The sequence below is a fragment of the Paramisgurnus dabryanus genome, chromosome 12 (assembly GCF_030506205.2).
Source record: "Paramisgurnus dabryanus chromosome 12, PD_genome_1.1, whole genome shotgun sequence".
Taxonomy (NCBI): Eukaryota; Metazoa; Chordata; class Actinopteri; order Cypriniformes; family Cobitidae; genus Paramisgurnus; species Paramisgurnus dabryanus.
In genome coordinates this window covers 35,296,566-35,440,744 of record NC_133348.1, presented here as the reverse complement: position 1 = coordinate 35,440,744, position 144,179 = coordinate 35,296,566, and the positions used below count along the sequence as shown (strand labels likewise).

General features: G+C 38.0%; 3 protein-coding genes across 9 annotated transcripts; 2 read left to right on the top strand and 1 right to left on the bottom strand.

Annotated features, from left to right (window-relative positions):
• Nucleotides 1-39,449: 39,449 nt before the first annotated feature.
• On the top strand, nt 39,450-79,353 carry LOC135745428 (RAC-alpha serine/threonine-protein kinase). 5 transcript variants are annotated; one of them, XM_065263723.2, is made up of 15 exons: nt 39,450-39,646; nt 47,057-47,153; nt 67,834-67,962; nt 68,087-68,198; nt 68,913-69,033; nt 71,103-71,234; nt 71,374-71,439; nt 71,847-71,915; nt 72,089-72,214; nt 73,475-73,603; nt 74,166-74,380; nt 77,175-77,262; nt 77,356-77,458; nt 78,199-78,237; nt 78,566-79,353. In XM_065263723.2, exons 2-15 carry the CDS (start codon nt 47,108-47,110, stop codon nt 78,643-78,645), a joined length of 1,455 nt encoding a protein of 484 aa, XP_065119795.1. In that variant the 5' UTR covers nt 39,450-39,646; nt 47,057-47,107; the 3' UTR covers nt 78,646-79,353. The 5 variants fall into 5 exon arrangements, with proteins under 5 accessions (XP_065119795.1, XP_065119800.1, XP_065119799.1 ...); XM_065263727.2 differs by lacking the exon at nt 39,450-39,646 and adding an exon at nt 44,112-44,849; XM_065263726.2 differs by lacking the exon at nt 39,450-39,646 and adding an exon at nt 44,112-44,909.
• A 2,656-nt stretch (nt 79,354-82,009) lies between these two features.
• On the top strand, nt 82,010-104,109 carry cep170bb (centrosomal protein 170Bb). 3 transcript variants are annotated; one of them, XM_073811459.1, is made up of 20 exons: nt 82,010-82,256; nt 83,950-84,083; nt 85,021-85,110; nt 86,038-86,118; nt 87,542-87,598; nt 88,828-88,942; nt 89,663-89,791; nt 89,868-90,392; nt 91,343-92,460; nt 93,883-93,981; nt 94,132-94,258; nt 94,356-96,056; nt 96,182-96,404; nt 96,530-96,689; nt 96,948-96,986; nt 97,785-97,916; nt 98,248-98,336; nt 102,272-102,365; nt 102,452-102,503; nt 102,623-104,109. In XM_073811459.1, exons 2-20 carry the CDS (start codon nt 83,979-83,981, stop codon nt 102,796-102,798), a joined length of 5,112 nt encoding a protein of 1,703 aa, XP_073667560.1. In that variant the 5' UTR covers nt 82,010-82,256; nt 83,950-83,978; the 3' UTR covers nt 102,799-104,109. The 3 variants fall into 3 exon arrangements, with proteins under 3 accessions (XP_073667560.1, XP_073667561.1, XP_073667562.1); XM_073811460.1 differs by having other exon boundaries at nt 82,011-82,256; nt 89,892-90,392; XM_073811461.1 differs by lacking the exon at nt 96,948-96,986 and having other exon boundaries at nt 82,011-82,256.
• Nucleotides 104,110-109,300: 5,191 nt separating this feature from the next.
• Nucleotides 109,301-135,623, bottom strand: plekhg3 (pleckstrin homology and RhoGEF domain containing G3). Its single transcript, XM_065263697.2, has 18 exons — nt 135,372-135,623; nt 130,979-131,412; nt 128,470-128,570; nt 126,293-126,362; nt 125,190-125,236; nt 123,592-123,742; nt 121,384-121,515; nt 121,111-121,293; nt 120,906-120,998; nt 119,989-120,075; nt 119,700-119,733; nt 119,299-119,397; nt 119,178-119,210; nt 117,948-117,958; nt 117,353-117,694; nt 114,603-114,689; nt 112,318-113,884; nt 109,301-111,552 (listed from the first exon to the last, which is right to left on the bottom strand). The coding sequence occupies exons 1-18, from the start codon at nt 135,508-135,510 to the stop codon at nt 110,684-110,686; spliced, it is 4,479 nt and encodes a 1,492-aa protein (XP_065119769.1). The 5' UTR covers nt 135,511-135,623; the 3' UTR covers nt 109,301-110,683.
• Between the last annotated feature and the right edge of the window lie 8,556 nt (nt 135,624-144,179).

Genomic DNA, 144,179 nt, shown 5'->3' with positions numbered 1-144,179 from the left:
GCAAAATAACGCAGACGAGGTGAAGGACATGGAGGTGGAGACTAGTTCTTCATCTCAGTAAGTTTATCAAAGTCTCTCTAAATTCTTCTGTAACCAGTCTACTATTACTTTTAGCTGTGTTTTTAAATCTTTTACAGTAAAGTGAATATTTTATTGTTTAAATGTTTGCAGAAACAGTTCTTAACAATATATTTAAATGTGTTTTTAGACCTTCACCTCCAGATGGCTTGTCCGCTCCAGTTGCGTCTCCTCAGCCACAGACGTCTTCGTCCTCTCAGGTATATTGTAAACATTATTAGTGCCAATATTAGTGAAAAAGTAGTTTTATGTAAATTGTGTAAATCCCTGATTGTTTTACAGCAAAATAACGCAGACGAGGTGAAGGACATGGAGGTGGAGACTAGTTCTTCATCTCAGTAAGTTTATCAAAGTCTCTCTAAATTCATCTGTAACCAGTCTAGTATTACTTTTAGCTGTGTTTTTAAATCTTTTACAGTAAAGTGGATATTTTATTGTTTAAATGTTTGCAGAAACAGTTCTAAACAATATATTTAAATTTGTTTTTAGACCTTCACCTCCAGATGGCTTGACCGCTCCAGTTGCGTCTCCTCAGCCACAGACGTCTTCGTCCTCTTAGGTACATTGTAAACATTATTAGTGCCAATATTAATGAATAAGTAGTTTCATGTAAATCTTGTAAATCTCTGATTGTTTTATTTACAGCAAAATAACGCAGACGAGGTGGAGGACATGAAAGTGGAGACTAATTCTTCATCTCAGTAAGTTTATCAAAGTCTCTCTAAATTCATTTGTAACCAGTCTAGTATTACTTTTAGCTGTGTTTTTAAATCTCTTACAGTAAAGTGAATATTTTTTTTGTTTAAATGTTTGCAGAAATAGTTTTAACAATATATTTAAATGTGTTTTTAGACCTTCATCTCCAGATGGCTTGACCACTCCAGTTGCGTCTCTTCAGCCACAGACGTCTTTGTCCTCTTAGGTACATTGTAAACATTATAAATGCCAATATTAGTGAAAAAGTAGTTTTATGTAAATCTTGTAAATCTCTGATTGATTTATTTACAGCAAATTAACACAGACAAGGTGGAAGACATGGAGGTGGAGACTAGTTCTTCATCTCAGTAAGTTTATCAAACTATCTCTAAATTCATCTGTAACAAGTCTAGTATTAATTTTTGCTGTGTTTTTAAATCTTTTACAGTAAAGCGAATATTGTATTGTTTAAATGTTTGCAGAAATAGTTTTAACAATATATTTAAATGTGTTTTTAGACCTTCACCTCCAGATGGCTAGACCGCTCCAGTTGCATCTCCTCAGCCACAGACGTCTTCGTCCTCTTAGGTACATTGTAAACATTATTAGTGCCAATAATAATGAATAAGTAGTTTCATGTAAATCTTGTAAATCTCTGATGGTGTTATTTACAGAAAAATACGCAGACGAGGTGGAGGACATGAAAGTGGAGACTAGTTCTTCATCTCAGTAAGTTTATCAAAGTCTCTCTAAATTCATCTATAACCAGTCTAGTATTACTTTTACCTGTGTTTTTAAATCTTTTACAGTAAAGTGAATATTTTATTGTTTAAATGTTTGCAGAAACAGTTCTTAACAATATATTTAAATGTGTTTTTAGACTTTCATCTCCAGATGGCTTGACCGCTCCAGTTGCGTCTCCTCAGCCAAAGACGTCTTCGTCCTCTCAGGTATATTGTAAACATTATTAGTGCCAATATTAGTGAAAAAGTAGTTTTATGTAAATTGTGTAAATCCCTGATTGTTTTACAGCAAAATAACGCAGACGAGGTGAAGGACATGGAGGTGGAGACTAGTTCTTCATCTCAGTAAGTTTATCAAAGTCTCTCTAAATTCATCTATAACCAGTCTAGTATTACTTTTAGCTGTGTTTTAAATCTTTTACAGTAAAGTGAATATTTTGATTGTTTAAATGTTTGCAGAAACAGTTCTTAACAATATATTTAAATGTGTTTTTAGACCTTCACCTCCAGATGGCTTGACCGCTCCAGTTGCGTCTCCTCAGCCACAGACGTCTTCGTCCTCTCAGGTTTATTGTAAACATTATAAATGCCAATATAAGTGAAAAGTAGTTTTATGTAAATTGTGTAAATCCCTGATTGTTTTACAGCAAAATAACGCAGACGAGGTGAAGGACATGGAGGTGGAGACTAGTTCTTCATCTCAGTAAGTTTATCAAAGTCTCTCTAAATTCTTCTGTAACCAGTCTACTATTACTTTTAGCTGTGTTTTTAAATCTTTTACAGTAAAGTGAATATTTTATTGTTTAAATGTTTGCAGAAACAGTTCTTAACAATATATTTAAATGTGTTTTTAGACCTTCACCTCCAGATGGCTTGTCCGCTCCAGTTGCGTCTCCTCAGCCACAGACGTCTTCGTCCTCTCAGGTATATTGTAAACATTATTAGTGCCAATATTAGTGAAAAAGTAGTTTTATGTAAATTGTGTAAATCCCTGATTGTTTTACAGCAAAATAACGCAGACGAGGTGAAGGACATGGAGGTGGAGACTAGTTCTTCATCTCAGTAAGTTTATCAAAGTCTCTCTAAATTCATCTGTAACCAGTCTAGTATTACTTTTAGCTGTGTTTTTAAATCTCTTACAGTAAAGTGAATATTTTTTTGTTTAAATGTTTGCAGAAACAGTTCTTTACAATATATTTAAATGTGTTTTTAGACCTTCACCTCCAGATGGCTTGTCCGCTCCAGTTGCATCTCCTCAGCCACAGACGTCTTCGTCCTCTCAGGTATATTGTAAACATTATTAGTGCCAATATTAGTGAAAAAAGTAGTTTTATGTAAATTGTGTAAATCCCTGATTGTTTTACAGCAAAATAACGCAGACGAGGTGAAGGACATGGAGGTGGAGACTAGTTCTTCATCTCAGTAAGTTTATCAAAGTCTCTCTAAATTCATCTATAACCAGTCTAGTATTACTTTTAGCTGTGTTTTTAAATCTTTTACAGTAAAGTGAATATTTTATTGTTTAAATGTTTGCAGAAACAGTTCTTAACAATATATTTAAATGTGTTTTTAGACCTTCACCTCCAGATGGCTTGTCCGCTCCAGTTGCGTCTCCTCAGCCACAGACGTCTTCGTCCTCTCAGGTATATTGTAAACATTATTAGTGCCAATATTAGTGAAAAAGTAGTTTTATGTAAATTGTGTAAATCCCTGATTGTTTTACAGCAAAATAACGCAGACGAGGTGAAGGACATGGAGGTGGAGACTAGTTCTTCATCTCAGTAAGTTTATCAAAGTCTCTCTAAATTCATCTGTAACCAGTCTAGTATTACTTTTAGCTGTGTTTTTAAATCTCTTACAGTAAAGTGAATATTTTTTTGTTTAAATGTTTGCAGAAATAGTTTTAACAATATATTTAAATGTGTTTTTAGACCTTCACCTCTAGATGGCTTGACCGCTCCAGTTGCGTCTCCTCAGCCACAGACGTCTTTGTCCTCTCAGGTAGATTGTGAACATTATTAGTGTCATTGTTAATAAAAAGTAGTTTCTTGTAAATATTGTAAATCTCTGATTGGTTTATTTGAAGCAAAATAACGAAGACGAGGTGGAGGACACGGAGGTGGAGACTAGTTCTTCATCTCAGTAAGTTTATCAAAGTCTCTCTAAATTCATCTGTAACCAGTCTAGTATTACTTTTAGCAGTCTTTTTAAATCTTTTACAGTAAAGTGAATATTTTATAGTTTAAGTGTTTGCAGAAATAGTTTTAACAATATATTTAAATGTGTTTTAGACCTTCACCTCCAGATGGCTTGACCGCTTCAGTTGCATCTCCTCAGCCACAGACGTCTTCGTCCTCTTAGGTACATTGTAAACATTATTAGTGCCAATATTAATGAAAGAGTAGTTTCATGTAAATCTTGTAAATCTCTGATTGTTTTATGTACAGCAAAATAACGCAGACGAGGTGGAGGACATGGAGGTGGAGACTAGTTCTTCATCTCAGTAAGTTTATCAAACTCTCTCTAATTTCATCTGTAACCAGTCTAGTATTACCTTTAGCTGTGTTTTTTTATTTTTTACAGTCAACATGAATGTTTGCAGAAACAGTTCTTACATTATCTTTATTTGTATGTGTAGACTTTTACCTCCTCACAGTAAAGCTCCTCCTCCTGCATCTCCTCCTCATTGTCGCTCTCTCAAGCGTCCGGCTCCTTTTTCAAGTAGATTTAAACCAAAGCCTTTATCAGAACTTAGTGTTCATTTTAATTTTGTTTTAATATACGTGTATTTAATCTTAATTACAGCAAAGTAATGGAGTTAAGGATGAGATGGAGGTGACAACAAAGAGGGCCAGACTGTGTAACAGCAACACTAGCTACGTTTACATGGACACATTTTGCCTCCATCGGATTAAAATCCTTCCGATTAATAAATCCTATCATAGCGTTTACATGAACAATTAATAATGTGATCAGATTGGTGTGCGTGTTTATATGACAAAAGATTTAAATCAGATTTGATCATTTGACAGGCGGAAATGCACCTTTCAGTGGATTTGCCAACCGCCATTAAAAAAAGAAAAAAGATAGCACATGCGCAGACCGTCCCAGTTTCAGTTATCCATCCGATCAAGTGTATACATGTCCTTTTGAGCGGATTACAAAAGGTATAAACCACCCCTAACAAGCGGATTAGATTTTTAATCAGATTGGCATTTTTTAGTCCGATTGAGGTGTTTACATGGGACATTTTTATTCAGATTGATCATTTAAACGGATAACAAATGTCCATGTAAACGCAGCTACTGTTCTTAACAAGATATTTATATGTATTTATAGACATTCATCTCCTTATGGGCTCATGTCACGTCACATCAGGCCCAGTAAGTTTATCAAAGTCTCTCTAAGTCAGTGGTTTTCAAACTTTTTTAGGAGCGACCCTAATTTTAAAAAATACAAATTATGCGACCCACACTCTACCCCCCCCTAGTAGCATGAAGCAGGGCGGGGCCGAAAGCCGTCATAGTGGAGTGAGCCCGGTGAAACGTGCACGCGCGCATCTGTATGTATTACCTAATGAGCAGACCCGACGCCAGACACAAATTCACGGATGGGCATTTCATTTTTTCAGGGGGCACAAATGAGATCAACCTCACTGCAATTCATAATATCATTAATTATGAAAATGGGCAAAAAACGAGGAAGAACTGACATACGCAACACAACGGAGGAGTCTTAAAGATTGGACCTAGCCTATACTGAAGCAGTCTAAAAACACGTCACAGGGCTCGACATCAATGCTTGTCTGCTTATCAAGGACAAGTAACGTTAGATTAAAACGCCAATAACAATCACCAAAACACGCTAATTATTCTGCATCCTTTAGTCTCAATGACAACCGAAAGTGCATAATGTAATAACGCTAAGTTAAACAAATAAGTGCAGCAAACACAAAGTGAGTTAACACTGACAAAGTGGGTTAAACATACTGCGGTAAAAATGTGAAGTTTTTAATAACATGATACAGTTAAGCAGCATCACATCACGGTTGAAAATGTGACAGATTTCATTACAGTTCACTAAACAAGTAATTAATATTAAGCCACTTACATTTTAGACGCAATGTTGACTGTTTTTGTGGTTTCAGCAGCGAAAATAGTTCAAAGATAACAGCAGAACCATAACGTGTCAGTCTTACTGCAAAACTCAACCGTGTCGTAACGGTGGCGCTTTGCTTAGCAAACAACTAAACATTTCCGCGCTCACTTTCGACAAACCAATCAAATACATTAAAAATATATATTTTGTTAAATCAGACCAAACACATTTTTATTTTTATTTAGGAGTTTTTATTTCCCCTTGCATCATTTAAAAAATGGCTGTGACCCCGTGCGCAATTTAATCTGCTGTCTATGAATTTAATACAGTAAGCTGCGCACGCACATGGGTCATGTGACACAGTGGTGGAGTATTTTTTTATTTAGTGTATTTAAAATATATTTTACTGTGCTTTTATTCAAGTGTGTTGTAATTATTATAGTTTTTATAATAAAATTGAATAAATTATTTTAGTAACATTTTTTTTAAATCGACCCAGGGTTTGAAAACCACTGCTCTAAGTTCATCTGTAACCAGTATTACGTTTAACTGTGTTTCTAAATCTTTTACAGTAAACTTAATATTTTTATTGTTTAAATGTTAGCGGAAACAGTTCTCACAGTATCTTTATTTGTATGTGTAAACTTTCCCCTCCTCAAGAGTCACGGCCAAGCACCTCCTCTTGCGTTTCCTTCCCTGCAGTCATCTAGGAAGCGTTGGGCTCCTTCTTCACAGGTAAATTTATACTGAAGCTTTTAGCAGAACTTGTGTTAATTTCAATTTGTTTCAATATATGTGTATTTAATCTTAACTTACAGCATAGTAATGAGATGGAGGTGACAACAAAGATGGCCAGACTGTGTTTAACAGCAAGCGATATTAAAGCTCAGTAAGTTTATCATAGTTTATCTGTTTTAGACTTTACATTTTTATATGTTTACAGGAACAGTTTACAGAAACAGAAATGCCACCTCAGGCCCAGTTTATCAAAGTCTCTCTAAATTCATCTGTGCAGTTTAGTCTTATGTTTAGCTGTGTTTTTAAATCTTTTACAGTAAAGTTAAATGTTAGCAGAAACAGTTCTTACAGTATCTTTATATGTATGTGTAGACTTTCACCTCCTCACAGTCAAGTGCCTCCTCTCTCAAGCGTCCGGCTTCTTCTTCACAGGTTTAATCCGAAGCCTTTAGCAGAACTCAATGTTCATTCAATTTGTTTTAATATACATGTATTTAATCTTCAGGATGTTCAGGATGAGATGGAGTCGACGCCAAAGATTGCCAGACTAAATGAGCTGTCGGCTGAGGTCACGCCTCCTCAGGCCCAGACGCCATCGTCCGCTCAGGTAGATTTCACCAAAGCCCTAAACGTTATTAGTGACAATTTAATTGAGAATCTCGTTTCATTTATTAAATCTTTGATTGTTTTATTTACAGCAAACTGTTTCTCAGTGAGTCTTTATTTCAGCCTTTACCTTTGTTATATTTCATTTAGTTTTTTATTTGAGATGTTTTATGATGTTTTAGCCCCTGAATGTTTGCTAAAGCAATTCTCACAGTACCTTTATATGTGTTTATAGACATTCATCTAATCACAGTTGGGCAATCCTCCTGCCTCTCCCCGCTCTCGCAAGGGCTGTTTAAAAAAAACAAGAGGAGCCCCAACCTCACCTCCTCAAACCCCATCACCATGTGCAGAAAAGAAATAAAAATATTTTTTTATTTAACTGAGAACAGTGCAGAAAACAAGAATTACAAAGATTGTTTGTGACGCATTCATTATGTTCATTTATTGTGACAAACTTACATGTAATGTGATTATCAGCCACATCAAATGAAAAGAGCAAAAATCATGATCAGGTTTTATCAGCATTTCCATCACACACTAGAAGCCAAGCTTACTGTAAACCTAATAAGACAAAGACTCAAGTTAGGTTAAAATCACTGGGAGAGAAACTTCACTAAAGTTTCTCTGTTCTCCTTAACTCCTATAGTAACACTAAGCAGGACAGATCACAGATGAGTTCAAGCAGTAAACTAGGTAAAACTTAATTTTACGACCCGCAAAGTACCGCGTAATTAAACCGAATTTACAGCGTATCTATTTGTAACAACAGGGTACCTCTACAGTACGTACTTGTAGGTATAAGGGAATAATATTTTAAGTTTGGGGTAATAAGGGGGTAAGAATATGAAGAATTATAAATTATTTATACTCTAAGTATTTTATAACAACAGGGTACCTATTGTAATATTACGTGGTATGTATGACTTAGTCAAGTCTATGGGGAAATTATGTTATTTTTTTTATTTTATTTTTTATTGTGAATTTTTCATATTGATCACTGAATGTTGTATACAATCAATGTCTACGAGCCACATCGGCAAATAAATATAACAGCACATCACTTTTATTTTAGTAGCCTATATTACTTGCTTTTAATAACAAAAGTCCAGCTGATTTAATGTGGTTATCTTTTTTTAAGGTAAGTACAATAAAAATAGCAACTTATTCCCCATTTACCAGGAAACTCCTACATTTGCGGACATATTTGAAGTGGTGCTTTGCAATTTATTTACTGTAAACACAAGTATTTTAGCCAAAAATAATTTATGCAATGGCAAACCAGAATGAAACAACAGCAGATATTAGCTCCCGCTAAAGCAAAAGACGACTACATGCGTAGGCTACTGCGCAGGTGTTGAACGCGCGGCCGTCTGCAGGAGGTTTGCTGGAACGCAATCCTGAGGTGAAATTTCTTTAAGAGGTTTAAAAAACGTTCTACACTGTGGAGTACGGCTGCGAGTGATGTTAGCAGGATCCGCATGCTGGATAAGGTGACTGGTTTTGGAGACGACATCAACTCATCATCCGAGTGGAAGAACACCAACAGAGGAAGCCAAGCCGCAAAAACAATGAAAAATTGTCATGACTTTTTATTTTAAATAAAAGTTATGTGATAATAAACATTAAGTGTTGGCTTAATTATAGTGTTTTAAAGATGTTTTGAAATAAGTTGTTTTAAAAGAAAAATAACAATATTCTGTATGTTTATGGTATTTACCCTATAACATTTATAACAAGAGGTGAACAAAGCACCACTTTAGTTTACAGCCCGCAAATATGAGAGTTACCTGGTACATACACAGAACAATCGGGGAATAAGCCCCACTTTAATTTACAGCCCTCAAATATAAGAGTTACCTCGTAACTCATGTATACATTTACAGATCAAAGAGGTACAAGTTACTATTATTTTTATTGTGTGTTATATTTTATTTGCCGACGTGGATTGTAGACATCAACTGTAGGCTATACAAAACACTTCATCAGGTAAGTAGCAAATATGAAAAAAAAATATATTACACATAGACCATATTACCCATAGACGTAAGTCATACATACCACGTAATATTACAATAGGTACCCTTCAGGTATGAAATACTTAGAGAATAATTTTCCATATATTCTTACCCCCTTGTATTAGCCTTTTCTGGTCGTTCCTTTGCTCCCTGAATTGCTAATACTTGTGGCTGAGTTGGATATGTCTTGACGCATGCAGTTAAGTAGATGAGTGATAGAGGTTGATCCAATTTGTACAATGAGCATTTATTGTTGTTGATATAATGTTACAGAAAACTTGAAGTAAAATAAGAAAACATAAGTAAACTAAAGCAGTCTCTTATATGGCACACCACCACACGGTCAAAAGACTGTTTGCCCTCTCAGCCACGCCCAGTTGCTGTGACTTCCTGTTCTTAAGGCCTTTCCCTTTGGGCTTCACCTTCAACCTCCCAACAGTCCTCTAGGTGGAGTAGACAGTCCAATGGCCACATAATATTCACTTACTACTACTGACAAGAAAGAAATATAAAATTAATACAAAGCTCGATTTGGCTCCTACATTCCGGCCCCTAATTGTTTCTCTAGAGGCAAAACAATTATTTTTTTTAAATTAATAAAGGAGCCATATATACTTGCAGCTTAACTTCTCCAAAAATATATTCCATTTATTTAAATCTTATAGTAAAATTCAGAATTAAACTCAAAATGTAAAGAGTCAACTTATCTTCAATGTTCTTGAATATTCAAGACTTCTTTAGAGAACCTTCGTCACCCTCTAACAGCAAGCAGATTTTGGACACTGGCCTTTCCAATACACTGGTCTTTGTTTTCAGCTTCACAACTCGGACATGACCTCTGGCATCAGGTTTGGCCTCAACAATTCTTCCCAGTAGCCACGAACTGCGAGGAGCGGTATTGTCTGCAATCAAGACAATGTCCCCTGGGATGAAGTTTCTTCTTGCTCTTGACCATTTTTGTCGTTCTTGTAGGAGAGGGAGATATTCCAGAAGCCACCTCTTCCAGAACAGCTCAGCTATATACTGGACCTGTCTCCAGCGTCTTCTGTGGTATATATCCGACCTTGAAAAGACTCCAGGGGGCAGAATTGGGTTAGTTCTGAGCAACAGAATATGATTCGGTGTGAGGGCCTCAAGATCTTGTGAGTCACTAGACACTTTTGTAATGGGACGGCTGTTAAGAATGGCCTCAACTTCACAGAAAACAGTGTGTAGTGCTTCATCGTCTAAGGTTTGTTGTTTTAAGACTGAATATAAGACATGCCTTACCATTCTGATGAGGCGTTCCCAGAACCCACCATGGTGAGAGGCTGTAGGGGGGTTAAAGCTCCACTGAATTCCTTCCTTCATCAGAGTTTGGTGGATCTTTCTCTGATCTAAAGTTTTGAGCGCTTCTCGTAGTTCTCTTTCTGCACCTACAAGGTTAGTACCATTATCTGATCTTAGGTGTTGTGGCTGTCCTCTTCGACACAGAAACCTTCTGATGGCATTGATGCATGAGTCTGTACTTAAAGAACAGGCTACCTCTAGATGCACTGCTCGGCTGGTCATGCAAGTAAAAATGACACCATATCTCTTCATTGTGCTCCTTCCCCTTTTTACTTCAAAAGGACCGAAGTAGTCAAGGCCAACGTTGGAGAATGGTGGTAAGTCTGTAACTAGTCTTTCACTTGCCAGGTCAGCCATCTTTTGTTCGCCGGCTTTACCTCTGTGCTTTCTGCAAGTCACACAGTGAGAGAGAACCTTTCTTGCAGCGGAGTTAGCTTTTGTTATCCAGTATGTTTTTCGTACCTGAGATAGCATGTGGTTCCTTCCTCCGTGTCCAGTTTGAACATGGAAGTGGCGTAGGATCAGAGTGGAGACGTGGTGGTTTTTGGCCAAAATGGCAGGGTGTTTTCTTTCCTCAGGCATTGCTGTTCTTCTGAGGCGACCACCCACTCTAAGGATTCCATTGTCCAGCACTGGATCCAATCTGTATATGCTACTGTTCTTTTTCACATTGGAAGCGCCCTCTTGCAACATGTTGATCTCTTCAGGGAAACTTTGTCTCTGTACATAGGAGAGAATAGCCTTTTCTGCCATTATCAAATCATCAACTGTTATTGCTTCCTTTATGTCATCTTTGACATGCCATTTTGTACTTCTGGTTACCCTTTGAGTTTTCTTACAATCTTTCTTTGAGTGGTTTCTTTTTTGCACAAGACATTTTAATGCTTCTTTAATTTTGAGGATCCATGCAACAGCTACTCTCAACTTCAGCCAGTCTGAAAAATGATTGAGCAACTGGTCTGTGGGCTTTTCCTCACATGTCTGCATGATTGCATTCACTGTTGCAGATTTCCTCACCTCTGGATCAACTTCACAAAGTTCAACATTGTTCACAGATTCATTTGGCCAGTCCTCTTCTGATGACCAAAGGAACTCTGGTCCAGAGATCCATCTTGGGTTCCTAATGAACCTCTCTGCACTCACACCTCTAGAGCAGTCATCAGCAGGGTTTCTCTTTGTGTCAATATATCTCCATTGAAAGACTTGTGTAGCCTCCCTAATTCTAGAGGTCCTATTTGCCACATAAGTATGAAAACGTGTGTGGTCATTTGAGATGTACTTTAAAACAGCTGTGCTGTCAGTCCAAAACACTGACCTATCTGTAACTGGCAGCAATTCTTCTTTCAACATTTTATCCACTTTGACTGACAAAGCTGCAGCTGCTAATTCCAGCCTTGGGATGGTCTGCCGTTTTAAAGGAGCTACTCTTGCCTTGCCAATCAAGAATGCTACACAGACCTTTCCTTCCGCATTTGTCATTCTGAGATAGCTGACTGTTCCATAGCCTAGCTCGCTAGCATCAGAGAAGTGGTGAATCTGGTTATGCACTGACTCACCAAAATCACTTGGCTTAAAACAACGTGGAACTTTAAAGTCTGTGAGTTGTGAAAGACTGCTGATCCACTTGGTCCACTGGTCAGAAAGTGTGCTGGGAATGGTCATGTCCCATCCAAGGTCTTGTCGGCACAATGTTTGCAATAACAGTTTAGCTGGCAAGGTAAGTGGAGATAGAAAGCCTAATGGATCATATATAGAGCTTACCATTGATAGAATGCCCCTTCTGGTAAGTGCACGCTCACTGATGGTGATGTTGAACTTGAAGGAGTCACTTTGGACACACCATTGAAGTCCCAAGGCTCGCTCCATGGGCAATTGATCTTTGCTCAAATCCAAGTCCTTTACCTCTTTAGCTAGGTCTTCTTGTGGAACAGCCCCAAGCACAGCTCTACTGTTGCTTATCCACTTTGACAAATAGAAGCCTCCTCTTTGACAGACTTCCGTTATGTTTGATATTAGTTCCATTGCTTTTTGTTCTGTGGGCACTGACTTCAAACAATCGTCTACATAAAAGTGCTCCATGATTGTGTTTATTACCTCACGAGGGAAGTTGCTTGTATTGTCCTGTGCAGTCTTTCTGAGAGCAAAGTTGGCTATGCTTGGTGAAGAGACTGCACCAAACAAATGAACAGTCATGCGATATTCTACTGGAGCATCATCCACATTCCCTTGAGGCCACCATAAGAAGCGCAGGAAGTCTGTGTCACTTTCAGTCACCTTGACTTGGTGGAACATGGCTTGTATATCTGCCATCAGCGCAACTGGTTCTTCTCGGAAACGTGTCAGTACTCCAATCAGGGTGTTTGTCAAATTTGGGCCTTGGAGTAATTCAGAGTTAAGGGATGTCCCCTGAAAAGTTGCACCACAATCAAACACTACCCTAATGGTCTTCTTTTTTGGGTGATATACCCCATGATGAGGGATATACCAAACCCTTCCATCAGTCCTGTTCAGTTGTGCAGAGGGAACCTTTTCAGCATAGCCCTTGTAAATTACATCACTGAGGAACTCTGTATACTCCTTTTGATAGTTCGGGTCTCTTTTGAATTTCTTTTTCAGATTCAACAGGCGCTGTTCTGCAACAATGCGGTTGTTGGGCATTGTGATTTTATCTGCTTTAAAAGGTAGGTTAATGCAGTAGTGACCCGCTTTCATTTTAACAGATTCATTGACAATATTCAGGAATTTCTTGTCATTCACTGACATTTCACTTTTTTCTTCATAGGCTTTCTCACTGAAGTCTGTGTTGTATTGACTCACCAACAATTCTTGCAGGTTGACCAAGGAGATCCTGTTTGCGGTCACTGTGGACACTTCCACACCTTTGCTGCTACCTCCCAATGGACCATTGATTACCCAACCTAGCAACGTTCTTACAGCATAAGGTCCATCTTCTTGTGAGTTTATTACCTGCCAAGGTTCCATAACATTTGCTGCATTCATTCCTATGAGCAAGTCAATGTCACAGTCTATGTGAGGTAACTGAACTTCACTAAGGTAAGGCCATTGTTTTAAATCTTCTTGTTTTGGGATGTTCTCTTTTGTTACAGGCATAAATTTCTGTGTGTAGACATCAGGTAAAGGAATGAATGTCTTGCCATTAAGTTCACTGACTTCTAAGCCTGATACTAACACACTTTTTATGGGTTTCTCCTGTGCCATTGTTCTCAGCAGTACGGTCGTTTGTTTCCCCTCTAGACACAACTTCTGCGCCAGCCTCTCTGTGCAGAATGTTGCCGAACTGCCAGGATCAAGAAGAGCATAAGTTTGACTAATTTTGTTACCTTTAACAGACTTAACTTGCACAGGAAGGATTGACAGTGCACATTTACTGTTTCCGGCCCCTGTATGTCCACAAGCATTTGATGACACTTTGCTGATGCATTTCTGTGACTGCTCTGCTGACTTTGAGGCATGCCCTTTAGTCTCAAAGTTGATGTGAAGCACATTGGGATGTGTTTGTTTGCAGATGTTACATGTTAGACGGTCTTTGCAGTCCTTGCTCATGTGCCCTTTACACAAACAACCAAAGCAGAGTCCTTTTTCCTTTAAAAGGTTTAACTTATCCCTATGTGTTTTCTTCTTGAAGTGGGAGCAGTTCTCTAAACAATGAGCACCATTACAGCAGAGGCATGGAGTTTTTACATCACTACTCATGCTTGGAGCACATGGAGTGCTCAGTGTTGTTACATTAGTTGCATAGGTAGACTTGGGTCTAAAAAGGGTCTTACTTACATTGGGCCTTTTATTCCTGCTTGCAACAGTTTCTTGTATATCTCCAAATATTGGGTTAGAACATATCTTGGCCTGTTTCTCAATGAACTGTACAAGGTCTGTAAATGTAATCCTGCTGTTGTCTTCAAGTTTCTCTTGAGCCTTAGTCCGCCATCTATCCCGCAGCTTGTAGGGTAATTTCATAACAATGGCTTTCAAGGTAGAGGCTACGTTCAATTCCTCCATGTAGTTCATCTTCGCCATGGCATTACAACATCCTTTGAGGTACAAGAAATACTCATTTAAGGCTTTAGGATCTTCAGGTTTTATATTTGGCCATTTGAGAACCTTTTCAATATAGGCGGTTGAAATTTTGTACTCATTGCCAAAATGTTCAAGCAACAAGCGCTTTGCTCTGAGATAACCCTGATCTCCATCCATATGCTGGCAACTTCTTACTAGGTCTCTAGCTTGCCCTCTAGTAAATTGCTCAAGGTAAAACAACCTATCTTGTCCACTGTCTGTTTTTATCTCAATGTTATGTTCAAAAGACGTCATAAATGATCTAAACTGTAAAATGTCCCCATCAAATTTGATAACACCTTTAGGTGGCAATAATGACAATTGCTGTTGTTTGAGAAGCATAGATGTAATTTCATTTTGTCTGTTTAAGACAGCAATGAGACTATTGGAAACTACACTGTCCTCTAAAGGTCTGCGCTGCATAAGTTCCTGTTTTGATAACACAGAATCTGCTCTGTCTGCATGTGATTGAACAAAAACATCTTCCGCCAGCTGGTTATATTCTGTACTGAGTTCCACTCTGTCGGATTGATCATGGGATTTTACAACTACCCTACCACCCTCTCTAACTATACCTTCTTCATGCAGAGATTGTGATAGTCCATACAATGGCAGCTGTTGATGCTGTGCCCTGTCCTTTGGGCGCACACTCCTATGTTCATACACATTGGTTGCTGGAACCTCTGTTTGCAAAGTTTCCATGTTGGCGAGTTCCAAGTTCCTCTCCTGAAAGTATGAGTTCATGCCATCGACTGGGGTGGAATAAACTTGTTCTTCCGCACCATCCAACACTGCAAGCTTTGCATTTGCAGCAGACAACTCAGCTGCGAAGTTCAGAGTCTCCTTTTGCCTTCTTATTTCCTCTCTTTCCTTAGCTAAGCGCTCTTCTTTTTCTTCCAAAGCATGCCTTTCTTTTAAAGCAGCAGCCTTAGCTAAAAGCGCTGCCTTTTCAGCGTGTGCCACCAAACGAGCTGATGCTGAGCTTGCATATGAACTCCTATGTGAACTTACAAAAGATATACTGTCTTTAGGACTAATTTCATCTCCCCTTTCTGGCAGTGGTTGACCAGGACAGGAGTGGATCCACTCGTCAGCCTTAATCTTAAATTCATTGATGTTTATCAACTTCGGCTCATACCATTGTTCTGTGTCTTCAACACACTCTTCTTTTGACAATAGTTGTTGGTAACTTTTGTGCAGGTCATTTAATTCTTCTAACATTTCATTGTATTTCTGAACATTCTCCTTTACTTTCTCCAGATTAACTGGATCAGACATAAGCTCAGTTGTTTTGTTCATTTTACGAGTCAATGCAGCACACTTATTCCTTCTAGCATTTCTTGCTTCTTTCTTCTTCTTTTCTAACTTTTCGAACATTTCTTCATGCTTTTCTTCCTCAACAGGTGCAACATCAGAGTTAATGACATCCATATTGATTGAGCCTCTTTGTTCCATGTGACAAACTCAAAAGTTTCTTTTCTTCCAAAAATATAACTCAATATTCATCAAAATGAATTCTTATAAATACACAGAGCAAAGTTGCTTAAAAAGTTATTGGTTTCACATACCGATTCTTTAGGATTCACTTGGATTGGCTTCGGCCTTTAAACAATCCAAGATGGCACATGCACTTCCTAGACTTCCATATCTGGTTTTCAGATCCAATATTCCTTTGATCCAAGTATATCCATCCAGAGCAGTCTTTTGACTAAATTGTATTAGCCTTTTCTGGTCGTTCCTTTGCTCCCTGAATTGCTAATACTTGTGGCTGAGTTGGATATGTCTTGACGCATGCAGTTAAGTAGATGAGTGATAGAGGTTGATCCAATTTGTACAATGAGCATTTATTGTTGTTGATATAATGTTACAGAAAACTTGAAGTAAAATAAGAAAACATAAGTAAACTAAAGCAGTCTCTTATATGGCACACCACCACACGGTCAAAAGACTGTTTGCCCTCTCAGCCACGCCCAGTTGCTGTGACTTCCTGTTCTTAAGGCCTTTCCCTTTGGGCTTCACCTTCAACCTCCCAACAGTCCTCTAGGTGGAGTAGACAGTCCAATGGCCACATAATATTCACTTACTACTACTGACAAGAAAGAAATATAAAATTAATACAAAGCTCGATTTGGCTCCTACACCCCTTACTACCCCAAACTTAAAATATTGTTCCCTTATAACTACAAGTACGTACTGTAGAGGTACTCTGTTGTTACAAATAGGTACGCTGTAAATTCGGTTTAATTACGTGGTACTTTGTGGGTCGTAAAATAAAGTGTTACCGCAAACTATAAACTAACTTAAAATCAATTCAAGATCTTTACATCTTCTAACAATCTGATTACAAGGTTAAATGATCAGAAGGTTTTAGAAACTTCTCCCTATATAACATATGACATATAATATATGAGATATGTCTGACTGCAGCAATAACCTAAAAAAAAATTATCATCATATGCAAACATTGAAGTTGATTGGTTATGACGTGGACGACTACTGAGAAGTTCTGAAGAGTTGGTTTTTAATAAACACAGTAAATAATATTTTATTTAATATCTAAATGTGAAAACATCTGTAAGGTTTACACTGTAAGTGAGATCTGGGGTGTATTCCAGAAAGCAGGGTTAACTTACCATCAGATTAACCCTGAACTTTGGGTTGATCAACCCCAAACTTGCTTACTCAGGGTATGTCGGTTTGCAAAACACAGTTTAAGAGTTAGTTCAATCAACCCGCTGAAAGTAACCCAGAGTTAACGCACGCTCACGGTAACAACATAAAGGCATTGTCAATGGATCACAGATTTCACGAGTCACCATGGAAATGTCAGAGAACGTAAAAGTTTTTAAATGGGAAAGAACATTATAAACCAATACTTTCTGGCAAAAGTTACGTTTTATAATCGGCTTAGAAGTGCGTGATTACAAAACAGATACAATTAATTAATTAATAAATACAAACCTATTTTACCCCATTTAAGTCCAATATTACATGTGTCTCAACGAAAATACACATATTTAAAAGCCTGTACAAATAATCATAGATTTTATATATGATTTTAAATATATTCACTGGTGGTGTATTGGTGTGGGGGATGTTTTCTTGGCACACTTTAGGCCCCTTAGTGCCAACTGGGCATTGTTTAAATGCCACGGCCTACCTGAGCATTGTTTCTGACCATGTCCATTCTTTTATGACCACCATGTACCCATCCTCTGATGGCTACTTCCAGCAGGATAATGCACCATGTCACAAAGCTCAAATCATTTCAAATTGGTTTCTTGAACATGACAATGAGTTCACTGTACTAAAATGGCCCCCACAATCACAGATCTCATCCCAATAGAGCATCTTTGGGATGTGGTGGAAACAGGGCCGGATTATCCATAGACAGGATTGGGCGAGTGCCCTGGGGGACCAGCGATAGGGGGGCACCAAGGGACTGTGGCCAAAATGTTTTTTTTTTTACAAGTACTCGCACATGTGCGGCACCCGTGACAAAACTACGGAATTGCCGATTGGGTTTTAACCGTTCATTTGCATGACGCATAATATTTTTATGTCATCATGCCCTCAGTTGATTCTACCGATGGGTCTACGCAGCCCGAGTAAAGTCAACACATCTCACTCAGAGCCACGAGGATTTAAAATTAAACATTGCAGAGATGAAAGATAAAGAGAGGGGGTGAACTTTTAGCCTACATTAACACCAACAACATTATAGATGAGAATAAAGGTCTACATCAGTGACCAGTTAAGGAAAACTGATAAAAAATGAGAAATGTTTAAAGGATACAAGTATGTAGATTGTCCTGCCGCTCATGTCATTACAGTATGCTATCTAGATATAACTTATCGTATATGTATGTATCTTATGCCTAGTAGCAACTGTATAAAGTCTATTTTTTTGTATTTTTCATTTGGGAAAATTTAAAAATTGCATTGCAGGCTGATTTAAGTGTGCCCTAAATGTTCTGCTGACACTCCTAAAATTTTCAGTCACAAAAATGTTGATGTATATAATTTTTTTTTGGGGGGGGGGTGCACTTGAAATTTGGTCACCATGGGGCACTTCACTGTGTTAATCCAGGCATGGGTGGAAAGGAAGCTTCATGCCCTGGATGTGCATCCCACAAATCTCCATCAACTGCAAGATGCTATCCTATCAATATGGGCCAACATTTCTAAAGAATGCATTCAGCACCTTGTTGAATCAATGCCACGTAGAATTAAGGCAGTTCTGAAGGCGAAATGGGGTCAAACACAGTATTAGTATGGTGTTCCTAATAATCCTTTAGGTGAGTGTTTATAGCACATGATTCACATTGTTTTCTTTATCACATTGAATGCAAGGATCTTGATCTCTGCTCCGACAACCTTTGGAGACCACATAAAGAAGGTGACCTATAAAGCAGCGCGATATTTTATTTAACTGTTTGAGAGGTAAGTAATTTTATTAAAAATGTTACTTTGTAAAGTCACTGTTTTATTATTATAAGTCATTTGAAATGATAAACATCCAATGATGCTCTGTGCTTTGAATGAACTGAGATTTATTCATAAGAACATTAACACATAGTGTTTCTCTTCATCTCATGTTATTCTTGAGTACATATAGAGTAGTACTGCATCCTTTATCTCTGAAGAGTCTTTAGTTCGATCAGATTTATAAAAGACAGATTAGCTGTACCCCTGAAGGTGTACCTCGGGCGGAGCGAGTCAAGAGCAAGTAACACACACAAAACATCTCACTGCTTCTTTTTGAAAATTAATTTTTTAAATAAAATTGATTGGTATTTGTGATTGGATTGAATACTATTATGTTCATTATTAATATAGCTTCAAATATCAGTGGATGCATAAATTAAACACAAGTTACAATTCCATCAGTTAATGAATGTTACAATACAGTACATTTTCACATCAATTTTGTCAATTCATAAACAAACTCATCACTCTCTTTTACTTATTTAGATAATATGAAATGAATCTTAATTTATAATAATTGTGTGTGTAAATATGTCATTATTGAGCCAGTGTCAGGGTAAGGACAGAAGAACCCAATTGCAGACGTCGGAGTAAACGGAAAACAATTAATTTAAAGGCACAGGAAAACAAAGCCCACGTGGGGGCAAAATAACATTGGACACGAAACCTTTACAAATTGACAGACTACACTAGACTTCACACTAACTTGACTGGACTTGATAAACACGACTGGAATTCACACAAACAGTACAAAATGATCCAGCACAGGACTATGGACACAAAGGGATTAAATAAAAAAAAAAAAAACTTAACAGGATAACAAGGGGAAACAGGTGAGGGGAATAAACTAATGATGAATAATTAACAGGGAGAACGAGGGGCCAGGGACTAGAGACGAGACACCGAAGGCACATGACCCGATACGCAAGGCCATGAGCCTCCACATAGAACGTGGGCTGTCAGAACCCTGCCATTATGAACTAGATATAATTATAAAACAAGACTCTTGGCAGGATCCTGACAGGCAGAAATTTTAACATATGATACTTAAGTGATAATGTTCAAATACTACAGCAAATGGATATAACAGATAGATACAGTATGATAGATAGAAACACATGATGCTAAATAATAATTAATTATTTAATAAGGGACAGAAGTTACCCCTGCCTGCAGTCCCACAGAATGACACAGGTGAAGCACAGGCGTGATTTAACACTGACCCACAGAATGACATGGGTGAAGCACAGGCATGATTTAACACTGACCCACAGAATGACACAGGTGAAGCACAGACATGATTAAACACTGATCCACAGAATGACACAGGTGAAGCACAGGCGTGATTTAACACTGATCCACAGAATGACATGGGCGAAGCACAGGCATGATTTAACACTGACCCACAGAAAGACACAGGTGAAGCACAGACATGATTCAACACTGACCCACAGAATGACACGGGTGAAGCACAGGCGTGATTTAAACCTGACCCACAGAATGACACAGGTGAAGCACAGGCATGATTTAACACTGACCCACAGAATGACATGGGTGAAGCACAGGCATGATTTTACACTGACCCACAGAATGACACAGGTGAAGCACAGACATGATTTAACACTGACCCACAGAATGACACGGGTGAAGCACAGGCATGATTTAACACTGACCCACAGAATGACACGGGTGAAGCACAGACATGATTTTACACTGACCCACAGAATGACACGGGTGAAGCACAGACATGATTTATCACTGACCCACAGAATGACACGGGTGAAGCACAGGCGTGATTTAACACTGACCCACAGAATGACACAGGTGAAGCACAGACATGATTTTACACTGACCCACAGAATGACACGGGTGAAGCACAGGCATGATTTAACACTGACCCACAGAATGACACAGGTGAAGCACAGACATGATTTAACACTGACCCACAGAATGACACGGGTGAAGCACAGGCGTGATTTAACACTGACCCACAGAATGACACAGGTAAAGCACAGGCGTGATTTAATACTGACCCACAGAATGACACGGGTGAAGCACAGGCGTGATTTAACCCTAGTAGTATTAGAGGGCGGTTACTGTCAAAATTTGATTGATTTATGACCTTGTTTCACAGGGGGCGGGACTATCAATCAAACGGTGTACATGCTGTCTAGTTTTGAGAATTATTGCTTTTAGACAGCGACTGTCCGGACTGTGCTCTTTTACAATGTGTCAATCAACGAGTTGTTTTTTTCCTGTGTGTGTGTGTGTTTTTTGTCAAGTGTGTGCTGTCATGTTTATTGGTGTCAAAAAAGTTTTATTGTTTTAGACTGTCCAGTTTCTGTCAGTTGTTTAATGAGCAGTGTCTCTCCCTGCTCCCCCTCCCTTCTCGCCCTGCGTGTCTCAAACCCGCAGACCCAGCGCGTATCACAACGGGTTGTCCATTGTAAACAAGTAAAGATTTCTAAATCTCAATGATGGTAAAATAAAAAGTAATTCACCCTTACGGTGACAAAAAGTATAGGTTTATTTTAGATTTAGGGATTTCACAACCCAAGTCTCCGATTAAAACTTTTGATTGTAACATCACAAGTTATTTAATTAAATATTCCGTATACGCGTATAGTTTAAGCAATGCCCTAAGCCATAACCTTTGGTGACGCCAATACTACAATCTTTAGACTAAAGTCTAAACTAAATAAAATTTTAACCAGTTCACGAGATCCGTGAGTTTTTTCACGAACCCGCACTCTATGTTCACGCGCATTAATGATCGCTCACCGGCTGTCATAGAGAATGCGACGGATACACGTTCATATATGCCGTTAAGAACCTTTTAAACAATTAAAGACATTTTCATCTCATCTGCTGGGTTTTGTTTTTATTTAATGGATACTTAAAACCATGTGTGTATATGTGTATATTATACAACGAATCTTATATTCTCTGCTCTGACAGAAATAAAGTATTATTTTAGATTTTAGGTGAAGTGGCAGCCTGTATTTTATTTCAAATACAGCTTGATATAAACGTTTGTTTGTCAAGAGCCTTCTTTAAAGTCACGCAAGAATCAAATATTTTAGTTGTAACTGGTTAAACTTAAATCTGCTATTATCTATTTAACTATTTTTCTGATCAGCCTCAAACTTACAGAAGCTGCTCTGTGAGCGTCTGTGTGTGTATGAGATATAACCTCTAAGTGTGTATTATACAACAAACGCAATTCTGTCCGCATTTTAGTTTTAGAATGCCTCTGATTTAAACATGTCGGGTTTTTTAAAATGAAGCGCCCATGTGTGTTTTATGACAAATGCTACTCGATCTTAATTTTTGTTTTTAACATCCAAAGGTTCTTATACACAATCCAGAATTAAACATTTAGGTGTGTATGAGTAAGTTTATATCTAATGTCACATGAGCCGCACTGAGTCGCGCTTGTGTCTGTGTGTGCTATCCTGTCTGTTTAAGTGGGTGCGTGTTTATGCGCCCGTGTCTTTGGGAGGTGTGTGTGTGTGTGTGTGTGCGCGTGTGTGTGTGCGTGTGTACCTGGTAATTATCACGTTGTGGGGACCAATTGTCCCCACAAAGATAGGAATACCAGTGTTTTTGTGACCTTGTGGGGACATTTTGATGTCCCCATGAGGAAACAGGCTTATAAATCAAACAAGATGATGTTTATTGAAAATGTGAAGTAGCAGAAGGGTTTCTGTGATGGTTGGGGTTAGGGAATGGGACAGGTAAGGGGAATAGAATATACAGTATGGTATAAAATGCATTACGTCTATGGAATGTCCCCACAAAACATGGAAACCAGAGTGTGTGTGTGCGTGCGTGTGTGTGTGTGTGTGTGGGGGGGGGGGGGGTCTATGGTGTCTCTGGTTGTTACTAAAGCCTTGATGTTAAGTCTGTCCACTCATTGACAAAAAGTTAAGGGTTTTTTAGATTTAGGCTTCATTACACAGATACTGATTAAATCGTGTTATCCCTTATTTGCGATTTAAAGAAACTTAAAAGGTTTAAGACATTTTATCTCACTTTTTTTTTTAAATTAATGTAGCCTTAAACCCGTCTGTTATCCATTTAGGGAACAATAAAATGCAAATATTATTTATCAAAGTTGACGATGTTATAAGTCAGGTTGTCACTAACGTGACAACAAACATTTCTTTAAAGACAAAACATTTAACAAATTTGCCATGGCTTCCAGAGATACACTGGTCTTTTTTTTGTGTGTGTGGTTTTGTTAAACATGATTGTGTGCTTCCATTAAACTATCTATATCAACAACACCAGATAGGATGTACCTCTACATAACAGTAAAATCATGTACACATATTAAATAGGTAAACCTTAACATTTATGAAAAAATAAAAATATACTATTCGAGCATCCTAACCTGATATTAGGTTAGATTAGGGTTTAAGATCAATCAGTGTCTTTAGCTTTACAACTTACAGCACAATACCCCCAGAGGATATGGGGGTGTGTGTGGATTGGTAGTTATCACGTGATGGGGGTCCCAAATGATCAATGGCAGGATTTTTATGAAGTGGAGCAGGCCCTTGGTCTGCCTGAGGGGTTAGGTTCAACTTAGGTTAACATCTATCATTGCGTAATAATAAGCAAACATGAAATTATATTTTACCTATGGTTTGTTACTGATGTTCCTAGTTTTGCGTATTTTTCTGAAACAAACTTTTGCTTTTCAAACTTAGGCAGTCTTCATACCTTTGTCTTTTCATACATTTGTTCAAAGTTTTTCTTCGCTAGTGTCAACTCATGTCTGAGATTTTTGTAAATTCATCAGATGTTCTTACCCGTGTATTTTTCTTAGGCAGACGTTTTCTTTTTCAATCTTAGGCAGTCTTCATACTTTTGTCTTTTCATACATTTGTTCAAAGTTTTTCGTCGCTAGTGACAACTCATGTCTGAGATTTTTGTAAATTCATCAGATGTTCTCGGGTGTATTTTCTGAAACAAACTTTTGCTTTTCAAACTTAGGCAGTCTACATACTTTTGTCTTTTCATACATTTGTTCAAAGTTTTTCTTCGCTAGTGTCAACTCATGTCTGAGATTTTTGTAAATTCATCAGATGTTCTCGGGTGTATTTTCTGAAACAAACTTTTGCTTTTCAAACTTAGGCAGACTTCAAACTTTTGTCTTTTCATACTTTGTTCATAGTTTTTATTCGTTAGTGTCAACTTATGTCTGAGATTTTGTAAACTCATCAGATGTTCTTAGTTGTATCTGCTCAGACAATATTATGTTTTCGTCATTCGTCTTGTTTTCTTTTGTAAGTGACAACATATATCTGTGATTGTTTTTATGAACACAGATGGTTTCATTTCTGTAGTTTAAGTAACATTTTGTCAAACTCTTAAAGTTAGTACTAGCTGTTTAAAAAAACAAAGCAAAGTATGTTTTAGATTTACTTGCTAAATCTTTCACAACGAAACAAACTAGGATAGCAATATGTTTGAATCTGTAACTTGTAATACCACCAATTGCTCGATGTACATAACAAAGTCTGCAAAATAATAAAGGTTGATTAGGTTTTTATTTAGTAAACCTTTTAACATAAAGTGGAGAGTCTGTTGTATGTAACAACAACGACGCGATGAAAAAACACAAAACAAGAGAGGCTACGTTTGTTAAACCACATATAAATTAAGATGCAAACATCTACAATTTGACAATGTTTGAAATAGTTTGGACGTGTAGCCTTTAAATTCGGTACCATTTCAAACATTGCCAAGTTGTAGATGTTTGCATCTTAATTTATATGTGGTTGTTTAAATATGTTTAAATCAGAGGCGTTCTAAAACTAAAATGCGGACAGAATTGGGTTTGTTGTATAATACACACTTAGAGGTTAGGATCCACAGTGGATACAAAACCAGAAAATGGGGTCAAAATGTCTTAAACTTTAAAAAGTTTGTTTTTAAAACCATAGATATGTGAGTGCATGTGCTTATTGCTCTATGCAATAACGTTTTTTAATCATTACCTTGTGAGGGTGGCATAATGATACACCTAAAATAAACATTTAGTGAGAGCGTATAGAATTACATTTATTGTGTAATAAACACATATTCACAGTTGGGTTTAAGGTGACATTAAATAAAAAACCAGAAATGAGATAAAAATGTTTCTCTTAAAACGACAGATATGCGCACGCATCCGCGTATGTTCTCTATTTTAACCGCCGGAGCCGCGATCTTTAATGTCATGAACAGAATACTCATTAAAATAAATAGACTTTAGTCTAAAGAATTGTCGACCTCCGGTGGTTTTGGTACAATTAATTGCTTAAATATACACGTACTGAATATTTCATTAAATAAATTTGTGATGTTACAAACTTTTAGATCCTGCAGTGTTTACCATAAAATAGGCTCTGGTGCTCTACCTAAAATCTAAAATAAACCTTTTACTTTTTGACAATGTGGGCTGAATTACATTTATTTTACCAACACAGAGTTTTAGAAACAGTGCGGTCCGCTGAACACCACCGCTGTTCAGACACACTGGGGCCGCTGGGTGATAACGTATGGTGGGAAGGAGAGACTCTCATAAAAACTGTCAGTCCAGAAACCGAACGCCCAAAACAACAAACTTTTTTTTTTTACATCAATAAATATGACGAGCACTCGTAAGACAAAAAACACGCACCGGAATACCATGTTCAAGAACCCTTTTATTTTGACAATGCGTACCGTGTTACATTTATCGTAAATACACATGTACACACTTGGATATTAGGTGACATTAATGAATTCAAACCAGAAGAGGGGCTGCAATGCCCTAAGCCATAACATGTTTTAATCAGAGACTTGATAAAAGAAATCCCTAAATCTTAAATAAACCTTTTACTATTTGTCAGAGTGGTCAGTATTACATCTTTCCACCACGGTTTTAAAAGACACTAGTTTACAATCCGCCCCCTGCTGTGAATTATCTCATACACACACAGACGCTCACAGAGCAGCTTCTGTAAGTTTGAGGCTGATCAGAAAAATAGTTAAATAGATAATAGCAGATTTAAGTTTAACCAGTTACAACTAAAATATTTGATTCTTGCGTGACTTTAAAGAAGGCTCTTGATAAAATAAACGTTTATATCAAGCTGTATTTGACATAAAATACAGGCTGCCACTTCACCTAAAATCTAAAATAATACTTTATTTCTGTCAGAGCAGAGAATATAAGATCCGTTGTATAATATACACATATACACACATGGTTTTAAGTATCCATTAAATAAAAACAAAACCCAGCAGATGAGATGAAAATGTCTTTAATTGTTTAAAAGGTTCTTAACGGGATATATGAACGTGTATCCGTCGCATTCTCTATGACAGCCGGTGAGCGATCATTAATGCGCGTGAACATAGAGTGCAGGTTCTTGAAAAAACTCACGGATCTCGTGAACCGGTTAAAATTTTATTTAGTTTAGACTTTAGTCTAAAGATTGTAGTATTGGCGTCACCAAAGGTTATGGCTTAGGGCAGGGGTAGGCAAGTTCGGTCCTAGAGAGCCGCAGTCCTGCATATTTTAGCCTAAGCACTGATAATCTAACCTGATGTGTAAATCCTAAAGACATTGATTAGCTTGTTCAGGTGTGTTTGATTAGGGTTGGGACTAAACTCTGCAGGACTGCGGCTCTGTAGGACCGAACTTGCCTACACCCGGCTTAGGGCATTGCTTAAACTATACACGTATACGGAATATTTAATTAAATAACTTGTGATGTTACAATCAAAAGTTTTAATCGGAGACTTGGGTCGTGAAATCCCTAAATCAAAAAAAAACCTATACTTTTTGTCACCGTAAGGGTGGATTACTTTTTATTTTACCATCATTGAGTTTTAGAAATCTTTACTTGTTTACAATGGACAACCCGTTGTGATACACGCTGGGTCTGCGGGTTTGAGAGACGCGGGTTTGAGACACGCAGGGCGAGAAGGGAGGGGGAGCAGGGAGAGACACCGCTCATTAAACAACTGACAGAAACTGGACAGTCTAAAACAATAAAACTTTTTTGACAGCAATAAACATGACAGCACAAACTTGACAAAAAACACACACACACACACACACACACACACACACACACAGGAAAAAACAACTCGTTGATTGGCACATCGTAAAACGAGCACAGTCCGGAGAGTCGCTGTCTAAAAGCAATAATTCTCAAAACTAGACAGCATGTACACCGTTTGATTGATAGTCCCGCCCCCTGTCAAACAAGGTCATAAATCAATCAAATTTTGACCGTAACCGCCCTCTAATACTACTTACCCTGACCCACAGAATGACACGGGTGAAGCACAGGCGAGATTTACAATGGCCCACAGAATGACACGGGTGAAGCACAGGCATGATTTAACACTGACCCACAGAATGACACGGGTGAAGCACAGGCGTGATTTAACACTGACCCACAGAAGGACACGGGTGAAGCACAGGCGTGATTTAACACTGACCCACAGAATGACACGGGTGAAGCACAGGCGTGATTTAACACTGACCCGCAGAATGACACGGGTGAAGCACAGGCGTGATTTAACCCTGACCCACAGAATGACACGGGTGAAGCACAGGCGTGATTTAACACTGACCCACAGAATGACATGGGTGAAGAACAGGTGTGATTTAACACTGACCCACAGAATGACACCGGTGAAGCACAGCCAAGATTAAACACTGATCCACAGAATGACACGGGTGAAGCACAGGCGTGATTTAACACTGACCCACAGAATGACACGGGTGAAGCACAGGCGTGATTTAACACTGACCCACAGAATGACACAGGTGAAGCACAGGCGTGATTTAACACTGACCCACAGAATGACACGGGTGAAGCACAGGCGTGATTTAACACTGACCCGCAGAATGACACGGGTGAAGCACAGGCGTGATTTAACCCTGACCCACAGAATGACACGGGTGAAGCACAGGCGTGATTTAACACTGACCCACAGAATGACATGGGTGAAGAACAGGTGTGATTTAACACTGACCCACAGAATGACACCGGTGAAGCACAGCCAAGATTAAACACTGATCCACAGAATGACACGGGTGAAGCACAGGCGTGATTTAACACTGACCCACAGAATGACACGGGTGAAGCACAGGCGTGATTTAACCCTGACCCACAGAATGACACGGGTGAAGCACAGGCGTGATTTAGCCCTAACCCACAGAATGACACGGGTGAAGAACAGGTGTGATTTAACACTGACCCACAGAATGACACAGGTGAAGCACAGACAAGATTAAACACTGATCCACAGAATGACACGGGTGAAGCACAGGCGTGATTTAACACTGACCCACAGAATGAAACAGGTGAAGCACAGGCGTAATTTAACACTGACCCACAAAATGACACGGGTGAAGCACAGGCGTGATTTAACACTGACCCACAGAATGACACGGGTGAAGCACAGGCGTGATTTAACACTGACCCACAGAATGACACGGGTGAAGCACAGGCGTGATTTAACACTGACCCACAGAATGACACGGGTGAAGCACAGGCGTGATTTAACACTGACCCACAGAATGACACGGGTGAAGCACAGACATGATTTATCACTGACCCACAGAATGACACGGGTGAAGCACAGGCATGATTAAACACTGACCCACAGAATGACACGGGTGAAGCACAGGCGTGATTTAACACTGACCCACAGAATGACACGGGTGAAGAACAGGTGTGATTTAACACTGACCCACAGAATGACACCGGTGAAGCACAGCCAAGATTAAACACTGATCCACAGAATGACACGGGTGAAGCACAGGCGTGATTTAACACTGACCCACAGAATGACACGGGTGAAGCACAGGCGTGATTTAACCCTGACCCACAGAATGACACGGGTGAAGCACAGGCGTGATTTAGCCCTAACCCACAGAATGACACGGGTGAAGAACAGGTGTGATTTAACACTGACCCACAGAATGACACAGGTGAAGCACAGACAAGATTAAACACTGATCCACAGAATGACACGGGTGAAGCACAGGCGTGATTTAACACTGACCCACAGAATGAAACAGGTGAAGCACAGGCGTAATTTAACACTGACCCACAAAATGACACGGGTGAAGCACAGGCGTGATTTAACACTGACCCACAGAATGACACGGGTGAAGCACAGGCGTGATTTAACACTGACCCACAGAATGACACGGGTGAAGCACAGGCGTGATTTAACACTGACCCACAGAATGACACGGGTGAAGCACAGGCGTGATTTAACACTGACCCACAGAATGACACGGGTGAAGCACAGACATGATTTATCACTGACCCACAGAATGACACGGGTGAAGCACAGGCATGATTAAACACTGACCCACAGAATGACACGGGTGAAGCACAGGCGTGATTTAACACTGACCCACAGAATGACACGGGTGAAGCACAGGCATGATTTAACACTGACCCACAGAATGACACGGGTGAAGCACAGGCGTGATTTAACACTGACCCACAGAATGACACAGGTGAAGCACAGACATGATTTAACACTGACCCACAGAATGACACGGGTGAAGCACAGGCGTGATTTAACACTGACCCACAGAATGACACGGGTGAAGCACAGGCGTGATTTAACACTGACCCACAGAATGACACAGGTGAAGCACAGACATGATTTATCACTGACCCACAGAATGACACGGGTGAAGCACAGGCGTGATTTAACACTGACCCACAGAATGACACGGGTGAAGCACAGGCGTGATTTAACACTGACCCACAGAATGACACGGGTGAAGCACAGGCGTGATTTAACACTGACCCACAGAATGACACGGGTGAAGCACAGGCGTGATTTAACACTGACCCACAGAATGACACGGGTGAAGCACAGGCGTGATTTAACACTGACCCACAGAATGACACGGGTGAAGCACAGGCGTGATTTAACACTGACCCACAGAATGACACGGGTGAAGCACAGGCGTGATTTAACACTGACCCACAGAATGACACGGGTGAAGCACAGGCGTGATTTAACACTGACCCACAGAATGACACGGGTGAAGCACAGGCGTGATTTAACACTGACCCACAGAATGACACGGGTGAAGCACAGGCATGATTTAACACTGACCCACAAAATGACACGGGTGAAGCACAGGCGTGATTTAACACTGACCCACAGAATGACACAGGTGAAGCACAGGCGTGATTTAATACTGACCCACACAATGACACAAGTGAAGTGCAGGCATGATTTAACACTGTCTTTTACACTTCTGATCCTTAGCATTCTCTGTACATTTGATTTATAATTGGTCTTTTTCTGAATCACCTTTTTCTTTAAAAATGAGCCTTTTGCAGATAATTTCCTGAGCTATCATTTTTTTAGCCAAAGGGAAATGGAGATATTTAGATATATTAAATAATATTAGAACATATAGGACATGTTATTATGGCCACTAATGTAACATTTCCATTCTTCCACTTCGGTCACAGCAGATATAAATTATTCAATGCAAATTAATTATTATTATTAGTGTAGTGTACTGAAAAGCATTAAACAAAATTATTGTAAATCTGTTAGGACTGTAAAGAGGCTTTACAATTAAAATAGGGTGCATTAGTATGACATTAAGTCAGTCAGTTATGTCTGACTAGATAAATTCCTGTTTAATTGGAGCTTTTACTGAGATGTTTCTGGGTCTGTCTGAGGGCTAAACAAATCAATTGTAGGGAAGTCTGGTTGACATTTGAGTAACAGTACATATGTGATGATCATCAGACATGTGATCAGATTAATACTTCCCAATCTCCTTATCAGATCTTTGTGGATTTCTTTAAGGATTGAAACACTTTGCACTTTATCATTTAGTATTTTGTATCCCTTTCTCCTGAATTGTCAATTTCTCGCCTTCTCTTTCCATCATTTGTTTGTGTGCTTCAGTGCAGTGGTTTTAATGATAGCAGGCGACTCTTCACTGCAGCTGGAGGAGCTGTCAACACTTTGTTAGGATCCGTTCTCTTGTGCTCATTGTACTTTATCCTCCTTTTTTCTTTTTATCTCAGTCAGTTCAAGGACATTAATAGTAAACAAAATAAGCTTTAATTATTGCAATTAGTTTTTTTATAAGATGTAAGTTCCATTTGCAGTTTAAAAAACCATAGGTCTCCATTCCTAGAGGATTGTCATGATTAGATGATGTATAATGCATAAAAACTCAAATAAACACAAAAAAAGTAAATAAAATTGTGACATTGGATCACTGGAACTCCTCCCCTATGGACCCTATTGATATATGTCTTCTAACTTTTGTATTTTTACAGTCTGTAAGATGTCTAATAAACAAACGTTGATGATCCACACCTGAAATATTGTCACGTGTATGTCTTTTCTGGCTATATTGGTTGCCTCCCTGGATTTCCAAAAAAAAAGCAAAAAAGAACATTTACATAATGTCTTTTTCAAACTGGTATATATTTGTAATGCTTCAGGTGTCTGATAAACATATTCCACATTAAAATATTGTGCCAATATTATTTATTTAGATTGGAATCAATTTGAAACTTAGAGCAATAAGTGTGGTCGAAAGTTAATAACTCTGAATGCCTTCAGAAAGTCCAGACTTAGCAAGCCCAAAATACAAAAAAAGCTGTTTGGAGTAATCCAGTGCCGCACTGTATCAGTGCCGGCCCATCTTCCCAGCTTCTCTTTTTTTTGCAATTGATGCATGCTAATCATCCTCAAAAAAGAGAAGAGTGATATCGATGGTGAGTCTGAAAAATATACTCCTCTACCAAGTTTGAAGCTGCCTTGAAGACATTAAGGAAAAATAAAGTCAACACTGTTATACTATAATAGCTAATTGGCTAGTTGGTGATCATTGCTAATCATGCAAGTCAAAGAAACACAAGGAAGAAAATGATAGTGAGTCTGAAGAGTTTAATCCTGCTACAAAGAAATCCAAGAGAGATGATGGTGTCAAATAATAATAATAATTAGTTACATTTATATAGCGCTTTCCGGCAGCACTCAAAGCGATTTACATATGAAAGGGGGATTCTCCTCAACCACCACCAATGTGCAGCATCCACCTGGGTGATGCGATGGCAGCCATATTGCGCCAGAACACCCATCACACACCAGCTTATTATTGGAGAGGAGACAGAGTGATATAGCCAATTAGTATGAGGGATGATTAGTAGGCCAACGGGCAAGTTTGGCCAGGATGCCGGGGCACACCCCTACTCTTTTTCGAAACACATCCTGGGATTTTTAATGACCACAGAGAGTCAGGACCTTGGTTTAACGTCTCATCCGAAGGACCACTCTGATGGCCATGTGAGAAGTACTATGTGAGATACCTCAGCTGGATTCAACCCAGGAAGAGACTGACAACCGGGTTGTTCTGTACTTGCTGTATGCCGCTCAACTGGGGCACAAGGTTGGCTGTGGTGAGGACTGCAGACACAGACATTTTCTTCATCCTCCTACACCACGCCCAATCCGTCCCGCTGACCATCTACGTCGACATTGGGATCGGAAAGCACAGGCAGATCCTAAATGTCAGCGAACTGGCAGAATGTAAGGGGGCAGACTACTGCACAATACTCTGCCTCTACATCTTCACAGGGAAAGCTTTACAAGTACCTTTAGAGGCAAAGGGAAGGTTGGGTCTCTGAAAAAGCTGCAGAGTAATCCAAGTACCATGCAGCCTTCAAGTAAGTTTTTTCAAGGCAGATATTCTGTAGCATGTAATGGCAATTACAGTTTTTTACAGATGCTAGGACACATTTCTCAATACATAGGTCACTTTTGCGAAACTCTTCACACAGTTCTCCTAACCAACTTTCAGCTTGGCAAACCAAGGTGGATCTGTCCGGGCTCCTGCCCTGCAGAGACAACCTGGTCCCACACATCAACTGTGTCAACCACCGTCTGGCCATCTACAAGAGAGCAGCCACACCGATATTCTGGTGTCCCAAGCCCCATGATCCTGGCCAAGGCTGGGAAAAGACTGAAGAGGGTACTCTGGAACCAGTGTGGTCTTGTGGACCTATCCTCCCCACTTCACTCACTGGCTTGCTGGAGGAAACAGTCGAGGAGATGGATGGAGATGGTGAAGACGACGAGGAGCAAAAGATCGATTATGAAGACCTGGGCTGTTTCTCAATTCCAAGAACGCAAAGAACGGACTTGCATCCTTGTGGAGATTGAACTTGCCAGGCGACCTCGGAAGAACGAACTCAGAAGGTCGCTAGAACACAGAACGCACTTATGAGAATTGAGATGTGTGCGATCTTCCTGTTGGTCACCTGACCTCCGCCATTGTTTTGCCTCAATGACTTCTGGGGCGTAAAGCGATTTCAGCGCGCAAGTCTGCACTCGATGCATCCTCGATATCAAGAACACATCCGGGTATTTTCATGCGTCCTCTGTACTTGCGTTCTTGAGAATTGGAATGAACTTCGACTGTTAATGATGACGTAGAGCGAGGACACGAGAACGCAAGATCGCTGAAGAACGCATATTGAGCAACAGCCCTGCTGTATGATGAATAGACTTCATTGCCCTTGACCTTTTGACCTTTGATTAGAATCACTTTTTTCAATTTCAGTTTATTCTAATGGGGATTTGTTATACCCTATATATACACATATTTGACTATATGAGTGGTTTTCTCTTTTGTTTCTATAAATATAATACCAAAATAACGGTTTGAATAGTAACTCCTTATTATGGAAGATGTTCAGTTGGACCAACATGTGACAATATTTTAAGTAGGGATCATCAACATTTGCTTCTTAGACATCCTAAAGACAGTAAAAATACAAAAGTTAGAAAACATATATCAATAGGGGAGAAGTTCCACTGATTCAAGGTCACAGATTTTTTTAATTATTTGTGTTTATTTGAGTTTTAATGCACCATACATCATCTAATCATGACAATCCTCATATCTATCAATTCCTTATGCAAAGATTAAGAGAAAATGGGGTGGATTGTGTCTGTAGGATGTATTGTTCAGATTCTATGTAGATTTAAAGTTTACATTTTTCACAGCCGAATATCAACCACGGTCACAAAAGATGGTACAAAAAATCACATATGGGACAATAATTTGCATGGGGAACATATAAATTCCTTTACTAGACACCTTAAGGATTACAAAAAACTAGGTTAAAAAAATATACCTTTCGGGTGCAGGTGAACCCCCCCTTCCTACCAGACTAAATGTTGTTTGGCTCGGCATGCCTCGAGGAATGACATATTTTTGTAATCCAACCTAGAAGTTATCAAGACCCTTTCATTTTTCCTACAGACTTTTGGATTATCACAAAAAAATAAGCTCTGTGTTTAAACGTTTATGAGGCTTACACATTTTGACTAAGATAATCTTCACAGATGAACACAACTTTTATGTCTAAATGCATCTACTAGAAATAAAAAGCTCATTGCGTGTCCACTGGCACTTTGCATAACAAGGATTTTTAATTCATTCATATGAAAGTTAAGCTTCACACCCACGGGTCCATTGTGGGACTGACAGTGGAGCGGGGGAAATGCTGAGGGCGGCAGAGAGCTTTAAAAAAGTTGTCGACTTTATATAAATATCAAGCGAAGAGTTTAGGCAAGCTAAGATGTTGATATATGTTGCCGACTGTTTGCGGAACTGTTGGATTACTGAGCTGAAATTAATTATTTAATATATTTACTTTAAATGTGTATTTTATCAGGGCTGTCTTGAACATTTGCTGTATTGTTCAGCCGTTTGAACTTCGGGTGGTAGATAGCACAAATAAGTTAAAAGAAGACGAGGAAACGCAATAAGGGTGTAAACATTATTTTGGAAGCCTATTAAATGAACTTACACGCTTCAAAGAAAAAGCGATTCAGCATTTCAGTGACACTGAGCGGTGCAGTGGAAATACACCATTAAGGCTACAAGTGAACTACAAGTGAACTAAACCCCGACAAAACATTGCACACAGAAACAGTGATGCGTTGAACACCCTGTTCTGATGACCCAAGAGTTGTAACTACGCCTGGGATGGCAATTCTTAGTGTCCTTTTTTAAATGTTTCTGGATTCTGATGAAATCGTTATAAATTGGGGGGTGCGCGGGGTTACTGTAGTTGTAACATGCACTGTTTACATTGTTGCACACAGTTGAGTGTTTTGTTTTACCAATATTTTTTTCACGCTGCCAAAGGACAAAATTATTGTGAATGTATAATGTTTTTCCAGAGAGTTATTGATGAACGAGTGTTTTGGTGGCATGTAAGTACATTTTTTGGGTGTGTAAGATACCAAATCCAATCAGTGTCGTATTGACTAAAACAAAGCATCATTTTAAAAATATGTCTGCAGCTTTTAGAAACTTTTTTGGTGGGCTTGAAAATATTTTGACCCAGCGGGGTTAATTGTAACGCTGTGTTACAACTAACCCCTCAGCACTAACGAAATGAAAACGGCTTGTGCACCCAATCCCCTACTGTTTAATACAACAAAATACGCTCAAACATGTCGTTCAACCCAGAAATCATCCTAATCCCAAACTTTTAAAACTTTAGTTAGTGTGCAATGTTGCTGTTAGTTAATAATACCTGTAAAATGATGAAGCTCAAAGTTCACTGCCAGGCAATATATTTCCTTTAACAGAATTCCCCTTACAGTGAACGGCCGGTTTGGACTACAGCTCTCTACTTCCTGCTTTAATGATGTAAATAAAACAGTTTTTGACTAAACTCCGCCCACAGGATTATGTCAGTCGCCAGCTTTGGCTACAACGGCTGCTGTCGAATCACAACACACTAAACAAACTACACAATCAGAACTCGTTACATATTTCTGCAGGAGAGAATTCATAGAACAAGGAAGACATCAGGCAGTTTTTAGGACAGTGAAAACAGCGATATTGAGAAAAGTAAATTATGTGAAAAATACTGCATGAACACGTGTTATATTGTGCACTCTAAACACAATCAGTTTCAAAGCCTACTCAACATCAAATTCATTGTTATGGTTTGGAAACAGATATGAAAAAGATTTTCATAACATTTTTACTTAAAGGCTGGGTGCACAAATTTGAGGAATGCTTTGGAAAAGGGAGTAGGGTCGAGTATCAAAACACACTTGTAGCCAATCAGCAGTAAGGGGCGTGTCTACTAACGACATTGTTCCCTGTGTTGTGTGGGGCGGGTCTATCAAAAGAAGGGCCAGATTCTATTGGGGTGGGTGTTTGTTTGATGATTTCAAATGTCAACATTGGCTTTCAAAGATCGTTCACCCCACCTTTAAGTGCCTCTAGAAGATATACCAAAAACTCGAAAGTAAAATAAAATTAAAAAAGTAAAATTAGCATAAGGCAAAAAAACTTAACAAAAAACATGATCATAGAATGCAATGAAAAAGAATTAAGTTTTACTTATCTAGCAAAAGGTTTTCTAAAAAAAGTTTAAATCTGAAATTGACATTAACTGTAACACACTCAATGAAACTATGGTACATTTGCTTTAGGACTGTATACCAAAGATTTTTTTGGAAGAGCTTTTGCAGTTATTTTATTGATTTTGTGTACCCCTATTTTTTAGTGTACCCCAATGTTTTACTATTTTACCTTATAAATCTATAACTTCTTCTAGCAAATTGTCATATTAATCAAAGCAAATTTGCTAAGCCTTTATTCAATATTGTTCTCAGTGATTTAAAAAACTCTTTAAACGCTCTCTTTTTCGAAAAATGCCAAAGCAAGGAACTCTTTATCTTATTGTACTCTTTTAAGATGCCCTTTAGGTTTCTCTTAATTTATTTATTTTTATTAACCAATTAATTAATTATTTAGTATTCTTTTGTCTTTTTTTGTGCTGTCTGCATTGCCCCCCCCCCCCCCCCCCCGGCTGTTATTGTTCTGTTATTTCTGCTCTTATATCACTGTCATGTATCTTTCTTCCTTTATTGGAAATATTTCATTATTTTTAAATAAATTGTTGTTTCTAGTAAAAGTTAACAAGGGACAAAGAATGGAAACATGGTTCAACAACCATGCATTTTACTAGCCGTTTAAAAATCCAGTTATCACAGATGCAACAATGAAATAGATTTAATTAAATATTAATGAAACGTAGTCTCTGTATAAATGTCCTTCTTCCTTTGGAGGGAGCTTCAGTCTTCACACAGTATGTGTTCCTCTTTTGCACATTTAATTGTATGCTTTAAATGGTTATTTGTGGCGTTTCCGGTCCTTGTGTGGTTTGTTTATAGATATAGTCATGGTACGAGCCTCTCTTCAATTTTGTTTTAATGACAATATGATACTGAATTTAATGTACATAATGTACAAAGCAAGTCGTGCTTTACTCCCACAAAGAATATGTGAAAAGATATGCATGGACACTGACATATTTATTGATGTTCTTAATGTGCTTGTTAATATACTAATATTCATATGCAGAAATGTATGGTTGTAATATAATACATATCATGTGGTTAGGCTTTTGCTTTGTACTTACGAGTTAAAAGTTATAATATAAGTGAAACTTAACTGTAAGTGGCGCTAAAGGGTTTGCTTTTTGACCACTTATTATGAACCAGCCATCAAAATACCTAAAAGTGAATCCCTTACGAAAATGTACCATGGTTTACTTTTTACTATAGTTCACTGATAGCACACAAATATCTCGGAGACGTCTATTTGACTGCAATAATCCATCTTCAAGATGGATTATTTTGATTGTTTGCTCATCTGCAGTCTCTAAAACGTTTCCTAAAAGATGTCATATAAACATATTGAAAATGTCTGCAAGACGTCTTTGATTTAGAATGTATGTAAAACAGCTTTTTCTAAGACCTTTATCAGATGTTTTTATACACCAGAGGTATTTCAGATATTTAGCAGACATCTTTCAGACGTACTTGTGCTATCTAAACAAAAATAAAACCATGGTAACCAAAAATAACCATGGTCATTTGACAGTCACGTTTTTCTAAAACCATAGTTAAAAGTGTAGTAAAACCATGGTTTTACTAAAAGTAATCAGTAAGCCTATATAAAAAAACATGGTCAGTTCACTTTTACCACAAAAACATGGTTTATGTTCATATGGGATAATCTACTGCAACACAAAAGTTCACACCACTGTTTCCAAATTACTTCAACTGGGGTCGTGCAAGCAAGTTATTCAAAAAAAGTAATTAATTAGTTACTAATGATATCTTTAATTACTTTCTAAATCTTATTTAGTAAATTATACAAAGATAGACTTAAAACGGCTCAAATTGATAATATAAAAGTACATAAATTATTCTGGTCACACTTTTTAAGGTCCAATTCTCACTATTAATCAACTACAGTATTAACTACTTTTGCCTTAATATAGTCCCAGTTACTGCTTATTAATAATTAGTAAAGTAGTTGTTAGGTTTAAGTATTGGTAGGAATTGGGTATATGATGTAGAATAAGGTTTTGCAGAATCAGGCATTAAAGGGATAGTTCACTCAAAAATGAAAAATGTCATCATGTAGCCTACTAACTCTCATGTTGTTACAAACCTGTATAAATGTCTTTGTTTTGATGAAAACAAAGGAAGATATTTTGAGAAATGTTTGTAACCAAACCATTCATGAACCCCATTTACTTCCATAGTATACTTTTTTCCTACTAGAAGTGAATGGGGTCCATGAACGGTTTGGTTACAAACATTTCTCAAAATATCTTCCTTTGTTTTCATCAAAAAAAAAAAAAAATTTGTAACAACATGAGGTAAATGATAACAGAATTGTCATTGTTGGGGTAACTATCCCTTTAATATGTGCTAATAAACAGCCAATATCTAATATTAATGCTAATAACCAACCAGTTAATAGTGAGAATTGTAAACTACACTTAAGTGTTATTATTCTTATTAACTCACCAAAGTATTTAAAGTGAGAAGGATACACAAATAACATGCATTTTAACCTTAGACTTAAAATGCACTATTCTATTATATATACTTTTTATACAGTCCATACACAGTATTTAGTTCAATTACATCAGACGTAACTGATTAAATTACTGGAAAAATAAGATTAATCCCTTACTTTACTTTTTAAGGGAAATGTAATTAAATTACAGTAACTAATAACTTATAAACTAGTTAGTTACACCCTACGTGCAAGCACACAAGCTAATCCAGGACCATTCCAGTTGGGAGGTGCAAAATAAACATAAGATTATAAGGATTTGACATATTTTTAAATGAATATATATTTTAATATTTCAAGCATCAAAGAAGCCGTCAGTTTTGAACATTAACAACTTCGTTCTTCACACATCCTGGGTTTCTGAAAGGTTTACGTCTAGTTTAAGCACTACCAGTCTTCTTGTAAAGCCTTATACCGTAGGTGTGGATGAATTCTCAGGTTTTAAGTGATAGTGACCAACATCCTTTTATTGTAAAGTTCCACCCTGACAGCTCTTCAATTTTATTATATATATTTACTATGCATTTGTTAGCGTGTAAGGTCTCTTTAAGGAAATGTTAGGTCTGTTTAAGGAAATCTGACGTCACTGCGTGCGAAACTCATCGCCTCTAACTGCATCGCACTGAAATCTACGGAGGGAAAGCCGAACGAGACGAAGGATGATAAGCACTTCAAGCTGGAGAGAGAGATTTTAGGTGCGGGACGTCTGTAGGACACACAACAACACTGATGGAAATAGGTTGCACGATAAGACGCAAAGAGGAAATCGTGAAATGAACCAAAGTCGCAACTGAAGTACTGGGGTATGATGTACAGTATATGTATATTGAGATGTTTTATTCCTTATGTCTATCAAACGACGAATTTCTTCAGACACGTCAGGCATGAAGCCGATAGGACGGGACTAATTGATTTTTAGTATGCAAGATAATCATTATCTGGGCTGGTCTCAACATGAGATGGTTTTCATTAGTCTTTGCTCTTGACTCTCGGGTTGCTTGAGTTTACTCAACTGTTGTTGTAAAATCGCGAGCGTAAACGATGATCGGCGATAAGAAAAGCTCCTCATCTGACCAGGAGCTTTATTCTGTCATTGATTTAAATAGCGAGCTTCTGGTCTGGTAAAACATTGAGAAGTTTATACAGTGCTGTCAACCTTAAAACTTAAATTATTTAAACAGTTTTACATTTCAATCTGAATAGGAACGTGGTCATGTACAGTAGCGAAGATAGGGTTTTGACCAATGCTTTGTGTTTGCCTCTTAGTTTATTGTGGTCAGAGATAAAAGCTTTAAAACTAACCGGTATACTGTAACAAATGTTTCATGTTTGTTCACTGAACTTTGTGTAATAATGTTGGACTCTGACATTGATCTTTCCTTACCTATCAAAATAACACATCTAATCAAATGGCCAAAAGCATTACATTATGTACTGTAGTAGTAATTGTCCATGTCACCTATCACTGGTTTGATATGTTTATTTTGCTGATCTTTAGCCCTTATATTATTAGTTCTGTAATCCCTTTTTGATTGCAAGCTCTCAGTTTTTCTTCATGAATAATATGACATGTTGAGAAAAATATTGTAGTATATGGTAGTAAATAGTAGTTACTGTGATATATTAATCGATTTACTTTCTTAATGTATACTACTGTATTCTCTAATATTAAGTAAGTGAATTGATAAACTGTAGTAAATACTGTAGTTTTAACATTTACTACGGTAACTGTAGTGTACTGCAGTTTGCTTTATGTGCGCTACAGTATTTTTTTATGTGATATGTTGCACATCAGACATTTCGGTAAAAAATGATCCATGTCTTAACATTTGCTGAAATGAGAAATGTTTTTATTTTAAATAATTAACCAGTCCATGTCAAAGTGCCAGATTGTTAGTTTAGAATTGTTATAGATTCTGCAACATCTTCTAAAGGAACAGAACTTATTTGATATATTAAAAGTTTAAAACTGATGCATTCAGAATTCCGAAATTTCAACCACAACCAGCTAATTTGTCCTTTTCAGGTATTTGAATTTACAGTACTGTTTGTGTTTGAAATATGTTGACAGACACCGACCACAATTTACAAATATGAAGAAAACTAAATTTTTCCCATCCACTTGCATTACAGCCACAGTTCTGAGTGAATTTAGGCCATAACCTTACAGAACCACTCAAAACTCATGGGAAGTGGGAAGAGCGCGTTGCTGTTATTTCACAAAGTAAGATGTGATCCTGGATCAACATTTTTTGTTGTCCCTTATCAACATTTTAATCAAAGAAACACCAACTTACCCTTAACTCAAACCCTAACCATTTTACTCCTCCAATTAGTCTGAAATAATAGTTTAAGAATTTTTTTAAAATCCCCTAACCCACTCCTAAACCTTAATCTAACATACATCCTAATCCTGCAATCTGATTGGTTAATGAAAATGTTGATCCAGGATCACATCCTACTTGGACTTTTCCGAGGAGGCACGAATGTGAAACTTGTCAGAACATCATCATCATGTGTGTGGCTCCTCATGTCAAAATATGTGGTGCGTCATGTGAACTAGTATGTGCATTGTGGGTCATGTCAAAATACGTCCCTGCTACAGACGCTTCTTAAAGGTTTATGATAAACAAGAAGTTCATGTTTGCTAGCTACTCGCTTAATCTCATTTGTAATCAGAAGTTGGTGTTAAGTAGTTTTGTGAGACGTGAGCGCATCTTTTATCATGAACCCTTTCAACGTGTATGCAGCAGGCACATACTGTATGTTGACATGACATGCAATACATATGGGTAACCATGACGCACTGAACACATATTTGACCTGACGAGCCACACACATGACACCCTGAACACATTTTTGTTATTCTGGTTGACACTGGAAAAGTCATTAAGTGGGTGACAGCTTTGAAATGTGGTGTGCCAAACTATGATACATATTACAGAGACAAAACTAGGAATTAGGATGCGATGCACCATTACAAAATGTCCAAAATACTAAAAGTTTTTGTGTTTTACTCCTTAATTAAATAATTAAATTCTTTTGTCAAGAAATCCTAGAGGTGCAGAGTGTACAAACTGTAATTCTGTTGTCATTGTCACCTAATTCAAAATAATCACACTGTTTGCGTTCTGATGGGGTTTTCCGCCCCTTTTGATTGCCAGGATATAAACTTCCCTGATCATTAGACATTTTCCAACAATTAGTCGATGTCCGACAGTGGACAAAATAATATTTTTCTGCTGATACTGTTTATAAGCCGATACATTGGTACATATTTAAAATTCATGCAGGTCAAAGCCCGGTTGTGAATTACACATTTCTTCTATCAGACAACATGCAATGCTATTAAAATAATTTTTATTTGAGGGCAGTCCGTTACTGGTCGTTCCAACGCCCATGCATACATGTGACAATTTATCACAGTGTATGATTTATGCATTGCAGGTATGGATGTGCTCTTGTGTCTGGAATTGGACATTTGTATAATGTGATGGTGACTGTTGAGTGTAAACTACGCCTTACCGATAGACAATTATAATGTAGGAAACAGCCTTAATTTTAAAGCCTTCAATAATATAATATGGACTGTCATTTGCCCTGAAGCTCAAAGTCAAGAAGTAGTATTAGAATCACAATATGAAACAACCACAACAAGATAATCCTTTAATATGTGCCTCTGTAAGTCCTGGGAATGTAAGTCCTGAGAACTAGCCGCCCGTGCCTTTTTTCTCACATATTATAAATTCTTCATTTTTAAAGAATTTAATTAATTTAGAAATGTTTTAGTCAAAGGCTGTGCATTTGTTGAGAGAAGAAAGCGTGTCCTCCATTTTGGTAAATTCTTAAGGAAAACCTTCTCGTCCTCGTGCTGAAAAATCTGGCAGTTCTCTCAAGGTGGTCCATTCTCAAGCAGGGGGATAGCGGTTGCTAAGGGACCAAACATAAAAACAAACAGACCTCTAAAAGCAGTAATTCAGCGCCGTGTTATTTTCCTAGAATAATTCAGAAGTTGTATCTGGAAAATAGTTTTATATTTGGTCTGGTAAATAATGTCCTCTAATTAGCACATAACATTAAGTGTTGGCTTCTATTCTGTCAGGACCAAAGTGTGAATTCTAGAGAAATCACACTATGAGAGCTAAAAATATTGCTTTGTCTTTTAACTAGTTTCTTCTGTCTTCAGTCTTACCCTCTTACCACCATGCTTCATGCAAATTTATTAGACCACCACCCAATGTAAGGTTTGTGTCATAGCTGCCCTAAACTAGCAGTATTGTTTATGTTTCAGTAATGGTTAACCAGCGGTATGTTTGAGCTCTTAAGTCACAGTAATATTTCTCATTCTAAAATATAATTATTGTTTTTCAAATTTACAGTTTTATAAGAAAGGCAGAATAGTATTATAAATAGTATTATTATTTATAGTAATATTTCTTTTAATTATTTTATTTTATTTAGATGTCCAGTAGAGTTGTAAATCAGATATCTTTTCACGATACGATATGATATCGATTCTCTTAAGCCCGGGATACACATACGTTATTGCCATCCTATAAGATCATTACCTTATCACACTGTGCGACATGGAGCATTTAAACTTGGGTACGACAAGCATAAACTGTACGATGATGACACCTTTTGAATCTTACAGCGCATTCACACGGGACCTCAGCGTTAATGCTTCCCATTTACTTTTAATGGGTGATGTCATGCGTTGCCGAACTGAATTGTGGATCCGTCGGCGCTGCGTCAGTGCCGTTGCTCGCGGCAGAAGTTGAACATTTCTCAACTTTTCGAGCGGCAACCCGTGCGTCAGCCAATCAGATCGCCTTATGCAAATAACCTAGGCAGAGCCAGCCAATTACGTTTATGGAAGAACGGAGCATGCGTAGCGGCCACTGTGATTGGCTGTTGGCCACGCTTCAGACAAGCCTTCCGTTAAGCGTTAACGCTTACGCCCCATGTGAATGTACCGTTAGTCTGTGATGGATGCGACACTGTCAATAACTATTGTAGGCTATGTTTGGTCGCAAGACCGGGAAAACGGCCATGTTCCTTTCTCACTGTACGACATAGGATCACCGATGAAGAGCCACGATCACAAAAATCCCGACGATTGTTTCAAGATGGCAATCTTTTGTCTTGGACAGACAAAAATTGTGCAGTGTATCCCAGCGATATGATGTTTACCAATACCTTGAAAAATTTTGTGATAAAATTTTAATTCGATCCAAATATCACTTTATTAATATATTCAGATAGCGTGCAACAGCAGACACACAGTTCTCTATGTCTGTCTTTTCGCTGCTAACACTTCTTTGGTGTTGCATCGCAATCTGATGCACAGAAAAAAAGTATTTTTTGTACACGAAAATAAGCTTGATTTATGTCTTAATCTCTGAAAAAAAGAATGTGGGTATAAAAACGCAAGTTTATTTTGACATATCTCACTTGTATTCAAAATGATAAAGCGTCGAAACTCTTTGAGAAGGAAAGAGTTTAAAACACTTCATGATGCTTGATGATCTTTAAGACAAATAGACAGGTGGTCTAATAAATATGTTAAGCACTGTATGTTTAACAGCATATAACTCAACAAGGACAACCTTACTTGGCAAACGCATGCGTTGAGTTGCTAGTGTAAAACATGTCATTTAAACCCCAGAAATTGGGTTACTGATGCTTTTTTCTCCCTCACTTCCTATCTTCGAGCCACGAGCATGGGTATAAAATGTTGAATGAGGCGGGTGGCCTCAGTGGCCTCCCCGGGGGCTTTTTTTTCCTCACTCTTTCGCTTCATTCATGCCACGTGACCCCGCGTGAGGCCATTGAGTTCATATGGAGTGCTGCAGTGAGCACAGGCTTGGCCGCCCGCCCACTTTTTTTAACTCTCTCTTTTTCTTCTGCAGCATGGCGGCTTTTGGGAGGGGCTGGGCTCGGAGACGAGCTGCAGTGGCAGCACCGGAGGCTGACAGTGTATCCGACACACATGATACTTGCCTGGTGTGTGTGTGTGTGTGTGTTTGAGAGGGTGCTTGTGTGGGACAGACAGACAGATCGAAGGTAGTTGTTCCTGAGAGTTGTAGGTCTATGGTGTTTGCTTGGCATCGTTGCGAGTAAGTTATTCTTATGTGTGTATTCTCAAAGATTATGCGATTGCATGTCAGGCTTTTTTGACCATTTCTCTGCTTGTGCATCCGTATCTTGGTCTCGGTGATGGTTGGATGTGTGTGCTCACGTGTGTGTTGGTGTCAGAAGAATACCTGCAGTTTAAGGGAGCTGATGTTTGGGCCAGAAGGCAGGGGGAGGGGCGGGTCACATAAGGTTGTTGTTCCAGACGGTTCTGAGGCTGGGGAGCTTTGCTCATTCTCACTGCATTCCAAGCAGCCAGAGGCTACGTTACTGTGGGGTGCATCAAGGGTGCAGGTTTCTATGGACAGACCTCAGAAATCTTGTTCAATGAATGCGCTTCCCTTATCTGTCAGTTTTAATTCTGCTTTTCGGTAGTCTACCAAAAATGCAAGGCCAAATTTGGTAAAACTATTTATAAACACTTTTAGCAGCATCTGTTGTGTTTTGTATCCTGGTGTGCAGATGTTCTTGCCAGGCATTTTAACAAGCTTTAAGTTCAGTTGCCCTTTTAGCCCTATGTTAAAATAAAGGTAAAATAGTTTACCTTGACGTATGAACCCCAAAACGTCTGTTAGCAATTACTTACCGTCATGTTATTTGAAACGAGTATAATTTTCCATCCTTTGGATGTAAAAGAAAAATTTATTTAAAGGATTCAATTGAGTAGCAGTTCATCATGACCAATTTTAATGCTTAATAATGTATCCAAAAAGTTTCAACATGTTTTGTACCAAAGTTTTATGTCATGAATGGCATAGTTCTTATGTAGCATAAACAGATCATGAAGTCTTATTTTACTGTAAAATGGCTTTTATTTATTTTTTGTTTGAGTGTTATAATGTATGGATTATATTTATCATTGTATTGAAATAATCCATCTAACCAGATATTGACATAATCTCTTTTTATTTTCCATAGAAGTCGTACAAGAAAATTCTATTTATCATATAATGATCTTATGCTAAAAATGTGATCTGGACTACACCATAATGTACCAGTAGCTGCTCACCAGTGGCAGCCGGTGACTTCTTTTTCGAGGGGCGCACAATGTGAAGCTCATGAAAACATGTATTTCGCCCCTTCATGTGTGTGGCTCGGCGTCATGTCAAAATATGTGTTTGGCGCGTCATGTGAACCTATGTACATCACGTGTCATGTCAAAAACCGTGCCTGCTGCAGATGCTTTGAAGGGTTTAATGATTAAAGAGACGCTTGCGTTTGCCAGATACTCATTTAATCTCATCTGTAATCAGAGCAGCCGGCACATATTTTGACATGATGCACAATTGCACATAGGTTTACGTGACACTCCAAACACATATTTTGAATTCTCACCCCTCGAAAGAGAAGTCCCCGGACTCCAGTGATGTTCACTAAAGCTAAATAAAATTTAGGATTAGCAGGAACCCTATGCAATCGTTCACCTTGGACAGATGCCAGTTTTACAGTTTAAAAGTCACTGTAAAAAAATAATGTGTTTTCATATCATAATACAATGCAAGACTGTTTGATACAATCTATTATAGTGGCCCTCCAAATTAGACTGCTTATAAATTCATTAAGAGAAATTGTGAGTTTTAAGATGTGCAGGACACAATAACCTCTCCTGTGGTTGTTTTTACATTCATTCATTTCTGTAGAGAGGACACATGTTTCCTGAGTGGGTGCTTGTCAGCTTTGTTGTAGGGGCTGCAGTGCTGTAACGGGGTCTTTGAAAGGTTGCAACTTCCTGCTTAGTTGGTTAAATCAAAACATTGTTTTTCACGGTGCTGTTTACCTCTTAAAGACCATCTGAGATCAACCTGCAACCTTGTTGTTGTCCATGATGGTGAAGCCCTGTTGTTTGTTGATGTTTATGTGTTGTTTTTCTATTGTCTCATTGAGAAATGATTAAGTGATGATTTTAAGGTTGGTCAACTGCACAAAGTTAACTTTGATAACGACAGTAATGCTTTTTAAGAACAATGAAAATGTAACAAAAATGAAATTGGTATCCTGTGTGTTCAGGTCTATCGCTGCAGTTTGGTTTTGGTTTTGTTTTCTTTTATGCTAGACACCCTGTTTTCTATCTTCGACAGACCGCCCGTCCTGCTGAATGTCCAGACTGAAGACATCACCCTGAAGACAACATGAGTGAAGTTCTCATCGTGAAAGAGGGATGGCTGCATAAGCGAGGTAAAGCTTCTCAGTAGACTATAATGGTAAAATGTCATTCGAGGAAAACTAGCCAAAATATTCTGCTTCTGTTATCACCTTTAGATCATGTTGCTTATCAAAGTTGTCACGACCCCTGTGAACATTCGGAGGACGGTTCACTGAGAATGACCTGAACTGACTGTGTTAGTTAATTGCATGCATTGTCTGTAATATTTAGCATCCAATTTCCTAAAGGAATTATGCAAATGAGTTAACAGTACAAACACAGATAAAATAAAGTGCCGAATGAAATTTGCACGAGGCTGTTCCCAGCCTAGTTCAGGGATGATCTCAAAACTGGATTGCAATTCAATTTATGTTGATAAAGAGGACATTTCTACTCTTTGTGATTATTAAATCTAATAACCGATGCGACAACAGTCAGTCTGCAGTTTTGCTTGCACCATATTTAACCCTGCATGTGGTAACTCAGACAAGTTTCGTAATTGACTGTTTTATACCTGAAGTCATTCTACAAAAGATCATTATGTTAAAATATTACATTGAGTAAAGCCATGTCATGTCATTGAAATCAATGTGAAGTCAACAAGTGAAGATGGGGAAATTGTTGACAAATTACACGCATTTGTATGAGATGATGCACAGATTATGTCGGCTGTTAGATCAACCAATAAGATAAATCTGTTCCATCACCTGAAGAGGTACAGTACAAGTCCAGCGAGCACATCACAAGTAATGCCAGTGTGGTAACTTCTGCTTAACTTTGACTTTCACATTGGTTAGGGTTAGGATTAGATTGGGGTGAGGTTAGGATTAGCTAATCATGCAGCAGTCTCAACAAGGAAAGTCATAAACTGGCATGAAGTCAAAAATCTGCACAAAACTGGCCCAAGATAATCCAGTTAGTGCTAGTAATGGTGCTGCACCTAAACAACAATTTTCCATAAAAGAGAGCTATGGGAAATTATAACAGGTTATGGTTGTAGTCAAATCTAATATAAACAGTCGTTTCTCTTCAAATCACATGACTGCCAACATAACCCTACATTTATTAACTGTATTCTTGCATTTTTGTGACTATTTGGGTGTCTGTGACATAAAATAAACAATATGCTTAATGTTTAAATAGCTGTCTGTGGGAATGAATTCCTCTCGCAGAAGCGAATGTATGGCTTCATCGCTTGTACTTTAATCATATTCATACAGTATATAAAGTGTTCATGTGCACTCACTGTAAATAACAAAAATAATGTGCACCTTAATACCTCAATATATAGAAAAGGTGGTGTGTCTGTGTTGAAAAGAATGACATCGACAATATAAATAGACAGTTTCGTTTTAAATCACATACGGTAGGGGTGGTTTTCCGGACAGGGTGTCCAGGACTAGGCCTTAGTTATATTAAGACATGTAAGTAGTTTTTATAAACCAGCCTTATAAAAACAATACTGGTGTTCATCTTGAGACAAAACATTTTGTACTGGTGTAAGATATCCCAGTGCAGTGATTTTTAATTAAGGCAGCTCCAAAGTAGTCTGGGACTAGGATAAACCCTGTCAGGGAAACTGCCCCTTAGTTAAAACGGTTTTCTTTTATCGGGTAAAGCCCATAACCGGCGTAAGCAAAAATCGATTGGCACAGGTTGTTTTTTGCTCATTACCTCGATTTCACGTGGCATGTAAACACCTTAACCGGCTTTCTCGCAGTTTTGTTCATGTGCGCATGTCTGAATGATAAACGTCACACGCGGATGTAAGCAAAAAGTAACGCATAAAGTCTCCCTCGACTAAAGCAGTTGGCAGAGAAAATACGAAAATTAAAGCTCATATTACATTTACAGGTTGTGTACACACGAGAAGAGATACAACAATATGGCTTAAGACAGATATGCCGTCTGCTTTTTGAACGACTATTATGTACTATAGGCGGTGACGTCACTGCCTGCGAGAAACCTGACAAATCTCCGTGTAGTCTCCAAAAGGTCCCATGTAAACGCAGTTGTCTGCATAGACGTTTTTTTTTATTTGCATGTAAATGCATTAAAGTAGTTCCCTTTCAGTCGGTCACTACGACGTCACGTCGTGACCGACGAATTGGGAACTCGCTTAGAGAGACCAATCTGCTTCGAATACTACTAAAACGCCAATGAACTTGGCATTGAGATATTTGCATAATGCTGGCGCCGCCCCGCCAGGTGCGTATATAAGCAGCAGGTGCAAATGAGGAAATTAGCTTTTTATCGCTTCGAAAGCCGGCAGTATCTGCTACTGAGAAGCTACTCTACTCTGGTGGGATTCGATTGCTGAAGTTGGTTGGACTAGCAGTACCACAGCGGACGCTTCGCTTAATTCCACGACTCTACATCTTTATTTTGTTTTGAGTTTTGTGTGTGCGTTGCCTTCCTGTGCGCTCATCAACTAAGCATCTGAGTGAATTTCCCTAAAAGAGTGATACGAGAGAGCTTTGTGCCTTGTTAAAGGCAGCCACTCTCTCGTATATCCGGACATCAGCGTCCTTTTCAGGATGGCTTTTCGTCCGTGCGATCTTGGGTGCGGCAAGTACATGGGTCCGAAGGACGGTCACGAGCGTTGTCTTTCGTGTTTGGGCATCGAGCACGCAGAGGCAGCGTTCGCTGGGGGTAAGTGTTCTCACTGCGAGAACATGTCCCTTGTGGATTTGCGCAGACGGTTGTCTTTCCTCCGGGAAAAACGCAACCCTCGTCATGCGAGTGCTGAACGCCGCCACGGTGCGGCTGTGAAGCTCTCAAAAGACGACCTGCGCATCACTGTGCTGAGCCGAGCGGGGGATTCGTCCTCAGGCTCTCAGCCTCCTCATCCACAGCCGGTTGATGTGCCGATGGAGACTTCAGCATCGTGTTCTACGATGTCTCTAGAATCCATCGTGCCGCCCTCCGGGTCCACCGACGCCGCAGCATCCGAGGGTGGGCCTCCTCCCCCTGACGTGGACCCCGACGCCCTTCCTCCCTCTGGTCGGGTTGGGACGCCGGAGTTCGATCCAGAGATGGTGGCCGTGCTCGCTCGAGCGGCGGAGACCGTAGGGTTAGAGTGGGTTCCCCCCCCTCAGCCCGAACCGTCCCGCCTGGATGATTGGTTCTTTGGAGCTGCCCGGGTTTCACAACCCTCTCCACCGGTGCCTTTCTTCCCCGAGGTGCACGAGGAGCTGACTAGAACCTGGAAGTCGCCGTTTTCCATGAGATTACGGCCGTTTCAGCCCTCCCCCCTCACCTCCCTCACCAGCGGAGCCGCTAAGGGTTATACGGGGATCCCTCCCGTGGAGCGTGCTGTCGCGATGCAGCTGTGTCCGGCACACGCTCCCTCTTGGAAGGACCGCCCAACCCTCCCCTCTCGTGCCTGCAGACAGTCCTCCGGTTTAACGGGCGCTGCCCACCAGGCATGTGGAGAGGCGGCCTCAGCCCTGCACGCAATGGCGTTGCTGCAGGTTCACCAAGCCAAGGCCTTGAGGGATCTGCACGAGGGAGGACACGACTCGCCTGTCCTTTCGGAGCTCCGGGCTGCCACTGACCTGGCTCTTCGCGCTACGAAGGTGACAGCGCAGGCGATTGGTCGTGCCATGTCCACGATGGTGGTCCAGGAACGCCACTTATGGCTATGTCTGGCTGACATGTCGGAAGCGGACAAGAACAAGTTTTTGGACGCTCCAGTGTCACAGGCTGGCCTCTTCGGTGAGTCGGTGGAGTCTTTTGCCCAGCAGTTCTCCGCCGCCCAGAAGCAGACAGAGGCGATCGCACAGATCATGCCCCGGCGCAAGCGACCTGCATCTCGCCCTCCAGCGCCGGCGGGCCCGTCTGCTCCTCGCCGAGGGCGCCCTGCGGCGGCTGCCTCCGCCCCCCCCACTAGAACATCTTCCAGGCCACGGAGGGGGAACAGCCGTCGACAGCCCGCCCCGCCCGCCCCACCCGCTTCCCGTGGTAAACGGAAGACGAAGCGGCCCTGAGACGGGCGACCTGGATTGGGATGGGATCACTCTACGGGAGACGGTGATGGCATCGCTCCCTCCACCGGTAGAGGGCCGGGTGGAGAATCTTTGGTTTCCTTTTGTTTCTGTTCCGCCGGCTTTTCAGCCGGTACCCACAAAACCACAAAAAGAGTGCATTCCTATTCCTTCTCCAGGTCTTCAGAGGATCGAGAGAGATGTGAGCGGGCATTCACATGCTCTTCCTCCCTCTCCTCTATCGCCAGCGGGTGTTCTGAGGAGTTCCAGCTCTCCGCTGAGGAGACGGGACCACCAGCACCCTCTTCGGAGTCTGTGCTCTCCGCTGAGGAGACCAGACGACCGTCACCCTCAGCGGGCTCAGGTCAGTGTCACACACACACATACTGTAGATACTTATGCTGTCCCAGCAGACGTACCGGCAGTACCACCTGTCCCGCTCAGCCGCCCCACCGCGGGTACCCCGACAGTGCCGTTAATTCCCCTCGTACGGTCCCTGGGGGCGTGGCTTCAGCTTCCCAGCCCGTCTCGTTGGGTTTTACGCACTGTTCGCCTCGGTTACGAAATTCAATTCATCCGGCACACACCCAAATTCTCGGGCATTCGTTTCACCACGGTGAAAGCGTCCGATGCACATGTACTGCGTGCAGAGGTCGAAGTCCTGTTGGCGAAGGACGCGATCGAGCCGGTCCCTCCAACCGAGATGAGATCGGGCTTCTACAGCCCGTATTTTATAGTACCCAAAAAAGGCGGTGGGTTGCGACCGATCTTGGATTTGCGCGTTCTGAACAAATCTCTGCAGAAGAGGTCCTTCAGGATGATAACACCGAAGCAAATATTCAATTCAATTCGCCCCCAAGATTGGTTTGCGGCAATAGACCTGAAAGACGCGTACTTTCATGTGTCCATAATCCCTCGTCACAGACCGTTTCTCCGGTTTGCGTTCGAGGGACGGGCATACCAGTACAAAGTTTTACCGTTCGGGCTATCCCTCTCTCCCCGTGTGTTCACGAAAGTAGTGGAGGCGGCGTTAAAACCCCTCAGAGAGAGCGGCGTTCGCATATTGGCTTACCTCGACGATTGGCTTATAATAGCGCATTCTCGACGGACGCTGTGCGAGCACAGAGATTTAACGCTTCGGCATCTCGCCCGTTTGGGTCTTCGGGTCAACTGGGAAAAGAGCAAACTCTGCCCCACGCAGAGGATCTCTTTTCTCGGGATGGAACTGGACTCGATCGATTTATCGGCGCGTTTGACAGAAGAGCGCGTCCAGTCAATTCTGACTTGCCTCGGTTCATTCCGAGGGAAGAATGCGGTCCCGCTGAAACAATTTCAGAAGCTCCTGGGGCATATGGCTGCAGCAGCGGCCGTGACACCGCTCGGACTGCTCCATATGAGACCGCTTCAGCGTTGGCTTCACGATCGAGTCCCGAGGAGAGCGTGGCGCGCCGGCATCCATCGTGTAACCATTACACCTGCGTGTCGCCTAACATTCCCCCCGTGGTCGGACCCCGCGTTTCTCAGGTCCGGTGTGTCCATGAGACAGATCGCTCAGCATGCTGTTGTACACACAGATGCGTCCGACACGGGCTGGGGTGCCACGTACGACGAGCTTACAGCTTCAGGGGTGTGGACAGCACCCCAGTTGCACTGGCATATCAATTGCCGAGAGTTGTGGGCAGTATATCTGGGACTCGTACGCTTCGCTACGGAGCTGCGAGGGAAGGATGTACTAGTACGCACCGACAACACTGCGACCGTTGCGTATATCAACCGTCAAGGCGGTTTGCGCTCCCGTCACCTGTCGCATCTCGCTCGTCATCTCCTCCTTTGGAGTCAGAAGCATCTGAGGTCCCTTCGTGCCATTCACATTCCGGGCTCGCTCAATACAGCGGCGGACGCGCTTTCTCGAGCGGCGCGCCCCGGCGAATGGCGACTCCACCCCCAGACGGTCCAGCTAATTTGGAAGAAGTTCGGTCGTGCGCAGATAGATCTGTTTGCGTCGCCGGACGATACCCACTGTCGCCTATTTTATTCACTAACCGAGGGCAGCCTCGGCGTGGACGCATTGGCACACAGCTGGCCTCGGGGGATGCGCAAATACGCATTCCCCCCAGTGAGCTTAATCGCACAGACACTGTGCAAGGTCAGGCAGGACGAGGAGAACCTTTTACTGATCGCCCCATATTGGACGAGCAAGAATTGGTTTCCAGAGTTGATGCTCCTCGCGACAGCCCCTCCCTGGCGGATTCCCCTGAGGAAGGACCTTCTTTCTCAAGGAGGGGGCACATTATGGCACCCGCGCCCCGACCTGTGGGATCTCCATGTGTGGTCGTTGAGCGCGCGCAAGGTTTAAGTGATTTACCGCAAGCGGTATCTAACACAATCAACGCGGCACGAGCTCCGTCTACGAGACGGGCTTACGCGTTTAAATGGAACCTTTTCGTCACCTGGTGCTCTTCGCAACGCGAAGACCCCAGAGAATGCCCTATTAACACCGTGCTTTTATATCTTCAACATAGGTTAGACGGTAGGCTGTCACCCTCCACCATTAAAGTTGATATCGCTGCTATTTCTGCTCATCACTCACTTATTAACGGCAGAACAGTTGGCCAGCATGATTTGGTTGTTAGATTTCTAAGAGGCGCTCGTAGGCTAAACCCCTCGCGCCCTCCTTCTATTCCTCCCTGGGACCTGTCCATGGTGCTGAAAGCCCTGCAGGCCCCCCCGTTCGAGCCTTTGCAGTCTGTGAGTCTGAAGCTTTTATCAATGAAAGCTCTGACCCTGCTAGCATTGGCCTCAGTGAAGAGAGTAGGGGATTTACATGCATTCTCTGTTGACGACTCGTGCCTTCAGTTTGGTCCTGCTGCCTCAAGCGTAACATTGAGGCCCAGACCAGGTTACGTGCCCAAAGTTCCCACTACTCCTTTCAGAGATCAAGTGGTGAGCTTGCAAGCGCTGCCTCCGGAGGACGCAGACCCAACCATGGCTTTGTTGTGCCCCGTACGCGCACTGCGACTCTACGTGGATCGCACGCAAAGCCTCCGGACCTCAGACCAGCTCTTTGTTTGTTATGGTGGCCAGCAGAAAGGGAAAGCTGTCACTAAGCAGAGGATGTCTCATTGGATAGTTGATACTATCGCCCTGGCTTATAATCTTCAGGGTATTCCTTGCCCCTTTAATTTGAGAGCGCACTCCACACGGAGCGTTGCCTCATCTTGGGCTCTAGCTCGTGGTTCCTCGCTAACAGACATCTGTAGAGCTGCTGGTTGGGCGACACCTAATACGTTCATTAGATTTTACAGTGTTCGTATTGAGCCTGTATCCTCTCGTGTTCTTTCCTCACCAGGGGGAGCACGGAGAACAGTCTCACAGGTCGGCTTGCAGCCTCCATCTGATGCTTCATAACTGTATCAGTATGGACGGCCTTCAGAACAAAAATGCGTAATGGTTTGAATTGTTCTTCCTCCGCTGCCTTGGCAGCCTTTGTTGCGGAGCATTGGCTGTCAGCCTTCACTAGCTGCATCCTCGCGAACCTACGTGTTGGCTCGGGCTCCACATTGGGTCCCACCGGGTTCCTTTGTGAGTATTTTCCGTGGGGTTAATCCTACTAGCCCACGTTTCCCTTAGCAGAGCACTGCTTTGCTTACACAGCCACGGCTGTCATTTTTACCTCAACTACGGTTGACTTTCGCCCACCATTAACCCTTAAGACGGGTGGTGGCTTCCGCAGCGTTCCTATCCCGCTCAGGTAGGGCGCTTCCCAGTCGCTGGCACTTCCGTGGGGTTAAAGGAACATCTAGTGCCCGGCCTTCTGCCTTAAAACCTAATTCTCCTTATCCTTAAGTGGAACCGGAGGGCTTTACGCAGACACTGGAAGAGGTCAGCCCCTAGTGGCGTTTTGATAGGGATTCCCAATTCGTCGGTCACGACGTGACGTCGTAGTGACCGACTGAAAGGGAACGTCTCGGTTACGGATGTAACCCTCGTTCCCTGAAGGAGGGAACGGAGACGTCACGTCCCGTCGCCACAGGTGCTGCCACCTGCTGTTACGGCCGGTCACACTTTCCGGCTTTCTCAGCGAAAAAGAAGCTAATTTCCTCATTTGCACCTGCTGCTTATATACGCACCTGGCGGGGCGGCGCCAGCATTATGCAAATATCTCAATGCCAAGTTCATTGGCGTTTTAGTAGTATTCGAAGCAGATTGGTCTCTCTAAGCGAGTTCCCAATTCGTCGGTCACGACGTGACGTCTCCGTTCCCTCCTTCAGGGAACGAGGGTTACATCCGTAACCGAGACGTTTTCTATAGATGGATTTCAGTCATGTGACCGTTTAAGTCATGCCGCCATCTTGAGGACCTACCGAGTACCAGTAGGCTATTGACAAGCATTGGCTACCTTGCTACGATTTACGGATTTCTTATCTTTTACTGTCTATGATTCTTACGGATAAAGTAAAGGGCTACGAAAGACAACACGTCGCATCTCGACTGTCATGAAAATAAACGCTACTTTAAAAAAATATATCTTGGTTAGGGTGTGATGCCTACTCGATCCCTGATGCGTTCTTCCAGCCGCTGTCCACTGCTACCGAACTACCACTATTTTACAACATAAGAAGGCGCGACACAACATGAAACTTTGCTCGAAGTATCACCTGGATCTCTACACATGAACGCGAGCATTGAGAACATTGTTTGTGTACACGGAGTTTACTAAAAATAAAGGTTTTGTACAACTGACTTTGGCTGTTATGGTGTCCGCTCGTCATCTCTGCCAGACGTAAATAATCGATTTCCGAATGCGAATGAATGAATCTCATATGAGGCTCCTTTTTCAACTAGAAGGTCAATATTGTTTTTCACTTGCGACAAAACAACAAATTATCTGTGCATTTTTATGGAACTATGCTTTAGGAGATATCAATCTTTACTCTCCTCCCTCCTTACGTCGCAATTGGAGATCGATACATCTTGACTGGGAAGAAGGCAGCGAGCGGACGGCAAATCATCCAAAGTCAGTTGTTCAAAACCTTCTTTTTAGTTAACTCTGTGTTCACAAACAATGTTCTCAATGCTCGAGTTCACGTGTAGAGACACAGGCGATACTTCGAGCAAAATATCATGTTGTGTTTAGCCTTCTTAGTGTTTTGTTAAAATAGCGATTTTGATGCTCACAGCATATTGAAGGCATAGCTTCTAGTTCTTTTGCGACCACTTCACGTCCTCAAAATGGCGGAAGACAAGTGAGTGACGTCAGCTGATATTCATGTATAATAAACTGATTTTTGATAGTTATCCGCTTATTTTGTGCATGTAAACACACTCAGTGTGTAGATGCGGCGTGGTTAGTGAATAAGGTGGAGGTTTACGTGCTGATATGGCTTACACAACAGTAATGTGTGTGGCTATGTTTGCTGACCAATTCAAATCAGCTGAGTACAGTATGTATCTGTAATAAAATTATCAACCCCTTAATTTAGTTGCACTCCCCTTGGTAATTTCAGTCAAGAACTGTATATGTGTCATATCAGAGAATAAACTTTAGTTCGGTGTCTGTTTAGCAATAATTAAACCTGCCTGTCAGTTACATTTTCCTACTGTACTTTTCAGTGAGAGGTCAGTACTGTGTTGTACTAAAAGCATGGAAATTTTGAGGCATGTCTGTCATTGCAAACCACTGAGCATCAGAGTCATCAGGCCAAAGTGGCAGATGCAACTGTATGCAGAGGAAATCTTGAGGGTGTGGCAAGCAGAAAACAGTATGAGGGCTGAATATTGAACCCTGCGGCACTCCGGGTGTTTACCAGCCACAGTTTGCCTGGGCCGTGAGGCATAGACTGCCGGACAGTGCAGAACTGTGTGCTTCTATAGGGAAGGTCATTCTAGTTCAGCTATGCAGACAGACACCACCCGTAATGGCAGGCAGGATTTATGCTGCTTAGAGTGGCGGCAGGCTTGTTTTGCCCACAAGGGATTTGTGGTGTTTTTTTTCTACGAGTGGCCGTAGGTGCATGCAGAATGCAGTAATGAATATTTTTTCAGCTGTTGATAATTTTAGGCTTAATATCGTTTTGCTCATTCTTTAAGTTGGATTTGCGTCGTTCTAAGATTTTCACCTAAATCAGTGGTTCTTAAACTTTTCGGTGTGCACTTCCCTCTTTGTTTAGGGTGCATCCTTTGTGGCCGCTCCCAAAGAACTCATAACATAAAACACTCTCAAACGTGGAATTTGAAGTAAACAAAACATATTACATGATACAATGTAGTGCTGTTAGTTAGTAGCCTTATTTTTTATGTTTAATTGCACAGAATTTAGGATGAATTTGTGTATAAAACTGGGACCCCTGGCACCATCTCATGCCACCCAGTTTGAGAACCACTGACCTAAAGACTGACTTTATGATTCCTTGTATTGACTGATTTTACTCATCTGCTCAGCTGCCTATAAACCTAAAAAAGTGAAAGTAATTGAGTCCTTAAAATGAAACCAAATCATTTTTACACAAACTTGTTGATCATGTATACTTACACAGATAAGCTGGGCTATTTGTTTATCATCACAAAGAGCTGTTTGGATCAAATGTCAAACTCTTTCTGTTCAGGGTTGAACTTTCTTAGGGGAAGATTCTTGATTTTTCACTGATGAAAGAAACCATTGCTGACACATAACTGACTCCTATTTGTTACTTGAATTTTGGAGTTTCCCCTAATAGTAAATATAATCTGGAACTTTTCTGTTTACTAGAAAAGTAGTAAAGTGACATTCAACTTTATAATGAACTAATTATCAAGGTTTCACTTGATTTCTTCTTATTTATGGAAACGCCAAATTCTTTATAAAATTCCCTTAATATTGGAAAAACATTTTTACGCTTTCTTGAGATAGTTTTTGACTTATGTGATAAAGAGTAAATGTGAATAATGGGAGATGGAAAAGCATTTGCTGAGTAAATTGATGTAGTGAACATCAGCTGAATCAGCTGTATCAGCTGATGTTGTCTTTATCATATATGGGGCTGCTGGTGCCTGCATCAAAAATTAAAACATTTCTTCTTCTTTGCACAGCATTCAGTTTTGCAATTACAAGCTGCACTGCTAGTAAATTTATAACTTCACAAATCTTACATAAATGCAGTCTTTTCTCCATTTTCTAAGCGTGGTTACCGATACCACCATCATTCGCTCACAATTTGATGGAAACACACCTAATCGGCATTTGTTGTTTTTCATTTGTATGCAAATTTTGGAAAGATTTGCTTTATGTTTTGATGGAAACCTGTTACAAAGACATGATAGATTACGTTTAGTTCTCAGCATGCTTTGCATGGGACTGAATAATCAGAGGAAATATTGAAATAAAGTGTTGTTCCATTAATGTTTTTCTTTTTTCTTTTAGTGTTTAAGTTTAGTGTTTCATGAAGGTGTTAAATTTTTGAAGTTAAAGAAAGTCTGCTGAGGGAGGCCTGACTAACCCAACTGTAAGATTTAAAAGGGTGTTTTAGTGGTTTATACAAATGCTTTTAAATCTGCAATAATTGTTTAATTTAATGTTCAAAAATCTGCATTTTTGTTTTTTAAGTTGCATGCAAAATCCACTTGACTCAAAAATGACACTGCACGTGTTTTTCTCTACTACTACTACTACTACTACTACATAACACAGGCTAAACAAATGAAAGTGCCGTATATGACGTTGCTAAAAAGATTGTTATTTTGTGTATTTGGTGTAATGTTTACAAAGTTTATGGTTCAAATTTTTTTTTTACTACATACCATACATTATTGTTGCTCCTCTATGCCCTGCCTTTCTGAATTTGATTTGAATGTGATTTGACAAAGCTCATAATTCTGAAAATGGCGGTGTGATCCGATTGGCCAGCTATCCAGTGCATTGTGATTGGCCGAATACCTCAAGCGTGTGACGGAAATGTTACACTCCTTATCATATTTGGAACATCAGCTCCCGAAGCAATACTGACAGAAGATAATATCATCTTTACTACCTTATCAATACAAGCCTGAGTATTCTTGACAAGATCTGTGCTACTCTACACACTGCTAAAAACTCAGCTTTGAATCATGGTGTGCATAGCAAAATCTTTAAATATAAAAACATAGGCTACTCACCGGCTGTGAGTCAGAAGCGTGTGGGATAATGATAATGTGCATCGAGTCTATGTCGACTTGTTATGGAAGTAAACTGTTGCTTTCAATCTTTGCATTCATGTAGTCCAAGTAAAGAGATTTCATTAGGAGACGCAGAATGCTGAGAACTCGCATCTTGGTAGACTTTGGGACTTGTAACTTTACAAATCATCATTAACATGTATTAACACTCACACCAAAACAAATGTAAAACTTAAAATAAAATGTTTTCTAGCAGAGCTTTAATTATTTATAATTTGTGCTTTATTTACATCTACTGTTTAGTATTTAAAGCCATACTTAGTCCAAGAATGATTTTCTCACCCTCAAGCAATCCTAGATACACATGTCCATCATCTTTCAGACATTTTTATTTATTTTAGAAAATGTCTTGACTTTTCCAAGATTTATATCAGTTAAGTCCTGTTCACACAGAGATTACGGAAAATACACAGAAAATGCATCTGGGATTTGTCCGGGATCGTTGGATTGTTGGTTCATTTACACTGCCAATGATTTTTCGGAATCTGTGCGTGCATTCACACACATACCATAAAGATACCGTAAAGACACATGACATATTTTAAGTCCTGCACTTTGTAGTTTTTTCCCTGCAGCATCTGAAGTTTGCTTATTATGCGTTATTTCTCTCTAAAGAAACCAGTTGTGTGTATTTTTGTTAAAGGTTATAAAGGAGCACATGATGCACTGTTCTAGTATGCTGCTGAATGATCTCCGCTTCAGAGTAGATATTTGAAGAGCTCCCTGATCTCTTCTTTAATCCAGTTTGCATGTGCAATGTGCATTTATAATCCCTGTTTTAAAGCGCTGTGCGAAATTTCTTGTTGCGATGACGCACATGCATTTTTATTTATTATGAGATCATATGAGCGTGTAACGCGCTGTTCAAGTATGCTGGTGAATGATCTCAGCTTCAGCGTGGATAGTGTCGAGTGTTACATGATTGTGAATGTATGTAAGTCCCTCATTTTAAAAAGCAGAATCATAACTTTATTATTGCGATTACACTACGGCATGCCTCTTTACTGCATTGTTTCTGTGTCTTGTTCACACAGAATGCTTTCCGGGAATGTTATGGGAATGTCACTAGGTCCTCTTTCCGGGAGCGATCCCAGTACATTTATGGGACATGTTTGCATTTACACAGAAGCCTGTGTGCCAATTTTATGTTTATTTTCTGGGACCAAAGTGCCTCTGCCCCATGCGTTCATCACTACTCTATTACATCACTATGCAGCGTACCTATGGCAATGCCCGTTCACTACGTTAATACTCTAGTGAATGCAGATGAGTACAAGATGGGCCGCCTTAACCCAATGTGAGGCCCTGGGGCTGAGATGTTTTGGAGGCCCCCCATACCCTCAATTTATAGTCTCATTTAAAAAAAATAAGTGTAATATCTAGGTAATCTACATCACAAAATGCATTAGTTTCTTTCAATACATCCAACAGTGAGTTTTCCCTCTTTGACCCAGAAAACACCATAATATCATTATTAACATATCACTGAGCCCACTTGAGCATAAACACAAGACACTTTATTTAACAACCACGCACAGCAACTTGTGGAGAAAATAAAACCAAAATGTGTGAGAGTATATATGTTTATAAGCTTTATAGTTTTTGGAATATACAAATTTGCAGAAAATTGCCACTCACTAACTAAATGCTCACCATAGTTTTAAAAATATAAGAAGTTAAAGTTAGTTTTAAAGTGAAAATGCATTAATGATAACAAAAGATAAGTCTTTATAGACAGAATCTTGTTTTTTAATCAGTTATTTATTTTGTAGGCTATTGAAGATATAGTATGCATTGTATTTAGTATTTATGCATACTACGCATGTAAAACGAACACGTATGAATATGCACAAGACAGACAGGGAACATACCTGTATATAAGATCTTTAGATAAGGACATTATAAATATGAATGGTGCGATCAGGGGATGATTATTTGAGATGGTCTTGTCGCGCTTTACTTGCACATTTACCGTTGCGTTGTCTTTCTAAACCAACAGATGTGTACTGTGCTAACATCGCGTCAAACTACATCGCTCCGGCTGCGCACGCGTCACTGATATAAACGCGAGTAAACTTAAACTTTATAACAACGAACAGCATTAATATGTTCGGGAACTCCTTTCTTTATTTGGCGGCACAGTATCTTGCGCACAGTTGGAGAGACTTCTACATGCCAGAGACTCAGACAGCTGCACGAGCACAGAGAGAGCGGGCGCGCGCGCGAAAGAAAGAGAGACCTGCAGTGCTTATTATGAAATTTCAGAAATTACTTTTTCATTTGTTGGTGGATTATTTCCTGTTTCTCTGTCACACTCAGTCTAACATGCAGGAATGCCAAGTTGACAACGCGCACTTAATTACATTACGCGGAATAGAAAAATCTGTTACGTCTGATATTTTATTTCACGGTAAGTTACCACAGACCAATCAGCAGCCATGTAACGTGCAGTTAGAGTGGTTGACAGATAACCTGACAAGTTACAAAACAATATAAACGTGAACTTGGGAGGCCCCTGAACTTGGGAGGCCCCTGGGGTTCAGCCCAGGCAAGCCCGTGCATTAAGGCGGCCTTGAAGATAGCATTGTTACCGGAAGCTAGTTATTTTGTTTGTAAAGTTTTAAATATGGATATTTCTCTTACAAAATCTGATCGTTATCCTCAGAAGGTCTGTATTAATCCAATGGAGCTGTTAGGCTTATACACTGTCAAAAATAAAGGTACAAAATGTACCTTTTCTGTCACTGGGGCTGTACTCTAAGTTCCTGTTTGGTACCTTTACAGGAATAAAAAACAGAATAAAATTTTGGGTAGATTACCGTACCTTAAGGACCTACATTGTTAGAAAAAAGTCAAAATATGGACCCTAGCTGTCAGTGGGGCAGCACCCTTTAAAAAGGAAATTGTATGGACCATTAGGTACAGATATGTAAACATTTAGTACCAATATGTACCTTTGAGATACTAATATGTATTTTTCAGGTACTAATAAGCTCTCTTTGGTCCCAGCATGTACCTTTGAGGTACTAAAATGAAATACTTAGGTGCTATGCTGTACTTTTTGAAACGGTACAGCCCCAATGACAGAAAAGGTACAGTTTTGTACCTTTATTTCTGAGAGTGTAGCGACATATTGATAAAATTCAGTCTACGTCACATTTTTGCGTCAACGCTTTAACAGAGCTCGCCACACGCACATTAAACATAAAATTTCAGGCCCAATAAAAAATGAATGATCACATTCGTCTAATCTTTCGTAACGATCGGCTAGCTGCCCCGTAAGCAGGCTGTCAAAAAATGCGTCTCTGTAGGCAGCCTGGGCTCTGAGATCTGCACACAAAAACAATTGGTTTCACCAACCACTCAAACCAAAATAAAGTTTTTCAAAATAAAATAAAATTATACAGGATTAGAACATAAGGGTGAGTAAATGATGACAGAATTTTCATTTTTGGGTGAATCCCTTTAACAGAAATACATTAGAAATGTTTAAAATTCACCCTTATTATCTAATAATGCATTCATTCATGCTTTCTTGATACATGGTTACACATCGTTTTCTTTCATGGACTGTGGACCCCCTAAAGTAGCTTTGGCCACCCCCTGGCCTGAAATCGCTGATACAACCTTTAAAGTATATAATTTAGAATGTATTTGAGATACATTATGGTTTTTATTAATCAAGCAACAGAAACTAATCGTTAGATTAATCGCCCAATTAGTTGTTAGATTAGTCGACTAATCGCCTGATTAATCGTTTAATAAATAGTCGTTTACCCCAGCCCTAGTTTAGATTACTTTTCTGATGGATGAATGCACATTCTTAAGACTTGAAGGAAGTGGACCTTATTCTAACTGTTATAAAGCTTAAAAGAGCTTGGACATTTTCTAAAATAACTGAAAATGTGTTTGTCTGAAAAATTATGACTTGAAGGCGAGTAAATCATGGGGTTATTTTGAATTTTTTCCAATCTATCCCTTTAATGTCACTTAGCTTTGAACAGTTGTGTACTTTATCCAAATGAATCTATGTTTTTCACATAAAACTGTGTGTTTTTAGAAAAGCTGTTGCCTAATAAAGGTCAAAATCTACTGAAATCAGTTCCGGAGTTAAATATTTCCACTTGAATAAAAGATTCATTCCTGACATTGACAGAAGCTCGCTGGCCGATGGTGTGATATAGTTGGACTTGTGCCGTGTGTTTAAATGTGTATATCAATACAGATATGAGTCAGCAATAGCAATAGCTCATTTTTGAACTGCCTGTGTGGCCACGTTTTCTACCGTGTCACTTCCTGTTTTCAAGAATCCGACTCTTGGTTACCAGAAGTCCTACTAATGTGGCTACATTAGAATAAAAAAATACAACCATGAAAACCCCAAACAGCATCATGACCTTGTACGGTTGCTTTTGTTTTTGTGTGGTTGACTTTTACATTGACAGTCTCTCTTGGTTGACTAAATTGTACTCTTGCATTTGTCAGAGATTTGCTTTTGTTTGATGTTAGTGTTTTTTTGCTAGTTCAGTTTATGTGAAGCTTATCTTGAGTCACTTATTCAGAACATAACAGCAGTTTCCTGTTTGTTTGGATGGCCGTAGATGAGGCGATTAAATAAAGACTGATGTAAGATAAAAGGTCTCCCCCTTTTCTTTGTCAGTGTACATGGATGCCCCGCCGTATACCTCAAAGTCACGTGGGTACCCCAATGAGAAGAAATGGACTAGTCATAGGTGTGAAGTTGCAGCCTGTGTGGTTTAAATAAGAAAAACCTGTAACAGCTCGAAGTTGATGTTTGACAGAATTTCAGTGTTGGTCATTGATGCCAGCTATCCTGTTGTTTTATCAATGATACTTTGTTGACTTTGTTTATCTTTGTTAATGTTAGGTAATGCCAATACAATTGTGCGCGTTAGTTTAGTGTGCATTAACTAATGTTAACAGATGTTGTATTTTATTACTGTTGCATTGTTTTACTTTATGTTAAATTGACTTAATGTATGTCTTTAATTTTTTTTATATAAAAGTTATTTTTGGAGTGACAATTACGCTAGGCAGTGTTAGATCCTGCAGAAATAACACTGACAATGGTAACATACATGATACACACAATAATGAGCTATTTTTGAACAAATATGGCAAAGTTTGCAGAAAGGTGACAAGTTTGCCTCCTTGCAACCAACCCCCTGAAAAAACTTAACCAGAAATGTAAGGTTTAAATCACTCAATATGCTTTCGCAAGTTGGACAATTAATTCTATGATATTGTTTCTTTAAGGCAAACAGAGAAAACATTTAAAAACAAAGAAATCTTTAGTCTTTCAGAAAACTGGAACATGCAGTGTGGCCATGCATGGGTGCATTGAACAAAGGAGATGTCCTCTACCCTTTAACCATCAACTGATCAGTATTCAAATAATGCTCAGAAATTATTGAACTTTACGACATGTGACCATAGGCTGTCTGTCATCTTTAAATAAATTAAATCACGTTTTAAAGAAGAAAAATATCCACTGACTTTAAAGCTACTACGTATTAACGACTTTTGGCTTTTCATAGAATTGTAATGGAGTAAAATGTAAGAAAGATATTTCTTTTTTGAATGTAGTAAAGTTAAACTAATAAGTTTCATGAAAAAATGATACTCAAGTAAAGTACAGATACTCAGAAAGTGTACTTAACTACAGTACTCAAGTAAATGTACCTCCTGTCCACCTTTAATTAGCGGATACGTTAGTTTAACATGTTAATCGGTTAACATGCTAAAGCTAATGCTTTTCTCACCGTGATACAGTTAACAGGTTAAATTCTTGAGTGTAACAATACCAAAATGGCTTCTAGTGTGAAAAGTCTAATGTTTTTTTTTTGTTCTTGTTTTTGCACTGTACTACTTTTAGTGCAAAACCTTTTTCCTCCGCAAATAGCCAAATGTATGCTGTCTGCATGGTGCACTGTGATAAGGAGCTTACATGCGATGTTAATGTTGCAGGTTCTGATGCCATGTCTTGTGATTTCATAAAAGTGGATTTAATGTTGTGCTGTTTTTATGCATTTCTTTTCCAGCAATGCAATAATCTTTCTACATTCTTGCACAGTTGGAGCTTGGCACAGAGTGGCTTGCTTGCAACTACATTCTAATGGTCCATTCACACCAGCCATGGGAGAGGCGGCAAAAACATGCTATTAGCGCGTATTTGGACGCTTGGACAGTTGAGGTTACTCGCTTCATTTGGGCTTGAAAGGCCCGTCATGGGAGGGGCTTCTGCGACTCCGCTGAGACTCTGCTCGCTACCTGTAATCACGTCATTACTACAGCAAGGTCCTGATTGGTTAAGGCGGCGCAAAAACTCGCTGAATTTTTCAACTTGCGTGTTTCTCGCGGCAACGCTCAATTTGCGCTGCTGGATGCCTAATCGCGTCTTTGCGTTGACTTAACATGTAAATCACTTGCGCTTGTCGCCTCTACCGTGTCTGGTGTGAACCCTGCATAAGGCTGGATTTACACTGCCAATTTTGATGCCCACTTTCGATTTGTTGACTATATACAAGATTATAGAGCTTTATTTCTGTAACAAGACAAAAACTTCAACATTACTCCACTAAGTGGAGCCAAAGATGCGCTGCTAAAAAGAGTCAAATGATCGCGATTGGTGTCCATCTGAGTTTACGTCATTTGCCAGCGTCGCATTTTCAGTGACACACAACACACTTGTCTAGACGTCATGACATGAAAGTATGTCTGTCCATTTTGTCCGCTTACCTTCCAGACGCGAATGCATGTATCGGATTTATATCTGATTTATTTCCACATAGGAATGAGGCCTGAAACTGATTGGAGAATATCAGAATCTATGCTCTTTTTCCTGCTTACATGTCTGTACATCATATCCGATCTGTGCCACTTGAGGTTTTTTTTTCATTGAGTCACAGGCAGTGTAAATGTGGCCTAATTCTTCCACATCTCACTTGATGATCTTGATGATTTGTTAATCTTGTTTTTTATAGTCTGGTTTAGAGTTGGGGTACTCGAACTTGGACTCGGACTCGAGTCCAATTTTGAATGAACTCGGACTTGTCACGCACTCGGGTGAATTTGTACTCGGACTTGACACGGACTTGGACATTTTGGACTCTGAAAATATCCCGAGTACAGTCGAGTCCACGTCATGTGCAACATTAAAAACAGCATGAACTTGAGATGAGAAATTAATTAATGTCTCGTCTCGTACACACTGCAAACTTTCGAGAGTGCACCCGCATTTAAATGCGGGAGTGAATCCCCTAAATGTTCGTTTCATGTATGTATGGAACAAGACTCACTCCCGAAAATGTGATGATTGACACAGAGATAACCATAGCAACGTTCTGCCGTCTCGCGTGCTTATCACTCACAGCTTTGACCAAAATAATCTAACAGCATTGTGCAATAAACCTTCGAGCGGGCGTTGTGTATTGTACGCTTCTTTTGTGAGGCTACTTCACAGCGCGCGCGGTCTTGCAGTGTTGCCAGGTCCTCGACCTCGGCTTTTTTGTACGTAGATAGGGTAAATTACTGAAGTGTGTGTGTACAGGATTAAGCATTAAAAGGTGAAGTGACAACCGAATAAATATGTAATGTGTACGGGAGCGTCTCCCCTCCTGTTATTTTACTGCAACACACTGGCAGGCAGCAGCCAGTCGCATCATACTTGCAAGACAAACACATCACACACATCAATGCGTGGCTAGCACGATGTCCTCAAAGTCAGCAATAATTTGTTTTGCTTCAGAAAATCATAGAGAATTTATTTGCAAGACATCTGGTAAAAAGAAAATACCTCTATATCCCTTTCTTTTCTTTGAAATCAGTTTTGATAGGAAAATGGTTGACATAGAATAAAAATTTCAATGGCAATGACAAGATGCTATAGAGGTATTTTTATTACATTTTTATATTGCCATTGGTTAAATGGGTTGAAAGGTTAAAGTATTAATAGAAAGTAACGATTTACAATACAAATTTTGCATCTTTTTTCAATTTAATTACTTTCTGGACTCGGGCGGACTCGACTTGGACTCGGCCTTTAAGAACTCGGACTTGAGTCCAACTCGGACCCTTTTGGACTCGGACTCGGACTTGATGTTTAAGGACTTGGTCTTGACTCGTACTCGACAAAGGTGGACTCGGACCCAACTCTAGTCTGGTTATTCTAAACATTTCTTTAGATTTTATAAATGTTTGCTATCTATTAGGGATGCACCAATATTTCAGCTGTTAAAAAGTTTCAACTGAAAATGGCAATATTAATACAATTATACAAAAACATTTGTGAAATGCAGTGAATACAGAATTTTTGTTTTCATTTCGGCCCAGAATTTTCATTTCAGTGCATCACTACCCAGTACTGTATTTCAGCTGGCATTTTAATGAAACATTAGAATATTGCTTGTTTTTGTATTTTATTATTTGTAAAGCAGTATAAATGTAGTTACAGATGTTAATGGTTTTTGATAGTTGAATATGTTTCACTAAGCCAAGTGTTTTTCTGGATTTCTAGGAGAATACATTAAAACATGGAGGCCGAGATATTTTTTGCTCAAGAGTGATGGAACATTTATTGGGTACAAGGAGCGGCCGCAAGATGTTGACCAGCTGGAAACTCCGCTCAATAACTTTTCAGTGGCCCGTAAGTAAGAATTTAAAGGTGGTGAAAACTCTCTGTTGTGTCCTTTCCCTCTTTTGCACCCTTTCCTAATCCCTTGAAACACATAACCCCAAAATACAAACACTTATCCATTTTATTTTCTCAGAATGTCAGCTGATGAAGACAGAGAGGCCAAAGCCAAACACTTTCATCATTCGGTGCCTACAGTGGACTACTGTTATTGAACGCACCTTTCATGTAGAGACCCCAGAGGAGAGGTTGGTCTAGTGAAAAGTTTCTACTGTTTGTGTTCAAGGGCCTCAAATGCCCGGCCTAGAGTTTCATACAATTAATTTTTTGTAGTTCTCTTATGGATTGTAATACAGTTGCTTATACAGCGATGACGTATTTTTCTAGGCCAACCCAGAACCCTCACCAAAAAGGCCATTTGTTTTTCCCATAGACTTTTGGATTATTGCAAAAATTATGCTCTATGTTTAACAAAAGTTTGCTCATACTGTATGCGCTTCTCCTCAGTCATGCGCACTCCAGTCAGAAACTGAAAGCCAGTGAATGAACATACGGCGGCGCTTCATGACAAATGTGTCGGTAGCCTACATCTTGTTCAATATACTGTATCACAATATCTGAGCTTTGCAATATTTCCTGCCACACTGCTCTGTTAATCAATATTTATAATACAAAAATTACATTACCTTTGCATTACATTAAATTACATTACAATGTTGCTGTTTAATTACATCAAAAAATTCCTCATGGTGGACAAAATAAATCGCAGATTAAGGTTTTAATACAGATTAAAGTTTTAATCTTAGATTTGTTAATCTGTGTTTAAATTTAAATGGTGCAACACAACTCGAATTAAAATTAAACTGAGATCAACAAACCCTAGATTAGCTCTAAACTCTGCTTAATTTAATCCTTGTTGGTGCAACCCACCCTTAGTATATTTGTCTTCATGTTTTCTGTAGAGAGGAATGGACAAAGGCCATCCAGGCTGTGGCAGATAGTCTACAGAAGCAGGAAGAAGAGAGAATGGACTCTTCAACTGATCCAATGGACATGTACCTGTCCAAACCTCGACTAAAAGTGGTAAGACAACAGTCAACACTTATGTGAGGCCCAAATCATTACAATGAAAAGATTCCTCTTAGTATTTTTCATTGTTGATAGTGAGCCTTTCCAACATGTTTACTCTATTTCTTTTTTCCACACACTATTTACATTTCTTTTAATTTCCTTAAAGGGATAGTTCGTCCAAAAACGATATTAAACTTTTCTTAGTGACGTATGACAAATTCGGAGGGCGGGGGACAGAGCAGCAACAGAGAAACCGCTGTATGCTGCGTAAGCGCTCATCCTGAATGCGGATGACTCTAAGATGGCGGCGAAACCAGAAGGTAGTTAATTACGTTAATAACATTTTAGGGCTGCATAACGATTAATCGCGATTAATCGTTTGCAGAATAAAAGTTTTTGTTTACATCATATGTGTGTGTGTACTGTGTATAATAATTATGCATAAATAAATACACATACATGTAGATATTTAAGGGCGTATTTACATGTGTATATACATTTTTATATTTATAAATAATTTATATTATATATAAATATTTAATCTATAAATATTTTTTTCTTAAAATTATACATGCATGTGTGTATATTTATTTATACATAATTATTATACACAGTACACACACATATATGATGTAAACAAAAACTTTTATTCTGCAAACGATTAATCACGATTAATCGTTATGCAGCCCTATAAATATGGATATTTCTACAACAACACCGCACGGATTACCCTCAGAAGATCTTTGTTTATCATCCTGGAGCCGTTTGGATTTAATTTGTGATGGATGGACGCACTTTTTTTGGACTTGAAGGTCGTGGACTATTGCTGGACCCCGTAACATTACATTTAATCAACAGAAAGATCTAAAATATTTTCTAAAATATCCGAAAATGTGTTTGTCTGAAAAACGATGGACATATGCAACTTGGACAGCTTGGGGGTGAGTAAATCATGGGTTTAATATCGTTTTTGGCCGAACTATCCCTTTAAGGATAAGTTCAGTAAATACATTTTGTAAAATATATTTTTTATTTAAGATTAAAATGAAACGTACCCCAGCATTGTTGCCGAGGTTTGATTCCAACCTGCACTATGTTAGGATCTAAACTCTCCCTCTCTCACACTTTCCCGCTCGTTGGCACGCTCTACTTTTTTTTTATACAGTAAAGGCCCCCCCCCCAAAAAAATTCAAAATTAACTAAATGATGTGACCCTAGATCACAAAACCAGTCATAAGTAGCAGGGGTACATTTGTTGCAATAGCCATTGAATAAATCAAAATTATAGTTTTTTTAATGCAAAAAATCATTAGGATATAAGATATTTTGTGAAAATTTCTACAGTAAATATATCAAAACTTTATTTTTGTAAATGAATGCACTGCTAAGAACTTAATTTTGACAATTTTAAAGGCAATTCTTTCAATATTTAGATTTTTTTGCACCCTCAGATTCCCAAAAAAATTTACCTTTATTACTTTATAGTTTTGTGGTCCAGGGTCACATATAGCTGAGATCACTTCAATGGTCTATTTTAGTTGTTTTAGATTCACCATTTATAGGTATAAGTATAGAGGTTAAGTAAAATTATCATTTTTGTTTCATTCTGTCAACGACCAACAACGTTTCTGCCAAACTCTTACTATAAATAATGCTTTTATTTCCATTTATTTATTGAAAATTTAAATGGTGAAAACAACAAAAACACGAATGTTTTTACACGTATTTTAGGGGAAAAAACACAGATTTTTTGTCACATATTTTATGGGTGGGTCTTGTCATGCTCTCAGTCTTTAACATTGCTGTTGGGTGACTTTATGTCACTCCCAAGGTTTACTTTTGTTGAAATTGAACAGACACTGGACTGAAACAGTCACAATACATCTAGAAATGATGATTAAAGTCAAAACTGGAGTCGTCTTTTAATTTTTTCCATGGCTGTATATATAAATTATGTGTAAAATAATTTCTCATCTGTATCTTACAACTTGCATATGTATATTTAATATTAGTTAGAAGATTAGTGTAACTGCAGTATGTATTGGTGCATTTCTCAATGACTTGTTTTTATGTTTTGGCAGACAATGCATGACTTTGAATACCTCAAACTCTTGGGCAAGGGCACTTTTGGAAAGGTCATATTGGTGAAGGAGAAAGCCACAGGAAAATACTACGCCATGAAAATCCTCAAGAAGGAGGTGATAGTAGCAAAAGTATGTCCTTTATTCTTTCTACTTGTTATTTAATCTAAAGTTGTTAAGTTTAAGCATCAGTTTAATATTCATTGAAAATAATTACAGCATGCATAATAGATAATTCTTTATTGTTGTGGGGGTTTTTTTATTTACTTAGGATGAAGTAGCACACACACTTACCGAAAACCGGGTCCTTCAGAATTCCAAACACCCTTTCTTAACAGTAAGCTTTTATCAAAGTTGCAACATTTTAGATTTAGGGATATATAAAGCATAGCAAATGTCATATTACAAGAATGTTAAGCTGTATTTGTGGCATAATGTTTAATGCTTTATTATGTTGCTTCAAGTCATCCCTCAGTTATTTTTGAGACCTTTTTGGATGATAGCATCTGCTAAATGCGTAATGTAATTGTTTAAATCATAATAAAGTGGGAATACTTTTTTAAAATGTTTATATAAATGTTAGAATATAATATTTTTGTAATCACTAATGATTTTGGGATGAGAACCCTGTTCATGTGTGTGTAAGGATCTAAGAAATGAAACTGATATTAAGAAATGATTTGTAATATACTTGCAAATATCAAAAAGGTATCTCATGTCATCACTCTCTCTCTCTCTCTACAGGGTCTGAAGTACTCTTTCCAAACTCATGACCGGTTATGTTTTGTTATGGAGTATGCAAATGGAGGAGAGGTGAGCTCTTATAAAGGTGAAGCTTAGTAATGTTTGTTTATTTAAACTACAGTTAATTCCCACTCTATCATATATATTCAATCAGTGTTGGAATATAGTAAGTAAATATAAGCCATTTCATATCAGAACATTCAAGATTCATATGAGTTTTGATTTTCATTTTGATTTTACAGCTTTTCTTCCATTTATCACGAGATCGAGTATTTTCTGAAGAGCGAGCGCGGTTTTATGGTGCAGAGATCGTCTCAGCCCTAGACTACCTCCATTCTGAGAAAAATGTAGTTTACAGAGACTTAAAGGTGAGAATACTTGGTTATGTTGTAAAAAGTGTAATGTCGTGGTCACACTAGACTTTTGCAGATATATCAGAATAGCAACCAGATATAAGATGCTAACACACATGAGGTGCGATTTTTCAGCTGTGCGGCCTTGCGATGGTTCATGGAGATACTGTATTGTGTGGCAATCGCGGGAGCTCCTGAGGACAAGGCTCACATAATTTTAAAGTAGAAGTTTTAATGCGCATTACTGTTATCTTTTAGATATCTTTGCAACTAAAAAGCTTATTTTTTTTCGGATGAGCTTTTAAAAATCACAACTGTGAAGAAATATAACCGCCGTACATCTTCAACTAAAAAACATGTTAAAATATACATTAAAAACATAAAATAAAATTTTTTTTTTACATTTACATCTGCTATAGTTAATTACTTTTACTTTGATTGTAATATAAATATAGTTAACCTAGTCTTCTAACCATGCGCTCTAAAAACAAATGGTGCTAAATAGCACTAAAAGTGGTTCTTGGCTCGTTATCATAGAGGAACCATTTTATACAGCACCTATGAAGCACCTATAAAGAACCATACAAGGGTCATAAAGCACCACATATGGTTCTACATAGCACAATATGGTTCTACACTGGTGCTATACAGGTACTTCATCGGTGCTATATGGCACTTAAAATGGTTCCTCTATGATTACGAGCCAAGAACCACCTTTAGTGCTATTTAGCACCGTTTGTTTTTAGAGTGTGGTTTTTTTTTTAAACTCTTGGCCATGCCTGTCTGTTTGTTTTTTTGTATTTTCTACACAAATAAGCATTTCCTCTGAATCATCTTTTCTTAAAATGGCAAAAAATTATGTCAGAATTCGGAGTCTTGTTGTGTACCACTGCACCCGTATGATTTTCAGATAAAGTCATTTGTGTTGTCAACCAACAGACTTTCAGAATTCGCGTTGTTTTTAATTTGTTAAACGTCTTGGATTCTGGCGTGCTTACATCGCTATTGTCTTTTGTTGTTACTGTTCAAAATAGCTTTGTCCAATATTATTATTTACAGATTTCCTTACACATCTTCTCATGGTACAAATTTGCAGGTCACAGTTAACCAAACTTAAAATTTGGAACGTGACGAAATGTGAAAATGTTCCAGTTTGCAGCATTCACGTTCGTATGGATGGAAGACAATAGAGTAAAAAATCTAGTGTGACCGCGACATAATGCTATTCATTGCATCACTGATGGTCAGATGAGGAATATCATTTTTCTCTGTTAGCTGGAGAACCTAATGCTGGATAAGGATGGCCACATAAAGATCACTGATTTTGGTCTGTGTAAGGAGGGAATTACAGATGGAGCTACAATGAAGACGTTCTGTGGTACGCCAGAGTATCTTGCTCCAGAGGTAATACATTGTGATGAAAGATTAATGATTCTTTTGGAGAATATAGAATAAATATTTCTACATTTATGTAGTATTTTTAACTAATTTATATCTGATTATAAAACTATCTGCCCCATACATGGAGATCCACCCTTATTAAAATTAACCATGGATTTAACATAGTAACTGTAGTAAAACCATGGTTACCACAAAATAATCATGGTTTTGTAAAACCATGGTTTTCAAAAACTGCAGTTAAACCATGGTCAGTGCAGCAGTAACCATTTCACCAAAAAACATGGTTAATACACTTTTACCACAAAAAAACATGGTTAATTTTTTTTAAAGGCATAACGCGTGGAGACAGCAGAAAGTTAACTGTAAATATTTTGATTCATGTCAATTTCTCAGTTGACTTCTCCAGAGGTTTGTGATTTGAATTCTGTCATTCTTGCCCATGGACTTGTCGCTCTGGTCACTATGACTGTTTGCCTGCCTTCTGAGTCGCTGGAAAATGACATCATAACATGGCTGATTTTCTAATAAATTGCTATTTCATTCATTAAAAGTTTTTCTTTGTCAGGTTCTTGAGGACAATGATTACGGTCGGGCCGTGGATTGGTGGGGACTGGGTGTGGTCATGTATGAGATGATGTGCGGCAGGCTGCCTTTCTATAACCAGGATCATGAGAAGCTCTTCGAGTTGATCCTCATGGAGGAGATCCGCTTTCCCCGCACACTTGGGCCCGAGGCAAAATCTTTGCTGTCAGGCCTGCTTCAGAAGGACCCAAAACAGCGGTGAGAGACCTCTCTGAATATTCTTCAGTCACTTCTAATGTTCTGTTACAGAGTTCGACCGATACTGGATTTTAATGGGTTGGTCAGTATAACTGTGCACTGTGAATGTTTATTAGGTGTTTTCAAAAAAGACACAAGAACCTAGATTTATTTGTGTGTTGTCAGCTTATGCACAGCTTATGCACATTGTGTTTGTCTACTGTTGTGACTTACATGAGGATCAGATCACATTTTATGGCAAATCACTGTAGAAAACTAGTTTATTCCCAGGGGTTCACACACTTTTTCTTGCCCCTGTATATATAGACGGTAGTTAACAGAATGAAACAAATATTATCACTTTACTTAAGCAGACACCTTTAAAGAGTAAATTTAGAAAAACTCTATATACAATATATATATATATATATATATATATATATATATATATATATATATATATATATATATATATATATATGATATTTGAGCGTGGCATGGTTGTTGGTGCCAGACGGGCCGGTCTGAGTATTTCACAATCTGCTCAGTTACTGGGATTTTCACGCACAACCATTTCTAGGGTTTACAAAGAATGGTGTGAAAAGGGAAAAACATACAGTATGCGGCAGTCCTGTGGGTGAAACTGCCTTGTTGAAGCTAGAGGTCAGAGGAGAATGGGACGACTGATTCAAGCTGATAGAAGAGCAACTTTGATTGAAATAACCACTCATTACAACCGAGGTATGCAGCAAAGCATTTGTGAAGTCACAACACGCACAACTTTGAGGCAGATGGGCTACAACAGCAGAAGACCCCACCGGGTACCACTCATCTCCACTACAGATAGGAAAAAGAGGCTACAATTTGCACAAGCTCACCAAAATTGGACAGTTGAAGACTGAAAAATCTAGGCTGGTCTGATGAGTCTCGATTTCAGATGGTAGAGTCAGAATTTGGCGTAAACAGAATGAGAACATGGATCCATCATGCCTTGTGGAGGTTGGTGGTGGTGTAATGGTGTGGAGGATGTTTTCTTGGCACACTTGGGCATTGTATAAATGCCACGGCCTACCTGAGCATTGTTTCTGACCATGTCCATCCCTTTATGACCACCATGTACCCATCCTCTGATGGCTACTTCCAGCAGGATAATGCACCATGTCACAAAGCTCGAATCATTTCAAATTGATTTCTTGAACATGACAATGAGTTCACTCTACTAAAATGGCCCCACAGTCACCAGATCTCAACCCAATAGAGTATCTTTGGGATGTGGTGGAATGGGAACTTCGTGCCCTGGATGTGCATCCCACAAATCTCCATCAACTGCAAGATGCTATCCTATCAACATTTCTAAAGAATGCTTTCAGCAACTTGTTGAATCAATGCCACGTAGAATTAAGGCAGTTCTGAAAGGTCAAACACAGTATTAGTATGGTGTTCCTAATAATCCTTTAGGTGAGTGTGTGTGTGTGTGTGTGTGTGTGTGTGTGTGTGTGTGTGTGTGTGTGTGTGTATATATATATATATATATATATATGTGGTGCAATTTGATGGGGGGTGGGGGAGATTTCCCCCCTCTGGTCTTGATATCCCTGACTTTGATGATTTATTTTTTTATCCCCCCATGATTAATGGACATCAAACGGCCCAAATTTAATATAAGTAAAAGCGCAGCCACACTATAGTGCCGACAGCAGACTGTCAGCACTTCCGGTCCTGACAATAGGTGACAGCATCTCTAAGTTATGTCATGATCTTTTTTTAATCCATGCCTGGATTTTCCAATTGTTGGCAAGCATCAGTAGTCAAATAATAAATATCAGCATATCATCGTATTTTACAGGACATCACATAACAAATCCAAGAAATATAACCATTGAAATTGAGACAGCAGAAACTACAGTCGTTAGAATCGAGGGGAACTCCCAGAGGATGACACAGAAAACAAAAAAGAGGTCAAAAGTCCAGCATGAAACAGACTATTTTCTTAGGCAGAAGTCTTGTCTAAGTAGGCATATATAGCATATTTATTGTTATATAGAGATTACATTTTTTTCTATTAAATATTCATATTATAAACAAGTGTTTTTGATTGTCTGGAACAAAGGACTGCATTCTGGCATTGAGAGCTGTGCAGTAAAAGTAAACCTCACTCCCCAACCTCATGAAGTGACAGACGTTAAAGCTCAATATAAGCCTGCAGTTCATAGTTTATTATCAGAAAATATTTAAAAACATCGCCCTCTGATTTTTTCACAAAACACACCATGAATATATATATATATATATATATATATATATATATGATATTAACTGTAATAAATGCTAAAGTAAATAAAAGAATGTAATAGTTGCAGTGGCCAGTGACTTCTTTTTCGAGGGCGCACATCCATCATGTGTGTGGCTCATCATTTCAAAATATATGTTCGGCGTGTCGATTGATCCTATGTGCATCACATGTCTTGTCAAAATAAGTGCCTGCTGCAGACGCGTCTAAAGGGTTTATGATAAAAGAGATGCTCGTGTTTGCCAGATACTCGCATAATCTCATGTGTAATGTATTAAGGGAGTGTCTTGCGAGTATTTTGTGAACGTGAGCTATTTTTTTATCATAAACGATTTTGATGTGTGTGCAGCAGGCTTCGTGATGCACATGGTTCACATGACAATACACGAGCTTGTTTCTCGTGTTGGACACTCCGAACACATATTTTGAGTAGATAAGTCACCAGCTGCCACTGAATAGTTGAAGTGTAAGCATTTGACTAATGTTGTTGTTTATCTCGTGTTCTTGTTTCTTTTTTTTTTGCAGGTTAGGCGGAGGGCCAGAGGATGCAAAAGAAATAATGCTGCATAAGTTTTTTGAAGGCATCGAGTGGAAAGATGTTTATGAGAAGAAGGTGCATAATAACAGCATGAAGTCATTTAACACAGATGAAATGTACCTGAACTGAAGACCAGTTATATATAATTTTGTTTCTGTGTCTCCACAGCTTGTTCCACCCTTTAAGCCCCAGGTAACCTCAGAAACGGACACTCGTTATTTTGATGTGGAGTTCACAGGACAGACCATCACCATCACACCCCCAGGCCAAGGTGCTGCCCCCTGTCTTAAAGTGCATGTTAAAACCAACATACTGATAGCACCACCTAGTGGTGATGCTGTTTAAGTAACCAGATGCTGAGCTGATCTTTTGGGCTCAAGTGGTACCCAAACCAGAAAAGTCTCATTATGAAACTTAGTTACCTAACTACAGAAATTAAATTATATTTATTCAGTGCTTTGTAACAGTGTCAGGTAAAGAAAAATACCATACAATAGGATGCTAGTAGAGAATTTCTGACAAAAATAATTCAGTTTCAAGTGAACAGTGTGGGTGTTAGTTAACTAAAATCATTACAGTCGTATATTACTTTGATGAGATATGTTGGACAGAAGTCAGTATCTATCAGAGGTGGACTCTAGTGAAGTATTTTTTACTCTGCTCAGGTATTTATAAGTATTTATCAGTGCTTTTCTTTGGAAAACTTTTAATTCCCTATATTCCAAAGCATAATATTGTACTTTTACTCCACTGCATTTCATAAATATAATTCGTGTTTTATACATTTAATACTTAAGTACATTAAAATCAAGCATTTTCTTACTTGATTTTTATTTAATTAAGTATTAAATGAAATTTATTATGAAAGTTGTGGAGGTAAAAGTATAATATTATGCTTTAGAATGTAGTGAAGTATTTTTTTCCCAAAAAAAGGCAGAGTAAAAATGTGTATCTCACTGTCCACCACTGGTATCTATAAGGTCCATATCTTGTCATTTGTGTTTATTGTAGGTGGTGTAGGTTGTTGCTGCAACTCTTCCTATAATCGAGGTACAAAACTAAAAAATACTGTAGCTGAAGACATACTCATGTGATAACTCAAATGAAGTGTTACTTGAGATATGGCTTTCTGTAATTGACCAAGATGTGAAGGGAGAAAAATAGGATCGACTGATAAAAAATTCATTCTGTCTGAAGGAGTAAACTACAAAAAGTGTAAGATATTGTGATTGATATTGTCAATAAGTCTTTATTTCACAAAATTAAAAAATTAAGACTTTCCAAGTACCCCGAAAGATGGCCAAGATGGGTGTTGCATACCTTGACAATTGTTGTGATATAAAAATAATGACTTATTGTTTTTATCTTGTTCTTTCAGATGACAACATGGAGTCTTTTGACAGTGATAGGAGACCTCATTTCCCACAGTTCTCATACTCTGCCAGTGGCACAGCTTAAAAAGTCCAAAACAAAATGTATGCACATCCATACATTTTTTTTAACAGTTACCACCTTTCCCAGACTGGATTTATAGTTTTACGAGTCCAACATAATCTTGATTCAGTCACGATTTTAAAGTCTAATTTGCTCTAATCATGCATAAATTGGGTCATTTCACTGTAGAAACACATGGATATTTATCATTTTATTATACAAACTTTCCTTTTTTAAGTTGTCCTCTTTAATGTGGATTACATTTAGGCATTTAGCAGACGCTTTTATCCAAAGCGACTTACAAAGATTAGGAAACGATTTGTCAAATGGAGGCAATAATACAAGAAGTGCTTGCAAGTTACTAGGTTTTCCAATCCCGAAAAATACCCGTTACGAATGTCAGACATTTAAAACGTTTAAAACTTTATTTTCTAAAACAACAATTTGGTACATTTCTGAAACCAGTATATATTCCTGTGATCTGTGTAGATAACTCCTAAAATACACTACTGTGTAATGGCAACAGTAAGTAAAAATTATTAGTTTATGATGTAGTCCTTAAAGCAGTGTTCTTCACTCCCAACCCTGGAGAGCCGGTGTGTTCGATTAAGGTTGGAGCTAAACTCTGCAGGGCACCGGCCCTCCAGGGTTGGAAGTGAAGAACACTGCCTTAAAGGGATAGTTCACCCAAAAATGACAATTCTGTCATCATTTCCTTACTCTCGTGTTGTTACAAACCTGTATACATTTCTTTGTTCTGATGAACACAAAGGAAGATATTCCGAGGAATGTTTGTAACCAAACCGTTCGTGGACCCCATTTACTTACATAGCAGAGAAAAGAATACAGTGGAAGTAAATGGGGTCCACGAATGGTTTGGTTACAAACATTTCTCAAAATATCTTCCTTTGTGTTCATCAGAACAAATACATTTATGTGGGTTTGTAAAAACATGAGAGTGAGTACACGATGACAGAATTTTCATTTTTGGGTGTACTATCCCTTTAAGTATGACTTAAATGAGCCTATCATGGTTTGTGTTCTGCAAGGGCATACTATTATGTGAATACCAAAGAAATTAGGAATTACAGATTAAAAAATATCCAGCATCCTGCTTTGATTCACATTTACCTTAAATGATTTTCTCAGTATTCAGTGTATTTTCCAGGATAGTGCCTACTGAGATTTTTCATATAATTCATATAGATATCCAAAATGCCTTGAAACATTGTGCTATTGTGGGTGACACTATTTGCATGAACTTTACACCCCTGAACCCAATACCACACACTTCAGCATTGAAATTCAATCTAGTAGGATTAGTTGAGAGGACTTTATTGTTAAATAGCTTATTTCTTTTAAATGCCCATGCAATTTGTAAGAAAAATTTACTGTCAGTTTAGTGCAAGTAGAAAATGTTCATTGGCATTTCATTTAATTTCACCCTTCTGATAAAAAAAATTAAAGTAACTTGACTATTTTTTTAATGAATTTGTTGATACAGCAAACAATTTCCATGTTTCATCAACCCACTAAAAATTGCCAAAAAAATTGCATCATTAGCACTCTCCTTTCATTTAATGAAAACAGGAAGCGTTTTATGAGTTTGTACAAGAATTGTAAATATTAAAAGGAATTCATTACAAAAATGTCATGATCATTTATTGAAAAAAAAAAAATGGTACTGCAGTTAATTTAATCAAAACAATTTCTTTGTTTTGCTTGTTATATTAAGCAATATTGTAAAATGACATAAAACGTTTTCTTTTTTGTTTGAATTTACAAGTTTTTAACTTGTCAGTGGAATAAGCTGCATTTTATTTCTTTTATTGTTTTGTTCAACCGTTACAATTTGTACATTTGTTGCAGGCCTCTGCAGATGGTCATTTAAAAAGTTGCATCATAATTTGAAATGACAATTAAAAGTTGCAGCATTTTGCTTGTAAGATAAAGCATCTGGTTAAATTTGCACAGACCGGACATTTTAGTGAATGGCTTCAGTCCATGTTAAAATAATGAATGATGACCCAAAAATAATATTGAATGTAAGTTGCTGGTCTATGCGCATCTCTTTCATTTTTCAACTTTGCTTTTTTAATTTGTATATTTTTTCTACTTCATGTTAAAGTCAAATATTTTGTATTGATACACCCCATACTCAAATGACCAGAAGTGGTTTTTGAGACGAAACTTTCACAGTTAAGTTATTTTCATAATTTACTTTTTAGCAGACAACTGACTGAGGACAAAATACAATGTTTTGAAAAAAAATTTGAATTACGAAATAAAAATGTTTTTAATTCAAGACTATTGTGTCGTTTTTGGATGAATCTCTAACTTATACAAGAACAAATGCTTACAAAAATAATGCTTTAAAGTTTATATAATCAAATATCTCACTCCTTAATTCAGGTAATTTGGTTAATTTAAATAAGCAATGTGATTTAAATAAATTGGTATTGCTTTGGGATCAGTCAGTGTAATTATTTTAATATTAATTAAAAATGTTTTTACCAATAAAAAAAGTGCAATAATGTTTGTAAAAGTTAAATTTTTTTTAAATCAACCACTTTACTTTATATATTAAATAAATAAATAAAAGCATGAATATGGCACATATTCTCACACCAATTTGTACCATAAGACCACATTTGTACACTTTTAACGATTGACTTTCTCCTTTGTGACTGTGGGATTAGGATTGGGATTCAATATTTAAGGAATAATTGATGACAGGCCATTGAATTATAAGAAAATAATGCACACCCGAGGTGGTTATGTGGCACGAAGTGGAGCGTGCATTATTTTCGAATAATTCACAGAGTCAATTATTCTGCTTATTGTAAACCCTTAAAGTCACAATGAAATGGAAGTAGCAATTGTCTTATTTTCCCCATATAGATATATATCCGGGTAAAAAAATGAAGGGCGGACTTGATTCGTCCATTGAGAATTGATTAGATTGTTGGAAATTGGTTCATGTTGCTATTTGCTAATCGCTGCGATCTTTGCCCTGCCGTCCTCCCACCATTTTTCTTGACCAGAAGATAGATTTCCAGGAGGAGAAAAGATTTGCATTTTTGATTAAAGATTATGAGAGCACATGAAGTAAATAAAAAAATGAAGCACACAGATAAGTCATTTGTACCAGTCATTAGTCCAAAAATTAAAGTTTTTAATTTTACCCAAAAAGGGTGAACTATCCCTTTAACTTCGAAATAATTAGCCTATTTGATATATGCCCTTCATAATAATCGCTGTGTATAAAATCTTATTAATGTACCTCTTGATTACATTCACAATAATAAAAAAGGGTTTCTGAATGTGAACTTCTGTATTGAATGAAAGGAGCAGGAGCACTGACAGATGCTGTTGGTTCAGTTGTGATGCAGTAACCTGATGTAGGCTACACACATTGACTGGTGGCGGCGCGCGCTGGACGCAGATGCCATGACAGCATGATCTCAGTCTAACGGGAGAGGGTGTAGTCTACATGAAACCGCGACACTCATGACAATCAAGGAGATTTAACCGGATTTCACCGAATATCAGCATATTGTGGAAGTGAGAGGAAGACATCGATGGTGCTGTCGGTTGTTTCTCTGGGGCAGATCAGCGCATCTGGAGTATTGTAGGTAAGTCGGAGGATATTCAGCATCATCCGGCGGGGGGTGAAGAAGATGCAAGGCCAGATTACAATTAGATGTATCCCATTTCCTATTGTGAATATAGTAATATAGGACATGTTGAATGATCGACGCACGTAACGTTTATTTGTAAATTGAGATTGTCTAATGTCTAAACCCAGCCACCCAATTCAATGTGTATGTACAGTACAGTATATGTTACTGTGTGTAGTCTATAATGCTGTACATCTCTCTAATGATTTTCTTTGGTCGTTTATAGGATGATGCCACGTTAATGTGTTGTGTAAATAATGCGACAGCAGCTGATCGCTTCATCACCAAATCATTTTAATACGCTAGATGAATGTATGTACCTGCTATAGGCCTCGCTAAACGCAAATGTGTACATTTACTGAGAATATGTGATTTATTAACGTGTTGTGTTTCATTGAGTTCACGTACTGTAGGCTATAATAGATTTTAATATTATTAGTAGGCTATGGTTTAATCTCAGTCGTTACGTTTTGCTGGTGTAACGACAGTGGGGACATTACAGTAGTATAGGGCTGCTGTGATTATATTTAACACATATAAATATGTTTAACATGTTTTTTATGAATAGTGAGTTCAGTGGCCATATAAACAGCCCTTAGTTAAATGTTATTGCATGTCTGCTGCATCAAATTCTCAAAACAGATTTCCGCCTATATTTTAAAATCATGTTCGCTCCAAATGTAGCCTATATAAATTAGAGGTTTTTAAATAAAACTTTTAACACGGTTTCCCCTGTAAGAAAAATCCTAGTTTTCTAATGAAAGCAATATTTCAGCAAAACACGTCTAGACATATAGTCCAGTCATATCCAGTAACGAGTTTAACATTGATGCATTAGCCTTTGTGAAAATATGCACGTGCTGTATAATATAATAAATAGAATAGAATTCATCTTACATTTTCCTAAATGCTGTTATTGTCGTCACTGGTATGATGGAAGATGCAGGTTGTTTGCTTAGCTCATTACAGGTAATTTAAGAGGAATTCAACAGGTTAAAGGGCACATATATGCTAAATTTACTTTCACATGGTGTTTGGACATAAATGTGTGTTGGCAGTGTGTGAACACAACACAACAACCCTACATCCACCCACTCCTCATTTTTTATCAAACCAGAGTAGTCTTATTGTTAATGTGATGTCACACTGAAAAAGCTCCGCCCCACAGCCACTCACTGACTGGTTAACTTTACTCAAAAGCTGAATGTGTTTGTTTACACGTTGTAGCACTAAAGATTCTATAGTCCCAGACTGTATTTTTTAATCCGAAAGCACATTTGCATATAAAGCTACAGACACATGAAAACAGCGCTTTTGCTCCCACCAAAATAGTGGCATTTTGGACATGCTATAATAAATAATCTGTGTGGTGTTGTGACCTGAAACTTCACAGACACATTCTGGACACACCTGAGACTTATATTACATCTTGTAAAAATATTGGCCCTTTAAGGAAACAATTTCTACAACCACCACATAAAAGATTACAGTTTTTTGAATAATGAAGACATTTATCGTGATGGACATTAGAACTGTAGAAATGTCCTTTTAAGCTGCTCAGTTTTCATATCTGCTGTCCCATTTTCATATTATTGTCTTAAACATTAATACATTTCTCCTCAAAAAACCACCTGTTCTTATGCTACAGGATGCAAAAGGGTTTTTCAGCAAAACAAAATGAGTGTGACGTCATGGTTCCTGGTGAGCAGCTCTGGTACTCGTCACCGTCTGCCACGGGAGATGATCTTTGTTGGTCGGGAGGACTGCGAGCTCATGCTGCAGGTAGGATTTCTACTTGTCCTGCAATGCATCCGTCAACACATTTGCCAGTGCATCAGGAGCTGTTGCCATAGTAACACATGGAAGAAAGCATGTTGGGTTTTCAAATACATAATCAAAAAAAAAAAAAAAAAAAAAAATGCAAACTTGAATTATAAATGTCTAGAATATTGAAAATGAGCATCTTTATTACTTCTACATTATCTTTTGTATGACACATAAAGGGGAATGAGTCATATGAATAAAATAAGTATTTGTTATTGCACAAAAGGTGAAAGGAGAGATGAATGAACCTGTGTCAGTAATGATGATCCTTTGGTTTGAGTTGAAACAGGTTTCTCAAGTGGACTGCAAAAAATGACTTTCTTCTAATATTTTTGTCTTGTTTTCAAGACAAGTATCTAAAAATGCTTAAATCAAGATGCCTTTATTTCATGAGCAAAATGACCTAAAATAATTCAAAAAAATTAAATTTAAGTGAATTTGTGCTTAAAACTATCAAAAATAATAACCCAATGGGGTGAGAAAAAAAATCTTGAAATAAGTTTACTTTTTTCTTAAACACTTAATTTAAGAAAAAGTTTCTTAACCCATTGGCAGATATTTTTGGTTGTTTCAAGCACAAATTCACTTAAATTATATATTTTTTGTCTAAAAACTAGACTTATTTTCTTAGGTCATTTTGCTTATCAAGAAAGTAAATCTTGATTTAAAAGTTTTTAAATAGTTTTACTAAAACAAGAAATATAAAGTAAGAAAGTCATTTTGTTTGCAGTGTGATGTAATTATAGATCAGAAATAATGCTCATTTACGGTTTACCGTACATACTTTGAAAAGTACTGTTAAAGCTTTTCCTATCTGATCAGTATAAATATAGTACAAGATAAAACAGTTACCAAAAAGTCATTAGGATGTAAAAGCATGGTTTTCTTCCTTCAGTCTCGTAGTGTGGATAAACAGCATGCTGTTATCAACTACAACTCTGCCACAGATGAGCACCTGGTCAAGGATTTGGGAAGTTTAAATGGGGTAAGCCTTTTAACAAATATTGCAACTGAAATGTATTAGAAATGTGCATGTGCATACTCATGTGACATTATTTGCAAAAGAAATCCTTAGGTATTTTTACAATTTGGTTTTGAAAATGCTAACAGTTCTGTTGCCTTAAACCCAGTGTTTAATTTGCAGATGTCAGCTTAAAGCTTGTGCTGATGTTCTCACTGCAGCACAGATAGGATCAATAATTCCTATAATCAGACAAAATTCCCCATGCCTTGGTACATCATGTGGGCCATAGGCAGATACCTTTACATGTAGTTCATTCATTATAGCTGTGGTTCTAGCTCATGAACCTCTAAAACCACATATTCATCATAAAAGTAAACCAGATGACTCCAGTGGGTTAATATATGACCCTTGTCTAGTTTGTCTGTAAAATAGCAGACATTCATTATTTCTCCAGTGTTAGCTGTAAAACCTTTTGAAACTGCTGTTTTATTATTTGAATACAAGACTTTGTTTCTTTGTTATGTTGTATCATCAGGTACAAATACACTCTCATCAAAGTCATAAAGACACTTTCTTTACATTTAAGTTGGTGCTTGTTGCCTAACTGGGCAGTTCTTGGCTAAAATTAAATATAAATGGTACAAACTGTATAGATACAAGCATACAGATGTAATGAAGTCATATACAGATAAAATCTCAACGGTTCTGGTGTGTCACATGATGAAACACGCAAGTCACCAATTATTGTAGGCTATAATAAAGTACTGTGTAAAAGCATACTGTACCTCTTTTTTGTGGTTAATATGGTTAAATACTTTTCATACAGAGATGTATAAAGTTCTAGGGAAAATATCTTATGTCATATACAGCTTACTCATTCAGACTAGCATTTATAATATTTTAGGCATATACAGTACATGTTTATGTAATTTCCTTCTCCACTTTCAGACCTTTGTGAATGACCTGAGAATCCCGGATCAAACATATATAACCCTCAAGCTGTCGGACATTGTTCGTTTTGGATATGATATCCTTTTGCCTGTTGTGCCTTATGTAATCTTTGACTGCAATAGGCAGAAATATTATTGTTAAACTCTGTTTTTGCAAAAAATTAACACTATATTACATTAATCAACCTAAATAACCTAGTGCGAGCCAGCCAGTTATATTTATTCAAGACCGGAGCATGTGTTGTGCCACTGTGATTGGCTGTTGGCCCCGCTTCAGACAAGCCTTCCATCAAGCGTTACCGCTTTCGACCTGTGTGGATGTACCATTAGAGTGCCGTAGGGATGACTTATTCTGGTTACCTCGCCAAAAAGCCCATTCATTTTTACCATAGACTTTTGGATTGTTGCAAAAAATAAGCTCTCTGTTTAAAGGGACACTCCACTTTTTTGAAATATGCTCATTTTCCAGCTTCCCTAGAGTTAAACATTTGATTTTAATTTTTTTGGAATCCATTCGGCTGATCTCCGGGTCTGACGGTACCATTTTTAGCATAGCTTAGCATAATCCATTGAATTTGATTAGACCATTAGCATCGCCTCAAAAATAACCAAAGATTTTTTGATAGTTTTCCTATTTAAAACTTGACTCTTCTGTAGTTACATCGTATACTAAGACCGACAGAAAATTAAAAGTTGTGATTTTCTAGGCAGATATGGTTAGGAACTATACTCTCATTCTGGCGTAATAATAAAGGATTTTGCTGATGTAACATGGCTGCAGCAGGCGCAATGATAGTACGGAGCAGCCGAAAAATAGTCCCCTTAGTATCTCTCAATAGCAGAAGACTACTTTTGAGCACTATTTTTGTGTTTAATGTGTTGTTTTAAGTCCCAGACAACATCTGTAGTCCCATATAGCAACTTGTTAGCAACCGCCCTTTTAATGGCACGTTAAAGCTTTAAAAATGGAGTGGAGGTATTTCTGGTGTGTTTCACCCTGTAAAAAATAAAAGTTGGTTTAACTTTAAAAATTACTTCAAACAACTGAAGTTTTTTAACCCAAATGTTCGCACTTCAAGTGAAAAATTTCAGTTTTAAAATCTTTAAATATTTTAGGTGTTATCAATTGAATAAGTAAAAAAGAGGTTTACCATAAAATATGCCATTCCTGCTGCACTTTATTGATCCAGATTGCTACAATATTATCTCTATATAATAATTCTTATTTTTGCAAACAATTTATTGGTGTTGGCTGTAACACCTTTTAACACTGCTGTTCCAATATTTTAAGTCTGCTTTGTTATTTGTCCAGTTATTGTGGAATCATCTATTTTAGATAAACTCCCATTAAGTGTTACATAAAAAATGTATTTACATTTCAGCCGCTACTCTCTGGTTGGGCAGTTTTTGGCTAAAATTAAATACAAAATGGACCAGACTTCTTGGCGGTGTATAAAATTGTACATACTGTATGTGGTGTATTTACTTAACATAGAACACATTCCCATGTGTATGTTCTTGAGAAGAGTCAACATAAAGTCCCTGAAGAGGCACTTAAGGTATGTTTCCATATCATTGTTTATGTATGTATCTCTGTTTATTGTTCAAACAGGGAAATATTTTCTTAGTTAATGTGATAACTGGATATATTAATTATTCCTAATAATTCAACACAATGGCAAATAAGTATCACTTTATATTTGAAATATAGTTCAGAGAATAAATATCTCACTTATTGTTGGTATCTGTGTAAGTTAAGAGGTGTTTTCCCTTCTGATTTATATTTTTTTATTTGTTTTAAAACAAAATTATAAAACTTCAGCTACAGTAAACTGTACAGATGTTTTTGGAGCTCGATTGGCACATAATTTCCATCCAAAGGTCATCTGTTCAGGTCCCAGGGAACACACATAATGTATAATGTATATTTAACAGATATTTAACACCAAGACAAGAGATTGAGTGTTGAGTCAGAGTCAACACCAAGACCAGAGATTGAATGTTGAGTCCAAGTCGAGACCAAGAAGAGAGATTGAGTGTTGAGTCAGAGTCAAGACTAAATCCAAAGATTAAATGTTGAGTCAGAGTCAAGACAAGACCAGAGATTGAGTGTTGAGTCAGAGTCAAGACCAAGACCAGAGATTGAGTGTTGAGTCAGACCCAAGACCAAGACCAGAGATTGAATGTTGAGTCAGAGTCAAGACCAAGACCAGAGATTGAATGTTGAGTCAGAGTCAAGACCAAGACCAGAGATTGAGTGTTGAGTCAGACTCAAGACCTTGACCAGAGATTGAGTGTTGAGTCTGAGTCAAGACCAAGACCAGAGATTGAGTGTTGAGTCAGACCCAAGACCAAGACCAGAGATTGAATGTTGAGTCAGAGTCAAGACCTTGACCAGAGATTGAGTGTTGAGTCAGACTCAAGACCAAGACCAGAGATTGAGTGTTGAGTCAGACCCAAGACCAAGACCAGAGATTAAATGTTGAGTCAGAGTCAAGACCAAGACCAGTGATTAAATGTTGAGTCAGACTCAAGACCGAGTCCACATCCAGCTTTATCTGGACTCTGTCTTGACTGGCACCTGACACTTGATAAATGCCAATAATCAACCTATAGCAGAATTTGGTGTTCTGTGTTATTTACTAATTTAAACATATGGTAAAATATTTGCAGAACCTACCTAAAAGTACTTCAGTTATTTATAATTGTCATTAAATATTAATTATTATTAAAAACATATACATAATTAAGATTATTGTTCTTTGTTTTCTGCCGCCTGCTGTTTTAGCATGAGAAATACACCAGTCAGCTGCAGATGGGCCTAAAAATAACAGAGGGAAAACAACAAAACCTGCAGGAGGAGAAGTCAAAATTAGAGCGTCCGGAACGCAAAAGTGTCACTGGTAAGTAATAGAGAGAGATAGACAAAGACAGACAGCGAGCAAGAGAAATTTTTCTTTGTATAAATGCTTTGTGACGTGAAATTGCCATAGTATCTGACAGTTCTGTCTTAATCTACAGCCTTTGTGTAAAGCTCTGTTTATTTGTAACATTGGCCTAGTTTATGGGAGACCCCTCCCAGTTAAAACTGATGGTCAGTTGACAGATGTGAAAGATAATCCTCAAGCTTTAGTCAAGGCTGCAGACACTGCACTGACAGGTCCCATTAATGCCCCATCCCTGATTGTTTCAATACACCACATGACTCTTTGATCTTTCAGCCCAGTGCTGTAAATCTCATCTTTATTCTACATACATGAGGTCCAACAGTGGGTTTCAAAATTCGTAAAACTATTTGAGAAATGCTTGTATTTTTGCATTTAGTTAAATTAATAGATATTTGTGTTGATTTATACTTTTTGACAATTGAATGACATGCATTCAAGCTGGAATGGATTTTATAAAAAATTGTTCACCCAAAAATCTAATTTATTCATTTACTCCCCCTCATGTTGTTCTAAACCAGTATGAGTTTCTTTGTTTTGTTAAACACAAAGAAAGTATTTTGATAAATGGTGGTAAGCACACAGTTGACGGTACCCACTGAATTCCATAGTATTTGTTTTTCCTACTATAGAAGTGTGATTTCATAAGAATGACTTTCAGGGTTAATGTTTGTAAAGGTGCCCCTTTAGAGCCCCCTTCACCCCGACCCACACCGCTGTATGGACAGCCATCATGGTGGGGAGAGGAAGAGTCTGGTAACAAAGGAAAAAACAACGAAGTACGCAGGTCAGGTGACAGTCAATCAGGTATGCACTTGTCCTCCCTTACTCCCACTTTCATATGATGTTCATGTGAACATTTGCTTCATGACCATAATTACAGTTTGGTGTGGGTGTTTATTGACAGAGGTTATTAAAGAGGGCCCGACAGGTGAGGATGATTTCAGCAGTTCTGTTCAGGACATCAACGACAGTCAGACCAAGTCAACGTTCTTGTACAACCGTGAGCCTAGTTATTTTGAAATCCCAACAAAGGAGTTCCAAGTGCACCCCAAGTCCCCGTCAGGAGACCTCATCGACATCCCAACCAAAGACACCAATGTACCTCTGACTCCGACACCTCAAGTTGTCCAGAGTCATGCTTCTTTCACTATCGAGTTTGATGACTGCATGCCAGGCAAAATGAAAATCAAGGACCACGTAACCAAGTTCTCCTCTCGTCAGCGGAGCAAGCAGCAGCCGCCGAGTAAACCTCTGACAGCCACGCCCACAGAGGTTCAGTCGGCCGAGAGCAAAGTAGCAGACTGGCTCGTTCACAGCGATGTCAGCATGATGTGCAGGCGACCACCTTGTGAGGATGTGTACAGCACTAAGAGTGACTTGCCGATACACATAAGGACACTCAAAGGTAAGACTCAGGAAATAATTACACGTAAAGCCCAATTTATACTTCTGTGTCGAGCATACGATGTAGCCTATGCTTTATCACGAATCCAATTACGTACCCTGATGCTGCTTCCCCCACAATTTAACAAACATCAATTATACACAGACCACAAGTGCTGTGATTGGTCTGCTTGGAAAAAAATCCATTATATATAGCATCCCATTTTCTCATATACGCTTTTCCACTTTTTGAGGAGTGACTGATGGTCAGTACTGTATGTCGACCGAGAAATATAAATGAAAAGTGAGTACAGGGTACGGGCTGGCGTAGGTCAGACACAGAAGTATAAATCAGGCTTAGGTCCACTCTGACAGTTTTAAGTCTGTTAACGCTGCCTGTGGGAACCCCAGTTGATGTATGCGTTATGGTTTCACAGTTCTTTTTGGCATTAACATTTCCGAGTCAAAGCACATTCATTTATGATTAAATTGATTAATATTTTGTTATATGTTGTTAAACAACAGACCAAAAAAAGTTACACTTCATTTTTTATACCAGCTTTTCTTAATCCTGTTCCTGGAGGCACCCATAAAATACACATTTTTAAAGACTCGCACATCTGACCCCATTACTTCCCATCTTAGAGTTTCTACTAATAAGTGGGTTCAGGTGTGTTTTAATAGGAAAAGATGGGAAATATGTAGTGTTGGTGATCTTCTAGCTCCAGGAACAGGGTTGGGAGACACTGCTTTATACTATTTACCTTTGTCATTACAATGTGTGTAAACCCCAGCTAAAGCTGTGTGAAAGTGATACTAATCTGTTAAATGTGAAGTATTGCTTTAGTATGGATCTCCAAAAATGACAATTTAAAAACAGTCAAGTTATTGTAAATAGGACAACTTTGGTAAATTCATGAAAAAAAAATCTTTGTTTGTACTGTATGTAAACTACTTCAATGTGTTATATAGGACACCATCATGAAGATGGAACCCAGAGTGATTCAGAAGACCCAGAACTGAAAGACAAACGAAGCAAGTCTCATCATTCAATGCAATCTGAATCATCAGTACAGTCACACCACTCAATGCAATCAAGGATTTCCGAATCTTCTGAATCAGTGCTGCCTCAGCAGTCCATTCCAATGCAGAGATCTTATTATCCTCAGTCAGTCTCCCCGCCCAAACATCCTCAACCAGATTACGAGGAAAGTGAGGCTCATATTGTCCAAAAACCCTCCTCTCCTCCCCAAACAGAGGTTAAGCCTGTGCACCCTGAGCCACATACCCAACAGGCCTTCATCATTGAGTTCTTTGATGATAATCCAAGGAAGAAGCGGTCACAGTCCTTTACCCACAACACTGCACATGCTGACTCCTACTCTGCCTTAAAGGCCAAACTGGAAAGACGCAAAGGTGGAGCTCATGGTGAAAGGCCAGCTTCTGTTCATGGGCACATTCCTCCAACGCAGCAGATTACTGTTCCTCTGAAAGGTTCAGCCCATGGAGGTTCACATAGGTCAAGCTCACTAAAGAGAGATAAGACAGAAGACAGTGGGAGCAGCACATCTCTTTCTGGGACCTCATCTCGCTCTACGCCAACAATAACAATCAAGCCTTTTGGAAGTGTGGGCAAAAAGTCAAAAATAGCTCAAGAATTTGCTGCAGAGTTCCTGAAAGATACAGGAAAAACGTCCCCACCACCCATGTCTGCCCCACCTGTAATGATGTCCCCATCTCACACTCATTTACCCTCCCCAGCTGAACCAACTGGACCCTCATCTGTATCTTACCCATCTTCTCCATCCCAGCTGCTGCCATTATCCCAGCCTATTCTTCCAGCATCTTCCCCTGTCTCTGTCCCTTCTCATGCTCCTGGGAGAGGTGTAGTTTCTAATGCTTCCTCAATTTGCTTGGCTGGGTCATCGGTACCCCAGTTTTCTCCACGTGGAATTAGTGGTGTAGACACCAAGGGCTCAAGGGTGACACGGACGGAGGAGGAGGACAGTCTGAGCGATGCTGGTACCTACACTATTGAGACAGAGTCACAAGATAAGGAAGTGGAAGAAGCTAGAAGTATGATTGACCAGGTGACAACATTTCTTTTTATTTATTTGGGAAGTAAAACACGGGTATTACCATTGATATAGACCAGAGTTATATCTAAAGCAGAGGTGGGCATTCTTGGTCCTGCAGGTCCACTGTCCTGCAAAGTTTAGCTCCAACCCTAATCAAACATACCTGAATGCCATTTCCAAGTCGTCCAGCACATAGACATTATATACATACGTAATCAAGCATTGGGTCTTCTCACTCTACGCTAGGACCAGAGTCAATCGGAGTCAACGGAGAGCGAGCAACTATGCCCGTATTTTGTGCAGCTTCCGGTTGCAATAACCGGCGCAGTATTGATACCAGATTGGATTAACTTTTTACAAGTAAGATTGAACAGTAATTTTGGTTATTTTATCACTTATTATATTGTGTCATCGCAACTAACGTTACTTATGTGTAACCAAACCTTGTAAAAATCTGGTAAAAATTTGGAGTTAATTTGTAGTTGGATATACACCTTCCTTAGTAGAAATAAATGCAGGGGGGTGCATTGGGGACCCATCCAAGATGGCAGCCGTGCTGATACGTCAGCTCCAGTAGGCAGCGTCAGTCTATGAGGCATCCATATATAAAATGTCTATGATCCTGCAGCCTTTGATCAGTTTTTTTCAGGTGTGTTTGATTATGGTTAGAACTAAAGTTTGCAGGCCAGGATTGCCCATCCCTGCTCTAAAGGGTTATATGTGTAAGTTTTGATGTCACAGTACTTTTTACTTTCTCTGAATGTTTATGTGGCACTTTCATTGCCAACCCACATACCTCTGCCTACATTTCTGCAAAACCTAAAAAAGTTGCTAAGGTACATATCTCAGTTTTGATGCAAACACATACACAAACTAAAACCTGCTTGTTTTTGTTAAATAGATTGGTGCCATTTGGTACTTATTTATAGTCATATACGCGCAAACAGGCAACATGCCTAAATGACTTACGATGTCCTTGTGGTTAAAGTTTAATAAAACACAGCCGACTGAGACATTCAGATGTGTTTTGATCATTCATTACTGTCACTTTTGTAATTTGCCACTATGTTTCCTGTAAACAAAAAGTTATTTACATACTTCGGCCGACCACTATCAATACTGACAGTATTGACATCAGGCGTTTATCCCATACAGGTCCCCACAGTTACACAGGTATGGACTGAAGAATATACACCAATAATGTTTAGTATTTTCTGCTTTGTAACTTTGAATAAACCCGCATCAAAGCTAAGAAAAAACAAGCACCTCCTGTGCCTCTATTTGACACTCCAAATGAAGGATGCAGTGATATGTACCAGGAGCATTTTATGTATTTCAGGTTATGCAGAAATGTAGGCAGAGGTACATAATCGCATCTGTATTATCAATCTGTTACCACTGTCACTATTTAATCATTAAAAATTTGGTTCAAAGGTTTTTGGAGTGTTAGATGCACCAGAATACAGTGATCAGACTGTTGTAGTGACTACATCAGCACATATTCACGGTGGAGACCAAGTCAGCTCACTACAGGTATTGCAAATTCCAGACTACCAGACAGTAATGCACTAAATCAATTTTGAAGTATTTTGCAAGCTTTTCCCTTACAGTCCACTGTCTATTATTTTGTTATAATTTGTCACATATTATCTGTTCAAATTATTAGCTCTCTTTGTGATTTAGGCACATCCTGATGTAGGAGGGCCTAAATGGGTCTCACGCTGGGCCAGCCTAGCGGACACTTACAGTGATACTGGTGCCACGCAAGGATCCATGGTCACCCAACCTCAAAATGGACTAACAGACAGAGGTACCTTAAGTGTCAAAGTTATTTTGTTTGATATAAGAAAATTTGCTATAAATAGGCAAGCTTATCAAAAATAATTTTTACTGTTTTGACTTTAAAGATGGACGAGTGATATTAATGGTTAGTCAAAGCTTAGACATCTCTGGATCTGAAAGCAGTCAAGGTTCCAGGACAAGACGATTACTTCCCCAAGTTCCACCTGGAGAAAAACTTGAGAGCATAACGCCTAGCATCTTGATCCGACACGAGACAAACGTGGACCATGAGCCACCAGAGAAAGGTACTAGAGCACCACAGCAGCAGGACGGCACTCAGTTGCTACGCGTCCAGGACGATTTGGATCCAGACAGTCTGAGTGACACCAGCCGTTCAGATGACAGCTCTATCCTTGATAGGAGTGGACGAAGCCAAGGAAAGAAAGGCACCATAGCCCACTTGCCAACTGAAAGTCTAAACTATTCCAAAATCAGAGAGATGCCAACACCAACTCCCAAACCCACATCATTTTATATTGGCCCTGAAGAAGATTCCTGCAGGTCAGAGACATCCAGAAGTCCTGTTCTGTCCCAGCCAGAAAGAGACTCCTCTCCCAAGATGCCTCCAACCACTGTCTTGATAGGACAACTGAGTGGCCATGAGTCTAAACGTCCAGTAAAGCCGAATGCATCAGCTCCAAATCTTCAGGTCCATGACAGAGATGTGGTGCCCACCAAAGACACGGCAACCTCATTTGTTCGACAGGAAAGTTTTACCAAAGATAGGCCAAGTGACAACATCCAAGTTAAGAAGCTGCCACATATCTCCAGTCATCCTGCTTTGAGAAGCTTGGATTCAGGAGAACCTGTGCGAGATGCATCTCCATTTACTAAAGAAACAGAAAGAACTTTGGTTTCACCAGAAGAGAGGTTATCTAGATCTAGTCAACGATCGAAAAAGGGGAGCTCTTCTGCACAAGAGGACTCCCTGTCTGGTGAATCAGATGTTGACACCGCCAGTACCATAAGCATGGTCAGCAGTAAAAATGCCCCTGTCAGTGCACCTAAGAAGCGCACTGCTGCAAATGACCAACGTAAGGATAAAACGTCTTCCAGTTTATCCGCACACGATAAAGGACGACAACCTACAGCCCGCGAGCGACTCTCAGAAAAACGCAAAACTCATGCCTCTGCAGATAAAGCTGAAACCAGTAAAGCTGAACAAACTCGTCGCCTCCAGCTTCGTCGTAGTGCTGGCAACCGTGGATCTTTAGATCTTTCAGATAATCAGCATGGTCAACAGTTGTTGCCTGAAACTGCTGCTTCTGATCATGAGTCAATTTCAAAGCCCAATGGTCGCAAGAAACTCACTGCACCACAGCAGAAAGAAGACTCTAATAAAGTGGCTAAAGGGGGCCATCAGATCCTGACCCGATCCAATAGCCTTTCAGCCCCAAGACCAACTCGTGCCTCCATGCTCCGCCGAGCCCGGCTAGGTGAGACCTCTGACAATGAGGGTGCAGAGACAGACCGTGCATCTCAGAGCTCCGACCACACTAAGAGTCCTGCCGATGCAAAGAAACTCTCAAGGTTGGACATTCTTGCCATGCCTCGGAAGCGGACTAGGTCTTTCACTGTGCCAAGTGACAATGAGTCCACCTCAAGCAAGCATGGAATTTCAAATCGTTCTGTTGAGCTGACTGGTAATGGAAGAAAAGGAGCTTCAGGTGAGGTGAGACAGGCTGCGAATAAAGGGACTTCATCAACAGCAAAGCATTCCTCCACCCGTACCCGATCTAACCAGGTTAAACACAGTAGCGCATCTGGTGAGTGTGTCAAATTATTTCTCCTAAAACTCAGCTGTGCTCTCCACCTATACTTAAGCACTGACTGATTTTTAAAGTACAAACATGTTTTTTACTTCAGTCTTTCTTTTTTATTGAATTATAAGGTCGCAGACAAAAGGCATCAGACTATTCTTCTACCTCAGACGAGGAGTTTGAGAATAACTCCAGCTCCAAACACAAACGCTCCCATGCCTCAGCTTCAACTCAGACTCAGACACCACAGAAGCTTCAAATGAAGCTTAAAAGTAGCTCTTTGGAAACAGAAGAGGATGAAGCTCAGAACGAACACTTCCAGAACTGGTCAACTCATAGTGCAGAGATTGCCAGGTTATACGATTCAGATTTTGTTATGATGCTTTCATAAGCTAATTATTTAGGTGCTGTGCATGTTTTGCATAAACAAAACTGATAAAGTTTTTTTTTGTTGCATGAACTATACTTGATTTCTCTAGGTTGAGTCAAGACCTGGCCAAAGATCTTGCCATTCTTGCACGTGAAATCCATGATGTAGCAGGGGATGGTGACTCTCAGACATCTTCAGGCATGGGAACTACCACCTCTCCAGGCTCTATGCCCAATACTCCTGCATCAACTATCTCAACCAGAGAGGAGGTGGGCCTAAAGATCTGTTTATCTATTTTGATCAAACAATACCTCATCGCCTACATTGACTCATTCCAGTACATGTTAAACATAAAGCACAAGCAAATCTTGTATTCTTCTCATTAGCACAATATAATAGAGTGATGAAAAGATCTGTGGTCCTAAATTCAAAAGAAACCAAGCATTGGGAGATGCAATAACCCCAATTGTAATGTCTTTCAACAGTCTTTTGCATACATTTTGTTGTATTTTATCTCTTTTGTGCAGAGACCATATGCATCATTACAGAGGTTCCTGTCACCTCAGGTGCTAAGTTCATCACTCATTATCACCACCCAGCAAGCAATAGCCAGCATTTCACCATCTAAGTTAACTATTGACCTGATTTAGTAAAGCTATGAGTATCCCACTTTAAGCCAAAGTAAACTTAAATTTGGTTACATGTCGTTTTAGCCAAAATAACTTGTGAGATGAACGTGACATTCCATCATGTAAGCAAAGCCAACAAGGTGTTAAGTTTTATGTCATTTGTTTTTAAGCAACTGTATGGTTAAATGTCTATTAAAAGCCAAATTTTGCCTTGTTTAAGCCTACATGTCTGGGCTATGTTTGGATGGCTATTAGACGTCTTTTAAACGCAAAATTGCTTGCTGGGCAAGTGTAGTTCAAACTCAAAACACTTTCTTTATACAGTAAGTCAACACCAGTGTACTAACAGCCGTCCACCTTGGGAACCTGTTGTCATTTTTGCTGCCTCGCTGTTTACTTTGCATGAGGAAATTGCTTAATGCATGGAAAAGCACTTCCAAACTTACACTTAAGCTGTATGTTCACACAACAGGGGATGATGACTTACGAATTTTACAGTTATTTATTGGAGAAAAGTTGATAAATTACTATGTGGACTGTGAACATACAGTGAAGCCCTCTTCTATCCACAAGTGAATTAGCATGATCATACACATACAGTACAGTATATTCCCAGAGTTCAAACTTTTCAAAAGCAGAGGTTTGTGTCTCTTAACATCAAACTCTAATCTTAACCTGCAGTTGACATGTTTACTTGTTCTTACTAGTGCTTTTCCATCCCTAATTAATCTACAGCTGGTACAGCACATACCCGAGGCAAGTCTGAACTATCAAAAGGTTCCTCCAGGCTCAACTAGTCCAATAGACCAGGACTCAAATATGAACGATCATGACAGCTCCAAACGACGCCCCTGGAACCGCGAAGAGGTCAAATGTGGTCAAATCTTTTATTTTACACACTAATGAACTGATACATTAGACACTTACCCAGGGTGTGATGGCTTACAGAAATGCAAAAAATAAATACATGATTTTTGTCCTGTCTTCCAGTAAAAATATCTAAACACCTTTCAGAAGTATTATTTTCTATAAGTCCAAAGGTAATTTCTCTAACAAAAACATTTATAGTATTTATTACTAGAAAACAAGACAAAAAAAACAGATTGAGATGATTTTTTGCAGTGTAACGAATGGGAGTGCTTTATGTACTGTAAAGATAAACAACATTATTTTAATATGCAAGTTTTTTTAATCACAGGTGATTCTGGACAATCTAATGTTGAATCCAGTCTCCCAGCTCTCACAGGCTATCAGAGAGAACACAGAGCAACTAGCAGAGAAGATGAAGTAAGTGCATTATTATTATTATAGCTGCAATCATCAACATTTCAAGGTTCGTTCTTTTCAGATATCAACCACTCAAAACTAATAACATGCGGTAACCTGGATGCAAAATCATTTTGATCGGTAGTTTAATATTACCAAAAATTGTCATCTTTTTAATGACATTATATATAACAAATGATTGAACCAAATAGTCTGTTTGTGACATTTGATTGTCTTATCTTATCCTAAAACCGAAAGTAAACAGGTTTTCCTTGTTGAAGGTCTGCATTCGTTAAAAATTAGCAAATTACTTTTTTCAAATCACTACCATAGCCACTGTGTCGGTTCCTGATCATACTGTCGGGCATATCTCTGCAATAACAACCTGCTGCCTATACATTATCTCTTACATAAACATATGTTTTCAATACACTACACTGTAAAATAATTCCTAATTGCACTTACATTTTTAAGTTTAATCAACTTAAATTTACAATTCATTGCACATTTTTTGGACTAGTAAGGAGTTGCTATTAAGTTAGCTTAAGTTATTTAAACTTTAAACTTAAAAATGCAAAAAGGAATTATTTTACAGTTGTAGTTTCCAATAAGTGATTTGTTTCTAATTTTACAGTGTGGTTTCCTTGCGTTTTGCGCAAGTATTTTTTAAATGTCAATAAAAAACTATTGAGAAATGTTTCCATTAACAGATGTAATGCAACTATTTTAATGCGATAATTTTTCATGATTTCAAAAGTCATGGCGATGGATGTTGATACTGTAGGTTTAAGTATATCGCAGTCACCTCACTAGTCAAATGAGACACAGGTATGTTAAAGGGAGCGGCCATATACTGGTAGTTTCTCAATGTTAATGAAGGATCCTCAGAAGCCAGAATTTTGAGGATGTTACGTCATCGACATCCGTTGAAGGACTGTTCCAATGTCGAGAATCCTCTGAATTTTCACCAAGGACTGAGTCCTTTGTTCGAGAAATATTCCATATACAGGAAAGTAGGGATGCACCGATAGCGATACCGATACTGGTATCGGCCCCGATACCACATTTTCTAAAGTACTCTTTAAAAGTCCCCCGATACCTGTAATCGATAACACGGTCTGAGAAATGTCTATGTTTGAGCGGCGTGTAAGTGGTTAATGCCTCTTGTGTTGTCCAAAGAGGCAGGGTTTACAACAAACTGGAAAACTAGTCCTTTGTTTTTTTTGTTAAATTATATGACTAAAGCTGTTACCTGTAAATTTAAATCATGTTTTTTATTAAGTACTCAGTATCTGTATCGGCAAGTACTGAAATGCAAGTACTCGTACTCGTATTCCAAAAAAGTGGTATCACTTAAGGTTTCACCTACAGGAAAGGATGCATATGTGTATCCTTCGCGCTCTCAAATCACCCACAATCCTAAGCGTGCAGCGGCGAAAGCACACCTTTTTACTGACGTAATGACACAATGATGTGCACTTGCTAGCCTGTTCCATTTAACGTGTTCTTTGAATGCTAAAGAGGTGCCTCGCCTACCCTCTGAAAGAAGTGACTTGGAAAGACCAGTCCTGCCAAGGAAGTATCCTTGACATTGAGAAACAGCCATTGTATAAGATGTTTCTGGGATGTTATCATACGTTATTTTGCATCTTTGAATGAATGATTATGTGACATAGAACATCAGAGGACCTTTAAATACAAAAAAATATATTTTTGTTTTGCGATATACAATTTTTTCTTTGTGATATGAGACTTTGTTAAAGTCCCACTGTGGGGAAAATAGCTTAGTAGTGTCTGAAACTGCCAAATCTAGCATCTATTTCCATCTATGGTCTGAGTAGAGGCTGGGACTATTTGCATACTCAATGAGGTGTAGAGTTCAATTCAAGCTGTTTTAAAGCATGAATAAATTACTGTGACAGGTACAAGTATTACATGCTATTATGATGCTCAAAGATGAGTTTAACTGATAAAATTATTGACTACACACTCTTAGACAGGATGTGTTATTTTTTACACATCTTTGTGCGTTAAGCTTTTAACACATTATGTGTCATTTTGTGTTGATTTTGTGTTAAAATAAAACACAAGTTGTGTTAAAAGTAACACAAAATGTGTTGTTTCAATAATAACACAGAGATGGGTGGATTCTGGGACAACGCATTTAGTGTCAACACTAATGTGTTGTTTTTAACACATCCGTTCTAATGCTACTGTACGTACACACCAAACTATGGAGGACCACAAGAGTCATGCAAAATGTAATAAAGAACTTCAATATTTAATAACTACCTGGACAATAAAAATAGCAATTAATAGATTTGTTTAAAAATTCATTAATAAATCTATAAATAAATAGACAAAGTTACAAAAAAAATCATTAGGTAACATTTTATTAGGCGATAAAATGTGAGATTATAAAAATAACGTAGAAATGAAATATTAATCCATTAATAAATAGTTCAAATTAATATAACAATTTATAAAAACAACATAAAATACTAAATAAGTTCATCATTTTAAATTGCATTTATAAATTCTTAATTAAATAATGGAATTTCAAAATGTATTTCAAAAAGCGATTTAAAAAGAGAAATAAATAACTGGATTTATAAATTGAAATACAAATACAGGTTTAAATTAGGCATTTAAAAGGGCATTTCCGTTTAACATTTCTGTTTTCATTTTCCCGATGGTTCTCCTTATTCTTTTCGCTATTCGATTTTTTTTGTTTTAGCCTCTCTATTTAGCTTTTCCGTGACTCTTTGGGTCCTTGCAAATGGTCAAATGAGAAATGCAAATTAGCTATGGCCAGATGGATGTAACAAGCTCGCTGATTGGCTCTGATTGTACGTCATGCGCAGATTTATAGATCTCAGATGAGGACCCAAAGAGTCACGGAAAAGCTAAATAGAGAGGCTAAAGCAAAAAGCAAATCGAATAGCGAAAAGAATAAGGAGAACCATCGGGAAAATGAAAACAGAAAAGTTAAATGGAAATGTCCTTTTAAATGCCTAATTTAAACCAGTATTTGTAATTCAATTTATAAATCCAGTTATTTTTTTCTCTTTTTAAATCGCTTTTTGAAATACATTTTGAAATTCCATTATTTAATTAAGAATTTATAAATGCAATTTAAAATGATGAACTTATTGAGTATTTTATGTTGTTTTTATAAATTGTTATATTAATTTGAACTATTTATTAATGGATTAATATTTCATTTCTACGTTATTTTTATAATCTCACTTTTTATTGCCTAATAAAATGTTACATAATGATTTTTTTGTAACTTTGTCTATTTATTTATAGATTAATTAATGGATTTTTAAACAAATCTATTAATTGCTATTTTTATTGTCCAGGTAGTTATTAAATATTGAAGTTCTTTAATACATTTTGCATGACTCTTGTGGTCCTCCATACCAAACACGTAGCATCGCGTTGCTCGCTTTAGATTACTCGCGGGATTTAACTGTGTGTCATGGGAATTTTCGCTCGAGTTGAATATTTTCAACTTGGGTGAAGACGTGTTTGAGGCGAATAGCGTGTGTTTTTGTGCCAAACGCGCCGTCCATATCGCATCATTTGCATCGCCACACACGGGAACGCCTGATCACCTGACTTTGTATGTAATCTACTCGCGCAAATCGTTGAACTCGCATCTGGTGTGAACCCACAGTAAGAGTGCAGGGAGACTTTCCTGTAGTTTTTCTATTGTCCGCATGTTCAATTTTCAATTTGAAGGGTAATGGAATAGCAACTATTGGCTGTGATTTTGTCACTTTTGAATTTCACATTTATTTGGGACCGGAAAAATTTGTGCTGGTTACATATCGACTGATCAGGACATTTGCCTATTAATCTGTATTTCAGACTTACATTTAAAATACTACAATATTAGCTGGCAGTGGAGTTATGAACTTTACAATATTATGCCTTGTTGTCTTTTTCAGAGTTATGTTTCATAACAAGACAGAGGTGTGGGAAGAAATAGAGGCAAAAATCAATGCTGAAAATGAGGTTCCCATTCTCAAGACATCCAACAAGGTACATAATATACTGAATACAGACAATGTTAACTAAGCAGACATTTATTCTAAACGTCTTTGTTGATTTTGTCATCTTGCGTGCAGGAAATCTCATCGATTCTCCAGGAACTAAGAAGAGTGCAGCGACAACTTGAGGGTGAGTACCACTAGATGTACAGTAGATACCTGTATGTTTACTCAGAAATATTTTTAGATCCTATTTGCTTGCATTTTTGTTGTTTTTAGTAAACAGTTTTTCTCTTTGCCATACCTTAGTGATCAACACTATCGTTGAACCTGGAGGAACCCTCAAGATGCCCCCTGTTGCAGCTTCATCCGGGGGAAAGACCAAATCTGCTTCCAAGGAGTTTACAAAGCCCTCTTCTACTAATGCCAATGCAAGTGCAAAGCGGGGTCCCCGTGGACCGGACGGAGGGCGATATGTAGTTTAACAGTTGCACATATATGTTTGGAGACTTTCATCTTCACAGCGTATTTGTAAAAGTATTTGTAGTGCAAGTCATATGCTTTCTATAAGACTGCTGGTATACTGCACAAGCTAAAAGTAGGCAACACTGTATTTATATCAATTGTAACCTGTGGCTCGCTTGGCCAGTTGATCCGTATACCTTGGCTGAATGAATGAATGAGTGCGTGCTGTGTTGCAGTTTTGTTGTACCATGTGTTTTAATTGTTAAAAACTTTTGTAGCATTCACTCAAAGTACAATATTTGTCATTTGTGCATTTGGCTGCTAGAAATTAAAAGCATGAAAATGGTGGATACATACCACTACAGTACTAAAGTGCTTGCGTTGTAAAATTTGACTGAATTAGTCAACAAAGGCATTGCTGTTAACTTGCTGGCTTTGCTAAAACAAGTCTTTTAGTTGTTTTAAATGGTGAATTTTAGGAAGATTAGAATTGAAGATAAATCATCATAAAATGTAATTCACGTTTGGCATAGATTGGTAAAACAGTCCGAATAAGTGTATTGTTAAAATTGTGATTGAACAGATCAGTGATCAGAACGGCATAGATTTGCATCACATATGTCTGGTGTGTATTAATGTGAGTGATTTTATGCTTAGGATTATAGAAATATTTGTATGATGCTGTTGAGTGTTGTCGATGTGTGTTACAGGTTAAATAACGGGTACATTGAGCCTGCCCCAATATATTATACTGTATGCTTTATGATTGTATGCAAAGCAGTGATTGCTGTTATTCATTTTCTACCACAAAGAGCTATTTGAAGTTTGTTGCACTGCTTCACTTGAAGGAAAAAAATAACTACAGTCTATGTTACTGTACAAGCTAGCGACGTCATGTTTGTGTTTTAGCATTTATCCTTTAGCTGTTGTTAACACGTGATTTTGAATGTTTTAAAAGTGATCAACTTTTAACCAGTGAATGCAAATAGTCAGCAATTCTGTAGTTTTCATGACTTTAGTAAAATGTAGTGCCACAGTAGGACAACCGGGATGTGTCAGTAGATAAACAGTCCACTTCAATCACATGTAGTTAAAGATCCAGGGTGTCACACACACATTATACAAAATCTAGTTATACAAAATCTGGACATTTTCCTGTCCACCAGGGTCCTAAACAACACATTTTCTAGACTCATTCATACTGTATCTACTATTTATTTGCACTATGTGTTAGTATTGTATTAAATGTTTTATTTTTTTCTATGTATAACCATTCAACACTGAAAAGTCTGTGCAATCCTAGTGTTATTACATTTATCAATTTTGGAAAAGAAATGTTGCTAAATATCTGCACTAAGAAATGATTGTATACATGTTTTATGTTTTTGCAGCTTATCATCAAACATTTGCTTTAGTTTTGGCTGGGTGTTATGAATGCTTCAATACTGTATGTGTGTGTATGTAAATTGCAAATGAAAGAATTATTTTATAAAAACTGCTTGTCTGCCATATGTAATGAAGGTGGGCCAAGGCTAAGACGTGTTAACCAGCTGTGTGTTTGTAATGTTAAGTACAGTACTGCAGCAGCATTTATAAAGCCTAGTAAAGACAGAAACAAATAGGGTGACAGTTGTGTGCTTTGTGCAGGGGCACCATGATCTCTTTATGTATTCCTGCATTTATTGTACAGTTTTGAGTCGCCTTCAGCAGGCCTGTAAATTCTTCACCAGCTTATCTACTTCATCAAACTTGACTATTCTACGTACATTTAAGGGTGGTGTCCCGGACAGGGATTAGACTAGTCCTATTCTAAAATGAATGTAGGAGCTGTCTAAACTGAAAACAATTTGCACTGACATATCTTAAAATACATCAGTACCCTTTGATTTGCCACAAAATTATTGCACACAAGTATTGTTTTTAGTAAGGCATGTTTGTTCAAAAATGTTATATTTAATAATTAAAATAAGGCCTAGTACTTTCTTAAGCTAATCCCTGTCCGGGAAACCACTCATATTGTCATTCGTTATTCATATGTTGGGTTGTTTCAACCTATAGTTGGTACAGTAAGAACAACCCAGCATAGGGTTATTTATAACCCAATAGTGGGGTTTGTCCACATTTGACCCAACTATGGGTTGAAAGAATTGAAACGTGTATATAAATCTTCTGAGAAGTGAGGCAGAAAACAATCTGTATCTGAATCATGCTCCAATCAAGGACATCCTGTGTTAAAGGAATAGTTCCTATCAAAATGAAAAAGTAGCCCAATACATGAACCCAAATGTCTTTTTTATTGTCGTACATGTGTTCACAAGAAAGTTGAGGTCAAGCAGAAGGCTGACTGACCCAAAAGACATTTTAACTTTGTATGGATGTGCTTTTTTAGAGCTTTAAAATGGGGCACTTTCCAATGCCATGGAGTTAAAACAGAGCCAGGAAACTATTTAACATAACTCACTTGCATTGTGTAATATACAATTGTGTTTGGCTGCAAGATGAAATTCATATAGGTTGTGTTGAGGGTGAGCTAATATTTAATTTGGAGTGAACTATTCCTTTAATCTCAATTGTTTTGCCCTTTATGCCAAGATATTATGGTTGTTCATCTCATGTTGTCTTTATAACAGCTAATAAGACTCATCCCTGTTTTAATGGCAACTGCTATGTGATGTCACAGGATAATCTTCATTCTTATAAGTCACATGTATCTATACTGTGCAAAGCATTTGCATATTTGGGTGCAGCTGAAAATCCAAATTCTAGCCTATGTATTTAGCTTATTACTTTCCATTTTTTGCTACTTTTTTATAAGTTTGTTTTGTCCTACATCTTAATAAATGTCATGAATTTTTTGCATCCAAAGCATATTACATTTTTCATAACATTTGTAATAAATTGATTTTGAGCCATGAATTTCCTTTCTACTCTTGATAGTACTCAAATAACAGTATCATAAACTATTATGTCAAATCGGACACAATTTCCAAAACCAATTAGGTACAGTACGGGCGATTTGATCAAGGACACAAGAAAAGTAAAGAAGGATAGATGAATGAATAAAACCTTCAAATTGCTCAACCAAATCGGTTTATATCTCAGGCTTTTCGTGATTTGCAGGTCTCATCATTGTTGTTGTGTTTTATGTTCATTCTGACACCTTTAGGTGAGTTACTCACATCACAGATTTTATCCCTGTGTCTACACATGGTCTTATAGCTTAAGTAAAAGTGATACCCCTTCGGACTGCAGGCAAAAGAATCAGATCAGTTTTGCAAGTGCACCTCATATTAATGTTTCTGTGAATTTTACATCACTCCAGATGGACATATCTGTGTGAGTTATAGTTCATCAATCACCGTATGCAGGACAGCTATGAAGGTGTTTAAAGGAGGGACAGTGAGGTACAAGCTTTACCAGTCAAAACAAATAAAGCCTCAGTTCCGTCACTGTTAAATTGAGATTTAAAGATATGGTTAGATCAGAATTTTCTTTGTCTTATTTAAAAACAAGAGTGAAGTCGTCCGGTGGATTTGAGTGCCTGTGTTGATGTTTTGGTAGTCTTGAATCATACACTTGTTCATTTATCAAGATAATTGGAGTTATTTTGATAGTGCTTTTAAATTTGAGAGAGATTAGTTCTGTTGTAAACGCCAAATTTTTTAGACTGCTGGCCAAAGTTAAGCCATACCTGCCACACAAGGAGTTTGAAAGGGTAATTCACGCTTTTATTACACATCGGAAAGACAGGTCCAATCCAACAAATAAAGAATTGCAGTAGTCATCTCTTCATCACTTACAGTTAGTCCAAAATACAGCAGCTCAGCTCTTAACTGGGACAAAAAAGCATGAGTGAGCATTACCCCAATCTTAGCCTCCCGCCATTGACAGCCAGTTCGTTTTAGGATTGATTTGAAAGATTTTATTATTTGTTTTTAAGATTTTAAATAGGATGGCACCATTTTATTTATCAAAGCTTTTGCATGTCCACAATCCAGATAAATCACTGAGGTCGTCCAATCAAATGTCTCTTGATGTTCCAAGACCTAGGCTAAAGTAAAGAGATGACCAAGCCTTTTCAGTGGCAGCTCCTAAGTTTACCTGTTCAAATAATAAAAGCTCAGACAATTGAAAGGTTGAAGTTATTGCTTAAGACGACACCTCAAGATGAGTTTAGACTTTTGTTTGATTTTTGTTTGTATTGTGTGAGTGTTTATTTCTTTTGGAAAATGTAAAGTACTGTTTTTCATTTTAAATGTGCTAAATAAAATTGATATTTAAAGGCGCTCTAAGCGAATTGAAGCGTTTTAGACCATAAAACATTTTTTGTTACATATACCGGAAACATCTCCTCACTATCTGCTTGCTGCCTGTCCGCTGATCAAACTTTAAAAAAACACGCGATCTCTGTAGACAGCCCAGGCTTCACAATCGGCAATATCAACAAGTGGCCAAACCTAGCATCACAAAACAAAACAAAGTATTCCAGCCAATAAACGACAAAAAGGATTTGGGGGTGGGGGTTGGGCGCGTTCATGAAAGCACGGAAGGGAGGGGGAGGAGTTAGCTACGCTCCGTCTGTTTGAAAACAGTTTCAAACGTCAACAATAACTAACGTCTCGCAGATTCGCTTAGAGAGCCTTTAATTAAAATTGAAGCAGGACCAAGTAGTGACGTTACATTTGAAGCGAGGCTTCGGAGCTTGTGTCGAGCAAAAGTGGGCGTGCCAGATGAAGCTTTGATTCGAAGCTTGGCTGCGTCCGAAACCGCATACTGTATAGTAGGTACTGAATAAGATGAAGTACCTACTTACTTGGCGTTAAAACAGTAGGCACTGTACAGTATGAATCCTGGTAGTATGAATGAGATTCGGACGTACTACATCCGCCATGTTGCTACATCACGTGACATACGTCGTCATCACGTCATGTCATTTCAGCGCGAAAACCGCCGCGTGCCTCTTCTTCTTCGTTGGATAACTCCTCGTCCGGGGCATAGATATGTATATAAAGGCTAGATGGCTCAAGGCGGAGTCAGCTGTGTCGTCACTTGGCGGCCATCTTAGGTCAGTGCTGCCATAGTGCTGCTCCCTGCTGCTGTGGACGGAAGGTGAGTGACATACGCCAACTAAAATGCTCGTAACTTGCTGAATTCTTGACGGATTTACAAACGGTTTGGTTTTTTACAAACGTTATTAACGTGGCTATAATTATGGATGCTTAAACATGTTTCATGAATTTTTTATTTATTTTTAGTATACGTATTCAGTGTCATAGGTACATCTTTGACGTTTATAACAAACCAATCCGTTTGAAAATCGGTAAAAAATTAAGCAAGTTATGGTCATTTAAAAGTACCTGCATCATTAAAACTCAATGCTACGAGTGAGCGAGCGCCCTGTCCTAAGATGGCCGCCAAAATGCGGACGTTCAACTCAATTGGCCATCAGCGCGGACGAGCCATCTAGCCTTTATATACATATCTATGATCTAGCCTTTATATACATATCTATGGTCCGGGGCATCATGGGATAGTGAAGCGTCCATCGTATGCACACTGCAAAATCTAACCGGAAGTAGTAGGTCATCCGGGTACTTTTCGCATACTGTTTTTCGAATACTATGTATTCGGACATACTACTCGCCTCGCCTACTGCTTTTCGCGTACTATATAGTATGTAGTAGGCGGTTTCGGACGCAGCACTTGTGTTGTTAACGTTGAAATCACGTGACCAATGACAAACGAAGCTTCACTTTCTGCACAGTCACGTGCGCGCTTCGCTTTGCGTGTCAGAAGGTTCGAAACCCTAGAGGTTTTTTATGAGTTATTTGCCTTATTCACATTTTGGTCCCACATTATACTGTATATATAGTATTGTATTTACTTATACTTGTGTGCGCATGTGTTATATGCGTGTGAACATTATTTTGTACAATACAATATTGAATCATATGAATATTAACTCATACTCATACTTTATTGCCACACTTTAATAAGTAAATACATTTATTATATTGACCATTCACACACATGTTGTCTAAGCTTTATTTGTACACATAATATTCATATTCATCTGAATTTCATCAGCTTATTGCTTCATTGACAGAGCTTTTTCCAGAAGCAACTGCTATATGTTTTATTAGCCAAAAGATGGCGCTGTTTTCGACACCCTCGTTGAGGCTTCAAATCATGGTTCGAAACAGTAAGAGAAGTATCGGTGCTTCATTCGAAGCTTCATTTCCCCATCACTAGGACCAAGTCAATAAAAGACTAAACACTATCTGAATGGTCGAAGCAACCGCACATATGGAAAGGTCGACAAGTGCTTCAAAACAATGTTCAGAGCTCCTCCCCCAAAGAATCGTTACTCTTTAATGATTGGCTCTTTTAAGTGACAGGAAGGACATCTTTCACCCCTTTTATAGTTTTATTACTTAAAACATAGTGCGAAGATCAAATACTATTAACTCCATCATAAATACTCTTAGTTAAACCAGATAAGACTGACTAAAGTCTCAAAAGCAGAGTTAAAGTTGTCTTGGTTTAATTATGGAATGATCAAATGGTCAACTTAAACTATGACTGTTGCATTTCTGGGCATAGACAAAGCCCTTTCAGATTACACAGAGTCTGTTGCTTATAAGATTCCAGACATGTACAGTATGGACATTTACAGCATCTTAATAAATAACACAAAAGAGATGACAAGAAAAGATGATGAATCAGAGAGCACAAATGTAGAAAAGTACAAGACACACAACGTACAGTATGAGCTTGAATCAAGTGGTTAAAAGTGTTTCAAAATGATGTCTAGATGTTCATTTTTAAACTCCACAATTAAACATGGTAAAATAACTTTCATTCATTTAAATGAATGCCATATTCAAAGATCAGATTTAGGTTAAAAGAAAACAATACTTGCTTTAAAATATTAATGCAAATTAAAGTCTGAAGCAAATGTGAGATGATTCAAATATAAAGGGGCCAAAGCACAAATAAAAAGTGGTCTTTGTTACACTGAAACTTTAAAATAATCTGCCAGGGATTAATATTGTAGTACAGACTACACTTTGTAAGTAAAACCTTAACTTTGTGACATTGTTTTGAAGATGTGGGTGATTATATACGGTAAATGCAGATACATTTGGGTCCAAAGTCATTATTTTACAATTATATTACCATAAAAATCTGTTAACAAGGGAGAGTAACAGTGTTGGCAGTCATACAAAATGAAACACACAATCTTTCTCTCCTTTTTTCACACAAACATACATGACTGTCAACACTGTTACACTACATTAGTCTGACAGTAACAGAATTGACACTAATTCAGACATCAGGAAATCATGATTTTTAGCTATACAAGACACTTTATACAAAACATATTATATCTTGTGATCCATGAATAAATTATAAAAAAAAAAACTTTTTGTCTAATAACTTTGGACACCAAGTGCATGCTGTCAGAAAAAAAGTTTTAAGGTTTTAAGATCCTTAAAAAAGAGAGAGCTCATTATTTCCCTTAACAATTATGTACAGTAAAGTAGCTAGCAAATAAATATAGATTTTCTACATCAAGTATGTGAATGGTAAAACAAACAAAAATTGCATGTACATTCCTATTTACATGCCCTGACATTCAGATGTAAGTTTTTCAATATCAGTAGGCGACTACATAATGTCAGCAAAGTAAAACAGCGAATATAATGTATATTAATTTTACAGTTTAAATCAAATTTATTCTGCTACAGTACAGTATGTGCTAACCATCATGCTTTCAGTGGTAAACGACTTAAAAAATATCATGAAGTGAAGATATTTTACAGCAAATATATTAAGAAAATAAAACAGGGTCTTTAAAATAAAGTGGAGCCAATATGTACAAATATATACACTCTTCTTTCTCTATCTTAGGTTTTGGAATTTTTCTCGGAGGTTCTTGACAACGCTCTGTTGACTAGCGTCCGCCTTTTTCCCAGAATCCACTGCATTTTTAAGGGCCTCACCCAAGTTTTCAGAAGAGGATGGAGCTTTCTCATTGGGTCCGTCAATCTTAGGCAACTGTTCTTCCCTACACCCTTCATCCTCTTCTCTCAGACGATACTCCTCTGACTCCTGAAAGGCCCGGCAGCGGTCAAAGACAGCCACGTATGAAAGCTTCTCACGAGAAGTCGGCGAACGAATTTGCACATAGCCGTCATCCATTTCATCCGTCATTTCCTGTCTATTTGACCCTGATGTAGGCTGCACGGTCTTTGTTGTTGGAACTTTCTCAATCACAATAATGTTCTTCTCATTGGGAAGGGTAGCCTGAGCTGAGACATAGTAACCACTGCTGGCATGTTTACTTTGAAAATTCTGTAGCTCACTCAGGTGCAAATCCCCCAATTTACGGTCTAAAGAACCACCACGCTGGGTCCGACTCAACGTATCGTCCAGTTCCCTTCCTTGGAAAGTTAAAGGGTCTAAGAAGCCAACAGAGGTGGAAGTAGAGCTGGAACGCTTTCTGGAACCCCTTTGGCTTATTTGTGGCTGCAGAGACGTGCCGCCCAAATGAGCATATTTTGAACAGAGCTCACGGACATCTGGCCAGTTGAAGTTTTCAGATGTTGTAGGACTGAGAGGACTCCTGGAGCGAGGCTGTCGTGGGGACAAGACCTTTGGGCTATCGATAGAATTGGGAGTGTGGTCTGGGCTGGAAGTCATAACCTGGTCCTTCTGGTCTGCGTCAGCCTGGTCATCTTCAGTTAGGGACAGCATAAGGTTTTGTTTACCTGTTAAATACAATGACAAACATAAGTGAAGCAGGAATGTTGCAAGTCTAAATAAAGTAGATTGAATATTTACAGAAGACACACTATCTATGCAACCATTGTATACTGCGCCAGCCAATTCATCATGTTTGAGGAAATAACTTAAAAAACAAATAGTTTGGAACAGTGCTGAGGACGTAACTATTCAAACACTTTAAACTACACCATAGAACGAATGTGTTAATTTTTTACAAATTTTTTTGTTTTGTGCTATTTAACAAATTATGTGTCATTTTGTGTTGAACCAGTTTCTACCTGGGTTAAATGCAAAGGTCCAAGAATCTCAGCTGAAGAATTGCAAAAGTTACTTAGGCTTTGGGTCAAGAAATCTATAAAAATATTATTTAAAGTCACCTACATCACTGAAATGTCTTCAATTAGCCAGATACTACTTGAAATTTAAAAGACGATTGGGGTGAAAAGTAAAACTTTTTGGCACTGAACACCAAAAGGGGTTTGGCACACACACAGGTAGAAAAGTCCAACATGTCCGCAGTTAAATGCATTGCTGGGTCCCTAATGTTTTGAAGCTGTTTTTCATCCAGAGGACCTGGACATCTTGTTAGGATACATGAAATCATGGGTATCAAATTTTACCATCTGACTGCCTCTACCACAAAGGTTAAAATGGGAAGTGGTTCGACTTTCCATGAGGGAACAATCAACACAGAAATATACAAAAGTGGTTGCAGATAGGATTTAAAATAGTTAAGAGTCCAATCATACCTTTGGCCTCCTCTGGTTTTTCTTCCACCACAGATAGCAGGTTCCTCTTGACCAAGCGTGAATCCCCCAAATCTTGACTTCTGTATCGCAGCACTGGTTGTGGGCACTTGATTCGCTGACTGTATTTCCTTGCCAGATGGATGACTTTGTTTTGAGCAGATTCTGCATCTTCTGCAGACTGAGGGCCTGAGTCTTTCTCTGTATCAGCTTCTGCTCTCAACTGGACAACTCGAGGGGCTAAAGGTCTAAAGGGTCTACCTTCATCCTCCCAAGGTCTGAATGTATTGGCATCGTTTTCACTGGCTGCACGGTTCAAGACCTCCTTAGGAGGTGATGGAGTGGAAGACTCCTCTCTTATAGTGCTAAGGTCTGAATCTTCAAGTATTATTTGTCTATCACCACCTTCTTTCATACCATTCCTTTGGAGGCTCAGATTTGCCCCTCTAAAATAAGGAGTCTCTCTAGATCTGAATGCCTTGAAGTCTTCTTGACATCTAGTGGCCTCTCTTTCCATATCCTGCCAGACCTTGATCATATCAGAGGAGGAGCGGAACACCTCCTTATCCAACTGAATATCGGTGGACTGAGGTTTCATGGCACCATCTACTACATCACTGGTTTTGTCAATCTCAGTGAAATCTCTAGAAGCACTGACAGCAGATCTTTCCAGAGACGATACATTTGCACTGGTTTTAGGCTCTGACAGAGTTGAGGTAACCAAAGGAGATTCAATGGCTGGGGTATGGACGCGATAAAATTTATATGAATTGGTGGTCTTCTCTTCTTGTGCAAGGTTTTTATCCTTAGGAATGCTGTTTAAACGACTAACCGAATTTCGCACAACCCCACTTGGAATGTATGTGAGGCTTTCTCTGCGCTTCAGGCTAAAAGTGGCATCCTGGTTTTCGGCATTATCGTAGTAGCTCCTAATCTTGTCAATGAGTAGTTGGTCTTGCCTGGAAAGCACAGAATCCCTTCTTCTGTGGATGCCTCGATCCGAATCAAAAAGACAGTCATCCCTTGGAGAAACAACTGTGAGATCTGCTGATTCAAAGGACTCCTGGGTCAATGAAATGGCACGGGTCTCAGAGCAGGTGCTAGACAGACGTAGTGGACGCTCATGGCTTTCTCCCAGACTTAATGTGCTCCCAGTCCTGCTGAGAAGACGTGGAGATGGGCAACCAATGGAGCGTACTTCATCTGTGCTGACGCTACTACGACGTACACTGCCGACAAAGTGCTCAGCGATGATGCTGGCCTTGTCAAGCACAGATGATGGCAGGATGCTGCTAGGGTCTGTTTTTTGTTCTGAGTCATCCTCATCCTCTGAAGACTCGCCGGGTGTATCATCATTCTGTATCAGACGTGAAGGTTCTTCGATCTCTTCTTTGGCACCTTCCTGGTCGTCTTTGTCCACCGCTAACTCTAAATCATCAATATCAGTGACGACCTGACCGATCAGTAATGATTCTGGATCGCACAAAGTGTCGACCTTTAATCTCTCAGTTGAACCAAAGTCAGAGGAACCTAAACCACAGTTCAGGTTCTGTGACTTATCCTCGTTGATCTAGCAAAATAAATTTTAATTGTAATTACAAGCTATAATCATTTGTCTTTCAGAGTTTACTAAATTCATTCTGCCTATGTCTTTTATAATCTATTACTTCTAGACGGTTTCAGTGGCAACAACATAAGCTGTGTTTCAATTACCCTTCAAATTGCACAAATTTACATTGCAAATAAAAAAACAATGGAAACACGGCCAATAGAAATTGATGCGTTTCCATTGGCTGTATTTTCAATTCACAATGTTAATTTGTGCAATTTAAAGGGTAATAGAAAAAGCAGCTACAGACAGCATTATTGGCCCAAACTTAACTTCCGGTAGACTTCATAGCTAAAGGGTGTCAACTACTACACTAAACTAACGTTACTGGGTAAAATTAATGTATGTAATGTTAGCTACAGATCATTCAATTCTTGCATGGCTGCCAAACCTCTCTTCGCACAGCAGTGATCCATGCTCGCCCTATCCTCTCGCCTTTAGAAAACCAATTTTTTATTTTTCGACTATTTATTTCCTTCTAAAGTCAGTTTAAAGACTAGCCAGAATGATAAACAAACACAAACCAGGAAGTTAACTTTGGGCCAGGTGCGTAACGTGTTCATTCAATGAAACCGTCTATTAAAGAAACTCACCGTTGAATGCATGATTTATTTTTTGGCGTAAAATACTTAAAAAGTCAGTAAAATGTAATTATAGTAGTAGACGAGTCATAACCAACCTGTTCTGAGTTTACGTCATCAGTAAATTGAACCTCTTCCTGTTTAAGTGACAGACCATTCTCAGCGACCTCATGTCTCTCTTCATCCTTAAATAAAAACAAACGTGCATGCTTTAGGAAAAACTTCAAACAAATGCTCTGAATATTTACAGTGCTATATTAGCAAAACAAAAACACAAGTAGCAGGACAATTATTCTCAGTCTGGTTTAAGTTAGAGTCATTAGTAATATGGATTAAAATAATATTATACATTATTATTATAGAAGATAATGGAGGTCAAGCTCAATTTTAACAAGCTGAAAATGTGTATGAACCGGCTTTACTGAGGAGATGCGCATGCGACTTATTGTGCAGCCCTACAGTAAATTGTTCAATCATCTTCTGAATAAATTTGTAACTGATATTCAATAGTCACATTTCAAGCCCAGAAACTAATGAAAAACAAGTCCATATGCCATCAATGATTCAACCAGAATATAATGAAGCAACAAGAACAATTTTGTGGGCAAAGAAAACAAAACTAACGACTCTTATCAACTCTTTGGGCTCTATCTTGCACCCAGCGCAATTGACTTTGTCCGTGACGCATGTATCATTCGTATTTTGCCCCGGCGCACAGCGGGTTTTTCCCGTCACAGAAGCACGTCGGCAAACTAGGGAATGAACTTGCGCTCCCTGGGTGGTTCAGCGCAAAAAAAGAGGCGTGTTCCGGCGCAAACCATCCCTGATGCTATTTTGCAGTTTCAAAAAACAATTGCGCCACTGACCAGAAAAAAAAAGTTTAAAGTCAGTGGCGCGTTGCGCGTTGTTCATTATGCTATTTTATGGGCGCATGCTTGACCATAATGTATAGCGTGCACAACGCGCACACACTTTACTTATCTAATCTACACAGATGCAACAGTTATTTTTGCAAATCATAAATTGTTACACTTAAAAATATTAATACACGAGATAAGGGGAATCATAGTGGTGAGCATTGTGGTGATAGTTTTTATTTATTCTCATGCAAATAACGATTAAAATATTTTCATAACTTTGTTGTGTGGCTGTATTATGTTTATTTTTATATTTTATGTAAATAATAATTAAAATGTTTTCATAAGAAACCTTAATGTATATGAACTTGATTTGTAAGAGTACTTTGGGGTTGGACCTTGCTTGCGTTTCTTGGGTCCGATTTCAAAGCCCCCAAACCCTTTCAGCGGTGAGGGTGGACGCGGCGATGTCCTCTGCTGGCGTCAAGTCCTGAGGCAGATCCACCTCTCGTTACACGGCGTGCCCGATTTATGCTGGCAAGCGTGGGATTCCCCCGTACAAGGACGTCGGTCTCCTCGGCTGTGAACCGCTCCTGGCGTGCGCCTGGTAAATCCGTCATAATAATAGCAACCCGCCATGGAACTTGCGCCCTTGCGTTTAAAGGGAATGTTGGCTAGCGTTCTGATTGGTTTATTTGACGTTACGCCCAAACCACACCTATGAATAATGAACCTACTTCAGACCAACCCCTTATTGATTTGCGCCCGGCGCAAGAGTTATTTCTCACGCCGGGAAAATAGCAACAGCGCCCAAGATCCGCCCACAAACTCACTTGCGCGTTGCGCTTCGCACTTGCGTTTCAGATCGTTAAAATAGGGCCCTTTATGTTTTTTTATTGTTTGTGTTTCGAGTAGGCTAAGAGGTCTTACGAAAGTTTCTTTATTTTTGTTTTCTTTGTGCACAAAAATGTTCTTGTCGCTTTATAATATTCTGATTGAACCAATGATGGCACATGGACTTTTTTTGACAATGTCTTTTATTTTTTTCTGAGCTTGAATAGTGACTTTAAAATAGCAGTCTATGGGACAGTCACAAGCCTCCTGGTTTTCCATAAAAATTATGTAAAAATGCATTCTGGAATTATGGGTTTGAAATTAAACAGGGTCAAGTAACATTTTCATTTTGGAGTGAACTATCCCTTTAAGAAAAATGTCATGCACATACTTGATTAAATTAACAATTTCAATTACAAAGCCACAATTATTTCACTGTTAATATTGCTAATGTACATGAATTGCAGTAATACCATGTGTTATACTGTATATTCTTTCACTTTTTTGTTTCACTTTTACTACTGTTTTTTCTAATACTGTATGTATTTACTGTAAAGCTGTTATCTAAACGTGCAAAACTGCTATAGAAATAAACTTGAAATAAAATAATATTAAAATGTTTGAATTGAAGTCAAAATAAAAACATGATAATTTTGAAAAGTAAACACATTTTTTGTTATTTGTATGTGAAACTGACTTTAAAAACAATGAGCCCAATATTTTTTATCTACCAATTCATCAATAAACTCATTATTATACCTACTGTATAATCTTTAAATGAAATTACTAAATGTTTAAATATAAAGGAAAAACAACATTCAGAAAAAGTAAAATACGACATCATCTCATATCCTAACAGACATCCTAGACATTACTCTGAACTCAATAATGAACCTGCAACAAACCATCAATTAGGTATTAGTAGGAGTATGTTATCCATGCATTGTTTGACGGCTGCGAAAAGCGAAAGTTGAGACACATGCTTGGTTACTTTCTTTGTTACAATTTGTGCAAATCCTCTAGCGGTGCTGGGCCATCTACAGCGTTAGAGATGTTAGTGGCTTGACAGCGCATGCAATGTGTCGAGGGGTTCGGCAGGCATGCGGCAGGTCATGTAGAAGAATGAAAACAATTCCCTTGGTGGTAAAGAACCTCACCGTGGGGAAGCCCATGGAAAGCAAAGCCTTGGCTCTATAGTGCCAACAGGAAATTGCAGCCAACATGGAGCTTGCAAAGTCAGCTACCTGGGTGTCCTCCATAAGAATTTCATCAGATTCACTTCCCTCCCCTTCTGCTTCTTCCTCCTGGATAAACCTGCTCTTCACAGAAGGTAGGCTACAGGCCGCTTCTTCACTATCGCTGGGAATGAAGTGCGCGAGGCAGTCCTCCTCTAAAGCAGGTCTCTCTGAATCGCTTATGTTCGAGCCCAGAGAGTTGACGCTAGACGTGGCCTCTAAAGGCCTCATGTCAGCAGACAAAGCCCCCTCACTGTCTGCGTGCTGGGGCATCAATTCACAAAGATTTCTTTGTGTTATGAAGAAATCCACACTATTGGTAAAATTACAAAACTGGCCCATATTCATTTGCTTTTGAAAAATTTAAATCTTCCAACCTTTCGCAAAACATTTTTTTATCTCATTCTATACCTTTTTATACATTTTATGTACCACAAAGCAAGACAACATCAAATATACTTGAACGTCTGGCATCTATTACTGACAGGGGCATTTGTTTGATTTATTAGTTTCTTACCTTCAGTATTGCTGATAAATTCACCAGAGCAGCCATCAAACAGAAAGAAAGAGAATGTTAGTCAATATATTGTATACCTGCAGTATAAGATACATAGTCAAGTTAAATAGCAAATTTGCAATGTTTTCCATCCTTTACACTTTCAGACTAGACATTAGCTGGATTTTCCTGCCCCTGATTTTATGCACATAAGAAATGATTGATGAAAACACCAAATTTCGAGTAAAAATCCCTTAATTTGCAAAAATGTTTTTACACTTGCTTGAGGTGGTGTTTTACATAAGATTAAAGGCAAATAATAGGAAATGGAAACACATTTGGTGAATAATTCTGATACAGCGAACATTAAACCCGTCGTGTGGTGTGTCACATGGCTAGCACAAGATGAGAAGTTGTGGTTTAAAAGTGCATTTTTTTAATTTTTCTTATAGAAAATCGCTAGGTAAGACCCTTATGCCAATTTCCTCCAATTTAAAACTGCATTGAAACTGTGAATTGTTGAGGTCCAACAGTCTATTGAATTGAAAAAAATCCTGGTATGTTTTCCTCAAAAGAACTTAAATTCTTCTCGACTAAACAAAGAAAGATTTAGATAAACATCTTGGATGATATAGGGGTGTGTAAATATTTGGGATTTTTGTTGTATGATAGTGGAGTATTACTTTAAATGTATCTATTATAAATAAAATGTCCCAAAAGTATAAAAGCACAATACAAACTTGATATGAAAATCAAGTTAAAGGATAAAAAAAAATTGCAACAAAGAGCAAGAATACATTTGAGATTTGGCAGTGTTTTGGGTCCTAAAAAACAAACCTTTGAACAGATATGAATCTGTGATAACGGCGACATTGTGCGATATTTTTGCTGTCTTGATTGTTTGCATTTATTTCTCTGTAGAAGAATGCATACAGTATGTGCATGGAGTGTAGTTTTCTAACATCGGCATCTACTGGCCTGGCATGCGTAATACAGGGATTCTTTGCGGATCCGTATAAAAGCAAACCTTTTTGACAGTGTTGTCGTGTGTACGTGAAATTTTTCAAATGCACAAATGAAAAACGTTTCAGTTTTTTACATCATTGTTGTCGTGTAAACGTAGCCTAGGTTTGTACAAAATGTCAGATTTCCTTGCTTCCACTAAGACAGTCTGACTGAATGCTGACATAAATGAAAAACGGGCAACACACCAAATACTAAGAATTTTGAATTTCAGTTTTTAAAATTTACCTTTACTGGTTTTCAAGACATCTTTGGATGATTCTGTTGAAAGATAAAATAGCATACCAATTTTGTAAAACTTGTAAATAAATAAAAGATAATCAGAAGAAGAAAGATATTAGTCACCTACCCGACTGTCTCCGGCCCTGTGTAGAGCTTTTAAACTCATCTAATTGGCACGACACTGATTTTTTGAGTCTCTCTGGGCTGTACCTATACTTTTTCTTATCTGACAGTCAAATAAAACATATGTTGATTATTGATAACACTTTATAACAACTGAAAGAGCATATATTCTGTGCAACTGGGATCAATTATGTAATTGAAATGATGGGAAACAAAAAGTAATATGAACATGAAATATATCAATTAAATACTACATAAACGATTAAATAATTTATTAGTAATTACATTTTTTATTCTAGCTCATCAATAATTAGTTTGCTTTGTTACAAAAAACTAAAGATTATATCATCAAATAATGGTCAGTGGTCATTTTAAACTGTGAGTACAGCTGTTACCAATACTTACAGATAGAATCCATCTCCAAGATTGCTTCCTTTGCCTAAAGGAGAAACAACAAAACTTTCAAAATTAATGAACATAACACAGGTTGTTAAATCATAGAGATTAGATAGTTAGGTAGACAAAAAGACAGATAGATCATGAGCTGATAGATTGAACATATAGATTTGATGGGACCATGAGTACACTAAATCTAGACAGAAACATCAAAAAGCAGAAAAAGCCGAACAGTAACAGAAACAAACAGTAGGCTCCAGTAGTCCGGTGCCATTTTGGATGCTGGATCATCACTTACCTTCTGTGGTATGAGAGCCTGATGATTCTCCAGAATGAGTCGTTTGATATGATGAGCCCATAACTTTTTCTCCTCCACCGTCTTAGCCTAAAAAATAACAACATGTATGAAGCAACACGTGTACAGGAGCTGTATGTTACATTGAAATCTAGAGGTTGAACTTGGTACCACAGTCTAAATTCAATATATTATAGACAATTTATTATCTGTCCTCTCCTCCTCAGACTTAAAGCTCACATAGGTTGCCAGACACACAGGAGTCCAGCTGACGATTGAAAGCATCAAGCATTACACTGTACTCTAGTTTAACTTCTACTTTTTAAGTTTGCAATGCCTAGGCTTTTTGAGAATTGTGGAATCTGCTCTTTCTGACCAGATCCATTACTTCCTGCAATATGCTGTGATTGTAGCCAACTCGCAACCGAGCTGTCTTAATACATGATTGGATAAAACGGACCAAAACAACAAACCAAACAAAAACAGACATTCTGACACGGACCGTACATCTTCAAATAGAATAACTGGCAATAGCATGTTTAATAGGAAACGTGCTAATTTAACATATCTATGAACATAATACAGTTTTTTTTATTTAGTACAGTCAAAAAGCTACATAATGCTCCTTTAATGATTTTTTTTTTGGTTTCTTTTCTGTTTCTTTACATTAAAGGTCCAATGTGTAACTTTTATGAGGATCTCTTGACAGAAATCGAATATAATCTACATAACTATATTATGAGTCATAATTCTTGGCCAGGACTCCCTTGAAAAAGAGGTTTTTAACCTCAACGGGACTTTCCTGGTTAAATAAAGGTTAAATAAAAATAAAAATAAAATGAGATCTTACAATCTCACCACTAGATGTCGCTAAAACCCCACCCTGGACCTTTAAAAGACAAAGATTAACGAGTACACACCTGGACAGTATGAGGTTGCTTGGGATGCTTGTAATGAGTGACACTGAAGCACAGAGAGTCCTTGGCACTCTCGATCAACATTAGCGTTGAACACTGCAGTGAAGAAAAACAACAACAACAAAACTCATTACCAGGACAGCAACAGCAAACAAGTGATTTTAAATACACGAGTGCTCCCCAGCCACAAAATCGAATGGTGCCGTACCGAGATATGGGCCTTATAGACGTAATGTTCTCCTCTGCGTTTAGTGATGAGGAGCATGCGGTCAAAGAGGAAGAGTGTACGCTCGTTCTTGGCACGATGGACACGAAAGTTGCCCTCCAGTACCAACTCTCCGTATGTGGTCAGATCGACTCCCTTCCAGTTAATTAGTAGAGACTGGACCTCCTGAAACAGATGTTGGATAAATCTGTTCATATTTTTACGTACTACAGACAATGTTATTAAAGATGTAAAACACACACTCTCTTAGCCCACCTGGAGACGGACTGCATGCTCGTGCTTTCTTTTCATGTCGTTTATATACCATGCCACACCGGTCATAGTGTATATGGCCTCCTCTACCATCTCATAACCTTCCTCTTCTTGATCAAAGTGCTTGGCAATCTCCTACAACACAACAACAAGCACACATGTACAACAATACAATAACCAGTAGCATCATGCAGTACCATTTGAAAGTATGGAATCATTTAAGCATTTTTGAAGTTCTCAAAATAAATGATTTTGTTACTAACGTACATTGGTGTTGTTTTAGGTGCTAATGCATTGAACACTTCCCCTCTCATTTTTTTAACACGTCAGCTTTACAGTTAACTTATCAGTAATGTATTTTTAAAAGATAAGCATATCCCATGCATAGCTTTCTGTAGAAAGCAAACAGGATTTAACCAGAGCAGAGAGAAGCAGACAAAAATGGATAATAATTCCAAACATTGAATGATAACGAAGATACAAAGCCATAATCTAGCTATTTGCTAACACTTTATTTCGATAGTCCACTTTAGACATTTTACTATAGTAACGATGTAATTTCCTGTCAACTATCAGTCAGAGTATTAGTAGACTGTCTGCTTTAAATCTACTAACACTTTATTGCGATGCCTCCCTAACAGACTGACTATAAACCCTATTCACACTGCTTGAACCTTTTCATAGTACCTGCAAAAATTTTGGAACTACCTGCTTTTTGGCACACAGGAACTGGAAACGATTTTAGTACAGGGGCCGCCTTTTCCGGAGTCTAAATTATCTGGTACTTGGCAGTAGGGTCTAACCAGGACAAAACTAACTATCCGTGAAGTAAGTAAATGTTTTTTCACATGCCATACAATATGGAGGACCAAGTCTGCAAAATTATAAATAGATAAATACAAAAACAAATATGCAAAGAAATATAAGAACAAACATAAATAAATATTGCTACTTTTTTATTTTTGTATTATATTTTTTCACACCTTTTTTATTTATATATTTTTTATTTCCCCTTTCAATATTTTCCACATTTATGTATTTATGTGAATATGTATTTATTTTCACATTTATTTATATGTAAATGAGGAGGGGGGTGTTTTTCTTCAGGTATAGCTATGGAGCACACGTAATGACACGCAAGGGAAGTGTAGTGCAAGTAAAATGAATTTTAAGAGAGGGGGCGGTATGGCCAAAATCACTTTTTAAGTAAATAAGATGATCTTGAATATTCTTTATTCCGGAAATGTTGTTAATACAAATACAAAACACTAGCAGTGACATTAAAAATAGACACCATCCAGGACAGCAACAGCAAACAAATGATTACATGAGTGCTCCTCTGGCACAAGAGCCAAGATATTGGCCATATAGACATTATGTTCTCCTCTAAAAAAGCATTGTATTTACACTACAGGTCAGGTTTTAAAACCCTTTTAACTATGATCTTAAAAAATCTTTTCATCTGAAAGTGTATGGTTAAATGCTTGAAATTTCTTAAAAAAAAATAATATACCTGTGCCAAACCAATTAATTTAGGTTATTAGAAAACTACATTTTTATTTTTAAATATTATTTTTGGAAATAGACTAAATATTGAAGGAAAAGCAGCCAATAAAAGATTAGAACTCCTCCTATATTCTTTTAAAATCATTCTAACCGTACGTTCACACCACCGCAGACTTCCAAAGTTACCGGAAGTCATTCGTTTACAATGGAAGCTGGCTTCTCTCAGCTGTAAGGAGAGTCAAATCCATTGGCACTGCGTTTTGGGCATCTTGAGTGTCAATCAGAAAGTTGAAAGAAGCTCAACTTTATGGTATTAAGCTATGATGCGGTTCAGTAGCAAGCAGTGGCAACAGCCAGCAACCAATCAGAATATAGCCTAGACGTTCTTTACTGGCTGATTCTGGAGAAACATACGATGTAAACTCGTTCCTACCAAAACATTAGTTCTGCGAAAAAAGACTTCAGACCGGCCAAAGTGTCAACAAGCTTCCCCGTACTGTTTGACAATCGTCCTTGACCGGGCGGCCTGCGCTTCTTTGGAAGCTCAAGTCTGCGGCGGTGTGGATGTACAGTAAGGTGAAACTTCAAGAAGCTTGTTAAAATGACACGAGTACGGTTATGCAATTTCTAGGCAAACGGTGACTGCGCTTTAGATGATAAAATATAACAGAGTTTTAATTTATATGTATTTAAGCAGTTGGTTACCTGAAGCAAGAGATGATATTTGAGTATCCTCTGGACGGGCTTAAGCAGGTAAGATCCCAGTGGTAGTGTTCTTTTAAGAGTCGCCTGCCGTTCCCTGAAGAACTTGGCCAGAGTTTTGTTTCTCATGCAGTCTGTAAGAGCGGCCACAGAGCTGTGACGAGAAGATGCAGGGTTAACACACTGACATATAACAACACAAACTGATTCACATGAAACTTCAAATATTACCAGCTGATAATTCACAAAGAAGTCCAAGTATAGTATGCGCGAGTATAACCCAAACAACACGACGTGTTAGTACTGCTCAAGATACTGAGTTTATTAACGCTTCAACAAAGATTACTAAATTGAGCTGTTTTACACCTGCTGATACTCTGTTGGTAAACCTACTTTATCTTTCGTCTAAACAAAACTGATCGAAGCTTTTGCCATCTTAATTGTTTGTATTTATTGCTCTGTAGAAAAAAGCATATTTGTGGATGCATATATTGTTTCTTTACAAAGTAACATTATCATCTTCTGGCCTGGCATACATGATACAGTGTATTTATTCATCTTCGTGGATGCGTTTTTGACAGTGCTGTCGTATGTACAGTACGTGCACATTTTCATAAACACATTGAAAGTACTTTTTCACTCCATCGGTGTCGTGTAAGCATACACTGTGTCTGTAAACATTCACTCACTCATTCACTATATAGAGAATGACACTATGTGGTGAAGAAGAGAACGAAATAAGTGAGCGATTTTGGACACAAATAAAATGACATAAATACCATGCATCAGATAGCTGTCACAGAGAGTCGTCATAAACCCTTACACCAGTGTGGCTTTATGGATTGCACTGTGAAACGGTGAAGTTTACTTTCCTACTGTGTGTCAAATTTGGCATGATTATTAATAATAAAGAGAACAAAACAACTGCTTGTTATATTTATTTACTGTTCTGTTTATTTTTTATATTAAACAAAAATAAGTGTTATATTTTTTATAAAAGGTATCACATTTATTTTTTTAATCAGTTTATTTTTAAAAAGTATAAAATAACTGACAACAAGACCTATCAAAAGTCTATTAACATAAATTTGTTGTGATTCCTTCAGCTGATTACAGTTACGCATTCGTCTCCCATTGTATCATGGGAAATGTGAGTGAGTGAGTGAGTGAGTGTACATTGAATGCACCCTCAAAGTCTGAGTGCATTGTGGGTAAAAAGTAGTAAAAAAATGTAGGAAATGAACTTGTTCACTCAGGTTTCGGACACTTCTACAAAATGGCCAAAGCCAAATATAGTGCAGAGTATAAGAGATAGGGAGCGGTTTTGGACACAAATGACTTCAATTGGTAAAACATAAAAAGTGAAGCTTTCTCAACTAACATTTCTACTTAAAGTGAAAAAATTAAAAGTTAAAAATATAAAAAACCATAAAAAAATTACCAATTTAAGTAATTTTGTAAGTTAAGTCAACTTTGCTTTTTACAATGCACTATAGTGTGCATGACATACTGTACTGCTGAGAAACCAAAGGTGCGTTTTCTACAACGCAGGAAATCACATAACTCTTACCACACACAACACATCAAACATCTTTACTTACTTTGGATAGTTGGTGCAGTATTGTGTGTAGATTTCAAAATCTTCACGCTAAAAATGTGGAGGAAAAAAAACAATCAGTAATGTTTACCTAACATGCTCTCATCATAGCATGCAAACAATCAGTTTGTTAGAGGATCATTAAACTTACACATTGTTCAATAATATAAATGAATTATTATTAAATAAATATGTATTATTATACAACAGTTCTTTCTGGTTCTTGAATCTGATTGGCTAAGAGCTCTTCCCAGCCGTGTGATATTCTACTGATAACATAACAGTAATCGCTTCACCATTTGTATCATTACAAAATCTACTGCTCATTTTACAATCACTGAGGGAGGCTTCTTTGAACACTTGAGCCAAATGTTCATCTCTGACTAGAAAAAGCTGCCACCAGGGCGAAAGGTCACACACACACACACACACACACACACACACACACATGTGGGCGTAAACACTGTTTTAAACACTTTCTGTGTGTCTCAATAAGTTCCCTAGCTCGTGAATCAGTCTGTGAATCCCAATCGGAAGTAATTATCCCTATGTCCTAATCCCATTGAAGATCAGAGCTCTTGGATGCAAACTTTCGAGAGAGTACCGCAATAATGTCACATCGTGTGAACGATTAAAATTCACTTTTATGAATAAAGCAATGAAAACAATCATTTTCTCTTTATCTAGTGCATCTGCGAAATTCTTTTCACCTGACACGGCATCTTAAAACTCGGCGCTCACATGCACAATGCTGCTTAAGACGTAAGATGCTCAGATAACGGTCAAACATGTCAGTCCAGTGCGTGTTTACATAGAAAAGCAATTGAAAAGTAATGCAATACAATAAATAAAAAGTGTATTCGCTTTAAGCGGCTTTGCTAAAAAAACTTGCGGCCCGCCACTTAATATGTCCCCATGTTTGAAGTATGTCCACACGTAAAACAAGCATTCTGTTAAAAATTGAATTTGCAACACATGTGCAACAAACCAAAAGTCCTACAAATATGTAGTAACATTATACCACTAATAAAAAGCATTGAGTGTTGGTATTCAGAAATTCTGTAAAATTAAAATGCAACTCTTCTACAACAAAATACTGAACCTCACCTTAAGCACAAAACATCTGGCGATGGCCACTGGATCATTGTTACACATATCCAGTGACTGAAGCAGCTCGCTAAAAAAGAAAATGCATGCTTACACATTTCAAACATGTACAGTATCGTCTAACAAATGAGCGTGAAAACACGGTCTGCACACTTCTGTCAATAATGAAGTAACTTCAAGTTTTTTAATCAATATATGGAGTGTCGAACAAAAAGACAATCATGGTAAAATGAAAAACAATAACAAAGTACAAAGTAACCATTTGTTGGTAACCAACTGTAGGGCAGTTGTAGCCTAATGGTTAGAGAGTTGCGCCTTTAATCTGAAGGTCATTTTAAAGAAATAACCCAAAGGAGTTAGTGGACATCAACATCACACCACAGCAAACAAAGGAAATGAAATCCACACTATTTGTGTCATGCATTTGTGGCAAACCACTCTAAACAGAAATCATTCCCTCACTTACTGAATTCACCATAGGAAATTTAAATGATCTCTCTGGTGTAGCCAGACACCTGACAAGTAATGAGCAAACACACAAAAAAACTGATGGATGATATTCTAATGAAGGAACACTATGTGTTGATGTCTCCAGTGTATATAATTCGGTGCTATATAATAGTTTGCATATACTTTTTTATTTTTTAGGAAGCACATAGAAATTTCCTGATTTTATATGATATGTCTCTGATCATGTAGTGGGATTATACTATAAACAATGCATGGACAAACTAACTGACCTAAACACACATTGTTTAGTTCTTGGCTGAGTTTTATGCTCACAAAGAGGATCCGATTCGTATTTCACATAACAAAGAAGACCAAACCACAACAAACATGTTGTTAAGATAGATAAGCTATGAGACAGTTTAGTGGTTTCTTTATTTTCTTGATATCTTTTAGATCATGCTGAAGCGGGGAGCGTATGCTAACAAAGGCACTCTGTGTAAACAGACAGGCCATTGTACAGTACATGTCAATACTGTGTCGCGTGTTTGAAAGAAAACGAATAACAAATGTGGTCAATGCTACAAAAAGGCATGAACCACAATAGGGCCCTAAAATGTATAGTTTAGTTAAATGATGAGTGAACAAGGTGTTGTTACCCTGGTAATGTCTAAACACAGGGTAAAATCCTGATTTGTTTTACAGAAGCAGGATTAATTTCTAACTAAATAACATTTGTACAACTTTGGGGGTCCATATGGGGTTTCAAATCAAACAGTACTTGAATCACGTAAATAGCTTGTTATCAAGACAAAGTAAATGTTGATATCTTGAAAAAACATAACAGAAAAAACATGGGACATACTTAGTTGTTGTCATAAAATATTGTATTGTTGCCTGTACTAGTTTTAAAGAAAAGTAAACATGCTTACAACATGAGCAATTAGCAATTAGCCAACTGGCTAATATCCAAAACAGATATTATGTACACAATGAGCTATTCTCATCTAAAATGTCCCTTCTAATTTTAATAATCCATGTTTTCTGAGGTTCTTCGTCCTGTGAAAATTTGTAAAATGATGTATTTTCTATGTTTTGATGCTAAATGACCTGATACAGAACAATAGATTTAAAGCACACGCTCTGGACGTCAATCCCTCAAAGCCTCGGTTTAAAATCAACATGGTGAGAGACTGAATAAGGCGTATAGCTCATCATGGGACAACAAGGCCTACTATTCACGGACAGCTTAATGGTTTTTACATTTACATGAGAGAACTTAAAAAAACAGGATGCAAAAATATTAGACCATATTTGAACTGATGCCAGAATTATCTTTCAATAATTTATGAATAATCTTATCATTTGGTTTGAAACCAGATATGTAAAGTTATATGCTGGCATAAAGGAGTAAAAATCGATTAGTGAGCTGGCAAGTCAACCTTTAGCAGAAAATGAGTAAACATATCATGTATTGTAGACCTTATCTATCAATATAAACCTGTCAGGAACATCTAGGGCCAGATTTACTAGCAGCTTGCGCCAGTGCTAACCATCTTTTGGAATAAAAAACTTCTGTCAGGATTTACTAAAGACACGAATTTGAAAAACACTAATTTGCACTGTTTGCTTTAGCAAATGTCAAAAATTCTTACACGGAAAAAGTCATTTATCAAAGGACACTGTGGTTTGGTTGGGCAAAAGCAGGCTAATAATAAATCAATTCTTACCTGTTAAATTCATAGATGTCCTCTATGTTTCCGAACAGAGCACAAACCTGATCTGGCCCGATAGGAAGATCTCCAGTGTCTATAATGTGAGCAAGATAGTCCTGCGAAGAGAAAATCAATCATGTAAACTAACTGGTTAATTATTTGATTGGGATGAAAGTGTATGGTCACTTTTTAATTCTAATAAATATGATTACTTTATAAGACATCTGAAAAATTATGTTGTTTTAAAAGAAATGCATCATACATTTTTGATAATATCTATAACAATATAAAAAACACATAAAGCAAAGCGAATACAAATTATATGAGATATTTTCTCTAAATGCCTTTAAATATATTGGTAAAGCACACTATTTTTGTGCTAGAACCTATGGGCGTGCTGATATGAAAATGTTTAAGCACATTGTTGGCGCGTTGCTTCTTTAAGGCAACTGAAAATGATTGTGACATTGACCAACTAAAACCTGGTCTAAAGGAGGTGCAGTACTTGTTTATATTTAAAAGGCAAATTAGTAATATGCACAATAGGCTGGTGCACAATGCATGTACACTTTGTTTATTACACACACAGGGATGAACAGCAGCACAAAAACATGCTAAATATAAACAACCCTGTTGGACCATGTGCATTATGTGCTGACCATTTTTTTTTGCCTTTAAACTAGCAAAACTAGCACTGTTCGTGGACCCCATTTACTTCAATGGTATTATTTTTTCCTTTGTGTTCATTAGAACAAAGAAATTTCTACAGGTTTGTAACAACATAAGAGGGAGTAAATGAACTATCCCTTTAAGACATAACAGATTATATCTGCATGAATTTGTAATTCTGTGTATATATCGGGGAAGCTCGCTCACGCATCTGTGTGGAAGCTTCAGATGTGTCCGTCAGTGTAAGGAAGTTTTTGAGTCTTATCTCTCTTAATAACTCTTTTAGCATTTAAACAAGTTCTGCACATTATTTTTAACTCATTTTGCCAGTATGGGTCACACATGGTGTTTTATTATTAAAAGACCAACTAAGTTTCAAAAAGTGCAAACTAAAAGCAGATATTATTATCTGTACCGCACTTCTGTAAAAAAGTAGCTTATCACTTTGGAAACATTCTTCATTACAGTTATCATCAAACCTGTACCAAAGTTCCCGGTTACAAACAGTACAGTACAAAGAAAAAAGTCATTGAATACTTTGTCCCAAAAGTGACTAAAATATGCAGAAGCAAATAAATGTAAAAAGTATCTAGACAATCAAATGTACAGGTATCATTCAAAGATGAAATTTCGCAGGTCAGAGTTTAGAAGATTTAAAAATTGGTTTGCAGCTAAATTTATTTTTTAACCTTTTTTCCTGCTTACAGGTTCATGGTTCATATCCGATCTGTGCCACATGAGGAAAAAATGGAAATTGATTCACTTCAAACATGCAATGTAAATGATGCCTAAGTCTAAGTCTGATGGTTACACAGAAATGTTCATCTGTGCCTTTGTCTGTTGATTTGTCAAAGAACGAGTGCTTATATGCAATTTTATGCATTAAGTTCCTATACACAAATATTTATTTAGAATACATAAATGCAGGGAAAAGTTATATATAGACTTATAAAGCTTTTCCCTTTGTATGTCTGAACAGAGAACAGTGTCTAAATCCTGTCATTAAAATCTGGAAATCTTTTATTTAGCATTCCAAATCTACAAGGTTCAAATATACTACAGAAATGTTCAAATAAAATAGTATTATAAAAACACATGTTGATGTTTTTCATGACTGTTTATAATCTCACACTGAGCTAGCGTTGTACTTTGAGAACTGACTCAACCGCACAATCCAATTGTCAAACCTGATGTTACGTAACATGATAATCTCGTCACTGGATGTCTAACTGCTAGAGTCATAGATGTGACATGTCTTTTGGTGGGTTTAAGCACACCCCCACTTCAGTTATAGTACAAAGAAAAACCACCAGGAACTGCTAATGTAAGAAGTATTATCAGCAGCACCAAGTAAAGTTTTCAGAGCAACAATTTAATAAGTCAGACACTACTTTTCTCACTAGTCTAAAAAAATACTCTATATGGCTTTTCACACTTGAAATAGTTAACCATGGGTTATTCTAAACCCTGGTTTAACAGAATTGTGGGTTATCTATTTCACGTTTTACACTTTTCAAACTTAACCAGGGGTTAAGAGATTACAGACACCTGAACACCTTGATTAGCTGCTTTAGCTGTGTTTGATTAGAGTCATAACATTCTAACATTTTCACTAACCTTAACTTGCCCATATTTTAAAACTGTGGTATGCATTTAGGTTAAAGCTATAGTGAGCGATTTCTTTTATTCCAAAAACAATATAAACTAAACGTTTATACTGTGAAATATACTGTTACCATAAAATAAAATGACTCATTCCGTGAAATGGATTTTTGGTAATACCACCCACCCCTAATTTACACCAAGGTGCTTGAAATTACGGTCTAAATGATGAAAGCTTGAGATTGGTGCTAACCTCTACGATACTCCGCAGATCTCTCACATACATTCGCTCCGTCTCAAGGATCTCCATTACCACACGGTCCAGGTAGGTGAGTCCAGGGTTGGGTGCCATGGTTTTTGCAGCAAATGGACTTGAAGAGTGCTGAGAGTTATGATTGCTGTTCACAACATTGCTGCTATTTTGCAGGAGAAACAGACTAGATTTCTGAGTCTCTCTGGGATTCCCAGCAGGCATCAACTCCAAATCCACGTTGTCCTCAACATGAGCACCAGCGGATGGGATGCCTGACAGAGGAACGTCTTCTCGAGAGGAACCTGACCCGGATGAGATGGTGGACACAACACTTACGGGCCTCTGGACATCTGCGAAGTCTGAACAATCAGACAGCGTAGCTGTCGACGCCCGGTCATTGCTGCCAACAGAGCCAGTGGACAACCGAGGAGATTCTAAAAAAGAGAGAAATAATGGATAGTGATTAATCCATATCTATGGTCTCGGTCAACAAAATAAGTCTGTAAATGTTTACTAGTGTACTGTTTTTCTGCCATTTTTCCCCTAGATAACTACTTTTGCTAACAGCCATAAATAAGCCATAAACTGCAGATGGTGCTCTGGTAAGGACAAAAACAGCCCAGATGTTTCTAAATAGTTATTAATAATATAGTTAATAATATTTGTCGCATTATTATAGAAAACAGCTGATGTGTGGTCACAGGCGTGTGTATATCTCCCATTTTATAATGACTCCAAATCAGACATCTTCCATTGTTTAAAACTATTTTGTAATCTTTTGTTCTTAACTGTACCTACACACCCATCTTATGAAATTGCTCAAAATGTGTCAGACATCGTCAGTGATTTCTATCTGATTTGACTGCTATGCAATAATTATTAAATAAATTACACAACACATAGGTCATGACAAACAAATGCAAGCAAGAAAAAGAAATAAATTTAAAGTCTTGCCCTTTCCATATTACATCAGACACAGAAGCCTATTCAAATAGTCAGAAAGTATGCAAAAGCAGTACCATGCATGTCCACTGCTTAAACAGAAAGTTTCCAAATAAACGTGAACATGATAAATGTGTTCGCAAGAAAGAGATGAATCACAAAGCACATCTGTCCAAATTAATCAATCATTTGTCTGCGACTGGAATGCAAGTCTACAACAATTTAAGTGTCAAAGCATTTAGAACAGAAAAGTTGATTACTTCCCATCAGATCACACAAATGGGCTCACAATCAGTTTGAATTAAACAAAAACCAACAATATAAGTAGTAAAAAAATAAATATTAGGTGTTTACATCTGTGTAGATCTAGCAGAAGTGGACCTTACCCTACAGCAGACATAGCAATAATAATATATAGATATTTTTAAATGTCCAATGATGCATTTGCGCTAATAAAACCTTGATTATTATAAAGTTTAGCCACATTTCTCAATTTGTACCCTATATACACAGAGTTTCTCATAAAATTTTAGCAGTCACAGATTTGATCTTAAAACTTTTTCCAAAGATTATAAATTAAGGTTCAAGAAAAACTGTTAGTAGACAGTCAAGCATTATACCCATACATGCTGAGAGCCGGTGGGTCCCATCAACTGTTTAGTCTTTAAAAACAAAGTAAAGGTTAAAGACGGGATAGAGGGAGGAAACTCATTTTCTCCCTTCATTTCCATACGAGCATTTTGAAAGTAAACACTTTCAAATAGCACTAGCGTCTACTGCCAGCCCATCCCCTGTAAACCATGGACTTTAACCTCTGTATCTCACTATCATTGATTGATGGTCAATAACATGCTATTATATAGTGAATGTACCATACTTATATGATACATACTATATATAACATACCATTAACAGTATATAACATAATAATTAATTTATTTATTTGTGCTCTTTATTATTTATATAGCAGGGTATCATACAGTATGTGACCCTGGACCACGAAACCAAAAGGGTCAAATTTTTTAAATTGAGATTATACATCATCTAAAAGTTGAATAAATAATTTCCATCGATGTATGGTTTGTTAGGATGAGACAATATTTGACCGGGATACAAGTTTTTGAAAATCTGGAATCTAAATGGGCAAAGAAAATCGCATTTAAAATTGTCCACAAAGTCCTAAGCACTGCATCTATTCACAAAAATAACGTTTTGATATATTTATGGCAGGAAATTGACAAAATATCGTCACGGAACATGCCATGTTTTTGCATAAAAGAAAAATCAATAATTTTGACCACAAACAAGGTATTGGCTATTGCTATGTATAAATATATTCGTGCGACTTAGGTTTTGTGGTCTATTGTCACATATTTCCTTCAGAAAGTCATTTCTCCTGTGCAGTAAAGCACAATTTAAGTTGCTGACAGGATGTTGCTAAATGTAGGATGTAAAGAGATAGCAAGGCAGTTCAGTAGGTTTTAGAACAGAGCCCATCTTCATTTGATCTAAGGTTCCTTTTATTAAACATTTGGACCATAAAACATCATTGCAATATGAATAAAAGTGGTCCCACCAGACATCTGAAAGTACTTCTGCAGTGCAGGAGCCACATATGGTGAAGGTTCCCACACAGGCCCCCATATAAACCAGTTGCTCGCCACCACATTGGTTTGGTTTCTAGAATGACTAGCCTCAGGTTACAATTGCAGTATTATGAGATACAGACCACTGGCATCCCTGCCTGATTATAGCACTTGTTGCTTAAGACGTCAAGTAGCATCGCTTGAGCTTCGTGTCAGAAGAGCGTGCCTATTTTGCTTTCACACTGGCTGTGTTTGCAGCACAGACCTGCACCAGTACAACATCACAAGTTCACATGACTTTACTGTACATACATTTTTTAGCAAAACCCATTTAAGATGCTTAATTGACTGTCATTGTTGTTTATATAACTCATTTGTTCGATCCACATTTTTTTCTTGCTTTTCTGACATTTATAGACATTTAAAGCCACATTATCTACTCTGTTCATCTAAAGGTTCATATAAAAGATGAGGGTTCACTTAGTGACTGACAGCACAATGCAATCACGCGCTTGCCTCAAATATACCGCACAAGGAGAAAACACGATTTTATCTGTTTTTCTGAATGTTATAAATAAAGATGAGAATTCATTGCAGAGCAAAGAGTGAATGACAGCACAATAAAAACATGTTCCCCTAACATAAACAATTAGCATTCAACATGCTGTGTTTTTTTGATTTTATTAAAATCACATAAAATGTGATTAAATTACTCTTCAGTTTAAGTTAGATTTGTATAGTAGATTATTCAAACGTGTTTTTGTGATTTGGGCAAAATAAACTTCTGGCAATGTTGTGTTTTTGAATATTTGCTTTCGTTTAAAATGACTAATGGTTTTAAAACACACTATGCATCGCATACATGATTTTATAGTAATTTTTGCGTCAATCCATGAGCATTTAAACCATAAACAATAAAATGTTCATTTAATTGTGCGTGAACAGTGCAGCAAAAATAGACCCTGAGCAGAAATGCAAGCACACGCTTCTTACATTTGCAGTATGAATGCACGCACTTGTTAACATGCAATTTCATGCATAGGCATAAACCGGCCTAAAGGCAAATTAAGGACAAAATATTTGGCAAACATGAAAAATGACCAACATCATTTTGGCAAACAACTTGAATGCATGTAACTTTTAGTTATTAGTGGGAATAAAACAATGCTTTGTCATTTTGTAATGTCATAATGTTTTTAACTAAAATCCTCATACCTGTAGCTCAGTTTTATCCAGAATGTATACAGTACATGTTATGTAGATAATGTTTTGTGCAACAACAAAAAAGGGTAATGTGGGTTGAAAAAAGTTACCGTGGTAAATGTTGGGAACAACTATAGCTCCAAACTCTTTACTGCAGACTTTGTTTTGTCCTTACTTCAAATATTGGATTAAGCAGTTTGTCATGTATACTGTACTTGGACAAACAGATGAAGAAGCTGTAGCTCAACCTTGAAAAACCTTTTCTATAGCTCCAAACTCTTAAAAATAAAGGTGCTTCATTTTTGGCTAAATGGTTCCACAAAAAACCTTTAACATCAGAAGAACCTTTTTGTTTCAAAAAAGGTTATTGTGTTGAAAAAGATTATTCAGATCATAAAAAGGTAAGAAAGAAAGGTTTTTTAAAGACCTTTTGACTGAATGGTTCTTTGAGGAACCAAAAATCATTCTTCTATGGCATCTCTGTGAAGAACCTTTCAAGCACCTTTATTTTTAAGATTGAACAATTACTGTAAATGTCATTTTCTAATGGAGACAAATCCATATTTTTTCTGATACTTATTACTAGCACAAAAAAAAAAACAATATCAAACCATTATGTTCCTTGAGTCTTAAGACTTTAAAATGACCAAATTATGACTTACCAAACCATCTTGATAACCTGCGATTAAGACTAGCGAAACGGCTTTTATCCTCCCAAACACTCCCTAAAGTAACAACGTCCAGATTCGGTAGGAGAATCATTCCAGAAGAGCTATGCTTGTTATGGCCACGAATACTCATAGCTTGTTGCTATCTTTGTTTCAGCTCAAATGGTTTTAAGGCCATCAGGATTTTTTCAGATTTTCTCAGTCTTTCCACAAAAGCATCGGAGTAATATCCAACAAAGTTTTAGTACCGGCTTCTCCTGTGACTGAAGCCACTGATGTCTATTACACACACCTTCACGTGCACAAACAGAGCACACCTCTTTTCTTAGGGAGGGAGGGGCTACTGGTTGCGTCTGACTGTCATTATAAAAGAGCTGAAACCGAGAATGTTGTATGTAGCTCAGTAAGACAGAAGGAATGTAACGGGAGCAGTATGTAACCAGTATTGGTCTCTCCCTGGCAAGGATAAGGATTGGCAGCTGGACTCAAACAATACAGCTTTGATGTCATAAACATTCTTCGCTAACCTCTACATTTCCATATTAGCAAGTGGAGGTTAATATTTTGCAACCAATGAAAAGTTTCACATTTATTTATAGGCTTGTGTTAATGCAATAAAGGACAGTTTTATGCTTGGATTAAAAGAAAGATATACAATGTTCCAAACTACAAATCTACAAACCATTGCGGATACAATAACTCTGTAATTGGAGTATCCTGGTACTTCTGGTTTTCCCATGTAGGACACGAGTTGAAAGTAAGCTTTTTATACTTACCTTTCCTAGGGCCAACGGGGTAACAGATAAACGTCATTGGTGACCTATTGCTGACTTTGAACTGGCTAGCTGCCCCCCTAGGGACACAAATGGCATGATGACAATGGGTGGGTGGTTAGAAGGTCACTGCCATACCACTGAGACTCAGGTCTTGCCCAGTTCTGTCCATTCATTCTAGTTTATGATATGTCTTTATAAAGACTAAAGATTCTAGAGATAAAACTAAAATACATTTTAGATTTTAAGATTTGTATGTAATATGGATTTGCCGCTGTACAGTGTGTATTTCAGAACTTTCGTTCTCTGTTGTTCTCAGAAAACTCTCAAATCTTCATTTCAGCTGATATTTACTGTTCCACAGTCTGGGGTTAGGGCCATCAATACAGGCACCAGAGCTCTTAGACCAGTGGTCTCCAACATGATTATTTATTTATTTGTTACATATGTTTATATTAGTTGAGCTTCTTTTTGAAACATCAACAAGTAAAATAAAATAAAACTAACAAGCAAAAGAAGTTGTTAGCCCTCCAGATTGTTTTATCCATTGCGGTGGCTCTTGCTCATAAAAAGTTGGATACCCCTGATCTAGACTATTTTACTCTTAGATCAATAATAATAATCACATAATAATACTGACAAAAATAAACTGTGGTTTAAATATTTTTAAGTTGTGCCCAATCCAGTATTTTAGATCACTGGCAAGGAGGGTGCAGTTAATATTGCCATGCCCGAGAACAGTACTGATCACATCAGTCAATAGACCAGACTTTGGGGTCAAACATGCTCTATATAGTTGAAGACAGCAGCATTCAACAACAGACATTTAAGCATAGGACTGACCTACAGTTTGCAGCAATTCTGATGCACCGAATGTTTGGCAATCAAAATTATTTGGCAAAAAAAAAACTAGTTTTCAGTTATCGCCGAAAAGTGAAATGACCGAATAAACTTCAGAACAATGAGGTCTTTGATGACGCAATCAAAAAGCAACCAGCGCCAAGTGAGAGGCGTGTACGCTTCACAAATGCAGCAAATCATAAAGCATTTAAACTGTCTAAGAAAGATGTGAAAACATACAGCACTACAAGTTTCATTTATTGTTATAATTTACACACCCTGAACAACAGGCAGAGCCAGAGTATGAGAAAGACACAACAATTATTTTCCTATTTGTCTGCTAAATGAACAAGCGCAAAGAGCGAGAGACTCATTTGCGTTGCACCACACGTCATAGATGAGAAGAGAAACGATAAAGAGCAACGTCCAGAGTGTAACAATCAAAGAAATCCTATGACAAACACAATAAATATTAAACAAAGAAATAATATAATTATTAACAAATGTTTTCTGCTAAGCCCCATCTTTCATTCTTCCACTGCTCTGTACTAAAGGGCGAAACAAGCAGACATGCGTCCGCATTGCTGCCCAACATACAGTGCTGCCTTTTATTGCATTAAGCGTCATTGCAAGTTTCTTAAAGCAACACCAAAGAGGTTTTTTTTACCTTAAAATTACGTTTCCAAAAAAGTTGATGTCGTTCATCCCCTCGAAACAGGGTGAACGACACTTTCACATTCGCTTTGCAGCCCTCTATCGGCCAAAACCGCACTAAAGAAGTTTCCAACCGTCGGGTCGCGGTCCTGTAGTTCGAGTGAAAACTACAAAAACTTGCTTTACAGCAGACCTACAATTCAATCAGATCCAGCTATGCTGCAGTATTTACAACAGTGGTAATGGACATTTACGCTTCTAACCTGTAGGCGGAGCAAAGAGCAATAACTCTTTAGTGTTGCTTTAAGAAAGAGCAATGAACAGTTGACACAGTTTGTGCAGGAATAGAGGATCAGATTAATATCCGAATAGAAATGGACCAACTCAGCTATCTGATTAGGTGTAAAATTGCTGGATAATGTCTGCTGGAATGTTAAAGAATGGTTCATTGATAAAAAATGTGAAATAAATATTGTAAAAATTACATTTTAAAAATGTAACTTACACTCAAAAAAAAAATCAAATGTTGGATTTACTTTAAAAATTGTGTCAACAGTTTCCACTCAATTTGTTTAAGTAATCTAAACTAGAGCTGGGCCGATACCACTTTTTTGTGTCTGATACCGATGTCAATACCACAAACTTGAGTATCTGTCGAGTGTCGATACCAATCCAACATCTCTATCACCCTTTTAATCAATTAAACCGCAAATAACACATTTGTAAACCCTACACTAAGCTTAAACAGAGCTACAGAACTCAAATGTTTTACTGTGCTACAAATGACTGTGCAAATTCAAGACTCAATGAATCATTTTACAAAAGAAGTTTAAGTTAATTTAACAAACCTTAGTCTCAACAAACAAGAATCAGGTTGATTGTACATGAAACATTTTATTAATGATGACAAAACTTTTAATAATGCCAAAAATCCTTTAATTAGGATCACCTATTTAATAATAACCCCATAACACTGAATCAATCAATCATAGTGCAGCTGCTCAATACAACTAATCATATAGACATTTTAATTACAGCTATCAAATACATCACAAACATATTTTAAATTTAATCTTACATTTCAAACCATTCATTTGTTTGTTTGTGTTCTAAAAATATATCAGAACAAGCTCATTGAGTCATACTTGGCCAATTATTACTCACATACCTATCTAAAGATGTTACACTTCTGCAAGAGGGTGCCAGAACAGCAATTACTCATAAAACACTGCAACATCATCAGCCAATAAGATGCCTGTCTGTATTGGTTTTATTAATCTGTTAGTTTTACGCAACAATGTTATGTTGGCTGAAGTAAATCTAGATTTTTTTTGTTGAATTAACTCAATTAAATTAAGTTTATTTTTTGAGTGTATGCGACAGTGAAAAAATTGTGTGTGAGTGCTTCATTTTGTTCGACTTTGGCCCCGAATTTTCCTAAGTAAGTAATTGTTAAGTTATTTTCATTTGTATTGCTAGCAATTGCTTTTGGCAGCTAAAAGTATTTTTTTGCAGATCTTGGGGGAAATTTTCATATATATATATATATATATATATATATATATATATATATATATATATATATATATATATATATATATATATATATATATATATATGAAGAGTTTGGTTCCAAAACGCAATAAACGCCATTTTTGAAAAAAATGAGTTACTGCCAGAATCAGTATTATATCAGGTCAGTATTAAAAAGTAAATTCTTAATTTTACGCAAAATCCAATATACGCCGTGTTAGTCTGTCATCTTTTCTCCCTTTTTTCCCAAAATGCAATAAACGCCACTCCCCCTTTTCTACAGAATGCCATAAATCCACTCCACAGATTACAGCGGACCATTCCACGCAATGTAAACAAACAATGTCGGCGCGTTAAGTACACAGAATCCTAGTTTTTCTCATCTACTTTGTACTTCGTGATCAACAAACAAACAAAAACAAAATAATACTTTAATAGCATTGATAAACCTGTGATGGTTTTCTGTGACGGGAAAGAAACGTAAGCCATCAACATCTAATAATTTACACAAGAGGCACTCGGGAGACGGGTGCTTGTTTGCCCGGACCGACAGCATCAAGTTTCTGTCATGCGAACACATTGACCCCAGGGGATCTTATGAAAAACTTTACATTATTTTACTCAAAATCAATGAAAATCGAGCGGGACCAAAACATTTTACAGCTGATCGATGTGAAAAACGTTAAGCACGACGTCAAGTATAACCGCAGCAATGACAGTGTTCTTAATATGACAAAGTAAGTTTTTGATTAATGACATTAATGTTTATATTTTTATATAGTTTGTACAACTAGTCAACTAAGTTAATATAACATGGCAAAGATGAATGCACATTTATAAAGGCTATTGATTGAATAGATTTATAAAATTTTGAAGAAAAAATTGTCACGGATTTATTGCATTTTGTGGAAAAAATAATCAGTTTTTATAATAAATCTTTGAAAATCAAGTTATGGATTTGAATTTTTTATGTTTTTATAACCTAAAGATGCTATGTGAAAGTTTGTAACAGAAAATAGTCGTTTTCATCTTGTCACTTTCTTGGTATAGAAAACACGTTTTTACCAAAATTTGTCAAAATGGATTTATTGCGTTTTGGAACCAAACTCTTCATATATATATATATATATATCTGGCTTGTCTATAATGCCATCCAAAGCCAATGTACAGTACAGTAATACTTCAAATTCTTGAGCTGTGAATCCGCAGTGAAGCAGATGTCTACACTGAAATAACACAGATTATGAGCGACTGGACACTCCCACCACAGGACTGTTACTAAAGACTCAAAACCCTCAGGCTTTTTGAGTTTCAGATTTTATTGGGCCAAGGCACCCAAATGTGCCCCTTGATTCAGTTCTGGCTTCATACCAGTGACAGGTTCACTACGTCTGCTTTAACTGGAAGAGCATGCTGTTAGCACTGCCAACTTGTGGGTTAAATTTCCAGGGAATGAATGTACTACTGTATATAATAATAGTGGTTGAATGCTTCTATCCTAAGCTCCTGGATGAATGCACAATATGTATTACATGCAAATCTAATCCTTGTCAGTTGGCTCTGTCCTCAGTCCACCCAGTAACTGAAATGTGGCTTTGAGAAATATTCATGTCTGCCGTATGACAGCAGGACATTAAACTGGCAACGTTTACGCATTTTGTTAAAAAAAATTAACAGAAAACAAAACAAGAAATGTGTATACTGTAGACTTTACGATCAGAATTTCTGTCTTTTTAAAAGTAATGAAGACACACACACAAAAAACGTTGTGCTTGAACTGCAAATGAAACACTAGACTAGCTGGTGACCATTTTTTTGTGTGCAATATGCATCATACAGTAAGGACAACACTGTAAACTACAGCAATGAAAATTAGCTAGCTTCCTTTATAAGTTAAAGCATGTACCTGTACTTTAGTAAATGCTAAACGAAATTTAACTTGAGACCCTTATAAACTGAACACAGCAATATGACGTCATTAAACAACAATATCTGACTGACAGAGTTACGGTGAAAACATAATATATAATACAGAAAAAACAACAACTAATGGAACACACAAGCAGTCTGAGCAAAAATAAGCTCAATTAAGACCACACAAATGATATCTAACCACAAAACAGCTTGCGTAATAAGATATGGATGTTATTGCAAAAGATATTGGTTAAAATGCTCTTAACCAATGAAATTATTACATATTAGATGGAAGCAATAATGCTGTTGTCTTCTTCAACTATGAAACTGAAAGCAAAAAAAATAATTCATTTACCAAATAAACACTTGAAAATAAGGTGTCATACACAAACATCAGTTATGTGAAGTTAGCAAATGGGCCTTTTTTAAGTGTTATCAAAATTCTACATATTTCTATCACATATGTATATATTTAGGCATGAGGGCGAGTATTTGCAGCTCCATTCCAGTGGTGACCACAGTGTGCAGAATTTTTGCAGCATAAATGCGTTTTTTTTTTTATTGCAATGTAATAAATAAAAACATTGCTTCCAATCTGTCCTAATCGAATGCGTGTGATAGCCCTGCACTAATGCGACAGTCCACACGTTTCAACAGAGACATTGGCAGGTGACAACAGATAAGCATCCTAAAAATAGAAACAAGAGTTCTTCTTGTAAATGAGAACTAAAAAGAGCTTAAACTGTCTGACACAACAGAAGACATCCTCCTGTCATTTTCTTTTGTCCCAAAACAATCTAAGAATAAACAAATGGTGGCATGGTTACATTTTTGCTAAGCATTAGTAGTATGCATACTAGTCAGCTTGCTAAAGCAATTCATTGTTGCCTAAGAGGTACAGAGACTGTATTGTGCCAACAGGCCTTGAATGACCCAAATGACAACAGAATGTTACACAAAATAAATGCATCTGAACCACAACTTGAAACAAAAATGCCTCAATGACATGAAATAAAACAGCAGCTTAAAATGGAAATATCTATATAAAAAAAGTGTCATTTATTTAAAAAACAAAAGGAAAATGGTACATTTCATAGCAATATATGAAAACAGTTTTAAAACAAAGAAGTTACAGCAAAACAAAAGTCTAATGATGTAGTTAAGACTAAAATTGAAACGAACCAATAACAAAAAAATCACACACCTTCATGTAGAGCCTTTGCCTTTCAAATCAAGGATTTCCAAGACAGCCAGGTACACATTGACCAATCCTTCTTAACGTACTTAAACAAGTCTACAGACAAGCACCCTCTTCTGCCATACAGATGGGTCGATTTAAATCCACTCAATCTTCACAGACAGTTCACCACAAAAAAGATGTAAAAGAGATATATATCCATCTAGTAAAAGTTAATTTCCAGGGTTGAACGCACTCTATTAACACAACACATCACTCACAGCAAAGCTGGAGAAAACTGACAGTGACATAATCACAGTCCCGCGTCTGCCTCACACAGCCCAACACAATGCATGACAACAGCACAGAGGGACAACTCCCTATTCACCTGAGATCTCATTAAGACACGTTAACATGATAACAAAAACTCTACAGTGACACAACACAAGGTGCATGATTTTATGTTTTGGGCTGTGAGGCCTCTCAGATATCAGTATTTACCCTCTATTAATTTTACATTGAAGCATTATGCATGCTTTGGTAGAAATGTGACGTATTAAATGATGTTTCTGACAATCACAATGCATACACTGTAAAAAATGATTTGCTGCCTTAAATTTTTTAATCAACTATTATTTATAAAATTTAACTTATAAAATATAGTTGAAATAAGTCAACTTCATTTTATAAGTTGTAGCAACTCATCCTTTGTCAAATAAATAATAGTAAGTTGAAATGACTTGAAGGCAGCAAAATTTTTTTACAGTGTATGATTCTAATCCAAATACTAAGAAAAGCCAAAATAACCTGCTGGAAATATAAGGAAATTAACTGTAAAATACTCTTATAATCTTAAAATAATAGGGCGATCAGGGCTATTGCTCATCACTTAATGGCACTTCCACATGATGGTTATGATGGTTTTACGATAATGAAAGGTGACAGCGGGTAAATTCTCTCCATTCACCTCCAGCAGCTAATCTAACTGGTTAATCCATTTACCTGCTTAAGAAACAGCTCTAGGTCTGTCAAACAAGACAGCAGGGATTAAAAGAGGCATACACTAGCAAAAGAGGACAAAAATGTATTGCCACAGTCAATTTTTTTAAACATTGTAAAATGAAATGTATTACATATTATACTTAGATTTTATTGCACTATAATATGTAAAGTATAATATTGTATTAAATGTATGTAACCATGTAACATATTCTCTTGAATGTGAATTAGTATTTAAATTTTCCAATAATCTGTTGTAGATCACAGAAATTTCTGTAAAATCCTTTAAAGCTGCTTTACAACAATGCCTATATGAAAATACTGCAGGATACAGAACTTGAAAATCAAGATAATTACAGAGCAACTTCACAGTCAATTAAATTATTCACAACATTTCAAACACATTATTACTTTATTTTTAGTGCTTTAGACCGAAAATTATTTTCAGAATGTCTTGCTGTTAATGATCAAAAATTTTACCACACTGATCTTATACTGATAAAACCCTTGGATTTGTATTCAAAACTCTGCATGAATCTTTGTTTAGTGCTCACGCAAATAAAGTGAAGCATACAGTCATACACAGGTGTTTTACATAAATAAGCAAATACCAAATGTCCTCTTTGTTCTACGAAACATGATAAACCAGGCTCAGCATTGAGTAATAAGTGAGACGCAAATTTCCAACTTTGTGATCGTTCAATCATTACAGCAGAATTTATTTTTAAAGGTGAAGAGCACAATATCTATTCTGTGCCACTAGTGGCACCAAGTGTAACTGCAATCTGTATCACCAAGCAGCTTGACACAGGGCTTTATGGGCTGGATCAATGGAATGAGTTTAAGGTAAGACCATCTGTTTGTCTAACTTAGACCAGAAAGATTTGTTAAAACAGTCAGGACAGGTGTGTT

Coding starts and splice junctions, on each gene's coding strand:
- plekhg3 (XM_065263697.2), bottom strand. CDS start 135,510: ATGAGTATTCGTGGCCATAACAAGCATAGCTCTTCTGGAATGATTCTC. Junction 121,294..121,383: donor AGCATGCAGTCCGTCTCCAG/GTGGGCTAAGAG, acceptor CATCTGTTTCAG/GAGGTCCAGTCTCTACTAAT. Junction 119,398..119,699: donor CTTGGAGATGGATTCTATCT/GTAAGTATTGGT, acceptor TTTGACTGTCAG/ATAAGAAAAAGTATAGGTAC.
- LOC135745428 (XM_065263723.2), top strand. CDS start 47,108: ATGAGTGAAGTTCTCATCGTGAAAGAGGGATGGCTGCATAAGCGAG. Junction 71,235..71,373: donor AGGAGGTGATAGTAGCAAAA/GTATGTCCTTTA, acceptor TTATTTACTTAG/GATGAAGTAGCACACACACT. Junction 72,215..73,474: donor TAGTTTACAGAGACTTAAAG/GTGAGAATACTT, acceptor TTTCTCTGTTAG/CTGGAGAACCTAATGCTGGA.
- cep170bb (XM_073811459.1), top strand. CDS start 83,979: ATGAGTGTGACGTCATGGTTCCTGGTGAGCAGCTCTGGTACTCGTCAC. Junction 84,084..85,020: donor ACTGCGAGCTCATGCTGCAG/GTAGGATTTCTA, acceptor TTCTTCCTTCAG/TCTCGTAGTGTGGATAAACA. Junction 97,917..98,247: donor GCCCCTGGAACCGCGAAGAG/GTCAAATGTGGT, acceptor TTTTAATCACAG/GTGATTCTGGACAATCTAAT.